We start from the raw sequence: 144,179 nt of genomic DNA, 5'->3' as shown, positions 1-144,179 counted from the left end.
GTAGCTTCTGCGTTTTATGTCATGATTCCTGTTATGTGTACTGATGGAAACGGCGTATAGTTTCCTTGTCCTTTGACAAGGACTTACATGGTACAGATGACGGCATTTTGATCGCAAGATTGCTGCTTTTTGCGAAAAGCTTTTGTGAAAAGTGTTTTTAAATAATAAGCTGAGATGAACTAGTTGTTCTCTATGCATCATTGAAGATTTATACAAATATTTATAAAGAAGCCGTTTTTGACAATGGGTATCTATAACGGATATCCATTCATATACTTTTAATTTTTGATAATTCCATCAGTAATGGTCTGGTGTTACTATGCCTTAGTTGATATAGGCTGATTTATTGTAGTTGGTTGGATAAGCCCTGAACTTTATGCCTCTAATAATATTGAATAAAATGGAACACTATGAAGTAGGTGTCCTGATTAGGCAATAAGATTGCTAAGTAAAGCTGCATTCTGAATTATTCCCTTTTCCAAGTATGGGCATTACTTCCTGAATAACACTAATGAGGCGCGTTGCTAATAATCAGGGAGTTCCTTGTATTTTACTTTTTGCGCTAAATTTATTGAATATAAATGTTTTAATGATGGCTATTGTTGAGATAACAAACAACTTCACTAGGATGTTTATTTTAAATGATGTACTAGGTAGATGAATATATTGTTACTATGCATCTTAATGATAATGAGTTTTGAATGTATTGATTGTGATTATTTGACTAATTGGATAATTGTGTTAATGCATTTCTATAAAAGACAATGGGAGTCTCTGCGAGAATGTAACCTGATGAAGCGCAATCTCATTGCGTGAAAGCGCTTGTTCCTGTTTTATTTTTCTATTAAATGTTATTTGGATTATATCGTGGTGGTTTCAAGCAATTTCTTCAGTACTGCTACTCTTACCTTGATGCAAGAAACCTTTGGGTGATCGGTTATTGTTTCCTGCAGTTAATATCCTTGTTTTCGTACCTAACCGGTCATCACGCGATGGAAACGCAGAACATTGAACTAGACTACAACCCAGTGAGTAACACTTCTAATGAGAATTGGAATTGTCTCTTCTACCAACGGGATAATCCGCTGTTACTAATGGACTTGAATGGTGAAATATGTAGAAGTCCGTCCAGCAACAATGATAATATGCATGAGTTCTTTGGGAGCCTGAGAACACTAGAGAATGACCTTTACCGCCTGCATAGGCTTGTTTGGCAAAGAAGGCACCTGCAAGCATGCCTGCACTTTAAAGTTATCCCCCGCGGCATGCGTGTTTTGTGCATGCCGACTTATGGGGATAGCCAACCGGAATTACTCCGGCAGTGGCAGAAGTTAAATATTGACTTTGGATATAAGTATATCCAGTTATTGTTGGACTATTTTACACCGCTGGAAACGGAGCTACTGAGTAAGGTAGAGGAGCGATACAACTTACTTACCACCACTTACGAGTCTGAATTTTGCAAAAATAAGATACAAGCTATGAACAGACAATTGTCTCTATACAGTAGCAAATTAGAGCAGATAAAAATCAAAAAGTTGAAACGTGACTGTGAGGATTTTTGTCTCGGCCGTATCTTTGTATGGCCGAGAACTCATCCCCATTCCACCCATATACACGACAACCAAGGGGATACTTCATCCGGCTTGACTAATAAAGCTTCCACAGCCGCACAGAATGGGATGTCTAACACAGGATTGCATACAGATAATGCATTAAGTGAAACACCTAGGATGTCAGATACTCCGGTCTCCTCACTACCATGTAACCAGCAAGGTTTGGTCCATCACAACACACTGGGTACTAAACCCAAAGCAGCTGCCTCAATTAACAAGCTTACGGCACCTTTGTCTTTAAATTTTCCCCTTCCCTACAAAGAGGCAGTGCGAGCTCGATCCAACAGCCGGGGGAGAGGAAAAAGAAAACTGTCAGGGGATGCGCAGGAGCAGAGAAGAAGAATGAAGGTTTGAACTGTTCGCAAACTGTCAGGGGACGAATCGAAGAAGAAAAGAAGAATGAAAATAAAAATATAAATTGTTTATTTTTTAATTTATCATCTAGGACTTTTTCGATGAATGCAATGAATGTTCTGAACAAGGGTATGTCATTTATTCCCTCTCAATATAGTAACATTTCTGATACCCTAATAGGGTTACGCAAGTTTTGTAGGAAATTGTCTCTTAAGCTATTGTTCAAAGACAATTTATCTGATCCCATGAACAATCTTGCGAATAACTTTACTTGCAGAAGGAAAAGTACTTTTATACCACCTATCACACATACAATAGATTGTTTTTTGAAAACTTGTGAACGCGACTTTTATTTTCATTATGATAACCCAGTGAAAAAGAATATCTTCATGAATCTTAATATGGAAGAAATGGTCGAGCTAAAAGCAATGTGCAATGATTCCCAGCTTGTATTTAAGCCAGCAGATAAGGGAGGGGGGATTGTAGCCATGGATGCAACCTTTTATAATGATCTAATGCTTAATATGTTAAATAATGACACTGCATATAAGAGGATTGACAAACAACAAATAGCATCACTGACGCAATATGTTCATGACACACTTTATGATATGCTCATGACTAGGTCCATTGACAAACCCCTTTATGACTTTCTGCTGGTAGAGCTTCCCCTTATTCCCATTGTTAAAGGCTTGCCGAAGCTGCACAAGAACATATATCCACCACCTTTACGTCCTATTGTGTCAGGTGACCATTGGGTAACCTACAATGCATCACTCTATGTGCAGACTAAATTAGGAGCTTTTGTGAAACGGGTACCTACGATCCTTCTAGACTCCTATAAACTCTTGGATGATTTGAAGTTGAATATGGTAATAGATAAAATAACAGACAGAACTATATTAGTAACTTTAGACATTGAAAGTTTATTTACTAAGATCCCCAATGAGTATGGCTTAGATGCGATAAGAAACCATATGACACAACTTGGCACTATAAATAGTGAAACCATGAATATATGTTGTCTACTGGACCTAATTTTAAACAATAATGCTTTCCTTTACGACAATGTGGCATATGCGCAAACATGGGGGGTTGCAATGGGCACCCCCTGTGCCAACGCGTATGCCAACCTTGTCGTACTGGAATGGGAAAAGGAGTATATATTCAATGATTTGAGATTTGCAAATGTCGTACTATACAGACGTTTTGTAGACGACATTTTAATAATATGGAATGGTGATGAAGATAGTCTTATTTCTTTTATTAACTACATGAATAGTGTCACCTCGTTCTTTAAATTTAGCTACGACTTTTCTTATCACAGTGTGAATTTCCTAGATATCACCATCAAGAAGGATGATCATTGTAAGTTAGTGACGACGCTCTATAGGAAATCCTGCTGGAGGAATGGGATCCTCCACTACGATAGTTTACATCCGCGACATATTTTTCATAATATTATAAAGAACCAGATGAGCAGGATTGATAAAATCTGTAGTGACAAATTGGACACACTTAATTTAATGGATACCCAGAGGAAGCTCTTTATGGATAGGGGTTACCCCACCAAATTGATTGATGAAGTAATAGAACCCATACCTGATAACACCAGATTCCAGGTTAAAAAATTTGTTAATTATCACAGCTATAATAAGAATATGGTTAACATTCCATCTTATGATATAAAATTTACTAATGATGTACAGTATTTAACTAATATAGTAAGGGGTAACTGGAAGATCCTACTTTCAGATATATCTGTCTCAGAAGTTGTTAGTGAAAAACCGAAGTTTAGGTACATGAATTGTATGAACTTAAAGAGACTTTTATGCAAGGAGAAGTTAATCAATACATCTACTGACATTAGATCTCTGATGAAAACAGGTACCTTTCCATGTACAAAATGTTCTTACTGTGATTACATTTGTAAAGAATGTGGTTTTACACCCCCAGGTACTGGAATGAATATAGTGCCAACGCATTATGCGAATTGTAATACCAAGAATGTGGTCTATCTTGCCACTTGTACTCTCTGTGATGGTTACTATGTGGGATTGACCTCACGGAGACTAAGAGATCGAATCTATGACCATATATACAATATTAGAAAAAAACAACCTTAATAATGCCTTGGCCCTACATTGCAGCATTCACCCTAAACACAGTTTTGTGTTTCAGGTGCTACAGGTGGTAGATCCCAATAGGAGGGAGGGTGACCACTTGAATACCTTGGAGAGTTTTGAACTAAGGTGGATTTTAAGACTCAAAGCCCATCTACCACCAGGCCTGAACTCTGTGGTCAATCTTCGACCAGTTTTGATAGGTCCTAGTTAACCTGATCTGCTTTGTCATGCTCAATCTGTTCATTAATTGTCAATATATATTTCATAATTGTGATCTGGAAATTTACATTCCTTTATAAAGTAAAGAAACTTGCACTGATATTCTCATTATGATAAACAATGGCAACACCAGGTTTTATCTTTCTATCTATCAGTGCTCATTTATATGGATTCATATGAATTACTGTGATATATACACAAAATTTCTGTGCTATACTATGTCGTAGTTTTATAATTTACCTGGCTATTGATTTTAATATCTAGCTGGCTTTCCTTTAACATACAGGATTTACCGAGAGTATGACTTCTTTATGCATATATGCTTTTGCTTATCGTTGTTCGAATAGGGACACTGGTGTTATCTAACTATATTTATGTTTTGAGAACGGTAAGAGACCTTAATGTTGTTCTTGAATTTTTGAATTCTCGAATTTTTGATTTATTGAGTTTTTATACGTTGCTTTTATATTTCTGTGCTTTTTTACATTTTTTACATCTATGTTGGCTTTTTGGCATCCTTAGTTCTTATGGCATTGATATATTTATTATGCTTTGCTTTTGTAATTATATATTTGGTTTGGCTTTATGATATGATCATTTGGCTAGTTTTGCCGTTTTTGATGTCAATTAATAACATAGATTTGTAATTATATATTTTGGTATGGTTAATTACTTTTAAAGTGATGCCATTATGTATTATACTTGTTATGATTAATTATTTGTGAATGATTGTGTCTAGATTTTCTAGATATTATATTAGCTTTAACTAGTTGATGTTTTAGTACATATTTCTATATTTCGCACTTCAATGGGGAATATATACATTGCGCTTTAATATCAATGACCGGATATGTTCAAGGCAGTAGTCAGTTAGCTTTTGGTTTGACATTTGGTGTTTACTGGAAATCAAATATGAGCTTTTGAACTTTTTGAACCTTTGAATTTTTTGAACATCATGAACAGCATATACTATGCTTGGAGTGTACGCCAATAATACCTGGCTACTTATGATGTTTTTACCATCTTTTGAACACAGTATCTACTTTGATGTAGCTTCTGCGTTTTATGTCATGATTCCTGTTATGTGTACTGATGGAAACGGCGTATAGTTTCCTTGTCCTTTGACAAGGACTTACATGGTACAGATGACGGCATTTTGATCGCAAGATTGCTGCTTTTTGCGAAAAGCTTTTGTGAAAAGTGTTTTTAAATAATAAGCTGAGATGAACTAGTTGTTCTCTATGCATCATTGAAGATTTATACAAATATTTATAAAGAAGCCGTTTTTGACAATGGGTATCTATAACGGATATCCATTTATATACTTTTAATTTTTGATAATTCCATCAGTAATGGTCTGGTGTTACTATGCCTTAGTTGATATAGGCTGATTTATTGTAGTTGGTTGGATAAGCCCTGAACTTTATGCCTCTAATAATATTGAATAAAATGGAACACTATGAAGTAGGTGTCCTGATTAGGCAATAAGATTGCTAAGTAAAGCTGCATTCTGAATTATTCCCTTTTCCAAGTATGGGCATTACTTCCTGAATAACACTAATGAGGCGCGTTGCTAATAATCAGGGAGTTCCTTGTATTTTACTTTTTGCGCTAAATTTATTGAATATAAATGTTTTAATGATGGCTATTGTTGAGATAACAAACAACTTCACTAGGATGTTTATTTTAAATGATGTACTAGGTAGATGAATATATTGTTACTATGCATCTTAATGATAATGAGTTTTGAATGTATTGATTGTGATTATTTGACTAATTGGATAATTGTGTTAATGCATTTCTATAAAAGACAATGGGAGTCTCTGCGAGAATGTAACCTGATGAAGCGCAATCTCATTGCGTGAAAGCGCTTGTTCCTGTTTTATTTTTCTATTAAATGTTATTTGGATTATATCGTGGTGGTTTCAAGCAATTTCTTCAGTACATTTACATACTGTCATATATGTACATTAGCTGACATTATTGGGTACAAGCTAACAATTAGCAGGGCTGTTTCTGTTAACACTACACTAGTATGGGAATCCAGTAATTGGGACAGTAAAAGTCTGCCTGACATGCTTTGGGTAGTACACATACTATATTGCCTTTATCTTCATTCCTACTATTACATGTTCCACTTATTTTAGCACTATATTCCTGTATGAGAGTCATGGCGTACTGGTAGGAATACAGACTAGTGTTACAATGGTCTTGTGGTAGGGCCTACTAGTATGCTTATATTTTGCTTTCAAATTGAGTACAGGGCCTATCAATCAAAGTGCTGGAGGCACCTTTAAGCAGTTAAGGGGTTAGTAGGTCTCACAGGAGTCAGGCTGTGTTGCAGATCCTGGTTGCTGCATTTATCTTCACTGTTTCCTGTAGTGAGTGTGTATGGATACTGACACCTACCACTATATTTCATATGTATTAATATATGTATATATATATATATATATATATATATATATATATATATATATATATATATATATATATAAATATGTATGTGTACATATACATACCTTCATACATGTATATTACCTTACATTATTATGTACAAGCTAACAATTAGCAGGGCTGTTTCCGTGAACACTAAACTTGTATGGGAATCCAGTAATTCAGGCATTAAAAATCTACCTGACATGCTTTGGGTAGTACACATCCTATATTGCCTTTATATTGATTCCTACTATTACATGTTATATATATTTTAGCACTATGTTCTTGCATGAGAGTCATGGCTTAGTGGTAGGTCATACAGACTAATCTTACCAAGGTCCTGGGTTCGAGACTGACAGTGGATATTTATTTTTCTTTCGAAATGAGTACAGGACCTGTCAATCAAAAGTGCCAAAGGCACTTTTAAGCATTTAAAACCAGGTCTGCGCTCATTTGCGCGGAGCTCACGCATGTGCACTGGCGGTGAGCTCCGTGCACACAAGCGCACAGCCGCGCTATTTTCTTTGAAAGAAAAGAAAAAGGGGTGACAGGAAAGTGGTGAAAAAGGGGTCACAAAGAGGATAAGACAGTAGGGAAACAAGCTTGGAATTTGCAGGAAGGATGTAGGTGAGGCCCATAGCTGCCCATGTCTTTCTCAGCAACAGCTGTGCATTTGTATGCAATTTGGTGTGAAATTTGGAACCTTCCACCCCTGAGAGAGGTGTCAGGACAACATTAATACCTGTTGTACAGCCAATTGTAATTAACAGTTTCAATGTCCAGCGGACATGTGTGCAACATGGACAGCTATGTATGGGGTGTAATTTTTTTGTGGGTACAGAGTGCCCTTTTTTTTTTTTTTTTTATCAGGTGAGAGTGGTATGTCAGGTGAGGTAGTCGGTATAGCTGGGCAGGTAGGTTGGGTAGGTTAACAGACAAGACAGACAAGACGCATACAGGGGCGGTGTATGACACATGTGGGGGGGTTACACAATTGACGGGGACGGAGGTTGGGATATCCAAGACACATGAGCCCACAGATGGCAACAGTGGAACTGATATCCCCACCCATAGGCAGTTGCCACTGTTCCTTCACAGCCCAGGACGGGGCTGTGCAGGTGGGACAACGGGCAAGCCTGTAAGCTGTGCCACCCGGGCCTCAAGCTGGCGTAGGGGCCCAAGAACAGAGTCTTGGATCTCCCTTCGCACCACAGACCGGATGCCTTGGAGGGTGAGTGGACATGCTCCTCCGGTCACGCTTGCAGAGGGGGGACGGGCCCCATCCCCTGCAGCACTTCCACCTGAAGGTGGCACAGGGCCACCGGAGGAGGGTCCGGCCTGGGCACTAGTGCCAGATGCAGTCGCCAGCTGAGGTGGGAGAGGTGGGTCCGCTGGGACCTGCCTTCCCAAACGTTCTAGGTTTGTGTGTATGTTATGTTAATTTGGGTTAGTGGCATATTATTCCATTCCAATTAGTTGTAACAGCATGCATTGGTATCCCCATTAAACAAACACCCAGATATTAACACCATTGAACAACGGGCATATCAATATCACATGCATTATTTGAACGGAAATACACAATCAAACAACATGCAGGGGTGATTAATGGCAACAGGCCATCAGGTTTGCAGGTTTGCAGGTATGACCAGGGCACATGCAACAACAGACATGCATATATTTTTGAAACAGGACAAATGTCCATGGTTAATGAAATGTTCACATACCAATATTTGGTGGATTTTTTAATTTGCAATTATAGGGTGGGGTAGAGAAAGAAAATGATGACACATTCATAAATTATACATTGATATACATTTGTAATAGAAACACAATTAACTTGTGGGTGATAGTTTCCAAATGATTTTTACTTGACTGTCATGCTAGACCTGTTACAGATACATCACTATCCTAGTTATTTTGAATTTGATCAGATACATCATCCTGCTACACTTTGATGACAGGGCAGGGGACAACTATGGATGTTTAGTATGTCAGACAATCATTCATTCTATCTGCAAATTGCTGACTGTGATCACCATATACAGATTTTGGCCTGAACATTCAAGAGTCAGACACACTGAAATCAGTTTGGGATGTTAAGTTTTAATTCCCACATGCATTTAGTTCTGTAGAACCACACTGAAACTTATATATTCAGGTGTTATTACTACTTTATTCATTGATACATGACCCTTTCTGTCACTCTCACACATCCTGCAATTTCACAGTTCAGGTTGGTACTTCTAGGCTTTGTTCACATATTAGACCTGTGCGGATTCCAACACTTTCCAGCAGCCTCACTTCAGCATTTCAACAGGGGATATATCTCACATGTGATTACCTCAGATTCTGAAGCTGTACTCTTGAGACTACTGCAGGTTATACTACATTTAATTAATGGTGCGACATCTGTATTACAGCACTATTTATTTCTATCACTTATATTTCCAATTTTACTTGCATACTGATGAACTTGTTGCAGCCATACCTGCAGACTTTTACTTGCTGCTTGCACATTCTATTACTTTTAAGCAATACACTGCAGTGTTCTGCTACATGCTACACTATAATATTTATTTACAAGTACTAGGTGGGGTTACTAACCTGCATGGTGGCGCAGCCGCACCAGTCTGCGGTCATGTGTCTCTCGATTCATAGACCGGACACCGGCAGCTGTAATACAAAACAAGTAATATTGGGATACACATCTCCATGGTATCAGCTAGTTAAATTCCTTACATACATAGGTAAAATGTAACTTACTCAGTAGTGGGGCGTTGGGCATATCCCGGGCCTCCTGGATCCATTGGGTCAACTGGTCTTGCTTACGTCGCTTCAGGTCCGCATGGTGGTGATGGACCTGCTCAGCAGTGCGTGGAATCCCAGTAGCACTAGTAAGATCATGAGCCAACTGGTCCCATGCCTCCACCCTGTACGCTCCCCATGAGACCTGGCCCTGCATGAGTTGGGCCTCATGATGGTGAACTAGGAGCCAGACCATGTATCTGGACTCCTCAACGCCCCACCGCTGTGCTCGAAAGCAACGTCCCTCCCCTACTCCACTCATTCTGCCTGCAGGTGTATTCTACAATCGTTTATGCTGTGTATTCCCACCTATGGGGCTTATATATGCCGATTTTCCCGCAAATTTCTATGATTGGCCAGTTTAGAATTGTATCTACTTCACAGAAACTGCTTTATCATGCTCCATTTTGGATTACATCCTATATATATGCTATTTCTGCATTTCTAAGTACTGCTGTCATGGCTTAGTGGTTTAGTACCTTGACTCTAGTGCATGGTATCCTGGGTTCGAATCTGACCACTGAATTTTAATTTTTATGACTGTCTGGAAATGACTTCAGGACCTGTCAATCAAACATGCCAAAAGTACTTTTAAGCACTTAAAACCAGGTCTGCGCTCGTTTGCGCGGAGCTCATGCATCTTGCACCGGTTAGCTTGTGGGCGCTAAACGGTGTGCTGGGTTACACCTTAATTGGCTAGTAACACACATGTTAAACTAAGCACAGCTAGTTGCACACAGTTTGAGCCTGTTAAACCAGTGCTTAGCTCTGAGCAAGCAATTTGCAGTTTGTGAAACACTACTTAGCTACGGGCACTCTGTCTCACTGCAGTTTAGCTATCAGTACATTTCTAACAATTTTTATTCTTGTATTACTTGGAAATATATGCTCCATTTCATTCCATTTTGCAAAAGGAAATAGTTTTACATTTGTACAATACTGTCAGGGGCCTTTTTAGTGCTTATTTACAAAAAAAAAAAAAAAAAAGGGGTGTTGTGTGGGCTCAAACCTTGCCTGCCTGCTCTCAAGCCGACAACTCTACCGCTCTGCTATTACTTCTTGGCTTACTTTGCATATTTAGTTCTTATATCCTTTTCCACTGATTGCTAACTGCAGTTGCGCTAGTAGCACACCCACATTACGAGCACACAGTAGCAAACATTTACGGGGTTTAAAAAAAATAAAACAGTTTTTATTTTCATTTTATAACATCTGTTCACTCTTTACATTGCTGGTCTGTGGGGGCACGTGTTGTGTAGTGTGTTTATTCACATTACCATGGCCTTTCTCGTGGCTGCTTACTTTCAGCCATTATAGACTTCAGGGGGCGTGTCCGCTTGCAGGGCTTAGCCAACGGACACACCCCCTACTGTCTTACACGGTCCGTGTAAGAGTTACAGTGTGATTCAGCATGCCTCATGCACCTCATGCATATGCATGACATGCTGACATCACACCGTTTAACTGCAGCCTCCGTGTAAGAGTTATAACTCTTACATGGAGGCTTCCTGAATCTGGCCCTATGTCATGCCAGGTACAGTCTGCATGACTTATGGGGTGTACTGTTCATTTGGGGGGTGGCAGCAAAGCTGCAGTCTGCAAACCTGGTGTTCTAAACATTTTCTAAGTTTGTAAGAGCAATATTTAAAAAGTGTCCCTATTTCTGGCCCTCACCCCATTATTGATGGCTTTCTCCAGATTTCTTGCTCTAAGAAGTTGAGAGGTATATCATGTAGATTAGTTCCATGCATACCTCTCAAATTACCAGATTTTTGCAGAATGTCCAGATTTTTGGCTCATATTTTTGGTCTGTTCCTTCTAAAATTTGTGTTATTCTGGCAAATCACTGGGATGATCTAAACCTTGAAGTCACTAAATAATGATGTACATTTGAGTTTCAGATTTTAAATCCTTAGGATTATGTTAATACAAACCCTTCTAGCAACTTTCTATGTCTATATGAGCAATATTTAAAATTTGCCCCTATTTTTGGCCTTTCCCCCAGTTTGCCAGGCTTTGTATTAAGGATACCTTGAGTAGAAAGGTGGGAGTAAAAAATATTTGGAATGGTTGGAACGGGCTATCCTGTAGGCAGATTTTTATCCATCCTATTATTGGGTTCCTGAAATTAAATTTACTACATTTGAAGACTAGGAGTTTGTGGTTCACAATTTTAAATGCTGTAATCATGTCTATGAAGAGTCTGCCTATTAATTTAGATTCATACATGTTCTTGTAAACAGTGTTAGTGTACAGTGGAATGGTCATGCTAAAGGATTTTATGAAGCCATGCCATGATTGAATATTTTTGCTAGCAGGCAAGATTTATAATTGATCTAATGTCTTTGTTGATGACATGTTTAAAGGCTTTAAGGACATGTTTGAGGTACATGAACAAGTGTGGGTGTATATAAGAGGACACATGAAATAGGCCTCATAGCTCTGCATCCAGTGTATCCAGTGCAAATTCAGAACACTGCATGGGTGCCTTAAAGCTGTTGTTCACACATACACCTCTGCAGCAAGTACTACAGATCACTCAGCACACAGGCACATTAAACAGAATGTACAGTTAGATTAAAATATTACATATTGTACACTTAATGAAATGTTTATCTTTAAACTTTAGTACTGCAAGTACTGACTACACACCCTGTTATGATTATTGCATTCAAATATACAGCACTGTCATAAATTGCCAGTAAGCAAACATCTGACTGGTAATCTTGGACGTATAGTGTGTGAACAAATCTATATCATTGCACTTACAATGTCAAAGGATATTACGTGGGAATATGATTTGCATTTTCCAACTAAGTAGAGCCAGACCGGCTAGCACAAGCAAGCACTGACTGTTATTTTGGGGGTGGGGGAGCAAAGGTCTGTTCCTGCTATGGCACTAATAAAACTGTGTTGGTATGGTTACCCTGCTTCTTTGGCATCCTGTCTGATGTCTGATTTCAGTAGGATTGTGAAGTTAAAACTGCAATGTGTATGTTTATGGTTGAACATTTATCTGTAATGCTTTCACAATTCAAAAGTATGGAAAAGTTTGAAGATGATGTTAGGCTCCTAGGTGGTGAGTCGGTGTGCTATGTCGTGTGTCCAAACCAATACAAGAACATACTGAACACACCTATGTATGCCTACAACTACATCTGCTGCTGGATTCTCCTCTGACTCATTCTCATCTTGTTGCTGTGGTGACCACAGCATTGTCAGGAGGATGTGTCCCCCCACCCCCCTGCTGTTCTTGCTGCAGATGTTTCCACAAGATTAATTTGGTTAGCATAGCACATACGTTCATAGGTTCATAGGTAGGTACTAGGCTATTGGCCCAGGGCCTACATAAGCCTTGCCAACAAGGTTCCCTGGCTTATGCCACCCAAGAAAGTTATTTTCCTGTGCCACTGTCGAGCAGAGACACAGAAGTGATCCCCAGGGTGTATTTCCTATTTCCCATCTACTCATCAAGATTTTTCTTGAAGAGTGATAATGAAGAACGTTGCTTGACATAGATGGGTAGCCTGTTCCAGAGTATGGGTAACCTGTTCTAGAGTATGGGAAGTCTCTGGGACAGGAATCTATCCCTCCAGCATGTCCTGTTTATTGTGGTGACAAGGTTTTGGTCCCTACAGCGTGTAGCTCGAAGGGATTGGGATTTCTTTAGGTGTAGCATGTCCAACAGCTCTGAGTTTGACATAGCTTTATATGTTAGGCAGAGATCACCTCAGAGGAGGTGATATGCTATGGAGTAAAGCGTGAGTTTTTTGAGGTGGTCAGTGTAGGACATTTATTTGAGGCCAGTAATCCTCTTTATGAGGTACTTCTGTGGCCTTTCCAAATGCTGCAGATGCCTTGTGAGGTACATTCCAAAAGGGGCATTGTACTCTATAATGGGGCTAATGAGTGTCAAGTAGAGGGGAACAATTACCTCTTTTTTCCTGGATGAGAACCCTTTTATGATGAGGTGTGCCACATAGAAGAACTTCCTGACTACTGTGGTGAAGTGACTATCAAAGGAGAGACTACTGTCCACCTGGTTCCCGAGGTCTCTTATCATGCATTCAGTGCTAAGTAGAGTGCTGCCTATGTGGTAGTTCATGTGTACAGAGTTTTTACCAAAGGGGATGGCACTGCACTTTTTGGCATTGAGCTTGAGGCCATGGCTCTGACACCAGGCATCTGACTCAGCGAGGCCCTTCTGTAGGATGTCCACATCATTTAGGGACTTGACTATAGCTCCTAGTTTTCAGTCATTTGCGAACTTCATTAGCAAGAGGTCTTCTGTCTTAGCCTGTACTTCAGAGAAGTAGATACCAAACAGGAGTGGTCCCAGGACAGAACCCTGTGGTACACCACTTGTCACTGCTTTGAGGTCAGATTTGGAGACTGCAACTTTTAAAGTGTGGGTTCTGTCAGTGAGCCAGTTGGCAGCCCATCTTGTGACATAGGGATTTATACCTAGTTTAGTGAGTTTACCTATAATTCCAGAATGGGGGATGGTGTTGAAAGCCTTGGCGAGGTTAAGATAGGCTGTGTGAACCATCTTACCCTCATCTACGGCTTTGGCGACTACCTCAAAGAAGTTGATCAGATTCAAGAGGCATGATCTGCCTTTTACAAACCTGAACTGGGTGGGATCCAGAGTTTGGAGGTTACCAATGTCTGTTTATGATTTCCATGATGACATTCCATGGCCTTGCAGACCAGTCTCACCAGGCTAATAGGTTGATAGTTCCCTGGATCAGTGGTGGCTCCCCCTTTGTGGAGTGGGATAACTGTTGCTGTGCACCATTCAGTGGGCACAAAGCCTGATGCGAGGCTATTATTGAACATGGTGCTTAAGTGAGGAGCCAGTTTGTTCTTAAGTTCATGTAAAACACAGCCTGGGATGTTGTCCGGTCCCATGGATGCTGTGTTTTTGGCTTTAGAGAGTGCAGCTTTTACCTGCATAGTTGTGATTATAGGGACTCGGCATTCTTCCTGTATAGATATGGGCCCTTTAGGGGGTGAGAGGCTGGTAAAGTTAGCACTGAATCTATCTGCCAGGATGCTGACAATATCAGTTGGTTCTGTAATTTTCTTGTCTTTGTGCTATAACTCAGAGCAGATCTGGGTGTTGCCATCGAGATTCTTGACATAGCTATAGGATGCTTTGTGGTTGTCCTTGGAATTAGTGGTGTTTTGTTTTCATAGCTAGCTTTGGAGGATCTTATAAGGGATCTCAGCTTCTTACCGAGACTGACCAGGGAGCTCCTCCACTTATGGGATTTTACTCTTTTACAACAGTTTCTTCTTTCTGTTGTACAGTTTGTTTATGGCAGGGGACCACCAGATCGTCTTCCTTTTTTTGGAGGATAGTGTCTTGGTTCTGTTTTGGATAGCACGATCCATGCACTCATGTAAGTGCTTATAGAGTGCATTTCTGTAGGATTCAGCATTTGTAACTGTATTGTTCATCTGCATGGGTGTCATGAAGTTGACCACTTCTGTCTTAAGAAGCATGAAGTTGGCTTTGGAGAAATTTTTTAATGTGGTTTCCTTAAAGGGGGGTGGGAGCGGGATGTGGATATCAAGGGTGATTAGCTTATGGTCAGATCGGACCAATGAGGGGTTGACTTCAGGTGTGGAACGCCAGTCACTCATGTTGGTAATGACTAGGTCTAGGATATTGTTGCCCTTGGTGGTGGTGTGGATAAGTTGATCCAGGACATTGGAGTTTATGAATTTCAGAAAGCGTTGAGCTAAGGAGTTGGAACACAAGTAGTTTTTCCAGTTAATGGTGGGGTAGTTGAAGTCGCCCATTATTAGGCTTCATAGATTGGTACTAGGCTATCGGCCCTAGGGCCTATGCAAGCCTAGCCATAACATTTCCCTTGATATTTCTTCCCACAATATTTACTTCTCTGGACCCTTGTCTAGCAGGGCAGCAGACATGATCACCGGGGTGAATTTCCTATCTCCCATCCAATCATTAAGGTTCATTTTGAAGAGGGACAATGTGGCACTCTGCTTGGCATGTATGGGCAGTCTATTCCAGAGTATGGGGAGTCTCTGGGTCAGGAACCTATCCCTCCAGCATATTTTGTTCATTGTGATGACAAGGTTTAGATCCCTGTAGAATGTGGCTTTGATGGATTGGGATTTCTTTAAGTGGAGCATGTCCAACAGCTCAGGGTTTGACATGGCCTTGTATGTTAAGCAGAGATTGCCTCTGAGTAGACAATTTGCCACAGAGTATAGCTGGAGTTTTTTTAGATGGTCAGCATATGGTATCTGCTTTAGGCCTGTGATTCTTTTAGTGAGGTATTTCTGTGGCCTTTCCAGCTGTTGCAGATATCTTGTGAGTTACATACCGTACGGGGCATACTCTATAATGGGTTTGATGAGGGATGAGTACAGTCGGACAATGACCTCCTTTTTTCTGGATGAAAAGCCCTTAGTGATGAGGTGTGCCACATAAAAGGATTTTCTGACTGTTGTGATGTGGTTATCGAAAATGAGACCACTGTCCACCTGTGTGCCTAAGTCTTTCATCACACTTTCAATGTTTAGTGTCCTGCTACCTATGTGGTAATTCATGGGTACATGTTTTTTTCCAAAGGGGATAACTATACATTTCTTGGCATTAAGCTTGAGCCCATGGCTCTGGCACCAGGCATCTGTTTTTGTAAGGCCCTTTTGTAGAATATCCACATAATTTGGGGATTCAATAATGGCTCTCAGTTTGTAGTCATCTGTGAACTGTGTTAGTTAGAGTCCCTTAGTGTTGGCCTGTACTTCAGAGAAGTAGATGCCAAACAACAGTGGTCCCAGGACTGAACCCTGAGGTACTCCACTTGTCACTTGTCTGGAGCTGGATTTGGAGTCGGCTACTTTTACAGTCTGGGTTCTGTCAGTAAGCCAGTTGGCAACCCATCAAGTGATGCAGGGATTTATGCCCAGCTTAGTAAGTTTATCTATGATTCCAGAGTGGGGGAGGGTGTCGAAGGCCTTGTCGAGAACCAGGTAGGCTGTGTAGACTGCCTTACCCTCGTCCACAGCTCTGGAAACTGATTCGAAGAAGTCAGTCAGATTCAGGAGACAAGATCGACCCTTCACAAACCCAAACTGGGTGGAGTCCAGTGTTTGAAGGTTGCCAATGTCTTTGTTTATAAGTTCCATGATAATGCGTTCCATGCCCTTGCAGATCAGGCTTGTCAGACTGATGGGGCGGTAGTTCCTGGGATCCTAGGAGGATCCTCCATTGTGGAGCAGGATAACTGTAGCTGTGTGCCACTCAGTGGGCACGAAGCCTGAGGTGAGGCTATGATTAAACATGACACTTAGGTGAGGTGCCAGTTCATTTTGTAGTTCATGTAGTACACAGCCTGGGATGTCATCTGGTCCCATGGATGCTGTATTCTTAGCTTTGGAGAGTGCGGTTTCTACCTGTGTGGCCGTGATTACCAGAATTTGGCAATCTTGGTATTGAGATGGGCCCTTTAGGGGGTGAGAGGGGGTGAAGTTGGCTCTAAATCGATCTACCAGGATATTGGCAATATCCTTGGGATCAGTATATTTAATGCCTTTCTGTTGTAGCTCAGAGCAGATCTGAGCATTGCCATTTAGATTCTTGACATAACTATAGAATGCCTCGAGGTTGTCTTTGGAATCTTTGTCAATTTTATTTTCGTAACTAGCTTTTGAGTATTTTATGAGGGATCACAGCTTCTTACTGAGGCTGGTGAGGGAGTTTTTTGCATCCTGGGATTTTCCTCTTTTCTGCAACAGTTTCTTCCTTCTGTTGTATAGTTTGTTTATAGCAAGTGACCACAAGATTGGCTTCCTTTTTTGGAGAAGAGCATCTTGGTTCTATTTGGGATGGCACGATTTATGCACAAGTGGATGTGCGTAAACAGTACCTTAGTGTAGGATTCTGCAGTCGAACTTCCAGATCCCGTCTGCATGGATGTCGTGAAGTTTGTCACTTCTGGCATCAGTAGCATGAAGTTGGCTTTGGAGAAGTTTTTTAAAGAGGTTTCCTTATTGGGGGGTGGGGGTGGGATGTGGATGTCAAGGGTGATTTGCTTATGGCCAAACCTGACCAATGAGTGGGTAACCAGTGGTGTGGAGCATCTATCTCCCATGTTGGTAATGACCAGGTCTAGGATATTGGAGCCCCTGGTGGGACAATGGAATAGTTGATCCAGGATGTTGGAATTTATGAATTCCAAGAACAGTTGGGAAAAGGAGTTGGTACCCTAGTAGTTTTCCCAGTTAATGGCAGGGTAGTTGAAATCACCCAGTATTGGGGTGTTTGGTTGTATCTTAATATTTTCCAGTATGTTTAGAAAGGTGTAGTGAGAATCTTGGGGCATGGTGGGGATCTATAGCAAGCTACAGTTTGGATTGCAGTCTTACCTAATGTTAGTTGCACCTGGAAAATTTCAGGTGCATTGTGTTGGGCAACTAGCCTGGAGGTGTGAATATCCTTGGTAAATATGGACACTCCTCCACTTTTAGTGTTTCGGTCTTGGTTTTGTGGCTGACAAGTGTGGTAAAAATTGTAGCCTGGTATTACAGGGGTGCTCTCTGGAGCCTTGGAACCAGGTCTCAGTTACTTCACAGATATCGATGTTCTCCATTTTTAGGAGTGCCTTGAGAGAGTGCATTTTGAGGTTTAGACTTCTAGCATTGAGTAGCATTACCTTCAGATTTTACATGCTTGTATCTGTTATGGTGGTGGTTTTATCCTTTGAACCTTGCCTAAAAAAGTCACTATAGGGGTGGCAAGAGCTTTAGCCAATAGCCTGAATCCCAGGGGGGACAGGTGCAGACCATCTCTGGCAAAGCATCATGGTTTGTTGATCATGTCTTCCCAGGCAGACAAATACTGGATCCCCTTTGAATGACAAGAAGCTTAGCCAATTGTTGAAGTCAATCATTTTGTCCTTATACTGTGGTATCATTCTGGGCGAAGGCAGGATGCTGCTCAGGGCTAGGGTCATACCTGCCTGGGTTACATGATCCAAGAGCTCTTCTATGTCTCTTTTCATGTAGTCCAGAGAGGTACGTCTCAAGTCATTCATTGCAGCATGGACAATGACAGAGTCATATTTGTACTTGTGGAGTTACTTGAGTGCATGCGTTATGTGGTGGATCCTGGCACCTGAGAGGCAGCTGACTAATTTTCTCCTTGTTACCCAGGTGAGTGGGACATCAGTGTGCCTGACTATAGAGTCACCTATGACTAAAGTGTTGGGTTCATTGTCTTGCCTCAGGGGCTGTTGTTGGGTGGCACACTGGTGTTGTGAGCTATTTGTCACTTTGGTTGTGACTGGTGTTTGTTTGCGTTTCAGATTCAGAGGTCCTTGTTGCTTGGGCAGGTTAATGTTAAGAGACTCCACATATGTGGGTTTAGTGTTGCTATGTGTGGGTTTAATGTTGCCATGTGTGGTTGTTGATGGTGTGGGTTTTGAAGGGCTATGAGTTGCTTGAGGTGTAATGCAGGTGTTAACCTTCTCCTCTTGACTGTCTAGCACAATCTTGGCTGGAGAGAGCTTTGCTTCAAGTTTGGCTATGTAAGTGCATCTCTCGCAGGTTATAGTGTTGGGTGGTAGGAGGAGAGGATTGTCTGTGTACATGAGGCAGTTGCCGCATTGCCCCATTATGCCCAGATTCACCAGGTGGACAGGAGAAATCACTGGAAGCTGACCCTTGGACATGACTGTTTAGGTGCTTTTTTGCAATTATAGGCTTAGTGCCTACAATTAATTTCTCCTTATTGACAAGGAAAGCTGAGTGCTTGTATCAGTTTCAGGCTTCCTAGTGCTTTCCAACAAGTTCTAGAGCAAGTGCTAGTCACAGGGGTTCAGATTTTAGTGGTACTACTGAGAAACCAGCTAGTTCTAAGGGAAAATTTGAAGAGCAGACCTCCAAGGTCTCCATTACAGTACACTGACATGCCCCACAATGTTCATATGTTGGAACCTGTGTTCTGAAAGACTTCCTTCCAGACTATCTGCAAATATACAGAGCCGAGTATATTTTTTTGGTTATAGAGTTTAATTGTTGCTTAGATCTCTGTTGAAACTGTTGTCTCACTGTTCTGAGAGACTGCTCTGCAAATATACAGAGCTGAGTATATTTTTTGGGTTTTAGAGTTTGTACTGTTAGTTGTTGCTTAGATCTCTGTTGAAACTGTTTTGTTCCACCCACCCTATTTTTGGTTTGTAGTTTAAATGTGGTGGCTTTTGTAGTTGCCCGCCCCACTGGAAATTTGATCTGGGACACTCCCCCAGTCCCATCTCTTTACCACATTTTACCTAATAAACTTTCTGCACTTGCTTTTAGTCCTTTTTAATTTAATTGCATTTTTAAACTGTGTTTGGTCTAATATTGCTACATACTCAAGTGTGCTAGCTTGCACTGCTTGTGAATTGTTTATACTACTGTTTTTGCTATTTTTCTGTAAAAAAAAAAAAAAACTGTAAGCCTGTTTCATACCTTTCCTGTAACTAGTGTCCCAGATACAGATTTGCTGTATCCAGGACTGTATTTAAGCTTCTGAAACCCCCAAGCCTTTCTGTGTTGGACAGAAGCCTTCTAGCTTATCAGTAGGAGTGGTAAGCACTAGGTAACCTGTATACCACATAAGGAGTGGTTCCGGCCCAGAAATGGTAGTTATTGTCTGCCCTATCAACTTTCAACAATTGGCCGTTTGGACAATCTCTTCCATCTCTCTCAACTTTCTGATTTGAAAGCCTGCATTTGCACTTGTTTCTGTTCTGTAACTTGTCTAGTGCAGATACAGATTCTTAGTTTTAGCATTTAAATTTGCTTATTCATGCTCAGCACTTGGGCGGCCATTGTGGTGCAGTGGTTAGCATTGTCACCTCACAGCAGGAGGTTCTCTGGTTCAATCCTCGGCTGGGGTGCCTTCTGTGTGGAGTCTGCATGTCCTCCCTGTGGTCACATGGGTTTTCTCCAGGTGCTCTGTTTTCCTCCCAAAGACATGCTGCAGGTGGATTGGACACTCTAAATTGGCCCTAGGTGTGAGTGTATGCATGTGTGTGCCTTCTGTGGAAGGTTGGGCGCTAGGCTGGCAACTCAACACTGTAAAACTCCACTGCCAATCATGAGCAGACAGGTGATCTGCTGTGGCGACCCCTAACCAGGAAAAGCCAAAAGAAGAAGAAGATGCTCAGCACTTGTTCAGAACTTGTAAGCACTAAATAAGCTACTAATTACTATAGCACTCAATCTTCCTCATTTACTACAGGAAAACAGTTTTTGGGTGTTTGGTTGAACCCTAATATTTTCCAGTACATCAAGAAAAGAGGAGTGGGAATCCTGGGGCATGGTGGGGGATCTGTAGCAAGCTACAATTTGGATTACAGTTTTGCCTAGGGTTAGTTGCACTTGGATAACCTCGGATGCATTATGCTGAGCAACAAGCCTGGAGGTGTGGATATACATATTGAATATGGACACACCTCTGCCTTTGGTGTTTCGGTCCAGGTTACATGGCTGAAAAGTGTGGTATGAGTTATAGCCTGGTAGTGCAGGGGTGCTCTCTGGAGCCTTGAACCAGGTTACAGTCACTGCACAGATATCGATGTTCTCCATTTTAAGGAGTGCCTCGAGTGAGTGCATTTTGAGATTTAGACTTATAGCATTGAGTAGCATTACCCTCAGTTTTTGCTTGCCTGTTCCTGTTATGGTGGTGAATTTGTTAATTGAACCTTGCCTAAAAAAGGCACTATAGGGGTAGGCTTAGCCAGTATCTGGAATCCCAGGAGCAACAGGTGCAGGCCATCTGTGGCAAAGCATTGTGGCCTGTCGACCATGTCATCCCAAGCAGACAGATACTGGATCCCCGTAGAATGACACCAGAAGCTTAGCCAAATGTTGAAGTCAATCATTTTGTCCTTGTACTGCGGTATCATTCTGGGCGATGGCAGAATGCTACTCAGGGCTAAGGTCATACCTGCTTGGGCTACAAGATTGGAGAGCTCTTCTATGTCTCTTTTCATGTAGTCCAGGGATGTTATGTCTCAGGTCATTCACACCAACATGGACAATAACAGAGTCATATTTGTACTTGTTGTGGAGTGACCCAAGTGCGTGGGTTATGTGCGGATCCTGGTACCCGACAGGCAGCTGACAGTAACCTTTTTGTCTAACCTGGTGAGTGAGACATCAGTGTTCCTGACTATAGAGTCACCTATGACTAGTGTGCTGGGTATGTTGTTTTGCCTTATTGGCTGTTTTTGAGTGGCACACTGAGTCTGTGGGCTATGTGTCATTTGGGTTGTGTTGGGGGATGGAGGTTGCTTGCGTTTCTGCTTTGGAGGTCTCTGTTGCTTACAGATTATTACTGAGAGCCTCCGTGAATGTTTTTGTGTTACTATGTGTGGATTTTGGTGGTGTAGATTTAGTGAGACTATGTGATGAGTGTTGTGTGGTGCAAATGTTTACCTTCTCATGACTGTCAAGTTTAGTCTTGGTTGGAGAGAGCTTTACCTCCAGTTTGGCTAGATAAGTGCATCTCTCACAGGTTGTAGTGTTGGGCGGTAGGAGGAGAGGGTTGTCTGTGTACATGAGGCAATTTCTACATTGCCTCAAGGTGCCCAGATTCATCAGATAGATGAGAGAACACTGGGAGCTGACCCTTGGACATGCCTGAATAAAAAACTATTTTCCTCTAGATAAGTGAAGAAAGTGAGTACAAGAGCTGTTTTTCTCTAAGCAAGTGAGAAAAGTAAGTATAAAAACGGTTTTCCTCTAATTAATGAGGAAGACTGAGTGCTTTAGTAATTAGTAGTTTATTTAGTGCTTACAAGTTCCGAACAAGTGCTGAGCATGAATAAGCAAATTTAAGTGCTAAAACTAAGAATCTGTATCTGCACTAGACAAGTTACAATACAGAAACAAGTGCAAATGCAGGCTTTCAAATCAGAAAGTTGAGAGAGATGGAAGAGATTGCCCAAATGGTCAATAACTACAATTTCTGGGCTGGAACCACTCCTTATGTGGTGTACAGGTTACCTAGTGCTTACCACTCCTACTGATAAGCTAGAAGGCTTCCCTCCAACACAGAAAGGCTGGGGGGGGGGGGGGCACAGAAGCTTAAATACAGTCCCGGATACAGCAAATCTGTATCTGGAACACTAGTTACAGGAAAGGTAGGAACAGGCTTACAGCAATACGTTTCAATTGTAGCATTCTTCTGAGAATGTACTCATAACTAATGTCTTCCTCTACCCTGTAGTAGCATATCATGAAGTGATGTCTGGAAGATCCTGAGTAATGGCTATAATACAGCAAGCGTGTCACTGGGTCATACCTCTCAACCTCTTAAGAGCAGAAAATCTGGGCAAAGCCATAAATAAAAGTGGGACAAAGGCCCAAAAATAGGGACAATTTTTAAATATTGCTCTTACAAACTTAGAAAGTTGACAGAATAACAGGTTTTGCATTAGCATGGATTTATTGAAAAGTTTGAAGTCTGAAACTCAAATACCTGTTTTTATTTTTTAACTTCACCATTAATTTGCCAGAAAAACACAATTTTATAAAAAACAAACCAAAAATATGAGAAAAAATATGGACATTCTGCGAAAATCTGTACAGTTGAGAGGTATGCCCTGGGTAGTCTGTGAAAGGTACCTGTGGCTAGGATTCTAAGTTCAACACATACCCTAATTTCCACTGAGATGGGTTTCCTGCATTTGGCTATGGCTCTGAGTAAAGGCTGACAGTGGTCGCACATTTCCTGTACTGTGTCTCTGGCCTGCAAGGTCTTCACCTTCTCTGATTATGGCTATTTGTAGCAGCAACATTGGCTTCAGCCTGTAGCAGACACAAATGTATTCCTAAAGCAGCAGCTACTAACAATCTATCTATACCTACTTTGTGTCTGTACTCCTTTATTTTCTCAATCCACATTAAAAAAATCAGCATGCAGTCTACATTGATAGTTTATAACTTGTTGAGTAACTCCACTGGATTGTTTGATTAGCATGCAATTCAGCGGTGTCTGTTGTAATTAGCATCTCTGAAGCACAGAGTAGAACAGATGCAATCCATTACTAATGTAGTCCATTATAAAAAGGCAAAAGTGTAGCTAGACAAACTGATGTGAATGAGTTATTGCATGACTTTATCTCAGGCACACATTTCTTTTGAATACATATATTTCAAAAGAGGATTATTCTACTCTATCAGGTATGTATCTGTTATCTAAGCAGTGTTTATGCTGGAATGTAGTTAATAATAATGTGAAATAAATGTGTATGTATTTGTTAAAACTGTACTTCTAACACTGCTGAGGATGTAGAGTAGGCCAAAAGTATAATGCTGTGTGATAACTATGTGCAAATGTTTTGTGGAAAGGTTCTTTGATAGCACTGTGAATATTTTATGATTGCTTGATTAGCACAATTATTTATTTCTTAGCCTGTTATTTAATTTTTGAGTGGAGTGGGGGTTCTGCTACGGCACAGACTAGTCTGGATGTTTGTTGAGTGGGTATGTGAGTATAGTTGACTATATGTTATGGCACAAACAAGGATATGTTCCTTTTGTTGCTCTCACTGTTTGGTACTCATTCTTGTTGCAACAGTTTATTTGTGATTATGTGATCTTTATGTTGTCATTATTTTATCTTTCAGTAAACTATGCCCCATTGTCGTAGTCCCTCATTCTCTGAGGCTGAGAATAGTCTCATTATTGAGGCACTGCTACAACACCATGAAATCCTTCTGTCCAGAGTGCAGGCCAAACTGACAGAGCGTACAGACCTTTGGGATGAATTGGTGAGAAGTGTGAACACAGCTGGTAAACACGGTCGCACATATAAGCAGGTGCGACACAAAGCAATTGACCTAATCCGTGCTGTCAGGAGGCGTGCAGCTGCAGTGGCACATGATCGTAACATCGCCAGTGGGGGGCCTGCAGCAGAACGACCCCTAACTGCCACAGAGGAACTCCTTGCAAATCTCTACACACAGAAAAGCTCCCAGCAATCCATCAGCCAGTATGTTCTGGAAGTGGGTGTCCCTCCTGCGTTTCATGAGGAGGAGCTGCCAGGTGCCACAGAGGAACTCCTTGCAAATCTCAAAAGCTCCCAGCAATCCATCAGCCAGTATGTTCTGGAAGTGGGTGTCCCTCCTGCGTTTCATGAGGAGGAGCTGCCAGGTATGTTTTTGTGTGTGTGTGTGTGTGTGTGTGTGTGGTGGGGTTCATTCAGATAGCTGCAGTTTTAAACTTATTTTGAGGTTGTTAGCCACATTCTTAACACTGCATGTACTGTAGATGAATATAACTGTTACCCCCTGTTATGTTAAATGTGGTGCTGTTGCCATTACCTCTTTCCTTTACATTTTACAGGACCATCTGGAATTAGCACATATAGGCCTCCTGCTGTTGGTAAGCAGAATACATTTATGTTAGTACTGTAGATCTAGTCCAACATATCTTCTAAAGTGCCCTCTCGGGCCTGCTGTATGCATTGAGTTTTGCTGAATATTCAGATTTTTGAATCCTACTACTGAGCCATATTTAAGATCATTGTGATTGAAGTATTGAAATCATTCCTGTTTCTAGACTTTAAATGACCTAGATCTCACATTCATACTGCATACCCTTCCAGAAATGTCATGGTGAAGCAACACCTGTTTTTCTATCCAGTTGTGGGAGCAGTATAACATTTGTCCCTTTTCTTGAACCCATAGGTTCATAGGTTGGTACTAGGCTATTGGCCCTAGCGTCTATATAAGCCAAGATGTAACAATTCCCTGGCTATTCCTTCCCACAGTATTTACTTCCCTGGACCCCTGTCTAGCAGGGCGACAGGATATTCACCCCGGGGATCACATCAATCTCCCATCCAATCAAGTTTCCTCTTGAAGAGGTGCTCTGCTTGACATGTATGGGCAGTCTATTCTGGAGTCTCTGGGTCAGGAACTTATCCCTCCAGCATGTTTTGTTCATTGTGATGACAAGGTTTAGATCCCTGGAGCATGTGTCTCTGAGGGATTGGGATTTCTTTGTGTAATGTGTCCAACCACTCTGGGTTTGATATGGCCTTGTATGTTAAGCAGAGATTGCCTCTGAGTAGATCTGTGACAGAGTATAGGACTTTTTTTAGATGGTCCGCATAGGGCATCTGCTTTAGGCCTGTTTCTTTTAGTGAGGTATTTCTGCAGCCTTTCCAAGTTTTGCAGATGTCTTGGGAGGTACATAACCAAAACTGGGCATTGTATTCTATAATGGGTCTGAGGGATGAGTACAGTGGGACACTGACCTTTTTTCTGGATGAAAAGCCCTTGGTGATTAGGTGTGCCACAGGATTCCCTGATTGATGGTGGCTGTCGAAGATGAGACTAGTGTCCACCAGTGTCTCCCCAAGTCTTTTCACATGTTTAGTGTACTGCCACCTATGTGGTAATTTATGGGTACATGTTTTTTTTTTCCCAAAGGGGATAACTATACATTTCTTGACATTCAGCTTGAGCTCATGGCTCTGTAAGGCCCTTTTGTAGAATATCCACATCATTTGGGGATTCAGTAATGGCTCCCAGTTTGCAGTTATCTGAACTTTGTTAGCCGAGTCCCTTAGTGTTGGCATGCACTAAAGAGAAATAGATGCCAAGCAAGAGCAGTCCCAGGACTGAACCCTGAGGTACTCCACTTGTCACTTCTCTGGAGCTGGATTTAGTCTGCTACATTTACAGTGTGGGTTCAGCCTGTAAGCCAGTTAGCAACTCCTAGAGTGACATGGGGATTAATGCCCAGCTTAGTATCTATGATTCCAGAGTGGGGGATGGTGTCTAAGGCCTTAGCGAGGTCCAGATAGGCTATGTGTACCACCTTACCCCTGTCCATGGCTCGAGACTTGATAGAAGTCTGTGTCAGGAGACAAGATCCAGCCCTTCATGAACGCAAATAGTGTGGGGTCCAGTGTTTGAAGGTTGCTAACTTGTTTGTTGTGTTTTTTTAATTCCATGATAATACATTCCATGCCTTTGCAGATCAGGCTTGTCAGACTGGGGTGGTAATTCCCAGGATTCAAGGTGGATCCCCCCCCCCCTTGTGAAATGGGATAACTGTAGCTGTGTGCCACTCAGTGGGCATGAAGCCTGAGGTGAGGCTATGATTAAACATGACACTTGGGTGAGGTGCCAGTTCATTTTGTAATTCATGTAGTACACAGCCTCTGATGTTATCTGGTCCCATGGATGCTGTATTCTTAGCTTTGGAGAGCATTTTTTTTTTTACCTGTGTGGCCGTTATCAGAATTTCTTCTCAATCTCTCAGTATTGAGATTGGCCCTTTTAGGTGGTGTAGTTTGCACTGAATCGATCTGCCAGGATATCTCAGTATTGAGATTGGCCCTTTTAGGTGGTGTAGTTTGCACTGAATCGATCTGCCAGGATATTGGCAGTATCCTTGGGATCAGTATATTTAATGCCATTCTGTTGTACCTCAGAGCATTTCTGAGCATTGCCATTTAGATTCTTGACATAGCTATAGAATGCCTTGTGGTTGTCTTTGGAATCTTTTGCAATTTTATTTTCGTAACCATCTATGGAGAATTTTGAAGGATCTCCGCTTTTTACTGAGGCTGGTAAGGGAGTTTTTTGCATCCTGGGATTTTCCTCTTTTCTGCAACATTTCTTAAGTTTATGACAAGGGACCACCAGATCGGCTTCCTTTTTTGGAGGATAGCATCTTTGTGCTATTGGGGATGGCACGATTCATGCACAAGTGGATGTGCTTGTACAGTGTCTTAATGTAGGAATCAGCAGTCTACTTTCGGTTCCTGTCTGTATGGGTGTCATGAAGTTTGTCACTTCTGACTTGAGTAGCATGATTGGCTTTGGAGAAGCTTTTTTTTACTGAGGTTTCCTTACTGGGGGGTAGGGATGGGATGTAGATGTCAATGGTGATTAGCTTATGGTCAGACCTGACCAACAAGGGGGTGACCATAGGTGTGAGCATTGATTTCCCCTTGTTGGTAATGACCAGGTCTAGTATATTGGCGCCCCTGGTGGGACTAAGGATTAGTTGATCCAGGGCGTTGAAATTTATGAATTCCAAGAACCACTGGGCAAAGGTGTTTGGTACAAGAGTAGTTTTCCCAGTTAATGGCAGGGTAGTTGAAATCACCCAGTAATAGGGTGTTTGGTTATATCCTATTTTTCCAGTATGTTTAGAAAGGTGTAGTGAGAATCTTGGGGCATGGTGGGGGATCTGTAGCAAGCTGTAATTTGGACTGCAGTCTTGCCTAGTGTTAGTTGCACCTGGAGAGTTTCAGACATGTTGTGTTGGGCAACTAGCCTGGTGTTGTGAATATGGACACTCCTCCACCTTTAGTGTCTCTCCTGGTTTGGTGGCTGGAAAGTGTTGCAAGAGTTGTAGCTTGGTATTGCAGGGGTGCTTTCTGGAGCCTTGAATCAGGTCTCAAGTTACTGCTGATATCACTGTTCTCCATTTTTAGGAGTGTCTCGACAAGAGTGCATTTTGAGGTTTAGACTTCTAGCATTGAGTAGCATTGCCTTCAGATTTCGTATGCTTGCTTGGCTTTGTCCATATTCCATGCTCTTAAAGCTTGATATGTATAAATGTCTAATAGTGACAGCAGTGTAAATTGGTTAACATATATTTTGCAGCATAGTTTACTGGTATTAATGTTTTCCTTTTTTATAACAGGTGAACATGAAAGTGGTTCTGTGTGCCATGTGCCACCTGATGTCAGTATCTCGTCAGAGTCTGATGATGATGGTGGCCAAAGTGAGGTACAGCTGGGGGTTGCACAGGTTGAATCTGACACAAAGGTTGACATCCAACACCCCCCCTCATTCCCAGATGCAGCCAATATGCATACGTATACCCAGTCCACTGAGGCCACCGATATTGGACAGTTGGGCGAGAACATACACCAGGGAAGTGTGGCTACTGTGGCTTCAGTGCCTGACACTGGCCTTAGCCAAACTGTTAGCGAGGTGCCATGCAGGCAGATTGATAGGGGTGTTCATAGGAGGCCTGCTGTCCCTCCTCCACCTGGTGCAGGTGTCTCTTCACGGGTCACTCAACGTATGTTTAGAGCCACCATGGAGGCACAGGCACGTTCAGAAAGGCTCTCCAGAAGAATGCTTAGGGTTCTAGATGCGGCACAGTCTGACATCCGTGCCTGCCTCCACAATGTTGTTGATTCCCTGGATCATTTGAATGATATGTTGGAACGGGATGCCTCTGTGAGGGAGCGCAGACTAGCTGTCATGGAACGCACTTTGTCTGTGATGGAATGTCTGGTGGGAGGGGAACATCGTCCTCATTGGTGTAGGTCCGCAACTACATCTACTGAAAGCCAATGTGGCCATGCACGATCACGGACCCTTAGTGGCAGTACATCCACTGCTCCAGCAGGGAGTGTGGTGTCAACATCCAGACGTAGCAGGCCATGGGGTCATGATCCTTTGCTTTCATGTGAAGGAAGCATGTCCAGCAGATATTGTTCACCTTCAGGTAGTAGCACAGCATCTAACCTTGGGCATGGAGGTGCCAGTGCAACTTCTGTCAGAGCCAGTTCTCGTAGTCGGCGAAGACTATGAACTGTCACCTCTACCATAGATGGCTCACAGCTGTCCATCATACAGACACAGAGCTAGCACTGAGCTTGGCTGTGTTCCTGCAGACACTCAACACAGCAATGTCACATTGAGGTCACCTACAAACATACATGCAACATTTACATGGTCCATCTTGCCTGCTTCCCTTGCTTACTCACACACTCGCCAACCTTTTGTCAGCCTAGGCCTCTTGCACCCCCACACAACGCTCTGTGCAAGTGATGACGACTGTGCCACATCCCTGTTTATCATTTGGATTCAGGGATACTAAAGCTATGTGTCTGATGCACAGGGTGACTTTCACATTAGTTGATATGCATGTGTGGTGTTATCTGTATTTTAAGTTATATTATCCGTATCCAGTTAGACAGATGCTAGTATCACTGTACTACTTTATAGTGGATGCAGTTATAGGGTTATGAATTTGGAATCTGAAATGTCAGTTGTAATGTGGAATGGTTTTCATATTTCAGACTTGTGGTTTGTATCAAAAATCCTGACCTCAGATTCATATCTCCAGAATGCAAGTCTGCACTGTAGACAAACATCAGAAAACAGTATAGTAGTATGTATATTTAATTGTACATCAACATAGGTTCAAAAGTTCATAGGATATTACTAGGCTATTGACCTGATGGTGTTTAGCAGCCTAGCCATTACATCTGCTTGCACCTGTCACCCTTAGGCTTTTGAATACTGGCCAAGGCTCTTGCCACCCCATAGTACCTTTTTTAGATAAGGCTGAAAAGACAAACCCACCTCTAAATAGCACAAGTAACCAAAAGGGTAATGCTACTCAATGCCCAAAGTCTAAACCTCAAAATGCATGCACTTGAGGCACTCCTCAGTATGGAAAAATAAATATCTGTGCAGTAACAGAAACCCGGTTTAAGGCTCCAGATCATCCCAGCACTACCAGGCTACAATTCATACCATACATTTTGGCCACAGAACCCAGACCGAAATACAAAAGGTGGGGGTGTATACATATTCATAAAGGATACCCACACCTCCAGGTTAGTGACACAGCAAAATGCCTCCGAGATAATCCATGTGCAACTAGCAATGGGCAAACCTGCAATTCAAATTGTAGCTTACTACAGATCACCCATCATGTCCCAGGACCCCCCATTCTGCATTTCTGAAAACACTGGAAAATATGAAGGTCCTACCGAACACCCTAATATTGGGTGATATTTAGTTATCCAAACATTACCTGGGAGAACTACTTGACTCCCTTGCCCAATGCTTCCTAGAATTTATAAACTCAAATGCCCTGGATCAACTAGTCAACACCCCTACCAGAGGTGACAACACATTGGGACTAGTCATCAACAAGGGTGACCAGTGTTCCACACAGGAGGACAACCCCATCGGACCATAAACTAATTACTCTGGATATCCACATTCTGCCCCCACCCCCAGTCAAGGAAACCACCATGAAACTTTTCAAAAGCAAACTTCACGTTACTTAAGACTGAGGTGGAAAGTTTCTCTCAGATCTTCTTTGAGTTAGTGCAGAATGGCACAAAATACACTGAAATGACTGATATTGCAAACATCCTGGCAGACGGGTTCAGTACAAACTTCACCCCCAAAAGGGTCCATAACTACAGCAGAAGAATGTAGAGCCCCTGCAATCAGATACACAGGACAGCCCACAGCCCTTTCCAAAGCCAAACATACAGCATCAATGGGACTGGACAGTGTCCCAGGCTGTCTTAAATGAGCTCCAAAATGAACTAACCCCTCACCTAAACACTGTTCAAACACAGGCTACGTACCCATAGAGTGGCACATGGCAATGGTTATCCTGCTCCACAAAGGTGGAGCCACAACAGTTCTATCACCCTATAAGCCTGACTAGCCTGGTCTGCAAGGCTATGAAGCACATCATCATGGAACTCAACAGACATTGGGAACCTCAACACTGGATCCTACTCAATTCAGCTTTAAGGGCAGATCATGCCTCCTAAACCTGGTGGACTTCAAGACTGTTATCAAGGCTATAGACAAGGGGAAAGTTGGTCCACACAGCCTACTTAGACTTTGCTAAGGCCTTCAACACCATTCCCCATTCTGATTATTAAAGACAAGCTCACCAGCCTGAACATAAATCCCTACATCACAAGATGGTTGCCAACTGGCTCAGAGCCCACACGGTAAGAGTTGTGGGCTCTAGGTCAGACTCTAAACCGGTTACAAATGGCGTCCCCCAGGGCTCAGTCCTGGACCCCTCCTGTTCAGTATATTCTTCTCAGAGGTACAAGCAAGCACAGGAACTAGCTGACCAAGTTCGCAGACTACTGCAAACTAGGGGCTATAATTGACTCTCCAGCTGACAGACATCCTGCAAATGGCCTCAATCTAAATGCCAAAAAGTGCATAGTCCTCCCCTTTGAAAAAAACAAAGTACCCATGAACTACCACATAGGTGGTAGCCCCTAAATACGGAAGATGTAATATGGGATCTGGGGACCCAAGTGGATAGTAATCGAATCACATTGCCAAAGTGGTTCGAAAATCCTATGTGGCCCACCTAATCACAGAAGGGTTCGCATCTAGAACAAGAGGTTATTGTGCCCCTCTTATCACTCAGACCCATTTGGGATGTACCTTATAAGACACCTGCAACAGCTGGGGAAAGACTTCTGTAGTACCTCACCAAAAGGATTACTGGCCAACAGATGCCCTATGCAGCTCGACTGAAGAAACTCCAGTTGTACTCTGTTGTATACTGCCTACTCTGAGGTGATCTCTGCCTGGCATACAAAGCCATGTCCAACCCAGAATTGATGGACATGCTCCACCTAAAGAAAACTAAATCCCCCTCGAGCCACACACTCTAGGGATCTAAACCTCACCACAACAATAAATAGGATGTGCTGGAGGGATAAATTCTGTCCCAGAGACTTCCCATGCTTTGAACAAGACTCCAATCTAAATTAGGCAGAGCCCCTCACTAGCACTCTTCAAGAGAAACCTTGATGAGTGGATGGGAAATAGAAAATTTACCCCAGGGATCACTCAGTGGCTCTGCTGGAAAGGGGCACAGGGAACTAATCTAAGGGGGCAGCGAAAGCCTACACATTCTGGCTAAGCTTATAAATGCCTTTGGGCAGATGAAATATTGAATTACAGATGTGTATGGCCAGAGTGGTGTTGCAAGAACTACCCATGCCCAGGTGAGAAGCTGGGGCAATCTAGGGCACAGATGTAACAGCTTCACATCATACCTCTCAACTTCTTAGTGCAAGAGATCTGGAAAAAGCCAGAAAGAATTGGGAGACAAAAGTCTGAAAATAGGGACATAATTTAAATATTGTTCCTATAAATTTAGAAAGTTGATAGTTTTGCGTTATTACTTATTTCTGAAGGATATAAAGTCAAACTCTGTCTTTAGTATTCTGTACTGACTTCAATATTCAATTTACCAGAAAACCACAATTTGTATGAGGAATAGACCAAAAATCTGGACATTCTGTACAAGAGGTATGTTTCACATCAATTCATCCAGGCTGCATCTAAAGAGGGTGATGGAGGTGCTCTGCTTGACATGGTTTTGAAGCCTATTCCAGAGAAGTTGCAACTTATGACATGCCTCTCCAGCATGCCCTATATATGTCAAAATTGACATGGATGATTAATAAAGATATACTCAGACACCCTTCATAAGGGAAGCCCGCACCAACCTTCTCACCAGCCGAGGACAAAGGCAGATGGAAGGAGTATTTCCAGCAGCTTCTGAATGAAGAAAACCCCACAGAAGCTGTATTGCTCCAGAAACAGCCTACAATAAGAGCCCACCCTAGAAATAAGAACAGCACTAAGGAAGTTGGAAGACTGGAAAGGAGCAGGCTCAGATAAGGTCACAGCAGATATGACAAAGATGCTGGGTGAGAGGGGAGAAATGGCTCCTGAGGGTACTGATAGCAGTGTGGAGAGAGGCATATCCCAGATGACTGGAGAATAAGCTTGCTTGTGCCAGTGTACAAGAACAAAGGGGACCTTCACAGGCATCAGACTATCACATTACATGAAAGTTCTGGAGGGGTCATTGATAAATGGATAGGGGTCCTTGATAAATGAATACGCGTAGTAGAATGTAACATGGATACGCATAGTAGAATGTAACATGGGAGATGAGCAGTTTGAATTCAGATCAGGATGCAGCACAACTGACCCGATGTTTGCATTGAGACAAATACTTGAGAGAGTTCAGCTGGGCAATCCTAGACTTGGGCTTGGAGAAAGTCAAATACTTTTTGGACATCTATTTCTTCAGTATTTTACTTTGAGAAAGCATATGACAAGGTCCCAAGAAACTGATCTGGGGAGTACTGCTGAAGTCCAAGAAACTTTGAGAAAGCATATGACAAGGTCCCAAGAAACTGATCTGGGGAGTACTGCTGAAGTCCAAGAAACATTGGTAGAATTGCTGCAGGCTATGTATAAGGACCCGATTACTCAAAAGTACAGACAGTGTTTGGCCTCAGAGGGGTTCCCAGTGGGTGTACATCGGGGATCAGCTCTTGAGCCCACTGCTGTTCATACTGGTGACAGGACTACATTGGCAAACAGGTTGGAGAGGACTGATCAACAAAGCTGCTATATGCAGATGATGTGGCAGTACAGGCAGACTCTGAGCTAGAACTTAAGCAAAGGATAGGAGAATGGAATGCAAGTCTGAAGGCACATGGGATGAAATGAAGCACAGATAAGACTAGTAATGGCAGCAAATTGAAGTAATTGGAAGAAGCTGAGAATGGAGATAAAAGGGAAGATAAGGGAAGATAAGGGAAGATAGTGGAACAGGTAAACCTATCTCTGAGGAGTAGTTGAGAGGAGTCTGAATGAAGAGGTCAAAGCTAGAATCAGAGGGGCTGCCAAATGGCATAGAGTATCTGGTATAGTCTGAGAAGAATGCCAAAGAAGCTGAAAAGTAAGGTGTACAAGACAATGGTGCGACCAGTACTACTGTATGGTACAGAAACCTGGGTAGTAAAGGCAGAACAGTTGAAGCTAGTGGTGATGGAAATGAAGTGCCTGAGAAGGGTGATTAGGATGTACACTGACTAAGAAATAAGGACATAAAGAGCAGAAGCCAAAGCCTCCAATTGCAGAAAAGATCAAAACAGATTATGGTGGTTTGGGCATGTGAAGACATTCTGGTGAGGACAAACCAAAGGTAAGAGGAAGCAAGGGCATCCAGCAAGGAGGTGGATGGATTGTGTGAAAGATCTGTAATAGTCAGGCATGTCAGGCAGGAGTGTGGCACTGAATCAATAATTGCAGACAGTTAACATAACAATGAATAACCCTGACCCCAAGTAGAAAAATGGGGAGCTCCTGACTATTGACATGTAGGGTGCTGGAGCAGGTGACTGCACTCTCATATGACATATGTAGTGAAAGCATTGTCAGCAGATTGGATCAGAGAGCCCTGTAAGGCATACATGTCTTGCTCAAAGTAGGCTATGATACTGAGAAGTCCCAGTTGCGTCAGTCTAACCATATGAGGTGTGTGAGACCGTGAGTTTTATTAGTTACATATTGTAGATCAGTGTGTGTTACGTACTTTGAAGAAGCCTACCAGTCACTGGGCATGTACATATAACTACTGAGCATGTGCAAGCAAGAGTGCCATTTTGAGTGAGCAGCCAGAGTGATGGCATGCATATAGTGGTCCAAGTTTACTGCATCCTGATGTGTTGTATGTAGTAAACTAGTAAATGAACATCCGAGCGTCTGTCTTAAGATGTCCAAGGCGAGCGACATTGTGTGAGAATGGGATCCAGGGTCAGAGCCATGAGGCAACCAGTTAGAAGTGGAGGAATATACATGTTCATACTAGGCTATCTGCCCTGGGGCAATTATAAGCCTAGCCCGATTCTGTATGGCTTATGCCACCCCTTGATTTGAGTATACTGTGCCCTTTTTAATGTTTGGTTTACTGTACCTCTGTCTAATAGTGACATGGGAGTAATCCCTGGGACAAACCTACGATCCCCCATCCACTTATCGAGATTCTTTAAGAGATTCAGTGAGGTGTTCTGCCTCACATGAACTGGAATTCTATTCCAGAGTGAAGGGAGCCTCTGGGTTATGAACCTGTCCCTCCAGCAAGTTCTATTTATTTCTGTGCTGAGGTTCAAGTCCCTCAAGCGTGTGGCTCTAAGGGATTTAGATTTACTGAGGTGGAGCATGTCCATTAATTCTGGATTTGACATAGCTTTATATGTAAAGCATAGATTACCTTGAAGTAGGTGGTATGCAACTGAATAGAGCTGGAAACCGAGCAGCATATGGCATCTGTTTGAGACCCTTGATCCTCTTGGTGAGATACTTTTGGGGTCTTTCTAATTGCTGTAGGTGTCTGGTAAGGTGCATCCCAAAAGGGGCATTATATTCTATGATGAGCCTGATGAGGGATGAATAAAGGGGCACGATTACCTCTCTTGATCTAGATGTTGAAACCCTTCGTGATGAGGTGGGCTATGTAGAAGGTCTTTCTAACCACTTTGACAATGTGGTTTTCAAAGGAGAGATTGCTATCAAGGGTCCCCGGGTCCTTAATAACTTTCTCTGTACTTGTGGTAATTTGTGGGCACATTGTCTTTGCCAAAGGGTATGACTATACATTTTTTGGCATTTAGCTTTAAACCATGGCTACATTTTTTGGCATTTAGCTTTAAACCATGGCACTGGCACCAGTTGTCTGTCTCTGAGACCTTTTTGAAGGATGTTTGTGTCAGCTGGAGAGTTGATTATGGCGCCCAGTTTGCAGTCGTCTGCGAACTTGGTGAGCCATAGTCCTCCCATGTTTGACTGTACCTCGGAAAAGTATATACCAAATGAGAGTGGTCCCAGGACAGAACCCTGTGGGATGCCACTTGTGACGCCACTTGTGAGGATCTTCCAAAGCTCAAACAACTTGCGCTCGCTTAAATGATTTTTCTCTCAATTAATTTAAAATGAAGCATTCAGAGCATTCAAAGCTATAAACAAAATGTCAAACTGACCAGTAAATATTCAAAATAATTATGAAAATTGAATTGCAAGAAAATTTTGTGGTTTTCCCTTTATGCGATGTGCTACTTTTTCACATTTAACTAAAGCTATTAGTAGTATTAAGTGTCTGTATTAGTGCAGTTATTTTGCAAAGTACAGACATTTCAAAGTATATTTCAAAAGTAGTAAAGAGTTTATTGTGCATTTGAACATCGCAAGTACTTGGTGTATGTGCATGTCCCTACATAATACTAGGGTCAAAATTGCATTGTTTGTGTCTTTCGACTTTTCCCGGTTAGGGGCCACCACAGCAGAACTCCGGTCCGCTAATGATTGGCAGTAGAGTTTTACGTGCTGGCTTGCTGGGCCTAATGCACAACCTTCAACGAAGGAGCGCCCGTTCATGCATGTCACCACACAGAAGACGCTCTAACTGAGAATCAAACTGGCAACGTCTTAACTGTGAGGCGACACTACCGCAGCACCACCATTGTATTGTATTATAATCTGTTGTCATGGCAGAAGGATTTTACAGACCCACACCACTTGTGTTTGATAACAGTACTGCAAAACAACTGTTTCAGCAGGAATATATTTTCTTACAGGCTGCTTTTTCTGCCAGATGCATGTACAAAGGGATTTATGCTTAATTTAGCTGGTTGAGAAGCTATAGAAAGAATATTCATTTGTATGTACCTGCTTTGTTTTGCAGTGGATGGAAAAGACTGGCATACTGTGGTACTGGCTGAAATGTGAGAATACTTGAAACAAATGTTGCCCCCATACAAATGTAACAATGAGATAAAAAGCCTTTTTTTTTTTTTTCCATTTCTTGTGTGGCTGTTTACATTTCCCTAATTTTGTTAGCTTTTTCAGATGCTACTTCAATGTTAATTATTTTGAGCCTTGCTGTAATGTTGACCTGCATTACACATTATAATTTTTGGCAAATCAGGGGTATAACCCCTCACAGCAGTTGTGTGTGTGTGTGTGTGTGTGTGTGTGTGTGTGTATTGTAATCACCTGCTAACTTGTAACTGAGCAACATTCTTATTTTGCAATTGGTATTGAAAAACAAAAGTTCTGTTTGAAAAAGCATATATACCTGACTTGAGAAATAAGGCTAAAATGTGCAGATTTGGTGATCTGAGAGATTAGTTGGTACCTTCTTGGGAGGGTGGCCTAATGGTTAAGGTGTTTTCCTTAACACAAGGTGCAGGGTTTGAGTCTCTAGGGATAATTGGCTAGGCTTAAAATGGCTCAAAAGGGCAATTAGCTTATTACTAATCTATGAACAGGCTTGTGTGTGGTATTAATGACACAATGAGATATTTTGCTTTGAGATGGTGATTTAATGATTGGCTAGGCTTAAAATGGCTCAAAAGGGCAATTAGCTTATTACTAATCTATGAACAGGCTTGTGTGTGGTATTAATGACACAATGAGATTTTGCTTTGAGATGGTGATTTAATGATTGGCTAGGCTTAAAATGGCTCAAAAGGGCAATTAGCTTATTACTAATCTATGAACAGGCTTGTGTGTGGTATTAATGACACAATGAGATATTTTGCTTTGAGATGGTGATTTAATGATTGGCTAGGCTTAAAATGGCTCAAAAGGGCAATTAGCTTATTACTAATCTATGAACAGGCTTGTGTGTGGTATTAATGACACAATGAGATATTTTGCTTTGAGATAGTGATTTAATGTTAAACAAGGCCATTGAGATTTGCCAGATATACAAGCTTACAGAAAGGCACAAGTACGCTTACAAATGAGGACAAGTTTGCCAGCACATTCCAGAGCTCATGTAGATAGTATGCAGCATGAGGTTAAGAGATACAGGCCTATGCACAGGACCTCACCCTTGGTCTCCCTAGCAAACCAAGGGCCACTTCAGCAAAACCCAGAGCTACTTCAGTAAGGCCTAATGTGCACACAGCAAAGCACAGGGGTGACAGCAAAACCTGCAGCTAGCCTCATAGTCAGCTGTCTTAATTGTGGTGGAAGCCATGAACCTAAACAAAAGGCTTGGCTTTTGGCCAGCAGTGCCATTCTTGCAATAAGGGAAATTTCAAATTTTTTTAAATGGAATAAGGCACATTTTTAAGAACACCCAGAGGCAAGTTTATCAATTACAAACTTACTTTTATATTGGTGTGTCTGTGCTGGGTAAAAGGTCAATGCTGAGGATTTATGGGCAAATGAAATCTTTTTGTATTCCGATTAATGGGGGCCCTGTCAGAGCTCATAGTAGATATTGGTTCAAAGAGCAATATTATATCATCAGAAATGTTTGTTAGTGTAAAGACTGCAGAACAACTTGATTTGACAAAGTGTTCAAAACTTTTTGCTTATGGTGGTGGAGATTCATACCAAAGGCTCAGTAGCGCTTTTATGTTACTCTGCTGGGAGCAACTATGACTTTCAGTTTTATGCAGTCTCAGGCAGTTTGAAAATGGGACTGCTTTAATTTAAGATGTCCACCATGTAAGCTTTAATAAGAACAGCTCAAATTTTGCCCAAGCTTTATCTTTTCTGAGTATGCTGATATTTTTAAAGACAAACTAGGCAAACTACCAGTTGTGTAGTACATGAATTAGATCCAGAGGTAAGCTCAGTTATCAGGCCAGCACAAACATCCAGTAGCTATGCAGAACAGCATCAAAGCAGAGTTGGACAAAATGGTACAGCTAGGAGTTCTTCAGTAGAACCAACTGAATGGGTTTCTTCCATGGTAGTAGCTCATAAGAAAAGCTCAGATATCGGAATATGTATTGATCCAAGAGATTTGAACAAAGCACTAAATGACCTCCTCCTATGGGCACAGTCTGAGGTTGCTGCCCTCATGCCAAATGCCACTTTTTTTTTTTTTTTTTGTCTTGGATGCAGAGTTCATTTTGGCAAATTTTGCTTTATCGCAAATCTTAATTACTAACCACATTCAGTATGCCATTGGGAAGATGCAGATTTCTAAGAATACCATTTGAAATAAATTCTGCCAGTGAAGTCTTTCAACATGTGATGTAAATTTTTTCTGGCTACTCGTATGTTATAATAGATTATTGTAGGAGGTAATTAAGTAGAGCATGATAGAAAGTTCTGGAAAGAGATTGTGCAGTGAATCTTAAGTTGAATCCTCAGAATTGTAAATTCAGGCTATGAGAAGTTACTTGTGGTGGTCCATCTGTTTACCAGATCAGGGATGGAATCGGTGGCCATTACTTCCAAGGGAGGTCTTGGAACAACAAGCAGTCCAAGAGGTGGAAGTAAATATATACTCTGACATATGGGTAGATAACATTGCTAGTGAGTTATGGTCAGAGGAAGGGGGGTTGGATTTGCCAGAAGGTAGAACAGGATGGTTTCACTATTTATAATTATTCTGACCTAGATTTGAGAGATGAGAACTTCACACTATTGAAGGGTATGTCTTATGTGAATGTTGCTAGAACTCTAGTGAATTTAAAAATGTATACTAGGGAAATTAATTTAAAGATGTTTTTTTAAGGACAGAAAAAGCAATTCCCTTATACGAAAAAGTACGTTTGTATACATTTGTACCCCCAAGCTATGTTGAAATTGATATGTTTGAAAGACTACGAAAAACAGATTCGTACACTGGTTTTTAATAACAGTAAAAATAACCAAAGCATAAACAAAAGTAAATGTAAATATAATATGACAAAGGAAGAAAATGGTCTTTGGCTACAGGTAAGAATCTTAGAATTATGACCCCTGACATGGGAGGGGGCATAATTATTATGCCTCATATTGATTATGTTACTAGGATGGAACATATTAAACTATGAGTCAATATATGCAAGGGCATAAAGGCATGAATTGAACAGGGCATACTCCTGGATAGATATAATTTTATCACAGGTGTATCTAGGACAAATCAATGAAAAAAACGGTGGAAAAATGGGTTTTGCCAACAATTTTCGGTATCCTCAAACCTAAGTCAATTGTTGATCCACCTTTCAGGCCGATTGTTTTGGCAAGGGGATCCAAAACTGAACCCATATCAGCCTGGACTGACAAGTTAAAATATTTGTTAAAGTTGACCATATAGTCGAGGATTCTTGGCATTGTTTGAGTAGATTGGCAACATTTAGAAATACTAATGAATTTAAATAAAGTTTCTTGACCATTTAAGTTAATTTATTTTCAGTAATCAGACATGAAAGGGGCACTGAAATGTTTCAGAATAGTATCATTAATTTGGGGGTTTCAGACATGGCTTTAGTTAATTACAATTGATTTCATGGGGGTTGTTTTAAATTTTCTCATTTTTGAAGGGGAAATTTTCCACCAAATATCTGGGCTGGTGATGGGGGCAAAAGGTGTCCCCAATTTTTGCCTACCTAGTGTTACTTGACTGGGAAAATGAATTTTAAAAACAAAATATAAAGAATTTTGTCCTACAGTAGATTCCTAGACAATATACTTGTGTGGATGGGGGATGAGCATAAAGCTTGTCAATTTGTGGAGTATCTCAATGGAACTACTGATTTTCTGAAGTTTACCAGCACATGGGACAAAAATCATATTGACTATCTAGATATTAGTTTATCAAGGCTGAGATTTTACAAAGTGCAATATATAGGAAGGCTTTATATTAGAATATTCTGTTACTTTTTAACAGTAATCATTCACGCTTTCAAAAATGTAGTGTGGTCAAAGGACCGATGGTACGGTTGTCAAGACTTGTCAGAAATTTAACATCTTATAGGTATGTTCCTGGAAAGGGGTTGCCCTTAAAACTATTAACGAATATCAAAAAAGTTAAGAAAAGGGAACAAACCTTTGCACCAATTTTATTGTTTGGCAGTCTAAGGACAAGATTTATCCCATGAGAGTAATGAGACTAATGCCCCTGCAGTTCCAAGATTGTTGATCTAGTTGGCCAATGTTGGGGAAACTGTTAACTACTCTTGGGGGGAAAAAAGCCTCATAGTTTAGTGAGACTATAAATAAACTGTTGTACAAATCCTGTATGTCTAAATGTGAAAATAGTAAGTTATGTAGGTATATAAATAATGGACCTTATGTTTACATCCAAGGAAGTGACACTTCTATTCAATGCCCTGGCATGGTAAATTGTAATACGACTCGCGTGGTGTATGTGGCTACTTGTTTATCCTGTCCAGCTTCTATGTGGGTAAAACCATTCGGAGGCCGAGACAGGATTAAGTGAACATGCCAGGGCTATTGGGAACAAGGAATGCTCTTTTTATACACTTGGAAAAATGTATTAATTTTAAAAAGTTTGTGTTTTTTGTTATTGATGGTTTTTATGAATGAATATGGGGGAGATATGAATTTGTTGGAAGTAAGGAATCCCTCTGGCAATTGAGGTTAAATGCTTCTTTGGAACCTGGCTTGAACGATTTTATTTGAAAATTAGGCACAATCAAATTGCCTCATATCAAATGATGAATATTTAGTATTCATTATGTATTTTAAAGTTTTGTATTTTAAATATTTTTGTAACTATTTGGTTTAGTTAATTTGATTTGTTGAAATATTGTATAAATTAGTGTGTGTACTTTTGATGCATTTTTCAAGACTAAAGCCTTTTGACAACAGCACTGTCTTTAAAGTGTTTCAGCGCCAACAAGGGTGGGTAGGTGTTTTGTATTGTAATGGTATTAGTAGTATTGAACTAGCATGGGGAGAATGTTTGAACAACTCTGAAGAAGCCCTTGGATTTATTGGCATAAGTGCTTAGTTGTTTGAATTGCAATAAACTGTATACATTTATTTTTAAACTGAAGTCTGACTGCAGGTTTCATTTTTCACTGTTTATCAGATCAGACTTATGAAAAGATCCTTCCAAGCAGATGGCTTTTCTTGAGATGGCAGCTCCAGACAGTCAAAGCCCTATCTAGACATGGTCATTCCAGATTTAAGCCAACTTTCAGCACTGTGTTGGAGAGCTGACATGCAAAGATCTAATTTGGTTCTAGTTAGACCACAGAGTATTTGATGTCCCAAAACCATATTAACAGCATTGAGAACTCTTCCCAAACCAAGATCAGTATTCCCAGATTGAACTTTTTTGGCAATTGTTTGCATGTTTGAAGTTTCATGGATGACCTTGTGACATTTGTGCAGTGGCCCCAGTAATCAAGGACCTTCAATCCTCACCACTAGCACCAGGAGGGGCGTCCATTTGTAGGATAACTACCTACACTGTGAAGTACAATTTCCCTTAAGATCACACACAGGTCAGTCTGGCAGGTTTCTCCCTTTTCTCTCCAGATCCTCAAGACTGGCACAGCTATAGAGTGGAGTCCTTAGCCAGGGTTCCTAGCCAAGTCCTACCAACACTCTGTCCAACCAGTTCTTTGGGTCCCTGCCCAAGTAATACACACACACACACACACACACACTTGATTTATACTAACAGACACTCCTGGAGAAGGCTGGTACAGGTTCTCTAGCTATGCCTGCTTCTGTCCAGTCTAAGGTTGTAATCCACTGCCACTAGAACCCTTACTTGTATAGGGCCCTTCCCCAAAGGATGACCAATTCCACTGTGTAATATTATCCAAGTGTGATTGGAGTGGCTTGGACAGCATCATCAAATACATGCAAGTACTCTTAATCTCTACACACAACAGCTACAGACTGTGTGTGCTCTTAAAGGAAATTGTACTTTACTGTGTGTACTTGTTATCCTCCGAATGTGTACTTATCCTCCGAATGTGGATGCCCCTCACTGGTTATAATGGTGAGGATTGAGGCTCCTGTAATACTGGGTCAGTGAACTGGGCATCTCTGTCTGGCAGAGGTAGGATCTCTACATCAGTTATGTTTGATGATAGTTAGCCACATCACATTTTAATTTGCTTGTAGTAGTGTGGATAGTGAATTCTTGTAGCTTTTGTACAGTGATCACTGAGCCATGCAGTGAACAGAGTTCAGATCACAATTGTTTATTTCTTTTGTTAGCTTAGTTGGTCAGGGAGAGCAAGCAAGAATGTCAGCAGAGTATGACCAGCTCAAGGAGCCAATTGGCTGAGATGTGCCTGCCTAAAGGACTGGTGCATGGAAGCCTGACTTAAGGCAGACCTCACAGCTTTGGTCCCAGCTGCATCCAGAAATGGCAATAAGGAGGATGGTCAGATTGGCCATGGAGATGGGACAGCTCAGCCTTACTACAGAGGACTTTTAGCTCCAGATGGATTTAAGAGACCAGTTGGAGGCTGAAGAGAGGCAGAGGCAACATGAAAAGGAGATTCTGACTAGTGTGTGAGAATGTTGCTGAACTAACCACTTGTTTTCATAGGTATGTCCAAATTCACCACTTCTGAAGGGCTGGTAGACCTTTTGGTGAGAGAACAAGCTGTTAGTACTTTGCCTGAGGACATGAGGATCTGGTTAGCTGATGGCTTCCCCTGCTACTGGCAAATTCATGTCCATTAGTCCAGGTACATGTCCAAGACGTAGGGTTAAATGTTTTGAATGCAGCTAGAGGAGCCATGTAGCATATAGATGCCCAGGGAGGCCTGGGCAACAAAAGGTGGGAGAGTCAGTAAGTGGGAACTACAAAATGCCAATAGTAGGTTGTCTTGAAACAACAAGGGTACCAAACTACCACCCTGCAGTTGTCCTGAAGGATTTTGATGCAGCACAGTGTGTTAATACAGTTACAAGCAGTCAGGCTTTGAGCCAAGCATGTGGGTGTTGTAGCCTGGAGGAAACCCAGACAGACTGCACACTTGTAGCCAGTACTGGTGAGGTGATTACTTCATGGCGGGAGCTACTCTGTAGCAGTGAGACTGAAGGTAAGCCACAGCTGCTTGTGGATACTGATTCTCTCTTGGGCAGAGGTTAGTAGTACCCAGGCTGACAGTGGGGGCACCTCTGTCAGAGGCTTCCAGACATCCTGTGGAAAGAGAGCTGGGAAGGGTTACAAAGAGCTGAGACAGGTTCAGCTCTGACCCTACATTACAAGGCCTGAGGCAGGTAGCTAGTGAGGCACCTGATTCTCAAGGGAAAAGGGATCTGTATACTGGGACAAAGGGCTACTGTACAGAGTGGACCCCTGATGGGAGGGTTAGAGGGTAAGGGGATACAGTAGTTGGTAGTGCCTAGAGCCTACCATTTGGCATTTCTTGCCATAGCCCATGATATCCCATTGCAGGTCATGGGCATAAACATACCAAGAGATGTATTGTGCAGAACTTCTATTGTCCTGAAATTCCAGAGATGTAACTGGGTACTGAAGGACCTGTGAGTATTTCCAAATGGTAGGCAAGGCAGGAGACAAAGTGAAAGCTCCTTTGATGCCTTTGCCTGTGAATGAGGAGCTAGGAACCATGAGCTCTGCTTGCTATTCTGAATGCAATAGGGCCTTAACTGTCTAAACACAAACAAGTAGTCGAGCGATTGGATCTTTACTGCTTGCCACACTGCCCTGCCTGCTTCCAATTGTTTGTACTGCATATATCCTTAACTAATGTGTTACTAGTTTTATTTTATGCATATGTTACTAGATATGTAATGCAAAAGGCTAGTTCTGTCCTGCTTTGCTACATATACCAATGACTGCTTCTAAATGTTTAATACTTAAATTTACCGAATACTAATGTGTACACTAGATATTTTATGCTGCATTAACTACAAATATTGTGTTTCCAGACAAGCCAAATATAGTTTGTTACTAGATTATAAAAAATATATAAATTAAATAATTGGTAAATCGCACTGATTAAGCTAAGAAATACACCATCAGTGTACCTGGGAATATAGTTTCTGGAATATTTGTCTTGGAAGCTGCTAACCATTTTTGTCTTGTCAACTGTAAACTGAAGACCTATGTTAACATGGTATCATGCAGCCATCTGTTTTTGTTAGACTATTTTTAGCATTGCAACTGTTTTCCCTATCCTGTTAATGTCATTCACTCCACTCATTCACTCCACTCCTACTTCCTACTTGTCTCAGTACACAGCCAAGTAACGCCCTCCTACACTCCTTATCTACTCCACCTAATATTCCTACTGTGAAATACTCCATTTTTCTGTCCCATCCTCCCACATTCCAGCAGCATCTGCTGCCTCTAATCTTTGTGTTTTTTTTTTTTTTATTTTTTTCTTCCTGTCCATTTAATACCACTCCCTACTACTCTCATGTCTTGCTCTAACCTGGGTCTTTTCTCTCTCTTTTTTACAGGTCCCTGACCACTCCCTACTACTCTACTGTCTTGCTCTAACCTGGATCTTTTCTCTCTTTTTTTTACAGGTCCCTGACACCTAAAGCAATCAAGCTATTATAACCCCAGACAACTCCTGAAGATCAGCCCAAGTTAGATTACTGCTGCTCTATTGATGGACTCCCTCTACAGCAACAGTATTTTAACATATGTTCAGTGATACCTACTCCTGATTGTATTACCCTTACCCTATGTGCTCACTGTGTATTACCCCTGGTCAGCTACATAACATTGCTGTGTAACCCCCCCATCAAGGGGTCTTTTGTCGGCCTTTTATCCTATCACCCTTGTACCTCTATTTCCTTCTCATGCCTGTCCTCTCGCTGACCTCCTCACTCAGTCTCTAACTTATCTCCAACCTAGGGCCACCCTTGCCCTACCAGAGGTTCCCCATCCACCTCTTCAGTCTAGCTCCAGGATAACCTGTGCTCATTCCTTCCAAATAGATTTAGGCATAATATATCTATGGAAAGAATAGCATAGACGTGGGCATAAGGCAGCTTTCTCAAAGGAAATCGCTAACCAGCAGACTCTAAAGAATAGAGCTATAATGTACTACCTGAATTACAACTCATTGTTTCCATAACTGCTGCTCCTCTAGGACAGTACTGCCCCTGCTCTGTTCCCTAAGCTCACTCCGGTCCCCCACCCACCCCTAGTTCAATTAACCTTACAGCTGCTAACCAGTCCCACCTCAGCTCACACCCAATCGACCAATTAATTCTCACCATCAATCCCCCACTCAATCATACTACACCACACCCTTGTTGCCAACTCCTTTAATAGTTTCTCTGCCATCTAGTTTTTACAGACCCTACTTACTCACCCCCTCCTCCCCTACTACAAAAAGTTAGCATAAGAAGGAGGTTAGGAATTAAATGCCTTCCCCACACCTAAAAGTAGCATGTTACACATTTATCTATTGTACTTTTTTCTATCCTCGCATCCTACCACACACAACTTCATCTCACCAATCCAACCCAGTGGCAAACAGATACCATAGCCAATACACTAAAACTAAATAATTTCTCCAATATCTCCATGTGACGTTGCCCCCAACCCATTGTTATTCCTATATAAATAACAAACCAAGAAACAAAAAAAAAAACCCTACTTATTTCAAAAATACTACAGAAACTTTATTGAACTCAACAACTCTCTTGCTAGGGAGACGTACACCCTTACAAAGGACCCACCTCTTCAATCCATACAAACTGAAACCAAGGGCAACCCCCTCTCAGCACTAATGTAAGAAGTATACTTGTTCAGTATCTCCATGCCCTATTGACATTATAAACCAGATTTAGCCATATTAACTGAAATTTGGCTGAGACCAGGACATCATGATGATGAGGTTATACCCCCTGGCTATAATAGTATGCGGAAAGATAGGACAGGGAAAAAAGTAGGTGTAGCCATACGGTTTCAAAAATCATCTTGCATTGGAACCAGTTGCCTACAACTCCCAGGAAGTCTATGATATAGAGCTAAATTAAAACTAAACTCAAGCAGACAGTTATAGCAGGTGCCTGCATCCCACCAGGAAATTACATTGCCACTATGGAAAACCTGTTACACTAGATGTTTACCTCCCATCCACAGGAGACCATTCTCTTAGGAGATTTTAACATTGACTGGTCTGACTGTACCAAATTTAATCCCTCTACACATATTCATCTTCATGGGTTTACCCAAATCATAAATACCCCCACAAGATTCGATAAGAAATCCAAATGCCAATCCATCTTAGATTGGATACTTCTATCTGAACCCACCTTAGCACAGCAATCGGGCTGAACCCACCTTAGCACAGCAATCGGGCTGCCTATCAGACAATTTGAGCAATCACCAACCTACCTTTTTAGAAATAAATCCCACCATAGTAAACAATCCATCCTTGGAACAGTTCATAACAAAAAACTTCAAAGCCAAGGACCCAAACGAACTAAAATACTATAACTGGACTCTCCTAAAACACCTACCCCGAGATGAAGCAATAGATTATTTTAATGCAACCTTTCTAGACGGTCATGCACCAGCCCAGCCCAAACCATCGGAGTTAAGACAAACTATGCCCCTTGGTTAAAAAGAAACAACAACCATAATGAAGGACAGAGATGGAGCCTGGGGTCTATCAAACTTAAAACCACTACCTCAAAACAAAACTACTTGGCTTTATGGAACAAGTGCAAACTTATAAAACCAATTACTACAAAACCTTACAAGAGAATAATTCTCACAACCCTTAGAAATTCTGGTCCTCTGTAAATTACTGCATCAAGGTAAAACTGGCACTCCCACACCCATAGTTCCAACCGACAACGAGGGCACCCCTACACCATTCAATAAATTCTTTATGGAAACTGTCCTACACCCTAAACTCCACCAGCCCTACACCTTCTCCACCAGTCCTACACCTTCTCCAACCCCTACTAACCTTACCACACAACAGATTCCCTGTAGCTTTTCCTTGTCTCCAGCACCTACCCAACTTATTATTAAACTCCTCAAAAAGCTAAAACCTACCATACTATCTGCTGACAAAACTTCCTGCTGATTTACCTTCAACTAACTGCTGAAACTATAATCCTAAATAGATCCATAGCAGAATGCATAGACATGGGGTAGGATAAAGTAATTTCCACTCAAAGGTGGCAACTCCCTTGAGCTCTCAAAACTACCGCCCAATTGCAATTTTATCTCTATCAAAAATACTAGGAGGTAGTACATTTACAACTAATGAAATACCTCCTACAAAACCTTGTATCTACATCTCAACATGGCTTTCAACCCTCCCATAGTACCACCACTGCTCTACTCTACTATACCAACATAGTAAACACCCATAGAAACAGACTTTCCTCTGTATTCTTAGACATATCTAAAGCCTTTGATATGGCCAACCAGTCTTCTCAAAACTCTATCTACCCTTAACATTTACTCCCTCACTGTATCATGGCTCAACAGCTATTTATCAGGCCAACAACCAGCAGTTCTTTGACAGGACCAGCTATCCTCCCTTCTACCTGTATCCATAGAAGTCCCTCAAGGTTCCATGCCTGGTCCTTTACTGTTCTCCATATTTACAAATCAGCTGCCACCTCTCCCTCTAGTGCAATATGCAGACAACACTACTATCAAATGTGCCACCCCAACCTTAAGCAAACTTCAAATAATAACTCGGCATAACTTTTTATTCTGGCTGAATCATGGTTTTCTAGTATTAAACTTTTACTCAATCCCAAAAAACAAAACTACTTCTCTTCAGCCCTTGTAGGGCTCCTGCACTAAATGATTTCACCATAAACTCCGATAATACCTCAATCGCCCCAACAACTGACACTCAACTCCTAGGAGTAATAATTGATGTCAATCTAAGTTTGACATACACCTAGCCTAAACAATCAAAGTAAACAAAGCTTGGCAATTCATGACCAATTATACCAAAGCCACTATTGCTAGAATAAACCTATTATCCACCCTACAGTATGCCTCCCCAAATTCTGACTAATCTTTGCCACAGTGAACTAAAAATGATATCTTGCTATAACAAGAGGTGCATGTAGATCCCCATCACTTGCCTTTCTCTCAAACAGCTCAACTGGCTTGAGTTGCCCAACTACTACTTGCTACTCAACTCTCCACAGCCCACAGACTGTTCTACCTCTCTGCCCACAGACTGTTCTACTCTGCTCTACAAGATCTAATACAGCACTACACCACCACCCAGACCTTTAAGATCAACAGACCAAAATCTCATAAAAGTCATCAAATATAAGAATGAAGCAGGTAAAATTCTTTTTGGCTGTACTACAGCAAAAATCTGGAACTTGCTCCCAAATCATATAACTTCTACAAGGTCTGCTTCACTATTTAAGAAACTAATCAAAACCCACTGTACTAACAATTGGCTGTGCACATTTGACTCCCCAGGCTAAGCCACTACATCTCAGTGTTGCAAAGATCTCCTATGTTTCAAACTTCTGAATACCTATTTTTACTAAATTTCTAACCTCTGAATACTTACTCTTACCAAACAAAGGTCTATTTTGATAGTTTTGATTTAAATGTCTATGTAGAAATGTTGAATTTTTATTCTGATATTGATTTTTATGTCTATGCAGAAATGTTAAATATGTTTTTTAAATGTTTAATTGTATGCCTGAAGTACACAGTTATATATTTTACAACATATATTGCAACATTGTATTAAGTGGAGCTTTTCTCCCCGGGCCTCTGAAAATGGACCTGTGTCCAGTCGGACTTTCCTGGTCATCAAATGTAAAATAAAAAAATTCAGAGGGTAGCTATGGGGATTGTGGGGCCTCTTCAGTACCCCAAGTTCCACGGGGGAAAAAGTGTATCCAAGTGGTAGATTTATGCTACAAGATACCATGAGACAGTGGCTTTGTCCGCCATTGAGGCAGAAAAGGTGGAAAATGCTTTGTTGGAGATTTACAGCAAAGTCAGTTTTCCCAAAAGAAATACTGACTGGTGCCAATTTCATGTCAGATATGCTTGCTTGTATGGAGTGAAGCACCTGAAGACCAACTCCTACCTTCCCCGGACTAATGGTCTTCAGAAGTTCTCTACAATCAAGTCCATGCTATGGGACCAGTTTAAGAGGGAGTGGGGAGTGGGACATGTATCCATTTGTTTACAGAGAGGTTCCCCAGGAATCTGCAGGTTTTTCACCCTTTGAGTTGTGTGAGCATAGGGTAAGGGGGCCTCTAGATTTCATGAGTGGGAAGATGAGTGAATTTCACAAGGAGTCTGTGGCCTATGTCCTAAACCTCAGGATAAGGCTCTGGGAACTCGTGGGCTCTGCCCCGGCAAACTTGGCAGAAGCCCAACAGAAAAAGTTCTGGTACGACAGGAATTCTCTAGAGAGTATGCTGTAGGGCAGCAGGTAATTGTTCTCATTCTTGTCAGACAACCTGTAAGCAGCATAGGAGGGATCCTACAAGGTGGTAAGAAGGTCAGTGATAACTACTTGGTTGAACTGCAAGGCAGGGGCACAAATTGTACCATGTTAACATGATGAAACCTTACCATGATAGGGAGACCCTTGTGCTGAATATTTGCAGTGGATTGCAGGAGAAGTCTGAAGGAGATCTGGTGACTCATCTCAGTAATGCTCGGACCAACACCTCTGTTGAAGGGGTAGCAATGTACCAGCAGCTATATTCTACCCAGGTTCAAGATGAGCCGTGTTACAGGAGTTTGGCTTTGGGGACATGTTCACTGGGGAAATCTGGGTGCACCAATCTGGTGCAGGACCAGGTGGACACTGGGCCCCAAAGGCCTATTGAGCAGGACCCTTCTAGGTGCCTGAGAGTCAAACAGACTCTTGAGGAATAAGATACAAGAAATGTTGGAATTGGGGGGTAATTCAGAGTCCAACAGTGCTTGGCCCACCCCAGTGATGCTGGTGCCAAAGATCAATGTCCGCACCAGGTTCTGTGTAAACTAGGAAATTAAATAGTCGCACAGTCAGATCCTTAGACCCATACAGCTTCTCTAGAGCTTCATCTGTCCTTAGCAGTATCTTGCCACCATTGATCTTACCAAGGGTTATTGGCATGTGCCCTTGACTCCCAGTGAGAGGTCAACCTTTGACTCCTTTTAGCTTGTAGGAGTTCACAAAGATTCACTTTGGGAAGAAAAATGCCCCAACAATTTTCCAGAGGCTGGTAAATCATATCCTAGCAGTTGCAGGAGGGTTTGCCCTTGCTTACCTATATGATATTGCCATCTACAGCCATTCCTGGAAAAAGCACCTTCAACATGTCAGGGAGGTGCTGGGCAGACTACAGAGGGCAGTGTTTAAGACAAGTAAATGTCAGGTGGGTATGACGGAGGTCTCCTACCTGGGACATAGAGTGGGAAGATCAGGCCAAAACCTGCCAAAGTGGAAGACATTAAGGCATGTCCTGCACCTGTTACCAAAAAGCAGGTGAGGGCATTCTTGGACAGCAGGGTACTAAAGGTTTGTCCCCAGTTATAGTACCATAGCTGCTCCCCTCACAGACCTGACCAGGAAAAACAGGCCAGATAATGTAGTGTGGACCAAAGCATGTGAGCAGGCATTCCTGAAGCTTAAACAAGCATTGGGAGGACCCCCCTGTGTTATCCAGTCCAGATTACAGAATTGTGCAGGTGGATGCTTTGAACCATGGGTGGAGGCTATACTTAGCCAGATTTCTTAAGAGGGAGAAGATCACCCAGTGGTGGTTTATCTCCGTCATATGCTTCAACCCCGGGGGGAATTCTGTGCAGCTGTAGAAAAGGAATGTCTAGCCATAGTGAGGGCACTGCAGAAACTTCAGCCTTCTGTATGGAAGGAAATTCACTGTAGTTGCAGATCACAATCCCCTAACATGGTTACACCGAGCCAGCCAGCAAAAGGCCAAGATGGAGCCTAGGTTTGCAAGCATATGATATGTCCATGCAGAACTGTAGTGGAGTTAGCAACACCAATGCAGATGGACTCTCGAGACAAGGAATGGGGTAAGGTATACCCAGATAGTCAACCCGCTCAAGCAATGTTTCTCAAGGGTTACTTGGAAAAACTAGCTTGAGTTCTGCGGAGGGGAGGTATGTGAAGGTCGCCAGCCTAGCTTAGATGGTCATTTGTAAATATTAATATAATCTATAGCTTGTCTTACAAATGTAAAGTGAACTATATGTTGTGATTAAACTATGTTGTACTCTGCTTCAAAAATGTAACCACAGTGCACCCTGCTGGCAGAAGGCTGTTAAGTAAATTACAGCTGTTTGATCTCAAGCTCTGAGACAGGATGTCTGGGCTAGCAGATTCTTTCTATTTTTGACTGAGATCATTACTAGATTTTACATGTAAAGTGTCCTTTATTGCTGTGGTTTCCTGGCAGGTGCAAGATTACAAAAGTTACATTTTGAGTTTGCCTGGGAACTGAAGGAGAAGTGATAAAAATGATGTAATGTGAAATGTCTTGGCAGTACTGTATATTATCAATTTGACTTTCTCAGAGAAAGAGCATTTTGTGCATCTTGTCTTGGATCTGAAAACATTCCACTCATCTGCATTGCTTTGCTCTATATGTAAATAGTATTCAGAACAGTGTCTGAGTTGGATAGGAATTCATCCAGTTTAGTTTTTTAAATTTTTTCAGACTATCCTACATATTAGTTTTCTGTGATTTCTGAACTCTTAGCACTGTGTTGAATTGGTCTCCTAGCACTGTGAATTGGTTTGTTTTTATGTAGAGAGAATTTTAAGCTCTCAAGTACTTGCATGTATTTGGTGATACTGTCCAAGCCACTCCAATACTCTTGCTGTTACAGTGGAAATGGTCACCCTTAGGAAAGGGCCTTATAGTAGCTGATAAGTAGGGGTTCTAGTAGCAGTGAATTACTGTAGTGTATAGGAGCTAGCAAGTTAGGCTGGTGCACGGCAAGAGCACTTGTTAGACCCAAAATCAGAAAAAAGGCCAGCACCAAGGAAGGTTCAAAAGTAGTTTAATAAAACTGAAACTAGACCGGTTTCAGCAGCAAGGCTTTCATCAGTAGTATAGTCAGCAAAAAGCACTTAGTCATCATCTTATATAATGTTCTCTAAGGCATCTATATGACATCACTTCCTGATAAGTCAAAAATGCAAACAAGGCAAAAGTAATTGAAAAATACAATCAAGGCAAAAGTAATTGAAAAATACATAGTTCAGTAAACAAAAAGTTTGCCTGAGTTGCATGCATATCTCCAGATTATAATGAAAAATCCAAAGAGACACAGTATACTGGTATATCAATGATAATAAACAAACTTAATAAAAACATACAATAAAGGGTAAATGCCCAAAATAAACCCGAAACAAAAGTCAGGTTATAAGAATTCTGGTGTTGAATACCAGCCACAGTATCCTAAAATGAGCTGAAATGCAAAAACCTAAGCAATGCAACCAGATAAGAAATAAGTACATATACGTAATGCAAGTGATGGTTAATTACAAATTATAATTTATCATTTAATCCAGGAGGGAAAAGCCCCCCAAGTTTAATGATCCACCTTTTTCTTTGGTATTTAGGATATCATGCCAACCTGTTTTAAAAGATCGAATTCCTATGATATGATCAATGATGGTGAATGTGAATTTGGCAGTGGGATGTTTGATAACATGTCTATATAGTGCATTAGTTAATCTTCTGTTTCTAATGTCACCAAGGTGTTCAGAGATCCTGACACGAAACTGTCTAGACGTTTGGCCAATATAAAATGCATGACATGTACATGTGGCAAGATAAATAATCCAGTCTGAACTGCAGTTACCAAAAACTGTATGTCGATATTTGTCCAGTGTTCCTACTAGTGAAAGAAGTAGTTTTGAAAATATAGTTACAAAACTGCAATGTCCACATGGATAAATGCCTGAAAGTTTATCTCCAGTAAGTGTTCTTTGAGTTGGAGTGTGATCCATGACCCTGGTTTTTTTATAGTGTGAAAATAGATTCCCTAAAGTTTTGCCTTTCCTATAGGAAAAATAACATCGTTCTCAGAGATAATCTTCCAACAATGGATGAGAATTCAATATATTCCAGTGAGTATTAATAATATTTACTAAATTGGCACTATTCCTGCCATAAGTGGTGACAAATCTACATACATCTGATTCCTCATTATGAGTTTTAGTATTGTATTGAATCCCTGGATTTAGCATTACTAAATTGGACTGCTGACTCAATAGTACGAGTGGAATAACCTCTGGACAAAAATCTCTTGGTTAGATCCATTTGATGACTCTGAAGATCATCCACTGAGGAACAAATCCTTTTCATCCGCACAAACTGTGATTTCGGTATGTTCAGCATAAATTTGCCCGGGATAAGGAAGATTATGCTAGGGGCAAACAATTTGATTCACAAAGGGGTGTGAGGTTTGCTCATGGTACCAAGAATGCTTCATTTATACGCAAAAAAAGACCAAGGTCTATTTTAAAAAAGACTGGGCCTAGCTTTATTACCTCTGGTGAGGATTCTTCGACTACTGATATTGAGACACCTAATATTGGTGATTCTCCAAATGCTAAAAGGGGTCGAAGGACTGAGGTCCCTTTAGGGGGAAAAAACACAGGGCAGGAAGGAAACACAGAGGTCAAAAACTTAGAAGAGCTCTTCATGTCGATAGTGAAGTAAATCATTCATGTACTAATGTTTTAAATATTTCAAGTCATATTTTGACTGATGATCAATATTCCCTTCTTAATAAAGGCCTTGGTTTCATACCTGGTTTTTCACTGATGAAAGGATTTTGGGTGCTGATACAATGGATGCGTGTAGGAAAATTAACTTGAAATTATTTTTTCAACAACAAGATCAAACTGACAATGCTCAAAGATCATCTGATTTTAGATTTCACAAATCTACATTTAACCCTCCCATGGATAAACATGTTGCTGTTTTCCAGCAGGCGGTTATAAAGGATATACACTTCAATTTGGGTTCTGTTGACACTATAAAGCATAACATGTCTAGGAAGGAACAAATAGCACTCACACAACTCAGAAACAATACGGATATTGTTATTTCTGCTGACAAAGGGGGTGCGGTGGTGGTGATGGATACTGAGTATTATGTGAATGAAGGTCTTAGACAACTTTCCAACCATCATCATTACATGAAGATGGAGATTGATCCGACTCCAGGTTTTGCCTTGGAAATTAATGAATTTTTGGAAAAGGCTGTAGAATCTGGAATTATCTCTGATAAAACCAAAACTCATTTGACGGTTAAGGATCCTACGAAACAACAACTTTATCTACTTCTAAGATTCATAAGTCCATTGATCAGCCACCAGGCAGACCGATTGTATCTGGCATTGGGTCACTCACTGAACCCTTGTCTGTTTTTCTAACTGAAAAATTGAAACCACTGTTAACATGTGTTAGAGCAAGAATCAAGGACACGACTGAATTTTTGCAGATAGTCTCCGAGTCTCAACTGGACCCTGAATGGCTTATGTGTACCCTTGATGTATCCTCGCTTTATACCAGCATCCCTCATTGGGCGGGTATTAATGCCTTGGAATACTGGCTAAATAAAACCAATTTATACCCCCCAGGGATGAACACCTTATTGTTGTGTATGGCTGAACACATTCTAACTAAAAATGTTTTTTATTTCCAACAAAACTGCTATTGGCAACTACAGGGTACGGCTATGGGTGCATCCTTTGCACCCATCTATGCTGATCTTTTTATGGGCTACATGGAAGATATGATTTTATATGACCCTTTGCACAACATATATCTACCTGAGATTGATATATGGAGAAGATACCTGGACGACTGTTGGCTTATATGGAAAGGAGGTGAGGAATACCTCCAGGAATTTATTCAACATTTGAATGGGAACATCTGGGGTATCGAATTCACTGTGGAATATAATAGGAGTGCAATCAGTTATTTGGATGTCAATTTAATTCGACAGGAGGATAACACTCTTAGAACGTCTGTACACAGAAAATTCTCACAATATAATACCCTTCTACATGCTGATAGTTTTCATCCGAAACATATTATTCGGAACATACCGAAATCACAGTTTGTGCGGATGAAAAGGATTTGTTCCTCAGTGGATGATCTTCAGAGTCATCAAATGGATCTAACCAAGAGATTTTTGTCCAGAGGTTATTCCACTCGTACTATTGAGTCAGCAGTCCAATTTAGTAATGCTAAATCCAGGGATTCTCTTCTCCAATACAATACTAAAACTCATGAGTTATCAGATGTATGTAGATTTGTCACCACTTATGGCAGGAATAGTGCCAATTTAGTAAATATTATTAATACTCACTGGAATATATTGAATTCTCATCCATTGTTGGAAGATTATCTCGGAGAACGATGTTATTTTTCCTATAGGAAAGGCAAAACTTTAGGGAATCTATTTTCACACTATAAAAAAACCAGGGTCATGGATCACACTCCAACTCAAAGAACACTTACTGGAGATAAACTTTCAGGCATTTATCCATGTGGACATTGCAGTTTTTGTAACTATATTTTCAAAACTACTTCTTTCACTAGTAGGAACACTGGACAAATATCGACATACAGTTTTTGGTAACTGCAGTTCAGACTGGATTATTTATCTTGCCACATGTACATGTCATGCATTTTATATTGGCCAAACGTCTAGACAGTTTCGTGTCAGGATCTCTGAACACCTTGGTGACATTAGAAACAGAAGATTAACTAATGCACTATATAGACATGTTATCAAACATCCCACTGCCAAATTCACATTCACCATCATTGATCATATCATAGGAATCGATCTTTTAAAACAGGTTGGCATGATATCCTAAATACCAAAGAAAAAGGTGGATCATTAAACTTGGGGGCTTTTCCTCCTGGATTAAATGATAAATTATAATTTGTAATTAACCATCACTTGCATTACGTATATGTACTTATTTCTTATCTGGTTGCATTGCTTAGGTTTTGCATTTCAGCTCATTTTAGGATACTGTGGCTGGTATTCAACACCAGAATTCTTATAACCTGACTTTTGTTTCGGGTTTATTTTTGGGCATTTACCCTTTATTGTATGTTTTTTATTAAGTTTGTTTATTATCATTGATATACCAGTATACTGTGTCTCCTTGGATTTTTCATTATAATCTGGAGATATGCATGCAACTCAGGCAAACTTTTTTGTTTACTGAACTATGTATTTTTCAATTACTTTTGCCTTGATTGTATTTTTCAATTACTTTTGCCTTGTTTGCATTTTTGACTTATCAGGAAGTGATGTCATATAGATGCCTTAGAGAACATTATATAAGATGATGACTAAGTGCTTTTTGCTGACTATACTACTGATGAAAGCCTTGCTGCTGAAACCGGTCTAGTTTCAGTTTTATTAAACTACTTTTGAACCTTCCTTGGTGCTGGCCTTTTTTCTGATTTTGGGTCTAGCAGTGAATTACTACCTTTTTATAGCCTGGGCAGAAGGGCATAACTAGTGAACATGTGCCAGCCTTCCCCAGGAGTGTGTTGTGTGTTTGTATATAAACACAAAAGCACCTTTAAGCCAAAGAATTCCAAGTAAAAACCTAGAACAAAGCAAAAAACTGAATTCACCACAGTGTTTTAATGGCCAGACAACATGCAAAGCTTTCGAGTAGAACTTTCTCGATGCATTGACAGAGTTCTACTCGAAAGCTTTGTATGTTTCACCATTAAAATGCTGAGGTGAATATTCAGGTTTTGTGCTTTTGTATATAAATCCTCTCAGTGTGTGTGTCACCTTCTTGGGTAGGGTCACTAAGCACTGGTTGGACAGAGGGAGTGCTGGGAGTACTTGGCTTGGAGCCCTGGCTAAGGACTCCACTCTATATAGCTGTGCCAGTGGGGAGTCTTATTGGGGATATAGAGAGCAAGGGAGAAACCAGCCCCAGACTGATCTCTGTGTGCTCTTAAGGGAAATTGTACTTTATTTTGTGTGACCTTATTATCCCCCTCAATGTGCATGCCCCTCACTGGTGCTAGTGGTGAGGATTGAGACTCCTTGATTACTGGGCCAATGCACAGATGCCACAGACCTATCCGGAAAGAAATTGATCACCAACACTTCTAGTCACTATTTTGAGAGCCATTGCACACTGCTTCTGTGAGATTGCAATGCAAGATAACTGCAAAAGTACAATTTCAATTTTTTTTTTTTGCATAAAATGCAAACTTTTATCTTGCGGATACTGTATCCCAATCACCAAGAACCACTGTACAACATGCCAATGAGCATTCTGATTCTTGGAATCTTTCTTCCACACCTCTTGAGCTTAGAACTTGCACAGCTTCAGATCCAAGATGGCCATCAAAACGATCTACTTTTACCAGTAGAAGACCGGCAGTATTTTCTTTACAGAGATGAGATTGTCAGACAATGTATCATCATGAAAGGTCCAACAGTGATTGTTCCAAAATCCTTACATGAGTACATTCAGATATTGCATTGTGGCCACCCAGGAACTGATATAGAAGGCCAAGATACTATTCCTCTATCAAAAGATATATTGAAAGTACGTTCATCTTGTTCTGTTTGTTGATGCAACTTATAACTTCAGTTAAGCCAGATTCCTGAACGACCTTGGTCATCAATAGCCACAAATATCTTTGAGGTAGAATGGTCAACATTGCTTGGTAGTAAAATTTGATTTGAGATTAGGTTAGAATTTTCTAACCTAATGTCCAATACTGTCCTTACTAAATTAGAGATGTTTCTGTCCATGATGGTCTGCAGAGTCATTTCTGACCATGTTCAGTTGGTTCTACCTCACATAACCGAAACACCGACAACGCAATCACCGAAACCACATAACCGACGGTACAAAAACACGAAATTCCACATGCCCGACAATGAAATAACCGACGGTACACAAACACGAAACCTCATACACTTCACACACCACAATCAACAAACAAAACACATTCCCCATCCAAAAACCACATACGCAACACAAGCACACCAAAATCCCTACAAACCCACACATACACAACTACCTACAACCCTAACCCAAACCCTAACCCTAAGGTCCGTCACTACCGCACACTTACCTGGCCCGCTCCCTAACCCTAACTCACTTATCCCGCCCCTAACCCAAACACAATCACTACCGCACACTTACCTGACCCGCTCCCTAACCCTAACTCACTTATCCGCCCTAACCCAAACACAATCACTACACACACTTACCTGACCCGCCTCCCTAACCCTAACTCACTTATCCCGCCCCTAACCCAAACACAATCACTACCGCACACTTACCTGACCCGCTCCCTAACCCTAACTCACTTAACCCACCCCTATCCCCACAAACAGTCAATATCCACACTTACCTTACTCGCACCCTAACGTCCGTCACTACCGCATACTTACACAGCCTTTCCCCATGTCGGCATCCTCGGCGTTGGTGCTTTCATCCGTCGGGTCGGTCTTCTCCACTGTCGATCTTCTGGGTCCCGTCGTGTCGGTCTTCTCAGCTTTCGATCTTCTGGTGCTCTCGGTTTTCGTGTCGATGTTCCGGCGTGTCGTTGAAGTGAGGTGGAACCGTTCAGTTTACAGTCCTCAGTTCAAATGATTTGCTGAGATGTGGGACTTTGCTCATATTACGAGTAGTCCTGAATACCCACAGTCAAAACAGCTTAGCTGCAGATGCAGTTCAAAGTGCAAAACAACTGCTACATGTTACAATATCAATGTTATTCTAAACTTGATAATTTCGGAAACAATCCTGGTGATCATCTTGATTCACCTGCCCAGAGACTTGCATCGAGCAAACCAGCATCACAGGACCACATTGCCAATCTGTCAATTTATTGGTTCCATGTGCTAAAAACAAAGTAGTAAAAGCCCAACTGACAAAGCGTTTGTTCTAGAAATCTTACTAGAAGAGCAGTAAACTGCTCAGTTCATTAAAAGAAGGGGAGATGGTGAGGATGCAGGAGTCGAAAGTTTTGATCGTATTGGATTTGTGAAAAGTATGTATCAAGAGCCAAGATTATATATTTTGAAATCCAGAGGAATGGAAGCCAGGCAAAATCAGAAGTATTTATTACCACTGTCCAAGCCAGTGTTACAGCATCTTGCCTGTAATAAATACTCAAATTCTGAGTGACTTGCCCAGTGTTCCTGTTCCAGAGGACATCAGCAATCCCAGTTCCTTAGAATATCCTTGAGTCCTGAAGTAGAACATTCCCCAGTAACTGTCCCTGTTGCAACCTGATCTTGTAATGTAATTAAGACTGGGTTTAGCATTTCCAGACCTAGTTCCAGGTACAAGGCAACCTGGATTGTCTGTATAATTGCATGCCTATTCACATGTCATTGCCTATATGAGACAGCTCAGTAAAGAGGGAAGATGTAGAACCATGTGATGATGCTTAAGCATTCCAAACTAGGAAAGCTCACAAACAAAGAAAAAAAAAAAAACAAGCTGAGTAATGCAAGTCACCACACCACAAATCAGGCAGTTTGAACAGTTTATTTGTAAAGCGCTTTTCATCTCGGGCAGTCCCAAGACTTCTACAGACAAAGTACTAATACACATGCCCCTTCTTATAACTTCCACAATTAAATCAAATGGCACACCATTGGTTAAAAACATCAATTCATTAAGTATGCTAAACAGCTCTAGGTCAGGGGCCACAAGTCCACCCCTTTATGAGCAAATCACAACACAATATAGTACAGTATAATATAATGACTACTTGCATTTGCTTTATGCATAACACAGCTTCAATCACTTTGCTAAAATGCAATGCCTGCATAAAACTGTCATGCATTTTAAACTGACTTTCTCCCCAAGAGTAGGTCACAACCCAGTATGAAAAACGTGCTGCAAGCATGCCTGTTTAGTCAAATATCCACAAATAAAATATCACACCAATTGTTAAAAGCATTAAAACATTAGGTATGCCTAACAGTTCTAGGTTTAAAATCACAAGTCCATCCGCTGTGAACCAGTCACAACTCGCTGTAAAAAATGACAGAGAGCATGCTTTCACCTTTAAGCATGAAACAATTGAGCATAAAAATAAAAAATACTGTCATACAATACTGACAGACCTCAAACCCCTGAATTTAGACTTCAGGTCATGTTTGACCCAATGTAAGAGGGCAAAGACAAGTAAGTCCACCAGATATAAACTGGTCACGGTACCGGTCAAAAACAAGCTGCAAGCAGATTTGTGACATTAATAGTGTTTTGACCCTTGTGGGCAGGTCTAACACAGAGTAAGAGAACTGGTTGTATGCATTTACTTTATACATACAACAGTTATAAACTAAAACACAATACTCGCAGGTTAAGGCTATCGAGTAACACAAGCAAGTATTAGGCCATGTTTGTCGCAGTCAAGAGCACAAACTCTAATGGTGTGAAACCGCTAGTTGTAAACTGGTCATGGCACAGTTTAAAATTACCGGCTTCATGCGACTGCCTTGTGGTATAAATATGTTCAATCACTTGCCTAAAGGCAAAGGCTGCCATTACTGACTGACACAATCTTTTCTTCTTTCGGCTTTTCCTGGTTAGGGGTCACAACAGCGGAACTCCAGTCCGCTAATGATTGGCAGTAGATTTTTACATACTGGCTTGGCGGGCAGGCACAATTTAATCAATCTAATTGAGGCAAACAAGTTGCAACAACATCTACTTACGTAAACAGTTGATGGTGGACAAAGCAGTGTGGCCAAAAATACGTAACATAGTACATGGCTACCATAAACTCTGGGTCACCTCTACTCCTACAGGTTAAATGGTAAATTTCTTTTCAGGCTTGTTGGCTGTTGGTGAAGCACCCTCCAAGAGGAAAAAACGTTGAAAGAAGAAGGGAGCCACTTTTGAGATTTTAAGTATTTTTTCTCTGTTTATTTAAGTTTTTCTGCATAGCTGCCTAGCTTGAGCATTTTCTGGCTTGTTAAACTTGATTTCTGTATTAGTAGCTGTATTTAGAGCACAACCAAAAGCTGTTTGCTGAATTTCCTGTTTGCACTTAATTTTAAATCATTTTTTTCTTAAAACTTGCATATTTTCTGTCCTTGACCTAGCACTCTTGTGTGGGGTCATTTACTGCACTGTTATAACTTGATATTACTTGTGAACCTCTGCTATCTCTGTAAAAAAACAAAAACAAAAAAAAAAAATCTTTTTCCCACTTTTCTGAGAGTTAAAAAAGTTCAGTTACAGGCTTGCTGTTCCTGAACTGTTTGAAAGTTTCTGTGAGGCCATTTTTGCTTGGGCTGAAGGAGGGTCTCTGTGTTCATCAGTGGCAGTGACTAACATTGAGCAGCTTCCCTGCCCCCCGTAGAGGTGGTTACTGACTTGAAACTGTAGTTTTATTGGCCACTAGGGGTCATTTCCATAACTCCTTCATTTGTCCTCAGAGGAGTGGTTTAAGGCAGTAACTTGTAGTTTATTGGCCATTTTGGGTCATTTCCTGTCTTTTCCAGCCCCCTGCTGTAAAGCACGCTTTAGCGCGCATTAGCACGATTTAGCGCGGAGTTGCTACCGTTGCACACTAGGGCAGCGCCGGTTAAGCAGGTTTAAACTATTCGGGCTGCCTAAAGTCCACTCTTCAAATTTTCCCTTAAAACTACCTTCCTCGAACTATACTACTGATCTAATCAGCGTATCCTATAATTAAAAAGATCATCTCTACTTGACTCCAAGTAGACTATTCTCTATCTGTTAAACGTAGCACTTGCTCCTACAGTACTTATTACCTTGATACGGCACTCTTGTCATAGTACCCCAAAAAGTCAACCCCCCATTTCTCGGTCACCCACGTCCCCCGGAATCTTTTTTAAAGTTTTTTGTCTATTCCTTCTAGCATGTCGAGGGATCAGTTGCTAGTGTCCTCTCCTGCTCAGCTGGTGAACCTGGGAATATTGAGGCAATGTTACAATTGCCTCATGTACACAGACAACCCTCTCCTCCTCCCACAAAACACAAATACATGCGAGAGATGCAACTATACAGCCAAACTGGAGGCTGAGCTCTCTCAACATAGGACTGGCAAGACCAGTCAGGAGGAGAAGGTTACCACACACACTATAGACCCAGTCTCACATAGTACCATTACAACCTCAAATCATACACATAAACACACAAAGACATACTCGGAGGCTCTGATCAAAAATCTACCAAAACATCAGAGGCCACCAAAGCAGACACCCAAACAACCACCACCTCAGAACACAACACCTGCAACACATAGACCTCACAGAGTGTCAAACAGTCACAGCCCTTAAGGCCAAACACAATGCCAGACACACTAGTCATTGGTGACTCCATAGTCAGACACACTGACGTCCCGCTCACCAGACTGAGTAAGGAGAAGGTCAGAGTAAGCTGCCTGTCGGGTGCTAGAATCCGCCACATAACGCAAGCACTCAGGTCTCTCAACAGCAGGTACAAATATGACTCGTGTCATTGTCCACGCTGGTGTAAACGACCTGAGACGTACCTCCTTGGACTACATGAAAAGAGACATTGAGGAGCTCTCTGATTATGTAGCCCAGGCAGGTATGACCCTGACCTTGAGCAGTATCCTACCTTCACCAAGAATGATGCCACAATACAGAGATAAGATGATCAGCTTTAACAATTGGCTTAAACACTGGTGTCATTCAAAGGGGATCCAGTGTCTGTCTGCCTGGGATGACATGCTGGACAAGCCATGCTGCTTCAAGAGGGACGGCTTGCACCTGTCACCCTGGGATTCCGGATATTGGCAAAGGCTCTTGCCACCCCATAGTGCCTTTTTAGGCAAGGCTCAAATTCTAAACCTACCACCCTAGAACACAAAAAGGAAAAAACTAAGGGTAATGCTGCTCAATGCCAGAAGTCTAAATCTCAAAATGCACACACTCGAGGCCCTTCTCAGTATGGAGAACATCGATGTCTGTGCTGTGACAGAAACCTGGTTCAAGGCTCCTGAGAGCACCCCAGCGCTATCAGGTTTTACCTCATATCATGCTCCGCCCCAAAAACTGGACAATACCAAGAAAGGAGGGGGGGGTATCCATATTCATCAAGGACACCCACACCTCAAGACTGGTGGCAATGCACGATGCATCGGAGACCATCCAGGTGCAATTAACCATAGGCAAGACTGCTCTGCAAATTGTAGCATGTTACAGGCCACCCTCACAAACTCAGGAACCTCACATGGCCTTTCTGAAAACACTAGAGGGGATAAATGTATCACCAAACACCATCATACTAGGTGACTTCAATTACCCTAATATAGACTGGGAACACTACTCGAGCCCAAACACCCTAGCCCAAAAGTTCCTGGAATTCATAAACTCAAATGCCATGGAACAACTAGTCACCATCCCCACAAGAGGAGATAACGTACTTGATCTCATCACGAACATGGGAGCACAATGTTCAACACCGGAGGTGTACCCCTCACTGGTGAGATCAGACCACAAACTAATCTCGCTGGAGGTCCTCATCCCACCCCCACCTGAAATAAAAAAGACCACAGTAAAGAACTTCTCAAAAGCCGACTTCACACTTCTAAAGACTAGTGTGGTCTCCTTTAAGGCCCCGAGCCATGGGAAAACAGTACTCAAGCCGCTGAATCACTTACAAATGCCTTCTACCAGCACCTGCAGGACTGCATGGATAAGGCAATCCCAAGCAAAACAAAGACTCTTTGTACCAAAGGCAAGCGTCCAGTCTGGTGGACCCCAGCCATAAACAAACTCTACAACAAAAGGAGGAAGCTACTACAAGATAGAGCAAAATCCTTAAAAGGTAAGACACCCTTGATCACTATAAGTAAAAAACTAAGAGCTCTCATAAAATCATCCAAAGCAAATTTAGAGAGAAAAATAGCTAAAGACTCAAAAGACAATCATAAGGCCTTCTTTATCTATGTTAGAAACCTGGGAGGAAACTCCCAGATATGCTCAGAGCTAGTTCAAAATGATAAGATTACTGATCCTACAGACATTGCCAACATACTGGCTGACAGGTTCAGTGCAAACTCCCCCCCCCCCCCCAAAAGGAGAGCAATCTATACCAAACGATTGCAGCCCCCCAAACATCTCCAGCGCCCAAGTGAGAACTGCTCTCTCCAAAGCAAAAAACACAGCATCCATGGGACCTGATGGTGTCCCCGGCTGTGTGCTCCATGAACTCAATGAGGAATTAAACCCACAGCTAGGACAGCTGTTTAATCAAAGTCTTACCTCTGGATACGTACCCAGGGAGTGGTGCACTGCAACTGTGGTACCACTTCACAAAGGCGGTGCCTCCACCGACCCTGGAAATTACCGGCCCATTAGCTTGACAAGCCTTATCTGCAAAGCCATGGAGAGGATCATAATGGACCTCATAAATAAAGACATAGGGAATTTGCAGACTTTGGATCCAACCCAGTTTGGCTTTGTCAAAGGCAGATCATGCCTTTTAAACTTGGTTGACTTTTTCGAAACAGTCACCAAAGCAATTGATGAGGGAAAGGCAGTCCATACAGCCTACCTCGATCTGGCTAAGGCCTTCGATACAATACCCCACTCGGGTATCATTGAAAAACTCATCAGCTTAAATGTCAACCCATACATCACAAGATGGGTTTCAAACTGGCTGAGTGACAGAACCCACAGGGTCAGAGTTGCTGGCGCCATGTCAGACTCAAAGCCTGTCACAAGTGGTGTCCCACAGGGCTCAGTCCTGGGCCCACTCTTGTTTGGCATCTACTTTTCCGAAGTACAAGCAAACACAGGAGGGTTATGGCTGACAAAGTTTGCAGATGACTGCAAACTGGGCGCCATAGTAGAAAACACATCTGACACAGATATCCTTCAGAAGGGTCTCACAGAAACAGATAACTGGTGCCAGAGCCACGGCCTAAAGTTAAATGCCAAAAAATGCATGGTCATACCCTTCGGGAAAAACAAGGTTACCCCTAGCTACCAAATAGGTGGCAATCCACTGAGCACAGAATAAGTTATCAGGGACCTGGGGACCCAGGTTGATAGTAGTCTGTCATTCGACACCCATGTAGCTAAAGTAGTTAGGAAGACCTTCTACATTGCCCACCTTAATCATGAAGGGATTCTCATCTAGATCAAGGGAGGTCATAGTCTCCCTTTACTCATCACTCATCAGACCAATGATTGAGTACAATGCCCCATTCGGAATGTATCTGACCCGACACTTGCAGCAGCTGGAGAGGCCACAAAAGTTCCTCACCAAAAGGATAAAGGGTCTCAAAAATCTGTCCTATGCTGCCCGACTGAAAGAACTCCAGCTCTATTCAGTCGCTTACCGCTTGCTCAGAGGTGACCTTTGCCTAACATACAAGGCCATGTCAAACCCAGATTTGATTAATATGCTTCACCTCAAAAAATCTAGATCCATCAGAGCCACAAGGGCAGGAGACTTAAACCTTGACACGGCTATTAATAGGACGTGCTGGAGGGATAGATTCATCACCCAAAGACTCCCTATGCTGTGGAACAAAATCCCGGTACATGTGAGGCAGAGCACCTCGCTGGCCTTGTTCAAGAGAAATCTTGACCAATGGATGGGAGATCGCAGATATACCCCAGGGATTACCTCAGTGTCACTGCTCGACAGAGGCACAGCAAAATAATGGGTATAGTTCCCCATACTAAAGGGGTGGCGTAAGCCACAAAACGATGGGCTAGGCTTGTAAATGCCCTCGGGCAGATAGCCTAGTATGAACCTATGAACCTATAAATACAAGCTAACAATTGGAATCTGTTGGGGAAAACTAAGACTCAAACCTATTCCTGAGTATAATAAAACAATGGATCCACCTAGTGGACAGAGGTTGAGATGCAACCCAACAATGTTAGGATATACAGAAAATATATATATATATGAGAGAGAGAGAAAACATAATGGAGAAAAGAAAAAATGTGTGTAAAAAATTTTACTCAGATGTCAAAGGAAATGAATGCAGCAACTATGAAACTATATGAAACGATATATGCAATGAAGTTGTCAAAAGTGATATGGACTGTTGAATCCCGAACTCTAATGCCCAAGTACTAGGCAATGGAAGCAAGTCATCTTAGAAGACACTTCAAGTTTAAAATGCAATTGGAGCACATTTCATTTAAACCTGGATATGTGCTGGCATCAGTCTGGATTTGCCATATGAGTTCCAAAACTTCAAGGCGGACGGTTTCAGGGCCCCCTCTCCCATCAGAATTTACAGTCCATAGCTTTGAACAAATATTTATGGTTGGTGTCCGCTACATGTTTTGCCAATGCATTGACTGCTTTTAGTTTCCTGATGTGGTACGTCTGCTCATAAACATGTTCCCGGAGTTTCGTGGCGTTTTGCCGATGTAAAAAGCTGGACACTGTTGGCACTGGGCAAGGTAAACAACGGCTTTAGATTGGCAGTTGAACTTGTGCTTAACTTTGTATTTTCAATTTCTAATTCTGAATTGTTCCCCTTTATCCATGTGGGAGCACAAATTGCACATGTTGCACTGAAACATCCCTATCCTGATAGGGGGGTGCACCTCCTTGACCTCCAAAAATGTTTTAGGTTCTTTCCTCTCAAGTGATTTTATGATACTCTGGTAGTTTATTTCTAAGATCGTTGTCATTTCGAATGAACGCCCAGTTTTTCTGAAGGATGGATGAAACTATCTTTTAGTCCACACTGAATGATGTAAAAAGACCACAAGGAGGTGGAAGTGAACTCTCGGGATGGTTGGTCATGATTTTGGAACACTGTGCCATGAGGGCCTTTTAAAATTGGTTGGTATATCCCTGACAAGCTGACCTTTCACTACAGAACTCTTTGATAAGTCTGGTGACAACTGCTGTAATGAAGGAAGGTGTTAGCACACAATGCATTAATGATTAAATCTTTCCACAAATCCACATCCAAGTAAGTGATTCTGTCAGGACTAAATGTGTGGGTAAAAAGAAAATTAGTGGTGGAATTGAAAATCTTCTATGGCAACTGCTTCGCCACCCCTGATCAACCTGAATACATCATCCAAGAAATGAGTGTAGAAAGCAATTTTGTTGTTCATAGCTTCATTCTTCTGGATGAGTTCCTGTTCCCAATAAGCCATGACCAGACTGGCAAAACTGCCACCACAAGTTGACCCCATGGCTACCCCCTACCTTTTGTAAAAAAAAAAAAAAAAAAAAATTAGTGTCGTTAATCAAATGGTTACTAGATAAAATAAGTAGTTCATCCACCAAGGAAATGTCTGTAGTTGGTACATTCTCAACATGAAGTTGACCCATTCAATACCCACCTCATGTGGAATAGTCAACTTGAGGGATCTATTTATCTATCAGGAAGTTGAGATTGAAGTCTAATTCGAGGTCATTAATAGACTAAGAATGACCCAGTCTTTGCAGATGTCTGGTTCCATGACAACATTTTTTGAGTATGTTGTCGAACGAATTTGGCACATGTTATCTAGCAACAACCAGTGGTCTCATTGGTGAGTCATGGATGGATTTGTGGATGTTAGGAATTAGGGATTCTAGGAGCTAACATGGTAAAGTTAATTGAAGGCTACAATATCTATTTTTTCCCTTCAATGAAAAGGTTGTTCAAATATGAACTTATCCTGTTGTATGCTGTGTTTAATTTGTCTGGATCTCACTTCATAGGTGTCGCCCCCTAAAACACTCCACATCATGTTAACATAATCCTCTTGACCCATAATTACTGCACCACCACCTTTATCTGGTTGCATAACCCTAACACCAGCCCCCTTGATGGGCCATAAAAGCTCCTTTTCATCAGGGGTAATGTTGGTTTTGGTTTCATTTTTGTTGTGTACCGAACATCTCGTTCACACATTGTGTCAAGTGCAATGGAGTCATGTAAGACCGGTAAAGTACTGGATACATGTAGTTAGGTGGTGGGTTGTCTCCAAGTAGTACGTTCAAGTTGAGTTTCCTAGAAAAAGTTTAAAGTCAATAATTGTTTTTACTAGATCAGCTTTAGTATCGGGAACAAGTTCCCTTTCACTAAAAGATCCACTAGGGGTTGTTCAATAACAATGTCAGTGAAATTAAAGATTTTAAAATCTTTGTTGGTATACCGCAAAATAGTGGGTTTGTTTGACACCTCATTAATGTCAATTACCTGTCCCTCCACCCCCTCTTGTTGTAATAATTTGTTGGAATTGGTCACCCTCTGTGGTTGATGGCGAAGATTGTAATACGAGGATCTTTCCCGAAAATTTGTTTGTACCTCCTGGTTATGCTCTTGCTGGGCTAGAGGCCCTGTTACCACAGAAGAGTAACTGGTTGATGCTGCCTCACTCATGGGAGCATTGTGCATTTATTTCCTTATTGGATAATTGAAACTTGCCCCAGGCCCAGAGGGTTCCTGGCTTACATTAACCACATTAGCGGGTTTTTGACTAATAGACTGGTAACTTTGAGAGGGAGGGGGTGGTGGGTAGGCTTGGTTCTTACTGTATGCTGCCCTGTGGTGATTCAGTTTCTTTAACTTTGTTTCTTTTATTTTAAAGATGTAAGAATCAATGCTATTGAATATACACTCATCCAATCTATAACGATCAAAGTTGATATTTTGCTGCAACATTTGGTCTAAGTTTGTGGCCTCTTCCAGGAGTCCCTCACACTGAATAGTGTAGTGTTTGCATATTAGGTCCAACAATTCTAGACCATGTTTGTTGAACCGAGCCATTCTCTAGACCCGTGGGATATTGCCAGGAGCGTAGGCCCTTTGGAACAATCCCTTCACTGATGCATTCTTTAAATATAAAAAAAAAAAAAAAAAAAACTGCTAGAGATTCCTTATTTTAAACCATTTCTAGTCTGTTTTGAATTGTAAAGAAATGTTGGTTATCCTTCCAGCTGGTTGCTCCTTGTCATTACTGCTTGTTAATGGTTGAAGAAACAGTGGTTCTATGAGCCACTGAGTAAAATTAGGAGCTTCAATAAGCTCAGGGGGACCATTGACTTCTCCATTGGAAATTTGATTTTTGCACATTCACCATCGGCCTAGAGTTGTTAGTTGATGTCCCAGGGCCCATCCCTGAGCTCACGTCTGTCGCCAGTCGTTTGGGGCATTGTATGCGAGACCGTGTTACTGGAGTTACTAGATAAGTGTCCAGTCTCACAGCAAGCATGTCCACTGGGTTTATCAATTACATCGATGATTTGAGTTTTGATAAGTCATCCTTTTTGGATGCAGTGGGTGTAGTTGCTGTTTCTTCAGCCATAGAACAAGTGCAAACTAGGAAAGCTCAAACAAAGGCAATAAAACAAGCTGAGTAACGCAAGTCACCACACCACAAATCAGGCAGTTTGAACCATTTATTTGTAAAGTGCTTTTTGTCTCAGGCTGTCCCAAGATGACTTCAAAGTACTAATACACACTAATAAACGGTTCAAACTGCCTGATTTGTGGTGTGGTGACTTGCGTTTTGCTTAAGCACTTCCAGTCAGTGGGCACATAAAAGTAAGAGGGCCACTGCTGAGTGAGTATCCAGAGTGATAGCATGTATGTAGTAGTCAGTTCACTTAAATGTAATGTTCCTGCCTTCCGTCCTTGTGTGTGTTTGTATGTAATAAACTACTTAAACGCCCAAGCCTCTTCGTGGGATGCACAAGACCAGCAACACATCATGGAGGTCTGTCAGGCTTCTACAAGTGTCTGGCTCCCTACATACTGAAGGGGGCATTATATTCCAGAATAGCCCTGAGGAGGAATGCGTAAGAAGGAATGAGAGGCACAGGAAACTAATTTAAAAGGGAGGTGAAAGCCAACACATTCTGGCTAGGCTTATAAATGCCCTTGGGCAGATAACCTAGTACCTACCTATGAACCTTTAAAGGCTACCTATAACTTAATGTGATATTGAAGCAATGCATTTGCTGATCTGATGTGAGATGCACAGTACCTTCCTCAACAGACACATGTTGCAGGCAACTTGTGTTCCCAGGTCTAGCAATAGCGAATTGGTGCTTGGGGTATGCTGGATTATGTCCTATGCTGCAGCATTTTTAAAAACAAAGGAAATGATGAATGTTAATGATTGTGTAATTGGTCTGTGTAAGCCCCTTTTAATCAACACACTCACATTGTTAGGGGACAGTGATAGTATCTGCATGTCCTTCAACCACAAGCTGTCACAGACACTAATTTTGGTCTGCACATCTGGGAAGTACATGGCAAACCGGAATGCATACAGTAGTGACACTTGCAGTAACCCATGGCTGATGACTGTGCTGACTGCCCCACTTTGAATGTGAGTTTGCCTGTCGAGCCAGTTTGCAATCCACCAGACAACATAGCAGTTGTTAACCTGGCTTTGCTTCTCAATGATAGTGAGAAATATCAGGAATTGTTTAAAGATGAACAAGGTCAGCGGTGTGCACACATCTAGTCATATTACGGAATAGCAGCATTTTTAACATGCACAACCTTTCCTTGAGAAAATCCTGCTGGCACAGAGGTATTGTTTGGATGTCACCTCTGTCCTTGTGTGTGACATCTGTGACATTCCATTGCATTGTCTTACTTCTGAGGCTTGTGAAACCTAGTGGCTATAAGTACATGTGAATGCTGGTGATCCACCTTTGTGTGGGGGGAAATAAGTTGCTGATTTTAAATCTGTGGCAAAGGCAGTGCTCGGACTGTGAATAGGGTGCCTACTACAGTATCTTGCTAGTTAAGAACATTAACAATGCATGTTGGAATGTCCTCTGGTCCCATGGAGGCTGTGTTATTAGTCTTTGAGATGGCAGTGATTTGCTTTTTGTAAGGGGAGGTTGTAGATATCTCCCCCCCCCCCCCAGCCATCCACAAGCTTTTCATCAAAGCATGTATGCTAGTGGCGTTTCAATTTACACATGTCCAGTGTGTCTTGTAACATCCACAAATCCTTCCGCACACATCTGACTTGTACCTTTTTTGTGGCAGATGTAGCACTGGAAACCCCATATCTTTGGCTGTGGTTTCTATACAATTCCCATAGCTGCTGTGATCATTTTTCAAGGTTTCTCATTTTCTTGTTTAGGCTGGGGATGTTCACATTCCAGTTCATGAGTTCTACTTTACTTGATTATACAGTCAGTGGTCAAAGCTTATGTCTACAAATGCAATGTCAGATATACAGCAGCATACCCTATAACTGTCAGTGTCATTCCTTAGGATGGTGTATTTACCTTACAATATGTATGTACAACCAAGCTCTATTTGTCTACCTGTTACAAATTCTGAACAAAATGTATGCCTTTATAGTGCATGCATTACACATGAGCGGTTGCATTGGTCAGTTCTATTGTGGGGACTACATCTATAAACTTGAGAATTGTGGGGTGGTGCACTCCTAGGTCCATGCAGAATTCCTAGCCTTTGACGGCTCATATGGCAAGTGATAAGTGTCAGTGAATGTAGCTATAGCTGAAATAATGAGTGGGTTGTTTTGTTCCACTTTAATTGCTACAGGTGCATATGCATAGGCTGTGTGCTCTTTCTTCATGGAAGAGGACATATAACCTGTGATCATATTATGGGGTTTCTTGGCAACAGTTGCATTACCTCCATTGCCTTATGTTGTCTAATCCCTGCAGAGAAGGAATGAGGAGAGAATCCAAATTGCAGTCTGAAAATTTGGCAGGCATTGTAACCTTGCAAGGACAGTGTACTTCTGTTTTTACTACAGCCTTGAAGCACAGCACTTGAGCGTACAAATACCCCACTTCCATTAGCCCAAATGCTTAAACTCAAAGTAACCAGCAAAGACTCAAAGCCCAAATGCTGTACGAGTATGTAGACTAATCACGTTTATTTTAAGCGCTTTTCGTTGCCAAAATATAGCAACTTCAGAAATAAACACACATGTTCAAACAGCATTATTTTAATTGATTCAGTCACATGATGATCATATCAATTAGAAACGTCACAACTAATTAACTTCAAAAATGAATTAAAGCTGCATACACAACTTAAAATTTCTAAATTCCTATATCAAATATAAAATTACACTAATTATAAAAAGTGAAACTTTCTTATAATTATATATATATATATGCAGTTCAATACAGTATAAAAACTTCATATGAAAACAGTACAATACAATGCGCAAGATTAAACTAACTTGTAAATTGTTCAATACAGTATAAAAACTTCATATGAAAACAGTACAATACAATGCGCAAGATTAAACTAACTTGTAAATTGTTCATCAAAGGGTACTAAGAAGTCTGAAGTAATTACCTTTTCAGACTTCTGAGTTTTAGTAGGCAAGCTATGTTACAAGAATCGTTTAGACCTGGGAAAGAAAACGAACTAATTTTGCCATGCCAACTCAACGTAAATTGAAGGGACCCCCTCTCATTAACTTGTATCTGGTCTATAGCTTTGAATACAAATTTGTGTCATTCGTTAGAGGAAATGTGTTTCGCCAAAGGGGTTGTATTTTATTTGTAGCCCAAATGCTGACGAGTGCAGTTTCTGATCTCCACTCCTACAGTTGAGCAGCATGGGCCCTACTTGCGACATTGGCTATTTTCACAAGAAATTCTGTTTGTGACCTTGGCTAATGAAGGCGTTCTGGTGGAGGCAAGTGCCTTAGTCGTTCTGGTGGAGGCAAGTGCCTTAGTCAGAGGTGCCAGGTGAAGTTCATGTCTTGCAAAGCAGTGTTGTCTATCCACAATGTCATCCCACACAGACAGGAATTGGAGCCCCTTATAATGACACCAGGCACATAACCAACCAATTTCAGAAGATCACTTTATCTTTATATTGTCATCCTAGGTTTCCTTATGATGCTAGTCACAGTTAATCATGTACATGTCTAATATATTTACTACAGGTGCATATCAAGTTATGCCTACCAACACCAACCATCACGGATTCCTAGTGGGGCTTGTTGACACTTGATCGCATATGTGATTGGCACCATACTGCTGATGAAAAAACTGCAAGGAACCACCACGACATAAAATCCACGGTTTAATTGATTTAACAAAAGGAAGAACAAGCGCTTTCACGCAATATCCCGGTGCGCTTCATCAGGTTACAATCAATAACAAAACCTCAGCCTTTAAATACAAAATCTAACATCAATTATTCAATTAAACATCAATTAATATGGTCTATTAAGAAATTTAAAAGGGGGATGACATCCCATATTCTTCAAGAATATGCAGCCAACAAAAAGTGAAAAAATCTCTCTGTCTAAAAGGAGAAAAATCTTTTGGTTACAAATAAGACCATTAAGACTTCTCCTAATTACTAGTAAGAAGTTGTATAGTCCATACATCCACTTTTACTGCCCCATCATATTCGTCGTATAAGTATTATAATCAAATCATATATTGCTAAAAATGGTTATAGCATACTAATTGTGTCAATGAATCAGATCAAATATATCCATAATGTATGTGCCTAATATTTATTCTAAATACATAAAAACTAGGGCCATATAACGATGTGTAAATACAAATAATATGAAATTTACCATTTTATAATCTAAAATATTAAACGTAATAAATATATTAAATCAATATTAACAATAAATGGCCAATATAGATAGAATAAAATCAAATCATTTGAAATCATTTAAAGTGTACAATGAAAATATAAATATATATTATGCAATAAATGAATATATAAATACATAATAAATAATGGCTAATACAATTAGCATCACATAGATCCTAAAAGAGCCGGTCTAATACTAAGCATTGAATTTAGACCTGGTTCTATGTGAGCTCTTAGATTTAATATCCATCTAAGCTCATACAATTCAAGTGTACCGATGGGGTCTCTTTCTCTTTTGTTCTGATTCACTACTTGAATCACTCTGAATTTAAATGCATGCTGGGGGAATAGTTGACATGCTTGGCTAAAGCATTGGTAAGGTTTCCCTTTCTAATATCATACACATGATTATAAACACGATCTTTGAACCTTCGCGAAGTCATACCTACATAGTAAGCTTCACATGAGTCACATGTAGCTAAGTAAATGATGTTCCTGGTGTCACAAGTGGCATAAAACGTCTGTTTAAAAACCATACTTAAACCCGGAACCTCAAACGTCTGAATAGTGGATAGATATTTACATATACAACATTTTTTACAGGGGTATGTACCCTTTTTGTATCTCGCTCTAATATCTAACTGTTGAGAATCCATTTTTTCTTTACATAATAATCTTGAGGTTTAGACTATTACTGAACCTAAACACAGATTTATTACCCACTATTTGTGGCAAACCAGAATCAAGAAGCAAAATCTTCCAGTTATTTTTTATAATTTGCATAATATGATCCACATCATTCGTGTATTTTAGTCCAAAGGGTAATTGTGTCCTATTCCTTCCAAAATGTTGATTGTAATTGCCTGTTCTCCTATAAACTGGAGTTTCCAATACTGTTGCAGTTAAATTATTTACCATATTTAACGGATATCCCCTATTCATAAAACAGTTCTTCTGAAAATCTACTAACTTCAATACATCCCCCTGATTGCTACAAAGCCTGGATATTCTGGCCATTTGGCCTTTTACCACATTTCGAAAAATGTAACGTGGGTGCATGCTGTCAAAATGCAAAATGTCATTTCTCCAGTATGGCTTCCTGTACAGTGAAGTGGTGATCCTGTTATTGACATCCTTAGTGATGGTGATATCCAGAAAATTCACACTAGAAACAGAATATTCATATGTGAAACTTAAAAAAGAAGTGGTGGATTCCATGTATGCCACAAATTCGTGTAGTGAGTACTCCTCACTATTCCAAAACAGGATATCATCCACAAAATGCCTGTACAAAATGATGTTATTGAACCTTACATCATTAAAAATAAATTCCTTTTCCCACTGATGGATGTTCAAATTTGCATAAGCATTAGCACAGGGAGTGCCCATGGCCACTCCCCATGTTTGTGCATAAATGTGGTCATTAAATAAAAAGATATTATTGTTCAAAACTATATCCAGTAGGCTACAGATCACCATTTGATCATTGTTATCCATGGTGCCATATTCATGCAAACATTCTCTTATGGCATCCAGGCCAAAATCATTGGGGATGCTAGTAAATAGATTCTTTATATCTAACGTTACCATCAAAGTTTCATTCCGCAGATTTTTGCTTATAATATCCTGTTTTAGGTCTTGTAATAGCCCATATGTGTCTTTTAGGATGGAGGGAATGGAGTTTACCAAGGGACCTAGTTTAGACTGTATGTAAATAGATGCATTTTCTGTCACCCAGTGTCTGCCAGACACTATAGGGCGTAAAGGGGGTGGGTCTTCCCCTTTATGCATTTTTGGGAGCCCTTTGATCAAGGGAATTAAGGGAGAATCTATTAAAAAATCGTACAAAGATTTATCAATGCATCTAGTCATCAGCAAATCATAAATAGTATCATGTACATATCTTATCAGAGATTCTACTTTGGATTTATCTACCAATTTATAAGCTGTATCATTGCTAAGCATGTTGTGCATCAACTCCACATACAAACAGGTATCCATAGCAACTACCCCTCCACCTTTATCTGCTGGTTTAAACACAACCCCATCATCCTTACAAAGGCTATCAAGACAACATTTCTGTGTATATAATTCAAATTTACATATACCTTTGTGTTTTCCCTCTTTGTAGTAAGAGTAAAAATCATGCTCACATGAGCGTAAAAAACATAAAACCAAATTAGGCATTGGTGGCATAAAACAAATTTTTCTTTTACAAATCTGCGATGCATAAGAAGAGTCATTACTAGCAGAGTCTGTAAACAATACCTTTAGTGATAGCTTCCTCGCGAACAGGCGCAACGCTATCAGAGTGTCAAAGTTCACTTCCTCTGGAAGGGATAAAGGATAGTCCCTTATTCAAAACGGACTGTTCATCAATGGTAAATTCTCTAGATGTTAAGTTAAAAAATAAGGTATTCAATTTCTTGTCCTTCTCCTCGGTTCCGGTGTTTCCCCCGACAATTTCCTCTTGCCTCTGCCTCGACTGGATGAGCACGCCTGCGCTCTGCTTTTGTATGGAAGCGGATAGTTTAAAGGCAAGGAAGACATGAGAGCTGGTAGCTGCATCAGATTTTGGTCTCGCCCCTAATCCTTCATTAGTTTTTAGACACTGCTGATTACATGGGATGGAGGCATTGGTAGATGGTAGTTCTCTATTTGATATGTCACCTGGATGCTCATTATTCAGGTGAGGTTCAGACAATATATCAATTTGTGTAGCTGGCTCAGTTGTAATCATCTGGGGGGTGTCTGCAGGGTACACAAGCTCAGATTCACTTCCATTAGCTCTCGGCCACACAAAAATGTGACCCATCTGGAAATCCTGACAGTCCCGTCTCAGCTTTTTAAGCTTGATTTGTTCAAGCCTGTTGCTATATTGTGTAAGCTGCCGGCACATACTATTAATTCTAGAGATACAAAGTTCGCTCTTATAATTGGTGGTTAAACATCTATATTCCTCCCTACTTTGGTAATTATAGATTAATGTACTTGGTTCCAAAGTTGATATTCAATTGTTGCCATCTCCGTAGTAATTCCGGATGGCTATCCCCATAACTTGGCATGCATAAAACTCTCATGCCACGCGGAATTACTTTGAAATGAAGGCATGCCTCCATATGCCTTCTTTGCCATATAAGCCTATAAAGTTTATACAAGTTGTTTTCTAAAATTATTGACCCGTAAAAGTCTTGTAAATTTGTCAGTATTCTCCATTACCTTGTTCGGAGCATTATTCTTTAGATCAAAATTCAGTAGGGGATTATCCTGTTGAAACAAACAGAACAAACAAACAAAACACCATACTGCTGATCCTAAGCTTATTCTTTAAGCTAGTGAGTGGTGCACTTGTATGGTTCACTGTCCAAGGACAACCTTTGCAATGGAAAATTATTGTTCTAAGCACATCCTGGGTGATTTGTAGGACAACTTTTGCAATGGAAAAAAGCACATCTAGGGGGAGACAATGGTGCTGTCTATTGTGTGTTTTGGGGTTACAGTTTTTTCTGTAGTTTGCAGGTGAGTACCTCCACCAATGATTGTACTTTACTGCTGTTGTAGTGCAGGCCAGAGTCATCTGCACTGAGCTAATAAAAACATGTAAACTAAGCTAGCAGAAGACAGAGGGACACTGACTGCTTGCAATGTGAGGTATGATGCTGGTATCTGCATAGGGAATAAGAAAATGATGGTTGTATGTTATATTGTGCTATCTGTGGGTGTTTAACAAATGGAGAATACACTAGGAGTTGGATCCAAGGTGGGATCTATATTTCCATTGTGGAGTGATAATGTGTGCCATTACTGCATAGTTTTATTGACAAGTGCTCAGCTGTGCTGACTTGCAGACTACCTGGTCTGCTACAGCTCACTGGGCAATTGTAAGGTAAATAAGTGCACTGTTTCTGTATCTTTAACCTCCAGAGTTAACATGTCTGCATGCAAATAAGCAGAGCAGCTGAGACACTGAAATACTGAAAGCTCATGAGACAAAACCGTTATCTGCAGATATTGTGCAGGGTAGTTTGTCACACATCATGTGCCATGTTTAGTAGTTTAAACTGTAATCATGCACTGTGAATCCAATGTATTAGTGTATGCAACATAATTTTAATGTTTCAGTTAATTGCCTATGTAATGTCATGAACAAACTAATTGCCAAACGTGAAAAACACAGTATTTTCCAAAATTAATCATCAACATAAACCGTATAATAGTGTTTAACAGCTGCCCATACTGATACATGTGTATAAATCAGTGTGACATATGCTGCTGTAAAACACAAGTCTACAGTGGTAGAAGCAGCAGTTCAGGCACAACCTCTCCCCCCACGTAGAACCCCCTACATATAGTACTTAACACATGTGCCATGGCACAAATCTGACTTTAACAAGACTGAAAGTGATCTTACAATTGACGGCAGGTCATGTGGGGAACAGCAGCTTTGGAGGCACATCACTTGGTGTCATCTGAGGCTAGTAGCCTAAAAGTATATGGTTTACAAGCCTAACTGTGTAACACCTGTACCCTTTTTGAGCATTCCTGGCTGAGGTTGAAAGAACACACCCGTGAACAACAACAAATGGCTCTGTCCATGACTAAGCACACACCATTGCACATTACACCTTGAGTTGTGGTTGTATGTTTAAAAATTAAGGTCACCACAGGGTTGTAGAGGATGTTGGTGACAAAATTGATTGGATTGTAAATGTATGCAAGACATATAACTATACTGTTGCCTCAGTTTGCAAAGTTTCATGGGTAGGTACCAGGCTATCTGCCCTAAATGATTCTCTGGCTATTGCTTCCCACAAATACTTTCCAGACCCCTGTCTAGCAGGGCTACTGATGTAATCCCCAAATGAATTTCCTATCTCCCATCTAATTGTCAAGGTTCCTCTTGAAGAGGGTCATTAAGGCACTCTGCCTGACATGTATGGGGAGTCCCTGGGTCAGGAACCTATCGCTCCAGCATGTCCTAGTCCTCATGATGACAAGGTTAAGATCCCTGGAGTGTGTGGCTCAGGGATTGGGATTTCTTTCAGTGTAGCATGTCCAACAAATCTGGGTTTGACATGGCCTTGTATGTTCGGTAGAAATCTCTGAGTAGACTATATGTGACAGAATATAGCTGGAGTTTCTTTAGATGGTCAGCATAAGGCATCTGCTTTAGGCAGGTGAGGTATTTCTGTGACCTTTCCAGTTGCAGATGTCTTGAGGTACATACCAAATGGGGCATTGTATTTTATAATGGGTCTAATGAGGGAAAATGACTTCTTTTTCTCTGAATGAGAAGCCCTTTGTGATGAGGTGTGCCATGCAGAAGGATTTTCTAACTGTTGTGACTATGTGGTTATCAAAGTTGAGACTACTGTCCACTTGCGTCCCTAGGTCTCATCACACTTTCAGTGTTTAGTGTACTGCTGCCTATGTATGTGTGTTTTCCCAAAAGGGACAACCTATACATCTTTGGCATTTAGCTTGAGCCCATGTGTCTGGCACCAAGCATCTGTTTCAGTAAGGCCCGGTTGTAGTATATTCATATCATATTTGGGGATTTAATAATGGCTAAGAAAAAGTTGAGGCACAGCAAACTAATACGAAACTGCATCCAAGGTTAGGCAGAAATTTAATATAGGATTGATTAATCCAAACAGACAAAGCAGGTCGATAAACTCAATAAAATCTTTAAGCGCTTTTCGTTTGTATCAAGAAACAAACTTCAGAAAATTAAATAATAAAGTAATTCAATTTAAACAACAAAATCTTTTAAAATGTAAGTATACCACTTAATAAAATCACATCCAGCAAATCAATGAGCCAACCTACAGAGCAGCAAGCAAAACCCTACAAAGGATGCCTTAAAATGTACAAAAGCTATCTTTGTAAGCTAAGAAGCTTTAATGTACATGAAATTGAACAAGCTTCATTCAACTCTGGTAATTAAAGGCATTCAATCTGATCTGCCATAGCAATTCTAATTCCTCCAATTTGAATGAAGCCGGACCCCCACGGACATCTTGGATAAAGTCATCAATAACAAAGTACTTGAACTTGTGCGTTGGTTGTTATAAACATGTTTTGCCAAGGCGTTGCCCAACTTGTTGGGATATGACATATTGGTGCTCATATACCCTATCCCTGAGCCTTCACTCAGTCTTACCTACATAAAAGGCAAAACAGTCCAAGCACTTGGCTAGATAAACAATAAATTTACTGTTAGTTATATTTAGATTTAAGTTTGTAAGTCAAACCATGTAATTTAAGTTATTAGTACAATCCATGAATTTACAATAACTGCAACATTCACATTTAAACATTCCTTTTAACCTAGTTGAAGGTCTGTCATGCTTCTCATGATAGTTCTTCAAGCTTTTACCTTTTTTGAAAACCACTTTTGGTTTATCACCAAGAAAATCAAAAACCATTTGGTTAGATCTAAACAACTCCCAGTTTTTTGTAAGCAAGCTAATTATATGTTTACTTTGTGCATTAAAAAGTGACAAAAATGTGTTGAAAAACCTGTTCACCTACAAGGGATGGTAACCAATTATTTGAGTTGGGCAGCTCAAAAGTGCCGCTAGACAAGACGGAACTAGCATCAAGGGTTTGGCAGTCAATGGTAGACCTCAATATTGGTCTAAACCAATTGGTGTTCCGCTTAAACTGAACTTCCTCCGTTAAGGTGTCTATAAGGGACTCTGGATAACCTCGATGTATAAACATTGTTTCAAAAGTTTACATTCACTGACGAAGTCTGCATCTAAGCTAGATATCCATGATGCTCTCACCAGCTGTCCTTTCACCACGGATCTCTTTTGGTGAAATGGATGATGGCTTGAAAAATGTAAGAGTTAGAATAAGTCTCTTTCCTAAAGATTCTGGCAGTGAAACAGTTGTTGGTGACATTCTTAAAGAGATGTCAAGATATGAAATAAATTCAGTACTAAATGTATAAGTGAATTGTAAAAAGCTAGTAGTTGAATTGAACTTATTCACTAAACTGGAAGCTAATTCAGTCACCTTTTAACAAAATGAAAATATCACCAAGGTATCTGGTGAAAAAAAAAAAAAATGGATTCAGTACCCGAGCCATCCTTAAAGACATTGGGCCACTACCAAGTTGGCAACACTAGCCCCACAAGGGGAGCCCATCGCCAACCCTACCTTTTGCAAAAAGAACTTGTTAAATAAAAAATAGTTGTTGGTCCAAATAAAGTCCAAAAGTTCCATTACTAAAGAAATGTCACTACTTGGAGCATTATGTTTCCTCATCAGTTCAGCAACCCATTCTATACTATTGTCATGTGGAATACACGTGTATAGATTTCTCACATCTATCGTTAAATTGTAACTCGTATTGAAATCCAACTCTTTGATCTTCGTGAGAAAGGACCAAGAGTCCTTACAAATATGGGATTCCAGAGATACATATTTTTTGTAACATAACATCCACCACTTTGGAACAGGCATAAGTAGGTGACCCACGGCCATCAATAAGAGGCCTCATAGGTGGATTGATGTCTTTGTGAATTTTCGGTATTCCGAAAAGTGTTTGGTACCTAGTTGAGCATGCCCTGGTCAATTCTTCCATCTATGAATAAATTCTTCCATCTATGAATAAATCATTCAGACAAGATTTAATAAGATTATAAGCTGAATTAACCTTGGACCTTGAACTAACTTATTAGTGAAGTCATACGTGAAACATAGTCTAAATTGTCAAACTACCAAGCCTCCCAATTTATCCGGTTTACATATTCTAATGTCCTGTGTTTGAATAAACTTCAAAAATTCCTTCTCTGAGTCAATGTAACTGTGCCCAGAAGGTCTACTAGAACTAGCTAAATTTCTAATGTCAAGCTCACACACTTGCTCAAAAACATGGACAAGTGGATGAAGAGGGGGATTAAACGTACTAGGTATTCGAAAAGTATTGTTTTGCAAGGAACCAGGCATGTTCATAAAAAAACAAACCGAGATTAAGTTTCCTTGTAATTTAAGCTCAACAATACATTTTACCATGTCCATGTTATGCCAAGGGACATCTTTTGAAAGAAAGTCAACCATCCATTTCAGATGATAAAATTACACTATCAGAAAAGTTGAATACTTATCATTGTCCTTGTTACTAATAAGAGGACGTGTGTCTACATTGACATGGTCAGCAATTGTAACAAGATGATCATGAATTGCAAAAACATGGACATTATCAGATGCTTCCAAGTTGTTGTATTCATTGATGGAAGGCTGGGATGTGCAAGATTCAGGAGGATAAAAAGGCTGAAAGCGATCAATGTCAGCAAGCTGTTGGTTGCTGACAGATAACTGGTTCACCTCGAGGGTCTCATACCCTTCTGTTTGGGTCTTGCACCCAGTGTATTGTAACTGTGAAAATCCTGTTGCTTCTTATTGTGATTACCTGAATTATAATGTAGCTGACCAGAATACTGGTACTGTCTTATCATAGTTATAATTCACCCGGGTAGTGTTCATCAACCTTTCACTTCTACGTAGTGGTTCCTGGCTATTATCAGGTGCCTCCAATGCATCCCTCGAGTGGTTATTTTCAGGGAGATGTGATGTAGAAGAAGAAAAGGAAGAACCCCCAGGTGGTTGAGCAACAGGTAATAACATGCCCGAATTGCCAAGTTCTGTGCTGGATCTAAGATGTTTACAAGTGGTTTTCAAAAAAGGTAAAAGCTTGAACTATGACAGACCTTCAACTAGGTTAAAAGGAATGTTTAAATGTGAATGTTGCAGTTATTGTAAATTCATGGATTGTACTAATAACTTTACATTACATGGTTTGACTTACAGTTATATTTAAGTTTGTAACAGTAAATTTATTGTTTATCTAGCTAAGTGCTTGGACTGTTTTGCCTTTTATGTAGGTAAGACTGAGCGAAGGCTCAGGCATAGGGCATATAAGCACCAATATGCCATATCCCATAACAAGTTGGACAACGCCTTGGCAAAACATGTTTAACAACCCAACGCACAAGTTCAAGTACTTAGTTATTGATGACTTTATCCAAGATGTCCATGGGGGTCCGGCTTCATTCAAATTGGAGGAATTAGAATTGCTATGGCAGATCAGATTGAATGCCTTTAATTACCCAGGGTTGAATGAAGCTTGTTAAATTTCGTGTATATTAAAGCTTCTTGGCTTACAAAGATAGCTTTTGTACATTTTTGGTTTTGCTTGCTGCTCTGTGGGTTGGCTCATTGATTTGTTGGTTGTGATTTTATTAAGTGGTATACTTGCATTTTAAAAGATTTTGTTTAAATTGAATTATTACTTTAATTGTTTAGTTAATTTTCCCGCATTTTTTATGGTAGCTGAGTGTTGTATTATCTTCTGAAGAAGTTCGTTTCTTGATACAAACGAAAAGCGCTTAATCTTTATCGACCTGCTTTGTCTGTTTGGATTAATCAATCCTATATTAAATTTCTGCCTAACCTTGGATGCCGTTTCGTCTGTTTTTGTAAGTTTATTTAATAATGGCTCCCAGCTTAGTCCTCTGAACTTTGTAAGCCAGAGTCCCTTAGTGTTCACTTGTACTTGATGCCAAACAGGTTGTCCAAGGACAGAACCCTGCGGTGCACCACTTGACTAGTGCTGGATTTGGAGTCAGAACACAGGACAGAACCCTGCGGTGCACCACTTGACTAGTGCTGGATTTGGAGGTTGTCCAAGGACAGAACCCTGCGGTGCACCACTTGACTAGTGCTGGATTTGGAGTAGCAATGACAGAAGCCAGTTTGCACCACTTGACTAGTGCTGGATTTGGAGGTTGTCCAAACGCGTGCACCACTCTGACTAGTGCTGGCTTAGTAAATTTATCCAAGATCCCAGAGTGTGCACCACTTGACTAGTGCTGGATTTGGAGGTCCCAGGACAGAAGGACCTGTGGTGCACCACTTGACTAGTGCTGGATTTGGAGGTTGTCAAAGGAGAACCTGCGGTGCACCACTTGACTAGATGCTGGCTTGGAGTCAGTCCAAGACAGAAAACCCTGCGGTGCACCACTTGACTAGTGCTGGATCAGGTTCAGGAGGTAAGATCGGCCCTTCATGAACCCAGTGCTGGATTTGGAGGTTGTCCATGGACAGAACCTGCGGTGCACCACTGGACTAGTGCTGGATCAAGATCATCAGACAGAACCCTGCGGTACACCACTTGACTAGTGCTGGATTTGGAGGTTGTCCAAGGACAGAACCCTGCGGTGCACCACTTGACTAGTGCTGGATTTGGAGTCAGAACACAGGACAGAACCCTGCGGTGCACCACTTGACTAGTGCTGGATTTGGAGTCAGAACACAGGACAGAACCCTGCGGTGCACCACTTGACTAGTGCTGGATTTGGAGTCAGAACACAGGCCCTGAGGTGCCAGTTCATTTTGTAGTTCATGCAGTACACAGCGTGGGATGTCATCTGGTCCCATGGATGCTGTATTCCTAGCTTTGGAGAGTGCATTTTTTTACTTGAGTGGCTGTGATTACCGGAATTTGGCATTCTTTTGGTATTGTGATGGGCCCTTTAGGGGTCCCAAGTAGGCTGTGTGAACCCCCTTACCCTCATCCATGGCTCTAGAGACTGATTCAAAGTACTCTATCAGGTTCAGGAGGTAAGATCGTCCCTTCACGAACCCAGTGTCCTTATTTGAGTTCCATGATATGTTCCATGGCCTTGCAGATCAAGATCATCAGACTGATGGGACATTAGTTCCCGGGATCCAAAGTGGATCCCCCTTGTGGAGTGGGATGACTGTAGCTTTTTGTAGTCCATGCAGTACACAGCGTGGGATGTCATCTGGTCCCGTGGATGCTGTATTCCTAGCTTTGGAGAGTGCATTTTTTACTTGAGTGGTTGTGATTACCGGAATTTGGCATTCTTTTGGTATTGTGATGGGCCCTTTAGGGGGGTGAAGACAGCTTACTCCTACCTCTACTGTAGGCTGGGATTTCAGTTACATGTATCCCCTTTCTGTTGGCAGTGTGACGTAAATTTTTATACACTTTTTTCTGCAATGCTGCACTTCACAAGCTTGCTAAGCCTTGTCAAAAACGTTCACTACAAGTGGCATTAAAACAATACAGAGAGGATAAATATAGTATGAGATGCACAAGTCAGTAAAATCACACTACTGTCAGGATTGGAACCCTTACACCAATACAGCTTCATCAAACAGCATGCTTGCTTTTGTATTTGCCAGTGAAGCAGCTTGCCAGCACAGAACTGGGGTAATTTTGCTGCATAACCAACTGCACAAGTATGTACACTGCTTCCAAACCATGGACTATATATTCTCCTTAAAATTTATAAGAATATTAGCTGCATAAACACACACACTAGTTTAGTTTTGGGGGTAGCACAGCTGAGTAACTATGGTAGGTATAAGGGTACATTCCTTTTGGGGGATGGGGGGCAAAGTGCAGTTAATATGACAAAAGTCTGAAGTTGAACTGCAATTTGTAGTCTGACTTTCTAACGTCTGTCTTTAATGTATGTTGTTAATGAGGCCATGCATGGAACATCAATATTCTTCAGAAATTACTTCTCCGGCCTTCTAATGGATAAATAAGTAAAACAAGTGGCACCAATCTGTAGAAGTCACCATTATTTACATCCTTGCTGTACAAACTGGGAAATACTATTATAAGAATATACTCTAGGTTCAGGACTTGCCTTGCAAATGTAAAGTTGACACCTTTAGATCAGGGCTGACTGTCAGATGCATGCAGTACACAGTTAATGCATGAGGAGGTAAAGGCTGTTGCCTGGCATCAATTTTATTAGTGAGCTACAGGAATGTAATGGGTCCCCAAGGTGGTCCGTGACTGTTGTGTTGCCTCTTATGCCAAAGCAAGGGCATACTGAGCACTCCTACATCTGCCTACAGGGAAAGCAGCTGGGGGGTTCCTCCTCTAGTCCTGCAGCTGTGGAGATCTACACATTCTTCAGAAGGGGTCCACAGGATCAGATTGTGGAGCATAGCACATAACTGAATATTTGTGTAAATGTGCATGGAATATACTGCAAGGCTCCACCATATATATCTAAGCACCAGAACTATGCCTTCAGAAGTCAGTTTGTGCACGTGCCTCGCCTCATTCGGGCATAATCTGTGGTAGTGTGCATTTCTGATTGTCATCCATGGTTCCAGGACATAGTCAGCATCCCCCAGTAAGTGGCCTTGTAGGATGTCCCCCCTAGCAAACATCTGATACAGCTGTGATGTGCCAGATGTGGGAGTCCTGATTGTGTATACTGGCAACCCAGGCAGTTATCAAGATTATCCCCTGGGCATTGCAAATGACTTGACAGTTGATGGAGGGGAATTCCTTGTGGTTAATGTAGATTCCACCCTTCTCACCAGATGGTGACTTAAGGGATCATGAGTGCAATGTATGGCACTCGGAACCTCAGGGTAGTATGCTACAAAGTAGAAGTGTTGTATATTGCTGATCTCACCTCAGAAGAAAGGAAAATATATGCACTCACTGGCATGTATGAGCATAGCATCCACGAACTGGTGGAGTATCCTGGATGCTGATACCTGCTACACCCATGTCCCCAGCTGGTCTTTGAAATGTACCTGTTGCTAGTATTCCATGGGGCTACACATGCCTTTAGTTTCCACTGGGATAGGTTTCCCTTGTTTGCCTCTGTGCTGTGAGATGTGGTTGGCAGAGCTCCTTCTTCTAATGTGTCCCAGTCTACAAGCACCCACTCATGTAGCTCCTGGCGTGTTACCCTGGGCCTAAACACTTCTCGCCTTCTTGGCCTAAGCCTATTGTCAGCAGCACCAGTGGCACTGGCTTCAGCCTCTAGCACATACAATTATAGAATAGCTGCAGCAGCCCCTAATATTATCTCTATTACAATATCCAAGTTTCTACTCCAATGGTACTGAAGTATGAAAGGAAAATAAGAATGTGTGAAGGCTGCCAGCCCAGCTAGATAGAAGTAATTTGTAAATATGATCCACAGACTTGTTTTACAAATGTAAGAACTTATGTGCTGAGCTTCAAAAATTTAACCACAGTGCACCCTGCTGGAAGTGTACTTGTAAAACTCCTGAGAAAATAAGTAAAGAATTAAGACGTTCATCTAGGCTAGGAGAGCATTTCTGCAGCTAAGGCTTCTTTCTACCATTTGAAAACAGATTCCAGGTTTCCAAGGTAACTGTTTTATGACTTCCAGTTTCTGGCAAGCTTCTAAGAGAATTGTCAGCTTCTAAGAGTAGTATTTTTTATAGACATGTTAAATTCTGTTGGTATTCATTTAGCGGTATTCATTTAGCCTGGTATCTGTTAGCCTGAGAACTAGATGCAAGTGTCACATAGTGATGTCATACAGCTAACCCAGCAGTAATGTATATTAACATGAACTATCTGAGGGAGAGGGTGCATTTTGTATTTGTTTCTGAACCTGAACACATCATCCCACCAGCAATTTGCCTTGCTCTGTAAGTACATTATTTAGGTATAGTGATTTCTCTTAGATAGAAATACAGTAAGATTAGTCTAGATGTTTTCTGTATGTCAGACTGTCCTGCAATGTATTTCCTGTGATTCTGAACTTTGCTGTGAGTTAGTATGTATTGTCTTGCGCTTCTATTAAATATTTTAAACGTTTTAACTATGGCTTTTTTGTGTGTAGAGATAATTAAGCTCTTGGGATACTTGCGTATGTATTTGGTGATACTGTACAAGCCACTCCTAAATAGCCTTAAGTCTCAGTCACACTTGCCATTTGGATAACTGTAACTGTGCACAGTTGAATTGGCAACTCTTTGGTAAGGGACTTTATAGTAGCTGAAAAGGGTGGTTGGTGGCAGGTGGTACTACTGTATAGTCAGGGCAGAAGGGGGCATAGCTAGAGAACACGTGCTAGCCTTCTGCAGAGGAGTCTGTGTGTTTGCATATAAATCAAATCTCAGAGTGATTGTCAGCTACTGGGGCAGGGGGACACAGCACTCGTTGGACAGAGGGTGCTGTAGGTTTTGGCTTAACCACTTGGCTGAAATCTTTACTCTAGCTGTGCCAGCTGGGAGTTTTTTGCTGGGTAGAGAGGGAGAAACCACCCCAGACTGACTGATCTGTGTGTGTTCTTAAGGGAAATCGTACTTTACTGTGTGTACCGGTCATCCTCTTAATGTGCACATCCCTCACTGGTGTTGTGCTTAGGATTGAGACTCCTTGATTACTGGGCTAATGCACAGACATCATAGTATGCTACAAGGATGTTTTATCCATTTGTTGAATAGGTCCAGCGTATGAGATTGGCTAATTACGTAGGCTGTAATTGGTATGATTAAAGACTTGGTGCACTACTACTGAGCACTCATGTGCACCTTTGTGTAGCTATATGAACCATTGCATAAATGAGGTAAAAATCATTTTAATGTGTGGTTTTCCAGATGGCATGAGAACAGTGAACATGCAGCTGAGCTTGTACACCCTGTACTTGAACCCAGGCCCATCAATTCTGTAGCCCTACTCATACAGGTGCTGCCACAGGAATATTTGGAGCAATAAAAGGCTTGTTCTACATTTCCTGTTGGTGTGCTTAGTGTATAAACACAAACATTTAACAGGAAAAGAAAATGGAAGCTGACACCCCTTCTCATGTCCTCACTCACTGACATTCATTGGATACAAACACTTTGCAAATCCCTACACAAAGTGGACATTCCTACATGGTTACTGTTTAATGATTTTTGGCCTTATTTGCATAATGACCATGCTGACAGCCTGGAATCTAAATGGCTAGTAGCCATGTAAGCAGGGCAACTGCATGTGAGCACTCCTATCCCTTTCAAAAGATTTTGAAAACCTACGTTATATACATATTTATTCAGTTGGGAATGACTTATCAAAGCTACATTTGTGTCGAGACATATTTGGGGGACTCTCTCTTTGAGCATCCACCATATTTAAGGCCATAACCTGCTTGCTGTTGTGTTTAGGTCAATTTGTTAAATATTTCTGGACTTTTGCCCTTGATATGTGTCTACTCTTGTATTTGGAAATTTTCCATGTACATGAGTCTACACGGTTTCATTTTAGGTTGTTGTTCGATCATGTTGCTTTCCCTCATTAGCATAAATTTCAGCTACTTGCTGAAATTTCCATGAAAGTTTGCTTGTGACTGCATGCCCCAACACAGTTTCCTGACTTTAAAACTTTGCTGTAACTGTGTCCTCATAAAGCCACAATGGGCACACAGTAAAATGTATTATGCAAGGTTCATTTAATTACCCCCCCCCCCATTAAGTATTACAAAGTAATCTGCATGGCAAGCGTAACAAACTTGCAGGAGTAAACCCACAAATGTCTTGGACAATCTCCATTTCTGCAGGCAGTCCACTAACTTTGCAAAGCTATTTGATATTCACATCACTCGTTACAGTACACTCAGAACTATGGTTATTTACATATAGCATTAGCTATCAGCTTTGATTTATGAAGTCTGACTGTATCTGAACTTTCTGTTAACAAAAAAAAAAAGATGAAGGGCAATCATGGCCACTTGAACAGTTGCTAACTTTAGGAACTCAAGTAATGCACACATCCAACAACAGTGGAAGATGGACAAGATGTGGGTTATGGGTGAAGAACAGGGTAAACAAGCGGGATGTTGCAATAGGAAAATCTGAGGGAATGTCAAGAGTGACATGAGCAATATTAGTGGGAATAGGCCCCATTTCTTTTTAAAGAATGGAAGGAGAGGTAAACATGGGGAGACCGTAAGTGGAGACAGGTGCAGTAGGTATATCCATAGAGCTAATAGCAAAACACAAGCTAAGTTGGAAAACAGTATGGACAGGTGAGTACAGCACACTGCACAGGTAGTAGAAGTTGTGAAACAGGATGGGCAATGCATACCAGCTATGGTGAAATACAGAAATAAATCAACCCATGCAGTATCATGGTAGCACATGTTGCATAATGTGTAAATGTCCTAGCTGTCTCTGTATCACCAATGCTACATGGTTGTTTAAGGTATCACAGTACCCATTGGATAAATATGTATATTTCCAATTAGTCCAGAGGCAGTGACAAGTGCAGCACCCAGGTACATGTGTGTTAGTGGCATAAAAGGAATGTACATTAAATCAAGGTCCATAGGCATGCATACACCAATGACTTGTAATACGGAACAGTACAGAATAATGAATACAGCAAGCTGTGCACATGTGTGTTATCCAGTGTAGTTTTTTTCACATCCAAGTAGAATGAGAACAAGGACTCATGGCAAGTATTAGCCAGCACCTTGTGTGTACATTTCCTGCATTGTAAAATGGCCATATCTGTGTCACATGGTCACAGTGGCAAATTTAAGAAATTGCAATGGACATGAGAAAGGCAAAGATACCTGCAATAAATACTCAGGAAATATTAAGGTGGAAAACCTGTGACCATATCATAGCAAAACAAGACATGGTAAGTTGACACATGGTAAGTTGACACAATTCAGATGTGTAAATTACACAAGGTGCTGTAAAACACAGACTTTCCATTTAAGCAAGTGGAAAATGTATGTCTGGACTGCTGATGTCCACAAAACTGTGTGATCATGTCATCAACATGCATAGGTAAGTAAAATTACAATCCTGTACATGCCCATGTAATGCATATATTTTAACTACATTGCTCATTCTGGAGTAGAGGGCACCCCTGTGAGTATTGTTACAGCACATTGATAGTGCATCACTGAATGCTCACTTGTCAAAGGTACCTTTCTGTCATCTGTGTACAAACCTGTATAACACCATTGTCACTACATTGTGGTTATAGCAATGTTGCATGAAGCAGACCTGTTCTAATGTACTGTGAAAGAAGGTATAACATTGTATACTGAATGTTTTACATTGCTGTTGGATGTAGTCAGATAAGGAGGGCTGCACAAACTCCTGCATCTGCTTGCACATGGCATCAGTATTTTCAAACCATGACACAGCCACATCATGCCAGCTGTCATCCAAAACCATGTCCAATGATATTTTTGTATGTTGTACATAGCTTGTATGATGGCATATGACATGGTTACTGCATGTCCAGGCTCCTCCTAATCACCACCACTGTCTTCTTTGGATAACGTTGGTATGCATTGCCAACTTTGGATTGGTGAATGTCAGCTGACATCATGCTCGGTAAAAGCTGAATTGAAAAATAAAAATAATGTCTATCACATAGAATACTTCCATGAAAATGGAGCACAAAATAATATTGCTATGATTTAAAATCTGCACAGGGTCTGAGATGCAGCTATTATGGACAAAGTAACCCATGGCCCTATATCTCCTGTTCTGAAAAAGGACAGCTGCATTCTTTCCTGTGCTATTCCATATGATACCAAATTTTACTGTCTGTACTCAATGATGAATATATGGACAACTTTATCCTCATTAATACAATTGCATGTTATCAGGTACTGTTGTGGACAACCATATGACAACTGTCAGACGGGCACCATAATATTTGTCTGAACACACCTCAATATAATGAGCACAGCACAATGTGCTATGTTCAATAAAAACAACTGCAGACATATCGGAACATAATGTACATCTTAATAGTATTGCATGTGTACAACTGTATGCATTCTCTTCAGAAACTATCATGATTCATAGTGATTACAAAACAAATATTTTAGAACACATTCCTTATGAACTGCAGCAGCTGTCCCACTAACTGAGTCAACCTTGCCTCCTGCAGTGTTTTTAAATAAAATGGTTAAGAGTGGAGACCGAAACAAAACCAATGTTGACCTGCAGGATGTGCTTATGAAACTGCAGCCATCACATGTTTGCTCAAGTGAAAGTCAAACTAGCCTATACCAGTGTTTAAAGAAACCAACCAAGCTGTTGAAGAAAAACAAAACCAGTGTTGACCTGCAGGTTGTGTCATTAAGAATTGCTGGGTACCTGCTCAAGTGAAAGTTACACACCTATGGTGTGTGAGGCAGGAGCACTACCACTGATGACTGTGCCAATGCTGTAATTGCTTTAGTTACATTAGACCCAAACTTGAGCATGAAATAACAATATGGAAACCCTATAGGAAAAAAGCATGAATAAACTTTGAAAGAATTAAGTGGAAAAATACCAAGGGCATCCATGATGTGAAAATCTAAGTTATTATGAAAGACTACATATCTGGACCTGTACAGTGTCACTTATAGATATTTAAGAGATCTTATTCAGGTATATCAGGCATTTAGGGACAACTACCTCTGGGAATGTTTGGGGTTATCAAAAAGTACTAGAGAATTGTCAGATAACCTATGTAGAAGATTCTATAGGAATGAGATGTGTACTAATTGGTTCTCTGACAGTAGCTGATGCCTGGAACAGACTACCAAATTACATTAAGTACTAGTTTAGATATTTAAGAACAGCCTGGACACTTATTATGGGAACAAGTGTTTTGGTATATTGGCAAGCAAAAAGGGCTTAATGCCCATGCTGGAAACGTTTGTATGTATCAGCAGGAATTCATTAAATGACGGAGTTTCACAGCAATGCTCAACATATACAATAGTATCAGTAAGTATAACATACTTTGTGAAAAGAATGTTATGGGTGTATGAAATCAGTAAACAGTTTAAGATAAATGTGTCCTTTTTCAAGTCTTGAACACACAGCTCACAAAATGTAGACATGCTTGCCCGTGCCTTAAAAGCTGAACTAACACCCTGTATGTGCTCCTCATAAACAAAGGAATTGTTCAATAACTGAATGGTATTAGGCCATTATGGATTATGGTATTATTTGTAGAAAGACTATCAGTGATTTGTTACCATGCACAGAATGAATCTTAATACAAATTATTGCAATATAGATAAAAAAAAAACGGTATGGGTAAAGTTAACCAAAGTAACGGGTATGTAGTCTGGAACCCACAACACTTTAAAATGTACACAGGTTGGCCAGTTGCGTTACATTCCAAGCTAATATTCAACTAGGCTATCATTGTAGACAACAGGTACTGCAGATGTTTTAGGAAATCCTATGAATGTCAGAATATGGGAAATTAATACAATTTTAACAGCTCATACTGAATATGTAAAGTATGTTTAACCAATGGTACAGGCATTCATCTTTGCATTAAATTTGTCTATGTACTTGAAATGATGTAAAGTTATATATGTGTTTGTCTTCCACCTTGTAATGGTCCAGTAGCCAATACAGTGGGACTATAACTGAAAACTATGAAATGTGCAGTAATCCATGGCTTGGGTACTATAGGCGTCAGTGAGCACAAGGACAGTGGCCATGCAAAATCATGTAATTAGATGTGTACATCTTCGAAGTACACAGGGTTCAATTATTAACTATAATGCCAACATGATTATTGAAACCATAGTCAAGAGGGTAGTACGCACAAAGTCCACTAAATTATCCCCATAAGCTAATTACCACAGCAGCTAAAACATGGTTCTAAAAATGTATGCATTTATGCATCAAATCTGTAAATTCTGTAGGAATACATAGGATATTGCTACTTACTGTAGGGATCAGTGGGCTTTCTCCATACCTCACTGACCCTCCTTTGAAGCTTGTCTGTGTCCCTGCAATGTAGTTCATCCTAGCAGTGATGAACCTGCACTCCAGTGCTATAGATCCCCATCGTCCATTGATGCTTCCTTGCATTCCAGTTCCACACATTGATCATAGCGAAGTTCCCAGGTCTGGGTTTCATCTGGTGCTGTAGTCCGGAATATACGGTCAACATCTATGTCATCTCTTTGTCATTCCAGTTGGGTGCCTGGGCACATTGCCACCTCTTCAAAGTTATCATGATTTTCATTCAGTTAATGTATGAAAAAAGTGAAAAAACACAGAACTGCTCAATGAGGTACCACTCTGTTCACAGTTAGCAATGGTGTGATCAGTATATGTATAAAAATCAAAATTTTAAAGTGGTACTGATTTCATGTTCTAAGATTATTGGAAGATAATGAGCACATGCAACATATAACATTTATTGATATTGATTAGGTATTTACATGGTACATCTGGGTCTTTCTGCACATAATGGCAATTTATGTGGATGTGCGCAAATGTTGTTCCAAGAATTTCATCTGCAATCTCAATTATGTATGGTGTAAATGGTACTTAAAGCTATGTGCACACAAGGTGCACTTTGATTTTGTGAGTGTGAGGTACGTTGGCACCTACTGGAAGTACTGTAGTGGTAATTAGTACATCTATTAAAGATGATAATTTCAAAAACTATATATTTAAAGTCCTATTTACTCATTTGTTAAATGTTCCTGGAGTCACGTTGTCTGGAAATGTATGCATACTGGTGTTCTATATATTTTGGTTCAGTCCCATATGTAGCTGTGTAGATAGACATCCACTGCAAATTATTACAGCATATAGAGGAAGATTAACTGAGCATCCATAATTCTTAATGTAATTCTTATTACAGAAACATATAGTATGCATATTTATATGATAGATCTTGTGGATATTTCTTAAATTATTTCCTAAGAAACATGTGCTATTGCTGTTACTGATATTTATTCAGTGATGCCTCTTAAACTGTTATACCTACTGTCTCAGTTTGCTATGTATGTGTACTGACTGCAGATCCTGAGTTATTCTGACACTTTCTGTAAGTTGTATAATTGTTAATTGATGCAGTATTTTAATGTGAAGTGCAAGCAGACTCTGGTGGCATGATGCTGTTGTCTTTGGACCTCTCCAAGCTGTATGTAGTGTCACAGGTTGTAATCCTAGTTACGAACTGTACAGATATTACAAATTATGTTATTACAGATGTATGAAAATATTCATACATTTTACATGTCATGTTAATATTTATCACTGACAGTGTTGTACAGATATTTGCATTGCACAGGAATGCATAGGGTTTATTTTGACATATGCTGTTCACAGAATCAAATGCATAAATGGAGCTGTGTAAATAGTTAAATGTATTTTTCTCAGGGGTAGTGGATGCATTACCAAGCATGACTCACACACCTTTCTCATTTTGTGTACTGAACCTCCGATCTAATTACTTAATCTAAATAGCACTGGATTAATCACAAGTGAGGGCCATTGACTTTTTTTCCCATTATGGGATGCTATACACATTTTCTGTTGTAAACCAATGGATTATCAATCAAACTTTCCTGCAACTTCATGTCAGGGTGATTGCATGCTTGTATTATCTCAAACTTGCAACTTTGTCTTGTCAGTGCACACATTGCAAGTCCATGTATTGGGCAGTGTATTGCAGAATAACAGTGAAGGATAATGTGAATAGTTTAACCAAACTTGTGGCACTGTTGAGCAGAGCTAGATTAAAAGGCTGACTTAACTGAGTCAACATAATTCTGAAATAAAGACAATCTGAGAATTTAATACAGAGATAGTAATGTTGTGCAACCTAGAACAATAATTATGGCACTTTCTTTTTTATGATACTGTTTGAGATCAGTGCTGCCAAGCTGAATTGCACTGTGGCAAAGTATTGGTGCATGTGTAATCCTATCTTTAAGTCAACCTTGAAATGGGAATTAGCAATATTCTATGTTGCTCTATGCCAACTTCCATGCAAAAATCACTACAAGGCAGGGTCGCAATAGGGCACAGGCACATTACTATAACAACAAAAGAATGATTTGTTTAGGAAACAGTTACAGCCACAGCAGTCAGATAAAATGTTATTTTCACACTTTATAGCAAAAAAAGTGTACTGTCCACTGCTGCTACTTTAAGTAGGTAATTGCATTGCATTACATTGTATCTGTTGTAGGGCTGTTATAGGTAGTTTGTTACAGCTGGTCTCCAAAACAGCTATTCTACATTAAGGTGATTTTCTGCACCCTTGTGGCAGAAGTGTGCTGGGATTGCTGGTGAAAGGCTTATTGTGTGCTTTCATAGGTAGGTACTAGGCTATTGGCCCAAGGGCCTAAGTAAGCCTAGACAACAAGGTTCCCTGGCTAACGCCACCCAAGACAGTTATTTTCCTGTGCCCCTGTTGAGCAGAAAAGTGATCCCTGGGGTGTATTTCCGATTTCCCATCCACTCAAGATTTTTTTGAAGAGTGCTAATGAGGAATTTTGCTTGATATAGATGGATAGCTTGTTTCAGAGTATGAGAAGTCTCTGGGACGTGAATCTATTCCTCCATGTTGTCCTGTTTATTGTGGTGACAATGTTTAGGTCCCTGGAGCATGTAGCTCATAGCATGTCCAACTCTGGGTTTGACATAGCTTTGTTAGGCAGAGATCACCTCTGAGTAGGAGATATGCTATGGAGTAAAGCTGGAGTTTTTTGAGAGTGTGTAGGGCATCTGAGGCCAGTAATCCTCTTTGTGAGGTATTTCTGTGGCCTTTCCAGCTGCTGCAGATGTCTTGTGAGGTACATTCTAAAAGGGGTGTTGTACTCTATAATGGGTCTAATGAGTGTCGAGTAGAGGGGAATAATGACCTCTTTTCCTAGATGAGAACCCTTTTGTGATGAGATGTGCCATATATAGAATTTCCTGACTACTGTGGCAATGTGATAAAGGAGAGACTACAGTCCCCCTGGGTCCCAAGGTCTCATAACACATTTGGCGTTAAGTAGACTGCCTATGTTGTAGTTCATGGGTACAAAATTTTTACCAAAGGGGATGACCATGCACTTTTGCCATTGAGCTTGAGGCCATGGCTCTGACACCAGGCATCTGTCTCAGTGAGGCCCTTCTGCAGGATGTCCATTATTTGGGGGCTCAAATATGGCTTCTAGTTTGCAGTCATCTGTGAACATCATTAGCCAAAGGCCTTCTGTGTTGGCCTGTACTTCAGAGAAGTAGAAACCAAACAGGAGAGGTCCCAGGACTGAACCCTGTGGTACTCTACTTGTCACTGGTTTGAAGTCAGATTTGGTGTCTCCCAACTTGTGTGGGCTCTGTCAGTGAGCCATTTGGCAACCCCATCTTGTGACATAGGCATTTATACCTAGTTTAGTGGGTTTAGCTATAATTCCAGAATGGGGGATGGTGATGAAGGCCTTGGCTAGGTCAAGATAGGCTGTGTGAACCACCTTACCCTCATCTACAGCTTTGGTGACTCTCTCAAAGAAGTCTATCAGGTTCAGGAGGCATGATCTGCCTTTTAGAGACCCAAACTGGGTGGGGTCCAGAGTTTGGAGGTTACCAATGTCTGAGTTCCATGATATGTTCCATGGCCTTGCAGACCAGGCTCATCAGGCTAATAGGGCGATTAGTTCCTGGGATCAGTGATGGCTTCCCCTTTGTGAAGTGGGATAACTGTTGCTGTGTGCCATTCAGTGGGCACAAAGCATGTAAAATGCAGCCTGGGATATTGTCTGGTCCCATGGATGCTGTGTTTTTGGCTAGGGAGAGTGCATCTTTTACCTGCGTAGTTGTGATTACAGGAACTCTGCATTCTTCCTGCATAAATATGGGCCCTAAGGGGTGAGAGGGTGGTAAAGTTAGAATGAAAGCTATAGCTATAGAGTACTTTGTGGTTGTCCCTAGAATCAGTGGTGATTTGTTTTCATCTCTAGCTTTGGAGGATCTTATAAGGGATCTCATCGTCTTACTGAGGCTGACCAGGTAGCTTCTCTATGCATGGGATTTTACGCTTTTGCAACAGTTTCTACCTTCTGTTGTAGAGTTATGGCAGGGGACCAGCAGATTGGCTCCCTTTTTTGGGAGAATAGCATCTTGGTTCTGTTTGGGATAACATGATCCATGCACTCGTGTAAGTGCTTAGAGTGCGTGGTTAGAGTGCATTTGTGTAGGATTCAGCAGTCATAACTATTGTCCATCTGCATGGGTGTCATGAAGTTCACCACTTCTGTCTTAAGCATGAAGTTAGCTTTTTTTTTTTTACTGTTTCCTTAATGGGGGGTGGGGTGGGATGTCTATATATAGGGTGATTAGCTTATGATTGGATCTGAACAACGAGGACTTTAAGTGTGTGACACCGGTCACTCATGTTGGTAATGACTAGGTCTAGGATTTTGTTGCCTCTGGTGAGGGTGTGGATAAATTGATCCAGGGCATTGGATTTTTATCAATTCCAGGAAGTGTTGAGCAAAGGAGGTAGCACATGAGTATTGTTTTCCCAGTTAATAGTGGGATAGTTGAAATCGCCATTATTAGAGTTTGGTTGAACCCTAGTATATCAAGAAGAGTGGGAATCCTGAGGCATGGTGGGGGATCTGTAGCAAGCTACAATTTTGGATTGTAGTTTTTCCCAGAGTTAGTTGCACTTGGATGACCTCTGATGCATTATGCTGAGCAACTAGCCTGTAGGTGTGGATATTCTTAATCAATATAGACACACCTCCACCTTTGGTGTTCCGATCTAGTTTAGGTGGCCTCATAGCCTAGTAATGCGGGGGTGCTCTCTGGATCCTTGATCCAGGTTTCAGTCACTGCACAGATATCAATGTTCTCCATTTTAAGGAGTGCCTCTGAGTGCATTTTGAGATTTAGACTTCTAGCATTGAGTAGTATTACACTCATTTTTTTGCTTGCCTGTTCCTGTTATAGTGGTGAATTTGTCATTTGGACCTTGCCTAAAAAAGGCACTATAGGGGTAGCAAGGGACTCGGCCAGTATCCCAGGGTGACCAGTGCAGGGCATTTCTGGCAAAGCATCGTGGTTGGTCAACCATGTTGAACCAGGCAGACAGATACTGGATCCCGTCTGTCAACCATGTTGAACCAGGCAGACAGATACTGGATCCCCTTAGAATGACATCAGAAGCTTAGCCAATTGTTGAAGTCAATCATTTTGTCCTTGTACTGCAGTATCATTCTGGGCAATGGCAGGATGCTACTCTGGGCTAGGGTCATACCTGCCTGGGCTACAAGAACAGAGAGCTCTTCCATGTCTCTTATGTAGTCCAGGGAGGTGCATCTTGGGTCAATCGCAACAACATGTACAATGACTATATTTGTACTTGTGGAGTGACCTGAGTGCATGGGTTATGTGGTGGATCCTGGCACCCTACAGGCAGCTGACGGTAACCTTTTTGTTTAGCCTGGTGAGTGGGACATCAGTGTGCCTGACTATAGTCACCTACAACTAGTGTGTTAGGTACGTTGTTTTGACTTATGGGCAGTGGTTGAGTGGCACACTGAGTCTGTGGGCTAGGTGTCATTTGGGTTGTGTTTGGGGGTGGAGGCTGCTTGTGTTTCTGCTTTGGATGTCTCTGCTGCTTGAGCAGATTATTATTGAGAGCCTCCGTGAATGTTGGTGTTTCTGTGTGGATTTTGGTGATGTAGGTTTAGTGGGACTATGTGATGAGTGTGGTGGTGGAAGTGTTTACCTTCTCCTCTTGACTGTCAAGTCCAGTCTTGGTTGGAGAAAACTTTACCTCCAGTTTGGCTAGATATGTGCATCTCACAGGTTGTAGTGTTGGGTGGTAGGAGGAGAGGGTTGTCTGTGTACATGAGGCAATTGCTACATTGCCTCAAGATAATTGCTACATTGCCTCAAGATGCCCAGATTCATCACATAGGAGAGAACACTGGAATCTGACCCTTGGAATTTCCACTGGGCAAGTGAGTACAAGAGCTGTTTTTCTCTAAGCAAGTGAGAAAAGTAAGTGCATAAACTGTTTTCCTCTAATGAAGATGGAGTGCTGTAGTAATTTGTAGCTTAGTTAGTGCTTACAAGTTCTGAAAGTGCTGAGCATGAATAAGCAGATTCAAGTGCTAAAATTAAGAATCTATATCTGAACTAGACTAGTTACATGAAAGAAACAAGTGCAAATGCAGGCGTTTAAATCAAAGCTGAAAGAGATGGAAAAATTGCCCAAATGGCCAATAACTACAATTTCTGGGCAAGAAACCACTCCTTATGTGGTAGTGCTTACCACTCCCACTGATAAGCTAGCAGGCTTTTCTCCAACAGTGAAATGCTTGGGGGCTGCAGGAGCTTACAAACAGTATTGGATACAGCAAATCTGTATCTGGACTAGACTAGTTACAGGAAGTGGGGGGGGGGGATTTTTACATTTTACATTTTTTACAATTTAACATTTTTTGTTAAGCAGAACACAGGGAGATTCTAGCAAAGTTTTGTTTTTGTAAAGGAAAGGGAGAGAAGTGGAAGATAATTAAAGGTTAGGAACTGAGTGGGCTGGCCTTCTCAGTGTTCTCTCTGTATTAGGTAGAATGAGCTAATGACACTAGACTGGGAGGTAGAATGAGCTAATGACACTAGACTGGGAGGTGTGTCTCAGATCAAATTTACAGTAGGGGTGGGCAGCTGCCACCAAATACGAAGCAATAAGTGTTGTATATAAATTGCTAGAAGCAATATAAAAATAAGCAAAAAAAAAAAAAAACAGGGTACTTATTTTTCTATATATCCAAGTTTTAGTCCATACCCCTCCTCCACTCTGTTCAGTGTTTATAGGTAGAAATCCTCTCAAAGTTAGGGCTTGTATGCCAGAAGATACAACCTTAACGTAAAAAAAAAAGCTCAAAGAACCAATCTGGGCTTATTCCAAGCCTTAGACCACCCACCCTCCACCAGCCAGCAGCCAATCAACACAATCCTGCCACGAACGCAAGGAAAGGTAATTGCTATGAAAATTGTTAATCGCTATGTAAACTACTGTCGATTTAACTGTGGAGCTTTTATCCCCGGGCCTCCACTGAAAATGGACCTATGCCCAGTCAGGCCTCCACTGAAAATGGACCTATGCCCAGTCAGACACTCCCGGTTAACAAATATAAATAAATAAAAATAAATAAGATGGCCTGGTCATGTGCTCAGAACAACCACTGCAAAAAGAAACAGGCCCAGAGACGGCAAATCTGAACTCGGACAATACTAAAAGCTACTAGCCTGCACTCTTTCAGACAGTAAACACTACAGAAATGTTTATCACAGCAGAAGAACAGCAGTGAACCACAAAATGAAAGTTTTAAAACAGAATGCTTTTAACTGCAAACAATCACTCCTTGGCAGGAAATAGGTGCTTAACAAGTAGAGAAAATATCAGGCCCTGTAAGGCAGAAAATTTTAGTTTAACCATGCAGGTTAGTTAATAGCAGTAGAATACAGTAAAAAGTATGCAGCAGGCAATAAAATGCTATATATAAATTGCTAGAAGCAATAACTAGTAAAAAAGCAAAACAAAACAGGATACTAGCTATCTCAGATCAGAGTTGTAGTCAATGCCCCTCCTCCACTCGGCTTAAACTTTTTCTCTTCTATTTAAGCCTCATGTTTGTGCTGTGCTGCTCTTAGCTCTGCAGTGGTTGGCAATGATTGGTATAGATGCAAAAGTCCTAGAAGTTATGTTTTTCCCTAAATAGCTGTCAGTGAAATGCATCCAAGATTTTCATCTGTCTAGGAGCAACTCAGTTGTGCACTGAGCAGCATTGCCTTATTGATCAACCTTAACCTACACAAAGAAGTCCCTCTTGTATCTCGGCGGTACCAGCACAGTCCTATCAAACTAATCTATTCCTTTCACTAATAAAACATACAGTAAGAGCCTGCTATCATGGACAAGCACTTTCCCATCTCTCCGGTCCAGCCCTTGTCTCAGGTATACTGACAATGACTTACTCCTGCAACTAACAAATGCTTTATATGAAAGATGTAATAGAGGCAAGACTCTCACATATGGACAAACTGAATGACAAACAGGTTGTCAGTGGACACACACTATTCCCACACTAAGGACATGATGCATAAACCCACATGTGCAGAGGTAATCACTAGTAACTTACCAAAAGATTAGAGGATTCCAAAATGGAAACACATACCAATGCAGAAACAACCACAACACAATATACACACCAGTGTCTCTACAAATAAGCTCATAAGGTGTAACACCACAAAAGCTAATGTATTGATCATAGGTGACTACATTGTGAGATGCACTGATGTTTTACTCACCAGGGTGGATAGGGAGCGGGTTATGGTCCACTGTCTGCCATGTGCCAGGATCCATCTAGTCACTCAAGCACCTGAATCGCTCAAGTACCGGTATGACACCATCACAGTCCATGGGAGCGAATGACTTGAAACATACTTCATTGGACTATATAGAGAGACATGGTTGAGCTCTCACAGGCAGGTCTAAGCCTACTATATAGAGAGACATGGTTGAGCTCTCACAGGCAGGTCTAAGCCTATCCTTAAGCAGCAATCTACCTTCTCCAAGGATGGTGACACAATACAAACAAAAATAATTGACTTTTGTTTAGCTTCTGGGGTCAGTCAAAGGGAATCTAATATCTATCAGCCTGGGAAGACATGGTAGAAAGGCCATGCTGCCTTGCTAGAGATGGTCTGCACTTATCTCCTCTAGGCTTTTGAATACTGGCAAAGGCATTACCCATCCCTATTGTGCCTTTTGTAGGCAGTGTCAAAATAACCCAACCTCCCAACATAACTATCTTCTCTAGATAAACTCTAGATACTGCTGTTTAATGCTAGGAGTCTAAACAAACTGTACTCCCTGGAAGCACTCCTCTCTTTGGAAGATGCTGATGTCTGTGCAGACACTGAGACATGGTTCAAAGGTATGTAAAGCAACCCAGTCATGCAGGGCTACAATACCAAAGAATGAGGTGTTTTTATCTTCATTAAGGATAAGCACACCTCAAAACTGGTCAAACAGCATGACTCTTGAGCTACTCCATGTCCAATTATCTATAGGCAAAGCTCCCTACTACATCATAGCTAGCTATAGGTCCCCCACCACTCCCTGGAAGCACTCCTCTCTTTGGAAGATGCTGATGTCTGTGCAGACACTGAGACATGGTTCAAAGGTATGTAAAGCAACCCAGTCATGCAGGGCTACAATACCAAAGGATGAGGTGTTTTTATCTTCATTAAGGATAAGCACACCTCAAAACTGGTCAAACAGCATGACCCAGTCATGCAGGGCTACAATACCAAAGGATGAGGTGTTTTTATCTTCATTAAGGATAAGCACACCTCAAAACTGGTCAAACAGCATGACTCTTGAGCTACTCCATGTCCAATTATCTATAGGCAAAGCTCCCTACTACATCATAGCTAGCTATAGGTCCCCCACCATGAAACAGGAAAAGCATACTGCATACCTGAACTTACTGGAGTCACTTGCCATATAGCCCAATAACTTACTCATGGGTGATTATGGTGTGACATCTGGACAGAGGAAGGAGGATAAGGAGACATGGTGGTGGAATGAGGAAGCACAGGAGAGTATACAGAGGAAGAGGCTGGCAAAGAAGTGGGAGAGATGATGAAAGTAGACATGAGTATAAGGAGATGAGGCACATGGCAGAGAGGTGGCTAAGGATAAGGCATATGGAGAGTTGTATGAGAGAGAGAGGACACTAAGAGGGAGAAAAGGACCTGTACCGATTTGGCTAGACAGAGGGACAGAGTTGGGAAAGATGTGCAGCAGGTAAGGGTGAGGACAGTGAGGGAAACTTACTCAAGTGCGGAGAGTGTGTTGAGTAGATGGAAAGAGTACTTTGAAGGACTGATGAATGAAGAGAATGAGAGAGAGAGAAGGTTGGATGATGTGGGGATAGTGAATCAAAGTGAAGCAGATTAGCAAGGAGGAAGTAAGGACAGTTATGAAGAGGATGAAGAATGGAAAGACTGTTGCCCCAGATGACATACCAGTGGAAGCATGGAAGTGCTTAGGAGAAATGGCAGTGGAATTTTTAATCAGATTGTTAAATTAAATTTTGGAAAGTCAGTGGATGCCTGAGGAGTGGAGAAAGTGTTTTGGTACCTATCTTTAAGAATAAGGGTGATGTGCAGAGCTGCGGTAACTACAGAGGGATAAAATTGATCAGTCACAGCTTGAAGTTATGGGAATGAGTAGTGGAAGCTAGGTTAAGAAGGGGGGTGATTGGTGATCAGCAGTAGGCTTTCATGCCAGGAAAGAGCACTACAGATGCAATATTTGCTGTGAGAGTGTTGGAGAAATACAGAGAAGGTCAGAAGGAGTTGCACTGTGTCTTTGTGGATTTAGAGAAAGCATATGACAGGGTGCCTAGAGAGGAGTTGTGGTATTGTATGAGGAAGTTGTATGAGGAAGTCGGGAGAGGCAGAGAAGTATGTAAGAGTGGTACAGGATATGTACAAGGGTAGTGTGACATTGGTGAGGACTGCAGTGGGAGTGACAGATATGTTTAAGTTGGAGGTGGGATTACATCAAGGATCAGCTCTGACCCCTTATTTGCACTGGTGATGGACAGATTGACAGATGAGATTAGACAGGAGGCCCCATGGACTATGATGTTTGCAGATTGACATTGTAATATGTAGTGAGAGTAGGGACCAGGTTGAGGAGACCCTGGAGAGGTGGAGATATGCTTTAGAGAGGAATGAAGGTCAGCAGGGCTAAAACATAATGTATGTGTGTAATTGAGAGGGAGGGTAGAGGAATGGTGAGGTTGCAGGGAGTAGAGTTGGTAAAGGTGGATGAGTTTAAGTACTTTATCAACAGTTCAGAGTAATGGTGAGTGTGGAAGAGAGGTGAAGAGAGTAGAGGCAGAGTGGAATGGGTGGAGAAGTGTCAGGAGTGATTTGTGACAGACCAGTAAGAGTGAAAGGGAAGGTCTACAAAATGGTAGTGAGACCAGCTATATTATATGGGTTGGAGACGGTGGCCTTGACAAAAAGGCAGGAGTCAGCTGGATGTGGCAGAGTTAAAGATGTTAAGATTTGCACTGGGTGTGACTAGGATGGACAGGATTAGAAATCAGTATATTAGAGGGTCGGCTCAGGTTGGACAGTTTGGAGACAAAGCAAGAGGGGTGAGATTGTGTTAGTTTGGACATGTGCTGAGGAGGGATGCTGGGTATATTGGGATAAGGATGCGAAGGATGGATCTGCCAGGTAAGAGGAAGGCCTAAGATAAGGTTTATGGATGTGGTGAGAGAGGACATGCAGGCGGTTAGCGTGAAAGAGCATGATGCAGAGGACAGGAAGAAATGGAAACGGATGATCCACTGTGGCAACCCCTAACTGAAACAGCCAATGATGATAACCATTGACTGGGAAACATACACAACCACAAATATGCTGGCTCAAAGGTTCTTGGATTTTTGTCAGTGCAACTGCTCTGGCTAGTCGGCACACCCACAAAAAGCTCAAATGTCCTGCACATAGTACTCCATAACATGGGACAGCATTGCATTCCACCCCCGTATGATGCCCTCCCTGTTAAGATCAGACCATAGACCATAAACCATTCTCATTCAATGTAATTCTAAGACCAGATACTACATCAAGCTCAAGAAATGCTTAAAAATATTTTCAAAGACAAACTACCTTCTACTATGTGATGGCAAAAGTTTCAAAGCTCCCTTGAATGCAAATAACAGGGACTCTTATGCAGAGGTGTAACCTAATGCCTTGTATAACCACTAAGCAGTCGTACAGAATCGGCTGCACCTGACTGGATTAAAACCAGGTCTTGCCAAAAACTAAGCCATGCTAGTGGATCCCAAGGTATAAACAGGCTATACGACACGAGAAAGAAACTAATGTCCAAGGAGGGTCCCTATTACGTGATCAAACAGTAACCTGTTTGAACATGTAATTGTACCCCTAAATGTCGAACCAGCATAATGTCGAACGGTTCAATGGAAATCTCCATACAGTGTGAACCTGGAAGTTTTCCATTGTCTATCTCATTTAAGTAGCGGTGGGGGTGTGGGGAGTGCAAGGGGGCTTGCCCCCCTGCTTAGAGCATTTTTATGATATGTTTGGGTGTTTTTTTTTTTTTCCTTGACATTACGGCATTTTCATATTCAGGGGTCGATCATTACATGTTCGAACATGTTACTGTTCGATCACTTAATATAGACCCTCCAAGGGCAAGAGAGAACTGACTCAGCAGAGGAAGATATCCATCTGTAGCTTAAACACATTGCAGAGCTTGTAAAGTCCTCCAAATTTAATTACAAAGCAAAAATATCTAACCTAGCTAAGGATAATCCTAAGGCATTCATTAACTATATCCAAAATCTAAAAGGGAATGCCCAGCTATGAACTGAACTGGTTGTGGATGGCATCCTCCATTCTCAACTGGAGGTAATAGGCAAAGTGTTGATAGACTTGGAGAAAACTTTACCCCCCCATCCCCTCCAGTCATCCCCCAACATATACCTGCCATAATTCCTCGGCCTATTATTTTTAAGAGAACAGGTCATCTTGATGGTCTTCAGCACAAAAAACATGGCATTAATGGGACCAGACAACTTCCTAGGTTGCCTTTAAACAACTTAAAACATGACCTAGCTGACCCACTTGAATTCTTCTTTAATGTCAGCCTGTGAACTGGCTGTCTTCCAGCAGAATGGGGAAGAGCAACAGTAATCCCTCTGTGCAAAGGGGGACATCAGCCAACCCTGGGAATTATAGGCCCATAAGCTTGACTAGCCTCATCTGCAAAGCCATGGAAAGACTCCTGGACCTTTTTAGCAAGGATATAGGTAATCTAAAATGCTGAACCCAACACAGTTCAGATTCATTAAAGGTAGTTCAAGCCTGTTAAACATGATTTACTACTTTGAAGTTACTAAGGCCCTAGACAAAGGAAATACAGTATGTACCAACTATAGTGACCTAGCCAAGGTATTTGACACCATCCTCTACTCCGGGTATTGTAGAGAATCTCCCAATTGGGAATTAACCCCTACATTAACAGATGAGTAGCATAATGGCTCACAAACAGGACACATACTCTCAGTGAGTGACTTCAACTCTTGCAAAAGAACAGTCAACAGCGGTGTACCACAGAGTTCTGTGCTGGACCCCTTACCGCTTGGAATTTCTCAGATGTCTAGGCAAATGTGGATGGCCTGTGGCTGACCAAGGTCATTGATTGCAAATTGGGAGCAATCACGACCCCCAGTGATGTTATACTGCAGACAGGGTTAATGCAGGCAAATGATTGCTGCAAAAGCCATGGATTAAAGCTAAATGCAAAATAAAAAATGCATTTTTATTCTTTTTGGGAAAGCTGACATTGCTGCTAACTACATAACATTATAGACAGCACATCTATATCACATCAAATGTTTAAAGCGAATGATTTCACAATCCCATGTAAGTGAAAGCTTACAATGCTGAAAGCTCAGAACAACAAGTTTTTTCGAAGGGGAAAAAAATCACTGTTCCAAAAAAAAAAAAAAAAAAAAAAATAGAAACTAAAACATTACACAAAGTGCTGTGTCCCCCACACCCCACCTGCATAACTCTGAGATCACACTACAGTGCCAAAAATGGCAAAGTAATATAATTTTTTCCCAGGGAAAGAATTTGGTTGAAAGCCTTTTTTGCTCAGTTTAAGTGGATCATGTAATAGGAGCCCATAGACAGCATCCCCATAAGTGTATACGAAGTGGTACATGATCTGGGTACTCAGGTTGATAGCAACCTGAACTTTGACCACCATGTATCCACAGTAGCAAGGAAATCCTTCCTTCTATGTGGCACATCTTATAAGTAAAAGCATTGCGTCTAGATCTCAGAATGTTATAATTTCATTACAATCTGCCCTCATCAGACCAATAATCACACCAGATTCTATACTATCCAGAAAAAACCCTGCCCTATCTGGACTACTAAACTTTTATACTTCAAATAGACATTTACGGTCCACCAATAAAGCCCTAAAAGAAAAAATCCCATGTAGAAATAGCTCTGGGGAATCCCTCTTCACTAACGAAATTGCTAACACCTGGAATAGCCTTCCTCCTGACAGACTACAAACTCTCACGTTCAGAAGATTACTGAATACTCCACCTCACAAACAGACTATGTAACTGCAATGGAACTCTTCACTAAACAGCAGTAGTACTCCTTCTTCCTTATGCCTCCTTTTCTTAGTGACATGCTCACCATTGCTCTGTCACTCAAACTTCCTGTGAATGCTATTTAAATGCTTACTGTAAATATGTAATAATTATACTTATTTTCTTCTATTGTTGCTTTACACTAACCTCAATGTAATCTAATTATGTATCTTCTGAATTCTATATCTCCTTTCAGAATTGTTATACCTTTCCTAGTATGATAATTGATTCTACATTCATAATCTCTGTAACCAATTACTATTATCTCTAAATCTAAATGCTTTAACTTTGTATTTATTGGAGCTGATCTCCCTGGGCCTCCACTGAAAATGGACACCAAATGTCCAGATGGAGATTCCCGGTAAACAAATGTCAAATATAAATACATAATTGAGTACATTGCTCCCTTTTGCATGTAAAACGGGAAAAGCAAGCTGGAAACCAATGGAGAGCTGAAAAAATTATTAAACAAGTTTAGTTGGCGCTTTTGGTGGAGTCAGTGCTTCACCTTCAGACAATGATTGAAGACATTTTATACAAAATATGGTTCAATTAAGCAATCAGATTTGTCCCTCAATCTAAGCGTAAAGTACCATAAACTGAAATTCATAAGTCAACAATTTTAGTTTATAGTCCTTTAAGCTTAGATTGAGGGACGAATCTGATTGCTTAATTGAACCATATTTTGTATAAAATGTCTTAATTAGTTAAATCATTGTCTGAAGAAGGTGAAGCACTGACTCCACCGAAGTGCTAACTAAACTTGTTTAATAAATTTTTCAGCTCTCCATTGGTTTCCAGCTCACTTTTCCTGTTTTACTGGTTTTAGCTGTTTGGTTTAAGTGTTTCCCATTTTCATGTACCTCACCAGACATCTGCATCACCTGGAAGGACCACAGAGATATTTTACCAAGAAATTACAGGTTACACAAAACAAGTCTTGTGTGGAAAGACTGAAAATCCTGCCACTGTATTCTGTCTCCTAGAGTTTGCTAAGGTGTGACTTGTGTCTGGCTTACAGGACAGTCTAACCTGGCCCTGATGCAAAGGCTACACATTTTTAAATCAAACTGCATGAGAGTCACTCGTTCTAAGGATCTTAACCTAGCCTCTGACATGAACAGGTCATGCTGGAGATGTATCTCTCAGACTGCCACTTCTCTGGAGCAACTTCCAGTTCACATGAAACAGAGCCCCTCCCTGACCTTCAGAATTAACTACCCCTTACCTCTGTGAACTTTACTCACCTAAGGATCAAAACTGGGCCAACTCAGGATAAATATGGCTAGGCTTATAAGAGCTTTAAGGCCATTAGCCTATTAACCTTTTATGAACTTTTGAACCTATGAAACATTTTTCACCCATCTGGATTCAAACCTTGCATTTCAAACAAATTATTTATACCTGGTGTATTAGCATACTAAATAGGGTCTGAATGGAGAGATGAAAAGTCAACAAGAAAAGAGTAGTAGTAGTGCTGAAATTGAATTCATCCTCCAGTCTTGGTGAGTACCTTCATGAGGTGGACCCTGTTTTTCACAATCTCACCAAGGCGACACGGATATATGCTATATAAATAGTCTATATATCATGGACAGAAGTGGGTCAAACATTAAAAAAAAAGATACCTGGGTGTTTTAAGACCCAGGATAAAAATGCCCCAACCTGGTAGGCATACTGGTGCCAGGACTAGAAAAAATGAAAATGACAGTGGAGAATCCTAAAAATATAGAAATATCCCTACAATGAGGCCAGGCATAGGGGGTGGATGCCCCCCCCCCCATTGTAGAAGGAAGTAGCAGGCCACAAAAAACTGATAGGCCAAAGAGCCATAAAGATGGATTACTGAGGATAAGATAGAAATTATGTATTGTTATTATACAAAAAGTTTAGGAATTTCCAGACACAAGATATAGGAAAGAAAAATAATTCCAAAAGAAGCTATCAGAAGTTTCAAATAAAAATGTGGTCATGAATACAACAGATTTGTGGAAAACAGTAAATAAACGTCTGTTTGGAAAAAGAAGTATCTGAGGAAGTGTGAAAATATAAACAACAAAGCCTAGATATTTGAAATATGGACATGAAAGAGATTTGATATGGTACAATATTTATGCAAAATCAAAAGCCAAATTAATCAACATAAAGAAGGCAGCCCCAAAGATATTAAAGAGAAATACAAAGAAAGGCATCCAGACATAGAAAATTTCACAATAAAAAATAGTATCACAAAGAGGGGATGTAGAAAAGATTGGTGAAGTAGATGTTAATAGAAGTTTGTTATAGAGCACCTGCAAAGTGACTGATTTGATGTAGGTCTAACACAGCTTAAATTACAGCATCATGGAATGAGTTCCCAAAGTAAGGAAAACAGGAACATCAGGAGGCATCTGAAGAAGAAACATGGACAAGGGAAAAGAAAGATTTAATGTGGTCCAAGCAAAGGAAAAAGCAAAACTAATAAAAACAGAGCAGCACCAAAGATATTTGAAGAGAAAGGCAGGCAAATGAATCCAGACATGGAAAACTTTACAATACAAAAAGTAAGGAGACAAAGATGCAAAGCAGAAAAGGAGATTAGTAATGGAAAAGTTGAAACCAAGGTTATGGGGTACCTCCATTTAATTCAGAAAGTACCACAACAGGATAAAGCAATGGATCTTAAAATTAAGGGGAAGCCACTGGAACAGGAAGCAATTGGTCAGATGTCATATGAAGATATTTTGGAGCCTTCCACAGGAAACCAGTATAAATATTCACTTAAAACTGGATAGCAATGGAAGGGTAGGCCAGGTCAGTGAGTTCCCATAAAACACAGCAACAGATGGCACAGATAAAACTGAAGAATCTGCCACAAGATGTAATGGAACTTTCTATAGAATGCCCATAGGAAATGGAAAAAAAATGTGCAATCAGTTTAGAAAAGAGAAGAGTTGCTTCTCTTAATAGAGATAGACATACTGAGATCAATGAAAGAAATAGACTGCAGAATATGAATAAAGCCCAAAAAGTCAGAAATTTTGATAAACAAATGAACACAGTAATTAAGGACTGTCCATAGAGATCCATGCAATATAACAAAAGTAAACTGGATCTATTACTGTGCAGCTAAATTAATAAAGTTCTACCATAAGAACACAGGGTAATGAGGGAGAGAAAGAGAACTCTAATGCCATCATGGAAGCAGTGATGCCCCTGGACTGACCAAGTAATCAAGGAGCCTCAATCCTCACCACTAGCACCAGTGAGGGACACCCACATTGGGAGAATGACAAGTGCACACAGCAAAGTACAATTTCCCTTTAAGAGCACACAGAGATCAGAAAGTCTGGGGCTGGTTTCTCCGTCTCTCTCCAGATCCCCAATAAGATCCACTGGCACAGCTATAGAGTTGAGTCCTTAGCCAGGGTTCCAAGCCAAGTCCTCCCAGCACTCTGTCCAACCAGTGCTTCATGTCCCTGCCCAAGTAGCTGACACACACATACACCCTTTGTTATACATACAAACACACCTGGGGAAGGCTGGCACAGGTTTACTAGCTATGCCCCTTCTGCCCAGACCATAAGGTAGTTGCACTGCCACCAGAACCCCTTATCAGCTACTTTTTAAGGCCCTTCCCAAAGGTTGACTAATCTTACTGTATAATGTTACTATTATCCAAATGGTAAGTGTGACCAAGACTTGAAGGCTGAGTTGTCACCAAATACATAGGCAAGTACTCTAAGAGCTTAAATATCACTAAACAAACAAGCCACAACTAAAAGATTGAAATATATTTAATAATTAATAAAAGAGCAAGACAATATTTAATAATTCAGCTCCGTGACTACAGAGTTCAGAATCCCAGGAAATATTTTAAAACATTGCAGGAGGTCTCGAATACAGAACCTCCTAAACTAATCTTTACTATATTCCTATCTATATCTAAAAGAGATTACTGTACCCTGGTTACTTACTATTAGCAAGACACAGGCAGAAGTGCTGATGAGTGGGATGTTTCTAGGTCCAAAGACAAATACAAAATACAAAATGCACAATCTCAGAGTTCCCAAATTAATATCAAAAAATTACTGCTGGGTCAGGTGGATGACATAAATTATTTGTCACCTGTCTCTATGTGAGAGGTATGTATCTCTCAGAAGTTTGCCTAGAACTGGAAGTTGTAAAACAATTACACTTTTTTTACATTTGAAACCTAATGTTTGAAGACCAAAGAAAAACGTTTAGCTCTAGCCATCCTGTCTCCTTGCTGCACTGAAACACAATCGTAAAACACTTTACAACTTAAGAGGGTTTGAAAACTCTGCATGTTCAGCTTCTACCATGAAAACACACATTTGCACAGGCACTAGTCCATATACATTTCTGTTCAGTACATAACATACAGTTAAACACACACTTCTGCACCAGTAGTTCAGTATACACAACATATAGTTCTTTTATGGGACAAGCCTATGGATCATAGTAATATTCACAATGACATTTTTTTATTTTATTTAACATTTGTTGACCGGGAAAGTCTCACTAGGTTCCACAGATCCTGTTTTCAGCAGAGGCTCGGAGAGAAATGCTCCAGAAGCATGTCTTTAGAATGTTTTATGATTTACAAAATTCCAGCTAGCTGGACTGGCAGCATTTCTGTTTGTCACAGAAGTAGCAAATATAGAACTAAAGCAAATATAACAAGTATCACTGTTAGAACAGTATAGTGGAGGGAACAGATCAACAAAAATACTCAGACATGATAAAAGCAATGCGCAATAACCGGATCAATAGACATGATAAAAGTAATGTGCAATAACTGATCAATCGACATGATAAAAGCAATGCGCAATAACGGATCAAGATCTATCATGGACTATAGCAAATGAACTAAAAATAAGGAAAAGTACCAAATAAGCAATTTAATGATGCCCCCCCCCCAAAAAAAGTTGTATAGGGAAATGGGAAACAAAGTAAAAGGAATTGAAAGACCACCCAAAAAAGAAGAAATATGTTTTGGAAGTATTGATGAAGATCATGTGTGTTAGAAAAATGTGTATTTAAGTATAAGAGAAATGCTAGTTAAAAGCAAATTAGTATACAATGCATTTTATTCTATTAATCATATAGCAGTACAAATTAATTCATGTGTAAATGTAAGTAGTTTTGAAACTGCAGTGTTGGTTAAGCTTAGCAACTTTGTGTGTGAAATAATGAAATCTTCTGCTCTTTCCTGTTGGAATGATTTGGTCTTGTGTATGTGTTACACTTTCTCACATAGCTGCGTGTTCTTAGTAATAGAGAACAAAGACGTGTATTAAAAGACTGAAGCTGCTATTGTATTCGAACTGATATGAAACCTTGAACAAGTAACTTTACAAAAAGACATTATGACTGACCAGCTGGATAGCAAGGCCATATTGTATCTAGAGGAAAAGTTTTTTAAAATATACAGCATCAGCAGATTTAATGAATAAAGAACTGTAAGCTAAAGTGATGTAGATGCCCTGTGACATATCACGTCAGTAAGGTGGGTATAGCTTAAATGTTAAACCTATATAAAATTGTGTGCTTCCTGTTTCATGTCAGACAAAATTCTGTACTTGTACGTTTTTTGCCTCCTGGTGTACACTAGTAAATTTTTGAATCTGAACCTCCTGTGTATTGAATTCTTAATTTAACAGTTTGGTCCTTCGTAGACGGAATTGCCTTGGTAAGCCGCAGATCAGAGCGTATCGGTGGTCGAATACTGCGCAGGAGAAGTTACTGAAATGGTTCTTGAGTGAAAAGACCTCCGACTGAATTGTGTGTAAAGAGGCTGGCCACTTTCTGATCTGTGGCCGAAAAGCGGAACTTGAACGGTTCAGTACCGGAGGCTCATGTAGGAAGAATTTGCCCTTTTCTGTTTTAGATCAGGGACTAGGTTACAGTATATCATTGTCAGGATTCCTTTTGCAGATCAGGGACAAAAGGAAGTACTGTATGTTTGGTCATAGATCAGGGTAACAGAATAAGGTAGGCAGTTATTCTAGATAAACTGTGAACAGGAACTGAGAACTTGATATCACGTGATAAAAAAGGGTTATGTAACATTTTCTTTGACATGGGTAATCACAGTGCACCAAAACCTCGTGAGATTCGCCCCTAACCGAAGACGCAAAATACATGCAATTACAACGTTCTGATAACGTTTGGTATTATACGAAATGGGTTAGCAAATATGAATTTGATAAAACTTCACTAAAACTCCTTAAACAGCTTAAATCTGATGCGGGAGGTCAGGCAAAAGCCAACTAGGCATTCATCAAGCACACAGGTGGATTGAGGAAGCAAATCGTAGAGAGCAGAAGCTTAAAAATTCAAAAATATTGTTTAGACAAAGAGGATAATAACTTGGTAATAGCGACAGCTCCTCCTCATACCTTGCCCCCTCCCTTACCCTTCTCAGGATATGAAGCGAGTGGGCAGGCTGGTCCGCCTCAGTGTTATCCTGAAGTTTCAGCAAGACCACAACCATTTGTTAGAGATCCTATTGAAACTAGGTCCCAAACACGTAAAACCCATAGCCATACCAAATAGAGAAATCTACAGGATGAGAGTGAGGAAGAAATATGCCTACTTATAGAATTCCCAAATCCTCAGGCAGGACAGGAAGGGCAGGACCCAACACTCTTGGTATATAGACCATAGACACCGGAGGACATCCGGAAGGCTACTGAGGGAATCCCCCATCCGAAAGTTAATTTTACGAAATTTTTAGAAGATTTACAAGGCATGAGGTTGAGTTACCACTTGAATGGGGAAGAAGTAGAAAAAGTAGTAAGAAAAGTTATAGGTCCAGATTGGCACATGATTTGTGGCACCTGGAATCCTCGTAATGCAGAGCTTAGACCACTCCCACATAGTGACGCAGAGTTAGACAACAGAGCGAAAGGTCTGACAGACCGAATCTCTGAGAAATAGAAACCCAGAGCAGACTGGACTTGCATTAATCAATGCATAAACAGGAAAATGAGACAATAGATGGATATTATGCTAGATTATTAGAATGTTTTAATAATCATAGCGGTATGTCTGTTCCTGAGAACCAAACAAATGATTCCCCGTATGAACAATTAAAAAAAACATTTTTGAAAGGTTGCATTGCACCTATTAGCTTCATTACGAAGCATATGATAGACCATCGAACAGGGAGGCTACAAGCCTTACTCAAATACGCTATACATGCTGAAAGACATTTTAATAGTAAAAAGAAAAAGAAGGCGCAAGTCTTCACTGCTGAAGACTGAGCTGAAGTATTTGTATTAGTCAGGTAAAAAGGGCAAGAAGAATGCCCAGGGAAACAGTCTGACGAACGATCAGAAGATTTTGAAGAGAGGAAAAAGAGGTGAATGCTTCAAGTGCGGGGCAAAAGGGACATCTAGCAAGGGATTGTAGGCAAAACAAAAAGGTAATTACAGAAGATAAGGGAGATGAGGACTGACTATATGATAGTGAGGATACATCAAGTGTCAGAAATCATCAGGAAAAGTTACTAAACAGAAAACTAATGTAAATGTGATAGAGGGAGCAGAGGAAGTGCAAGTAGATATGGAGGATGAAGAAAGTGAAATTCTGGACTTAGCATTATTGAGCTTAGAGCTCTACTTAGCAGATACGAAACCGGAAGTTACACTTCTGGTAGAGGGAAGAGAAGTCAAATTCCTGTGTGACTCTGGAGCGTCACGGACATTGATACACCCCTCCAAGTTACCAGAACATTCAGAATCACCTGATTATTGTATACTAGTAAAAGCCGCAAATGGACAGCTATACAGGGAACCACTTTCCCATGATATAGCAATAACTGACCCTGTTTCAGGTATGACCCAGAGAAGTAAAATTGTTGTTTCTGCAAAGTGTCCAGTAAACCTATTGGGCAGGGACCTTGTGCAGATATTTGGCATAGCAGTAGTTCCAACTGTACAAGTTATGGAGGCACAGGGACAAATGGATACCTTTGTAGTGCGACCGGAGGGTGAAACTTTTTACTGGTACAGCCAGGACCTAGTTACGACTGGTCCAGGGGCAGTAACCGAGGAACTGATGATGATCCCAGGGGCAGTAACCAAGGAACTGATGAACGTAGCCATCAGTAAAGCCCCCTCCCTTGGCACTGATCAACAGCATTTGTTACACTGTACTCTATACTACTTTACTACACCAGGACCTGATAGAGAGTATGAGCAAGAATTGTTTAGAAATCGTGCAACTAGATTGGTTTTGCGTACTTTGTACTGGGATACTGAGGGGAACAGTGTAGTTAGCTGTTCATTACCTCAAGAATTCCTTGCATTGTATAGATCAAATCGGTTACCACATGTCAGCTTGACAAAGAACAAAAGTGTCAAATGGGCAGATTTAGGAGAAAAAGTAACAAGATGGGAGAAACAGACTGATTTAGAACTATCGGAACAAGGGATACAAAAACAAAAATTGAATTGGTTGATACACGCACATCCAGCTGTACACTTGCATTCTAGCGAGGACAGCTGATTAGCATTTTTATTAGAAAAAGAAGAAAAGGCCTTCTGTGAAATTCCAACTCTTTGGCCAACAGGCAAGTCAGATGTAGGACTTATTCAAACAGCAGGACCAGTTGCAATTACCCCAAAGTCAGCTTTTAGACCACAGAAAAGCCAATACCCTTTGAGAAAGGATGCAGAAATAGGAATTAACCCTATAATAGCAGCATTACTCTGAGAACTGGTGGAATCTCCTGATTCACCATGTAATACACCCCTATTTCCTGTTAAAAAAGCAAACTGGGAATGGTGGATGGTACAAGATTTACAAGCTGTAAATAGTGCAGTAATACCTAGAGCACCTACGGTGCCAGACCCACATACCTTGTTAAACTATTTAGAACCACAACAGAAGTATTTCTCTGTGGTAGATATTAGCAATGCTTTTTTTTCAATACCTATACATCTTGATAGTCAATATTGGTTTGCATTTACATTTCAAGGTAAAAGGTATACATATACTCTACTATCACAGGGATATTGAGAGCCCAACAATATTTGCACAAGAAATGGCTAGCAACCTGGCAGGGTTTACCTCACCGGGAGGTAGTCAACTTCATCTTTACGTAGATGACATCTTGCTAGCAGCCCCCACCCAGCAACAGTGCAGGGAGGATACTGTAGTGTTATTGAAATTTTTAGCAAGTTACAACTTTGGAGAAAACAAGTTGGATACCTAGGATATGTAATATCCAATGAAGGTAGAATACTAGATGAGGAAAGAAAAACAGCAATTTTGCAAACACCCAAACCAACTACCAAGAAAGAAATGATGTCTTTCTTAGGTACAACTAATTTTTGTCGGAGCTGGATACGAAATTATGCTTTGGAATCTGCTCCACCAATGGCAGCACAAGATATTTTGCAATGGACACCCGAAGCAGAAATGGCTTTCTGCAGGTTGAAGCAGTTGATAGCTTCTTAGTTTTAGGACTTCCAAATTATCACAAATGTTTTTTTCAGACCGTAGATTGTAAGCAAGGATGTATGACGTCAGTATTGACACAACAACATGGGGGCAAGCAATGCCCCATAGCCTACTATTCATCACAGTTAGACCCAGTGGCGCGATCTTTGCCTCCCTGTGTACAAGCAGTAGTTGCAGCCACAATGGCAGTACAGGTTTCAGCCTCAGTGGTGTTATTCCACCCTCTCACATTGTGCCTCATGCAGTTGCAATAATTTTACTGCAAGAGAAAGTGGCATACCTTTCTCCTGCTAGACCTCTTTCATGTACTATACTGTTGAGCCAACCTCATATGACAATTGAACGATGTACAACATTGAATCCATCAACATTACTTCCAACTCCTGCGGAGGGCACACCACACAGCTGCCTGCAGGAAATTGAGCAGTTAGCTTTACCTAGACAAGACCTTACAGATATGCCCTTGGATAAGGCCGAGGTGACATATTACGTGGACTGCTCATGCAGAAGGGGTCCTACAGGGAAGAATCTAGTGCGGTATGCAGTAGTTACAGACACCTGAAATTTTAGAAGCTCAATCCTTACCACACAACTTATCTGCACAAGCAGCAGAATTGATAGCTTTGATGAGGGCATATACTTTAGCAAAAAAACAAGAATGTAAACATATATACTGATAGTCCTACAATACATGTATTTGCACAACAATGGAAAAAGAGAGGAATGATAGCATCTAGTGGAAAACCTATTAATCATGCGCAATTTATTTTGGAGTTATTAGAATCTATTCAGTTACCTACCAAAGTAGCTATTTGTAAATGTGTAGCTCATATAAAACCGCAGGATAAGATTTTGAAAGGCAATGCATGAGCTGATGCAGCTGCAAAGCAAGCAGCCTCAGACTCAAACTGTACTTTTAAATGAGGAATTACAACCCTCTGAGATTTTAGATTTAGACATGTTAAAAACAATGCAGATGCTTACTACAAAAGCAGAAAAACAAAAATGGGTAAAACTAGGTGCAATTCTTGAGAATGGACTGTACATTTCCAAAGAAAGAAAACCGATATTGCCATCTAATTTATTTAGATATGCAGCTTTGTTGAGCCATGGGCAGTGCCATGTCTCAACAGGGGGGATGGTACAGTTAGTAAATCGAATATTCCAAACATATGGATACACAAATTACACAAATTTTGTGCAGCTTGTCATACTTGTAACAAGCATCATGCACAAGGAGCATTTAAAACCAAGCAAGAAAGTTTTCCTATGCCACCATACCCGTTCTATACTATTTGTATGGATTTCATAGAATTGAATAAATGTGAAGGGAAAAAGTTTTGTTTAGTTATTGTAGACATGTTTTCTAAATGGGTAGAAGCTTTTCCAACTAAAAACCTGGATGCAGCAACAGTGGCAAAAACCCTGATAAAAGAAGTAATCCCTAGATTTGGCATTCCGGAAAAGATTTATAGTGACAATGGCACACATTTTGCGAATCGGATGATTCGCCAGCTTGGGAGATTTTTTGGTATCTCCTTCAAGAACCATTGTGCTTGCCACCCACAGTCAGCAGGACTGGTGGAAAGGTACAATGGTACCCTAAAAAACAAACTTAGGAAGCTAGTAGAGGAGACCCAAAAGAATTGGATATACTGTCTGCCTTTAGCACTGCTGAGTATGAGAACTGTTCCAAATGTAAAGGGTTTGACTCCCTTTGAAATGGTTTTTGGGAGAGCATATTATGTGCCTCAGTGGAAAGCTCTCATGCCTGCAGAGTAAGAGGCTTGATGGTTCATTAGCTAGTTGTATGAGGAAACTGTTAACAAATAAATCTGTTTTGCAGTTGACTCTTTCTCAGATAAGGAACAGACCAGACCGGTGGAAGCAGTCTTGTCCCCAGGGTCGTGGATCTGACTGAAAATGATGAAAGGAAGAATTGGGCGAGTCCAAAGTGGGAAGGACCGTACCAGGTTCTGTTGGCAATGCCTACTGCAGTTAGTGGCTGAGAGGACGTCCTGGGTTCATTTGACGCATTGTAAACCGGTAAAGAACTTTCAACTTGATAAAAACTTTGTGACTGATACACAACCAGACCGAGATGGCCAAAAACAAAGCGAATAGAAGTTTAGATCAACCCCAGAGATGTTGCATAATCATTTTGTTGAGTGTACATTTATTGACTGTAATTGTGACAATTTTCCACTTGCTGTGGTTTATCCTACACAACCACACAAGTGAAAGTGGGAAGGCGTGACGTCTATAGACTGGCATCCAAATTTTAACACATACCTAGCCATGAAACGTGTATATGCAGAGGCTATGAATATTTCAAATTGCTGGGTTTGTACAGCTATACCGACAGCATATGGAGGACTGATAATGTCCGTTGTCCCTTTGGGGATAAATGAGACTTGGGAGAATTTACTTTTCGATACAGGAACTGTGAGATCACAGGACAAAATAGCTTTATTTTTACCTGTCACACAAAAAGGAATTGTATGTTTTTTCAAAAATGACACCCTCCAGGTGGGCTGGAGCAATTGTAATATAACCATATCTTACCGATGTTATATTAAGAATAGTAATGGCAATACTTTTTGCAATACTAATTATGACTCGTATTTGAACTCATTGAAAACAACTATGAATGACATTCAAAAAAATCCAGTTCTGTTTAAACAATTGTCAGTTATAGATCAAAAAATGTTTCATGCAGGGCTGATGCGTATTAGTACTAAAGTAGAATACTGTTATTTTATTTGTGGGGAAAAAGGCATATAAATGGTTACCTGAGAATTGGTCTGGCAGTTGTTTTTTGGGTTACTTGGTTCCAGCAATACGACATACTGCAGAATTACCTTTGGGTAAGATATGAAACGTAAGAGAAACAGCCCGAAAATCCTAAGGTCCAGTTTAAAAAACCTGTGAATCCAGTTGGAAAGATCGAAGCTGGCTGGAAAGACCACAATTCAGTAAAAGACCAAAGTGAATTGACTCATATGGACTTGAGTGACAGTGTTATATCCTGGGCAGGAATATTCCCAGCCTATAGAGCAGTCAAATCAATCTGGGAGCTGAGGAAGTTGTTGAAACTTCTCAAAGTAATGAGTAATGCAACTTTTTCCACCCTAGAACTGGTGACTGATGAACTGAATGCAATGAACTGTTGTGCTACAAAATCTGATGGCTCTTGACTTCACCCTAGTGGCGAGTGGTGGTACGTGCATTCTTATCAAAGAAGAATGCTGTGCTTAGATTCCTGACAATCGTCATGAGATTAATAACCACCTAGAGGTAATTCGGCAAGTATCAGCCATGACTGAACCAGGCCCAAACCCACTGACAGACTTTTTCCAGAATCTATTTGGGGGGTTCCATCCTAATGAATATTCCAATTGCCATTTGTGAGGGTATATTCCTAATAGGAGCATGTGTTTGTTGTGGCATTCCCTGCATGAAAAGATTAATCAAAGATTTTATTGATGTATCTGTTAGTTTTACCAAGATATTGAGATTGAAAGATTGATCTCAGATGATGCTTTTTCTGAAGTATAGATTGAATGACTCCCCTAGCTGAAAATCCAAAGTAGAAAAGGCTAGGAGATGAAATGACACTATGCATACTTCAAAATAGAATAAAAAGTATTAATAGGGGGGAAAATGTTAGAAAAATGTGTATTTAAGTATATGAGAAATGCTAGTTAAAAGCAAAGTAGTATATATGGCATTTTATTCTATTAATCCTATAGCAGTACAGATTAATTCATGTGTAAATGTAAGTAGTTTTGAAACTACAGTGTGGCTTGAAGCAAAGCTGATCTCTGACCCTGGCAGAATGCTAGCTTAGCAAGTTTTAATGTTTATGCTTTTCAGAAGTGATTATCTGCTGGGTCAGGAAATTAAGTGTGAAATAATGAAATCTTCTGCTCTTTCCTGTTGGAATGATTTGGCCTTGTATATGTGTTACTAAGATAGCACGCAGCTGTGTGAGAAAGTGTAATAGAGAACAAAGTCGTGTATTAAATGTTAAACCTATATAAAATTGTGTGCTTCCTGTTTCATGTCAGACAAAATTCTGTAATTGTACATTTTTTTGCCTCCTGGTGTACACTAGTAAACTTTAGAATCTGAACCTCCTGTGTATTGAATTCTTAATTTTATTTAACAATGTGGAACATAACAAAGATGCTAAATGGATAGAACAAGTAAAAGAAAGTATAAGAAGTTTAACAGTGCAGGATGTGAATGGGATGAAGTAACAGCCATAAAGATTCAAGCAAAGTTAAGAAAAGCTTTGAATTGGAAAATGACAGACCCAGATGCAGTACCTAATTAATTTCTCGTTAAAAGTATTAACATCTTTGCATGAAGATTTAGCCATGAGTAAGAACTATTTATATGCGCACCCTGAACAGACACCGACCTGGTTAACAACAGAAAAAACAATGCTCCTACTTGAGTGAACCTACAAGCTACCCTAAAATTATAGACCTATAACTTGCCTTCTGACGACATAAACTATACACTGAAAATGATGCTGACAGAGTCATTTAGAAGAAAACTGAATCATGGCAGTAGAACAAAAGGATCATTTGTTATTAAATGAAGTCATAGTGGAGAACTATATAAAGGGGAAGAATTTAAGTATGGCATGGATTGTCTACAAAAAAAGCATTTGATAGTATTCCACATTCATGGATAAGAGTACTTAAAAACATATAAGATACATCATGCACATCAACTACAGTACAGTGACCATGAAACAAGGGCGGACCACTTTTCAATTAAGCCATGATAAAAGACAAATTATTATTCAAGGGATAAAAATCCAAAGAGGAATATTCCAGGGTGACTCAGTCACCACTGCAATTCTGCCTTGCTATTAACCAATTATGCTGTCTACTTAAGAGCTTAGGCCATGGCTATAATTTGGCTCCTAAAAATAACAAGGTGTAAAGATGATGATTGAAAACTGTATAGCTCATCAGACAAGGGACTGAAAGTACAAGTGCAAGTTGTCAAAACATTTTCAGATGATGTAAGAATGTCATTTGGTCTTGATTAAATGTGAAAAAGCAACCTGTAAAGTAGGAAAACTGGAGCACCAAGAAAACATCAATTTGGGACAAGAATGTTTATAAAAGAACTAGAGCAAGAGGGAGTGTATAAATCCTTTGGAATTGATAAAGGATCAGCAATAAAACTTGAACAAATGTGAATAATACTTGGTAAGGAATATTTTATAAGACTTAAATAAATCCTGAAAACAGCCTTCCAGCCTTGACATCTAGGAACAAACTCCAAGCCATAAACCAATTTGCTCTTCCTGTCCTAACTTAGTTTGGGAGTGATTGACTGGCACCTAAACATTAGATTAGAAAGGAAAACAAGGATGATTCATGCTCACCAAATCATTTATAAAAATCAGTGTATACCAAAATTATATATTCCCCTGTCTGGAGGAGGGATGGGCCTCCTTGAAATTGATTTACATGTATAGATTTGCAATTGTGGGACTCCACACATCTGCTGAGCGCACAGGACCCAAACATAGTGAAAGTTTTAACATGAGGAGAATACATCAAAGATGACTTCCCTGCTTAGGGTAGCAGAAGTATATCCGCGTCGAGCAGGAATGGAAATCAAACCACAAGTACATAAAAATCAGTCAGCAACTGAGTGTGCCACAAAACAAAGAATATAATGTGAAGGACCAGATGAGAAGGCAAGAAATGTGGAAAATGCATAAATGTAGTTGCAAGTACTTCTGCAAGAACCTCATATTCAGGAATGAATGCAGAAATGGTCAAGGAGGGGCGATTTTAAACCAAAAGATGAAAGGTTAATATTGGTGGCCCAAGATAATGGGCTTACATACATGTTAGTTTAAAAAGTCCATTGAACATGTGGAGAAACTGACAAATGTAGGTGTTTGTAAATCAGAATTGGAAACCGTTGCACACCTAATTGCTGGTTGCAACATACTAATAGCAGAAGGACTGTATCCTGAAAAGGATAATTATGTGGCAAGACTGTTGCACTGGGGATTGTACAAACATTATGGTATTGAAGTGGCTTAAAAACACTGGAAATATGAGCCACAAAGCATCATAAGAAAATGATGGTCTACATCACATAGGATCATCCATTACCAGCAGTTCAAAAGATAATTGCTAGAAAACAAGATATAGTGGTCCAAGTAGCACTGATCAATGAAATCGCCACACCCAGTGGCTACAGTGTCTTACATTCAGAGAGGCACAAAATCATAAAATATCAGGATTTGCAGGTAGAAACAAGAGCAATGTGGAAGAAAGATACCCAGATATGTCCAATAGTAGTAGGAGCAACAGGTCTTCTAAAAAAGAATCTACAGTCATATTTAGATATGGTAACCATACATGTAAATACATGCAACTCCATACGAATTGCAGAAGGAATCATCATTGGGCACATTGCAGGTGCTATGAAGAGCACCTTTGATGCGAAGATATGTGAAGGCTGCCAGCCTAGTTAGATAGACTTTGTAATTTCTGTCTCATTTGTAAATAATATAATCCACAGGATGTTTCACAACTGTGAAGAAAAACTGTGTTAAATGTTGAACTTCAAAAATGTAACCACAGTGCACTATGCTGGAAGAAAGCTGATAAGTCAAACATTGTATGAGTGATCTCTGAGATGTGATGCCTGGTCTAAGGAATTCTTCTATTGTCTTGAAACCGGAGTCAATTGCTAGATTTTACATCTGTCTTACTTCTGTGGATTCCTGGCCAGGTGCAAGATCAAATGTTAAAACATTGAGTTTCTGTTAGCCTGGGAGCCAGAGAAGAATGATGTAATCTATCAGTGATGTATTGCCAATTTAAGGCATCTCGGAGAGAAGGAGAAAGCGTTGTGCATTTGTCTTCAGCACTGACAACCTCATCACTACTCTGCCTTTGCTCTGTGTGGAAGTAGGATCTTAGACTTCAGTGTCTCTCTCTTAGAAATAGACAGAAAATAGTAAGTTTAGTGCAGCTATTTTCTGTATGTATGTCAAACTATTATACAGTGTTTTAACCATTTTCCTGTGATCTCTAACTGTTGACTAGCACTGTGTTGAATTGAGGAGATTGTCTTGTGTTTTTATTTTTTTACTATTAAATATTTGTAAACTTCTCAACTGTGGCTGTCTTGTGCAGAGAGGGTCTATATTATATCCTCGAATGCTTAAAGCGAATGCTGATTGATCGAACTTATTTTTGCGAAACTGCAAAATATCGAAGCAGCAGAAACAAAATTTTTTCCTAGGGAAAGAATTCGGTTGTCAGTTTCTGTTGCTTTGGTATTTTCAGTGTTATGGTGGAAAGTTACTGGTCAGATTCGGGTAAGTGTGTGATTGTGTGGATGTGAGTGTTAGGGTGATTTAGGTGAGTTAGGGCTTGGGTTAGGTGTGTGTGCGATTGAGTGGACATGAGGGTTGGGGCGGATTTAAGTGAGTTAGGGTTAGGGAGTGGGTGAGGAGTGTGCGATAGTGATGGACCTTCCGGTTAGGGTTTGGGTTAAGGTAAGTGGGTTGTTAGTGGTGTGTGCATAGTTTAATGTGTGTGGATTTCTGTTTGGTATGCTTGTGTTGTGTGTATATTTTGGATCAGCGATTCCCCCCCCCCCCCCCGGGAAAAAAATCGCTGATCTGACAGTTCGAGATTGTAATCTTTCGCTTAGGTTATTAGGTTGATCAATCAGTGTTTGCTTTTTTAAGCATTCGATGATATAATATAGACCCTGCAGAGATAAGAGGGTACTTGCATGTATTTGGTGATACTGTACAAAGCCACTCCAATAAGCCTTGCTGTTCGTTCACTTAATATTTGGATAATAATATTGCACAGTAAAATTGGTCATCCTTTAAGGACATTATAAGTAGATATTAGGTAGCAGTAATTTCTACCTTATAGTCTTGGCAAGAGATGGACATAGCTGGAGAACTTGTGCCAGCCTCCTCCAGGAGTGTCTGTGTGTTTGTATGCATCTCTTATCTCAAAGTGTGTGTGTGTGTGTCAGCTACTTGGGCAGGAACACAAAACACTGGTTGGACAGAGGGTGCTGGATGTTTTAGCTTGGCCACTAGGCTGAGATCTGGACCCTAGAGCTGTGCCAGTGGGGAGTCTTATTGGGGAGCTGGAGTTAGCCCCAGACTGTGTGCTCTTAAGGGAAATTGTACTTTACTGTGTGTGTACTTGTTGTTCCTCTCAATGTGGATGCCCCTCACTGGTGCTAGTGGTGAGGATTGAGGCTTCTTGATTACTGGGCCAGTGCATGGGCATCACATATTAATTGGTTGGCAGAGGTGGGATATCAACACCACATATTAATTGGTTGGCAAATGGCTTGTAATAGTGTGGCTAGTGATTTCCTGTAGCTTGTGTACAGTGACCACTGTAGGTGTTTTTGTACTAATCAGTCATGCATTGAATATTCCGAGTTCAGATCAAAATTTATTTTGTTAGCTTAGTTAGGGAGATCAGGCAAGCATGTCAGCAGAGGAGTATGTCAAGCTGACAAGGAGTCAGTTGGCTGAGATGTGCTAGGCTAAGGGACTGGTGCATGGATAGCTGACTAAGGCATACATGATTACAGCTTTGGTCACAGCTGCATCAGAAAACAGAAATCTGGAGGATGATCAGACTGGCCATGGAGATGTACAACACTCAGAAAATTGACAGCTCAACCTTTCTGCAGAGGACTTAAAAATCCATCTGGAGCTAAAGAGGCTTGAGTTGGGAGGCCAAGCATTTGGAAACAGAAGCAGCAGAGAGACTGAGATGTCTACAGGCTGAGTAGAATGAAAAATTGCTATGCCTGGAAGCTGAGGAGAATGAGCGGCAGAGGCAGCAAGAAAAGGAGATGCTGACTCTTTACCCAAGTCAGAGGTAATGGGGAAAGGAGTAACTGTACCTCAGAAGCATAAAAGGTCAGTAAATTTCATCCACAGTTTACAAAGGGGGATGATTTTGATAGTTGCATACGTTTTCAGAGCGTATGTAAACAGTATGATGTTGACCAAAGGCTCTGGATGTGGTTCCTGACCCCCTTACTCCATAGTAAAGCTGTAACTGTGTTATCTAAACTTTGATTGTAAATATTTTGATTATTCTGCATTTTAAGTATTCTCAGATTTTTTTTAAGCTAACACCTGAAACTTATAGGAAAAAGTTTTGTGAGCATAAACGCAAGGCAGATGAAAATGTGTGAATATGTTGCTGAGCTAATGTGCTACTTCAGATGAATTTGGGAAGAAGGGAGACATATAAGCAGGCCATGCCTGCACAGTAAAGGGACCCCCATTTCAGCTCATAGTCTAAAGGAACCCATGGTGTGCAGCCCAGACAGCCCCTACAGATTCTGCCAGTATCAATGGAAGCCACTAGTCCAGGTACATGTCCAGGACCTAGGGTTAAATGTTTTGAATGCAACCAGTGGGGCCATGTGGCATATAGATGTCCATGGAGGCAAGGTGGGGAACAAAAGGTGGAACCAGTAAGTGGAAAGGACAAAATGCCAATAGTAGGTTATCTCAAGACAACAAGGGTACCAAACTAACACCAGTGGTTATATCCTATTGTAGTGAATGGCAAAGAGACCATTGCTAAGCCTGCAATGGTTGGAGAGGAGCTCTACTTGCCTGGATAGTGTAATCCAGTCAGAGCATTAGGAGGGACCCCATTCCAAATACTTTTGGCTAGTGTTCACCTTGACTGAGAGGGCGGAAAAAGAAGCCAGCAAGTAGGTGTGTTTGAGGATATCCCTGTTGATATACTGATAGGGGAATGATTTTGATAAAGCAGTAACATGTTTGTGCAGTTACACTCAGTCAGCTTGGAGACAAGCATTTGGATCTGGTAGCCTGGGGGAGAGCCAGACAGACTCCATACTTGCAGCCAGGACTGGTGAGGTGGTTACTCAGGACTGGTGAGGTGGTTACTTCAGGGAGGGAGTTGCACTGTAGCAGTGAGACTGAAGGTGAGCCCAAGCTGCTTGTGGGTACTGATTTTCCCTTGGACAGTGACTGTAAAGGTAGAGGTGAGTAGTAGCACCCAGACTGACAATCAGGCACCACTGTCGGAGGATGCCAGACTTCCTGTGGAAGGGGAGCTGGGAAGGGTTACAAAGAGAGTTCAGACAGGCTCAGCTCTCGGACCCTACATTACAATGCCTGAGGCAGGTAGCTAATGAGGCACCTGATTTTTCATGGGAAGGGGAATCTGCATACTTTGACAAAGGGTTACTGTATAGAGAGTGGACCCCTGAGAGGGGTAACACTGTGAGAGAATACAGCAGTTGGTAGTGCCTAGAACCTACAGTCTAGTGTTGCCATAGCCCATGATATTCTCTTAGCAGGTCATATGAGCATAAATTGTACAAAGAGACATTATGCAGAATGTCTATTGTCCTGGAATTTCTAGAGATGTAACAATGTACTACAGGACCTGTGAGCAGTGCCAAAAGGTAGGCAAGGCAGGAGACCAGCTGAAAGCTCTTTTGATGTATTTGGTGATTGAGGAGCCATTTCAAAGGATAGTTATGGATATTGTGGGACCTCTGAATACCCAAAGTTCCACATGGAAAAAGTATATCCTAGTGGTGGTAGATTATGCTACAGGATACCCTGAGGCAGTGGCTTTGTCCTCCATTGAGGCAGAACATGTGGCAAATGCTTTGTTAGAGATTTCCAGCAGGGTCAGTTTCCCAAAAGAAATACTGACTGACAGTGGTGACAATTTCATGTCAGACCTGCTGGCTTGTCTGTGGAAGTACTGTGGGGTGAAGCACCTGAAGACCACCCCTACCATCCCCAAACTAATGGTCTTGTTGAGAGGTTAAACTCTACAATTACGTCCATGCTGCAGGCATTTGCAGACCATTTTAAGAGGGATTGGGAAAAATATTTGCCCTTTCTGTTTGCTTACAGAGAGGTTCCCCAGGGTTCCATAGGTTTTTCACCCTTTGAGTTGTCTTATGGGCATAGGGTGAGATGACTTCTAGATTTAATATGAGATGAGTGGGAGGATAAGTGTGAATCTCACAATGAGTCGGTTGTGGCATATGTCCTAAACCTCAGGACAAGGCTCAAGGAACTATGTTCTTGGCCCACGAAAACCTGGCAGAAGCCCAACAGAAAGGTCTGGTATGACAGGAGTGCTAGAATGAGAGAGAGTGCTATAGGGCAGCAGGTAATGGTTATCATTCCTGTTGGACACAACCTAGTTACAAACCGCCTGGGAGGGACCCTACAAGGTGGACCCTACAAGGTGGTAAGAAAGGTAAGTAATGTTAACTACATGGTGAACTGCTAGGTAGAAGGCAGGAGAACAAATTGTACCATGTTAACATGATGAAACCTTACCATGATAGTGAGGCCCTTGGGCTGAGTACTTGCAGTAGATTGCAGGAGGAGTCGGGGAGATCTTGTGAGGCTCGGACTGACACCTCAGTGGAAGGGGTATCATTGTTCCAGCAGCTATCTCCTGCCCAGGTTTGTGAAATCTGAGCAGTGTTACAGGAGTTTGGGGACATGTTCACTGGGAAACAAGGGTGCACCCACCTGGTGCAGCACCAGGTGGATGCAGGGCCCCTTATAGGGTCTCTGAGATAGACAAATAGACTCCAAGGGAGTAGATACAGGAGATGTTGAAACTAGGGGCAATGAGTCTCAACAGTCCCTGGGCCTCTCCAGTGGTGCTGGTGCCAAAGAAGGATGGCAGCAACAGGTTCTATGTGGACTAGGAAATTAGATGGATGCTTACCCTATGCCTAGGTCAGATGAGGCCCTACAGATGCTGGGTGGGGCTAAGTATCTTAACACCATGAATTATACCAGGGGTTAGTGGCAGGTGCCCTTAACTCCTAGTGCTAGGGAGAGGTCAGTCTTTGACTCCTTTTGGCTTGTATGAGTTCACAACGATCCCTTTGGGATAAAAAAATGCCTCAACATTCCAGAGGTTGGTAGATCATATTATACCAGGAGCAGGAGGGTTTGCCCTTGCATACCTAGATATTGCCATCTAGAGTCATTCCTGGCAAGAGCACCATCAACCTGTCAGGGTGGTGCTGGGCAGACAGAGGACAGGGTTGACCATTAAGCTGAGCAAATATCAGGTGGGTAATGCAGAGGTCTCCTACCTGGGACATAAGAGTGGGGAGTGGTAAGATCAGGCCAGAACCTACCGAAGTAGAAGCCATTCAGGCATGGCCTGCACCTATTACCAAAAAGCAGCTGAAGACATTATTGGGGACAGTAGTGTACTATAGAAAGTTCATCCCCAGTGATAGTACCATAGCTGCACCCCTCACAGACCTGACCAGGAAAAACAGGCCAGGTAAGGTATTGTGGACCGCAGCATGTGAACAGGTATTCCAGAAGCTTAAACTTTGGGAGGACCCCCTGTGTTAGCCATTCCAGATTAAAGCAAAGTATTTGTTGTGTAGGTGGATGCTTCGAACCATGGGATGGGGGCTGTACTTGGCCAGATTTCCACTAGCACCTAGTGGTTTATCTCAGTCATAGGCTTCAACCTAGGGAAGGAAGCTATGCAGCTCTAGAAAAGGAATGTCTAGTCATAGTGTGGGCACTGCAGAAATGTTCACCTTATCTGTATTGAAGAAAATTCACTGTAGTTACAAATCACAATCCCCTAACATAGTTGCACCAAGCCTGCCAGCAAAATGCCAAGTTACTAAGATGGAGCCTAGGGTTCCAAGCATATGATATGTCAGTGCAGCATTGCCGTGGGGTTAGCAACACCAATGTAGATGGGCTCTCAAGACAGGGAATGGGGTAAGGTATAATTGGATAGACCTAACCCACATTTCTCGAGGGTCACTTGAAAAACTAGCTTGAGTTCTTTGGGGCGGAAGATATGTGAAGGCTGCCAGCCTAGCTAGATAGAATTTTGTAAATTCCATGTCATTTGTAAATATTAATGTAATCCATAGGCTGTTTCAATACTGTAAAGAAAAACTGTGTTTAATGTTGAACTTCAAAAATGTAACCACAGTGCACTCTGCTGTTTAGAAAGCTCATAAGTTATGCATTGTATAACTGTTTGATCCCAAACTCTGAGACATGATGTCTGGTCTAAGGAATTCCTTCTAATGTCTTGAGCCCAGAGTTAATTGCTAGATTTTATATGTATAATGTCTTTTATTGATGTGGTTTCCTGGCCAGGTGCAAGATCAAATAAATGTTAAAACACTGAGTTTCTGTTAGTCCAGGAAATGGAAAAGAATGATGTAATTTAAATTGGTGAAACATCACTGCTGACTCATTTTAGGACATCTCAGTGAAGGAGAAAGTGTTGTGCATTTGTCTTCAGAACTGACAACCTCACCAGTACTCTGCCTTTCCTCTATATGGAAGTAGGATCTTAGACTGTAGTGTCTCTCTTAGAAATAGAAAATAGTAAGTTTAGTCTAGCTGTTTTCTATATTTGTCAGACTATTCTACAGTATTATTTTAAGCATTTTCCTGTGATCTCTGAACTCTTGACTAGCACTGTGTTGAACTGAGGAGATTGTCTTGTTTTTATTATTAAATAGGTTTAAGCCTTTCAACTGTGGCTGTTTTGTGTAGAGATAATTTAAACTTTTAGAGATAACTTGCATGTATTTGGTGATACTGTACAAAGCCACTTCAATAAGCCTTGCTGTTGGTCCACTTACTATTTGGATAATATTGCACAGTAAACTTGGTCACCCTTTGGTAAGGGCCTTATGAGTAGCTGATATTAGTGGTTGGTGGCAGTGATTTCTACCTTGTAGTCTGGGCAAGAAGTGGGCATAGCTGGAGAACCTGTGCCAACCTTCCCCAGGAATGTGTGTTTGTATGCAACTCTTGTGTGTCAGCTACTTGGCCAGGGACACAAAGCACTGGTTGGACAGAGGGTGCTGGAGGTTTTAGCTTGACCACTAGGCTGTGATCTGGACCCTATAGCTGTGCCAGTGGGGAGTCTTATTTGGGATCTAGAGAGTAAGGGAGAAACCAGCCCTAGACTGACTGTGATCTCTGTGTGCTCTTAAGGGAAATTGTACTTCACTGTGTGGTGCTAGTGGTGAGGATTGATGCTCCTTGATTACTGGGCCAGTGCATGGGCATAACATATTAATTGTTTGTCAGTGGTGGAATATCCACACCACATATTAATTGGTTGGCAATTGGCTTGTAGTGGTATGGATAGTGAATTCCTGTAGCTTGTGTACAGTGATCACTGAAGGTGTTTTTCTACTCTAAATCAGCCATGCAGTGAATATTCAGAGATCAGATTGCAATTGTTGTATTTCTTTTGTTAGCTTAGTTAGTCGGAGAGAAAACCAGCTTGTCAGCAGAGGAGTATGGCAAGCTGACAAGGAACCAGTTGGCTGAGATGTGCCAGGCTAAGGGACTGGTGCATGGAAACCTGACTAAGGCAGACATTATTGCAGCTTTTGTCACCGCTGCATAAGAAAACTGCAATCAGGAGAAGTATCAGACTAGCTGTGGAGATGTACAACACTCAGAGAATGGACAGCTCAACCTTTCTGCAGAGTACTTAAAAATCCATCTGGAACTAAAGTGACGAGTTGGATGCCAGGCATTTGGAAACAGAAGCAGCAGAGAGACTGAGATGCCTACAGACTCAGGAGAATGAGAAACTGTTATGCCTGGAAGTTGAGGAGAACGAGAGGCAGATGCAGCAAGAAAAGGAGATGCTGACACTTTGTCAGAGTCATTGAGGTAATGGAGAAGGGAGTAATTGGACCACCGAAGCACAAAAGTTCTGTAAATGTCTTCTGCAGTTTACAGAGTGGGATAATTTTGATAGTTTCATTCATATGTTTATGTAAACAGTATGATGTTGACCAAAGGCTTTGGGTACAGTTCCTGACCCCCTTACTCCATGTTAAAACTGTAATGTGTCATCTAAACTTTCTGACCATGAATTTTTTGATTATACTGTTAAGAATTGTCTGTTAGAATTTAACACCTGAAACTTATTGGAAAATGTTTTGTGAGCATAGACGCAAGGCAGATGAAAATGTGTAGGAATATGTTGCTGAATTAAGCACTTGTTTTCATAGTTGGGTGAGTGGATGTCAGATCACCAATTTGAAGGGCTATCAGACCTATTGTTGAGGGAACATGCCCTTAGCACATATGTTGCTGAATTAAGCACTTGTTTTCATAGTTGGGTGAGTGGATGTCAGATCACCAATTTGAAGGGATATCAGACCTATTGTTGAGGGAACATGCCCTTAGCACTTTGCCTGAGGACATGAAGATCTGGTTGGCTGATAGACAATGTACTACTTCAGATAAATTGGGGAAAAAGGGAGACCTATACCTCGCAAGCAGGGCATCCCTGCACATTGGAAGGCCCCCCCAGTACTGCTCACGGGTCTAAAGGAACCCATGGTGGGCAGCCCAGACTGCCTCAACAGAATCTGCCAGTAGCAGTGGAAGCCACTAGTCGGGTACACATCCAGGACCTAAGGTTAAATGTTTTGAAAGCAACCAGTGGGGCCATGTGGCATATAGATGTCCATGGAGGCAAGGTGGGGAACAAAGTGAGGGAGACAGTAAGTGGGGAAGTGCAAAATGCTAATAGTAGGTTGTCTTGTGACAACAAGGGTACCAAACTACCAACAGAGGTTATATCATGTTGTAGTGAATGGCAGAGACCATTGCTAAGACAGACACAACCTCTGACATAACATTTGTGAAGCCTGCAATGGTTACAGAGGAGCACTACTTTCCTGGGCTGTCTACTCCAGTAAAAGCTTTAGGAGGGACCCCATCACAAATACCTTTAGCTAGGGTTCACCTTGACTGGGAGGGTAGGAAAGGAAGCCAACAAGTAGGTGTGTTTGAAGGTATTCCTGCAGATGCCCTGATGGGGAATGATTTTGATAAGGCAGTACCATTGGTTTGTGCAGTTACATGCAGTCAGGCTTGGAGACGAGCATGTGGATCTGGTAGTCTGGGGGAGAGCCAGACAGCATACATGCAGCCCGGACTAGTGAGGTGGTTACTTCATGGAGGGAGCTACACTTTTTAGTAGTGAGACTGAAGGTGAGCCCCAGCTGCTTGTGGGTACTGATGTTCCCTTGGACAGAGTGGCTGCAAAGGTAGAGGTGAGTAGTAGTACTAACCAGACTGACAGTGAGTCACCACTGTCCGAGGATGTCAGACTTCCTATGGAAGGGGAGCTGGGAAGGGTTACAAAGAGAGTGGAGACAGGCTCATCTCTCAGACCCTACATTACAATGCCTGAGGCAGGTAGCTAGTGAGGCACCTGATTAAGGGAAGGGGGAATCTGTATACTGGGACAAAGGGTTACTGTATATAGAGTGGACCCTTGAAGGAGGGCTGGAAGGTGAGAAGATACAGCAGTTGGTAGTGCCTAGAGCCTACCATCTTGTGCTTCTAGCCAAAGCCTGTGATATTCCCTTACCAGATCATATGGGCATAAAACATACAAAGAGATGTATTTTACAGAACTTCTATTGGCCTGGAATTTCCAGAGATGTAACATGGTACTGCATGACCTGTGAGCAGTGCCAAAAGGTAGGCAAGGCAGGAGACAAGGTGAAACTCCTTTGATGCCTTTGCCTGTGACTGAGGAGACATTTCAGAGGGTAGCTATGGATATTGTGGGGCATCTGAGTACCCCAAGTTCTACAAGGAAAACGTATATCCTAGTGGTAGTAGATTATGCTACAAGATACCCTGAGGCAGTGTCTTTGTCCTCCATTGAGGCAGAAAAGGTGGCAAATGCTCTGGTAGAGATTTTCAAAAGGGTCAGTTTTCCAAAAGAAATATTGACTGACAGAAGTGCTAATGTCATGTCCAAGACCTACTGGCTTGTTTGTGCAAATACTGTGGGGTGAAGCACCTGAAGACCACTCTCTACCATCCCAGACTAATGGTCTTGTTGAGAGGTTAAACTCTACAATCAAGTCCATGCTGCAGGCATTTGCAGACCAGTTTAAGAGGGAGTGGGACAAATATTTGCCCCCTCTGTTTGCTTATAGAGAGGATCCTCAGGGATCCGCAGGTTTTTCACCCTATGAGTTGCTGTATGGGCCATAGGGTGAGAAGACCACTAGATTTAGTAGGAGATGAGTGTGAATCTCACAAGGGATCTGTTGTAGCATATGTCCTAAACCTCAGGACAAGGCTCAAGGAACTCATTGGCTTGGCCCAGGAAAATGTGGCAGAAGCCCAACAACAGAAAAAGGTCTGGTATGACAAGAGTGCTTGTGCTAGAAAGTATACTGTAGATCAACAGGTAATGGTTCTCATTCCTTTCAGACACAACTAGCTGCAAGCAGCTTGGGAAGGCCTCTGCAAGGTGGTAAGAAAGGTAAGTAATGTTAACTACATAGTGGAACTGCTAGGCAGGAGTGCAAGTTGTACAATGCTAACATGAAGAAATCTTACCATGATATGGAGGCCCCTGTGCTTGGCATTTGCAGTGGATTGCAGGAGGAGTCTGAGGGAGATCTGGTGACTGATCTCCTCAGTGAAGCTTGGACTGACACCTCAGTGGAAGAGGTAGAAATGTCCCAGCAGATATCTCCTACCCAGGGTTGAGAACTCCAAGCAGTGTTACAGGAGTTTGGGGACATGTTGGGAAACCAGGCTGCACCCACCTGGTGCAGCACCAGGTGGATACAGGACCCCAAAGGCCTATTAGGCAAGCCCTTTATAGGATGCCTGAGAGAGACAAATGGATTCTGAAGGAGGAGATAAGATACAGGAGATGTTGGAACTGGGGTAATTTAGAGTCCAGGAGTCCCTGGGCCTCCCCAGTGGTGCTGGTGCTAATGAAGGATGGCAGCACAAGGTCCTGTGTGGACCACAGCAAATGAGTCGCACAGTCAGATGCTTACCTCATGTCTAGGACATTTGAGTCTCTAGAGCAGTTGGGTGGGGGCTTAGTATCTTACCACCATTAATCATACCAGGTGTTACTGGCAGGTGCCCTTGACTCCCAGTGCTCGAGTGAGGTCAGCCTTTGTGACTCCTTTTGGCTTGTATGAATTCATAAAGATGCCCTTTGGGATGATAAATTCCCCAGCAACTTTCCAGAGGCTGGCAGAGCATATTCTTGCAGGAGGGTTTGTCCTTGATTACTTAGATGATATTGCCATCTACAGCCATTCCTTGCAAGGTCTGTCAGCATGTGAGGGAGGTGCTGGGCAGACTAAGGGCAGGGTTGACCATTAAGCCAAGCAGGGTATGGTAGAGGTCTCCCACCTGGGACATGGAGTGGGAAGTGGCAAGATCAGGCCAGAACCTACTAAAGTGGAAGCCATTCAGGCATGGCCTGCACCTGATACCAAACAGAAGGTGAGGGCATTGTTAGGGTCAGCAGGACACTACAGAAAGTTCATCCCCAGTTATAGTACCGTAGCTGCTCCCCTCACAGACCTGACAAGGAAAAATAGGCCAGATAAGGTAGTGTGGACCCCAGCATGTGGCAGGCATTCCAAAGCTTAAAGAATCTTAGAGAGGACCCCGTGTGTTAGCCAGTCCAGAGCAAAGAATTTGTTGTGCAGGTGGTGCTTCGAACAATGGGGTGGGGGCTGTACTTAGCCAGAATTCTTCAGAGGGAGAAGAGCACCCAGTGGTTTCTCAAGTCATAGACTTCAATCCAGTGAGGAATTCTATGCAGCTGTAGAAAAGGAATGTCTAGTCATAGTGTGGGCACTGCAGAAACTTCAGCCTTTTCTGTAGTGAAGAAAATTCACTGTAGTCACAAATCACAATCCCCTAACATGGTTACACCAAGCCAGCCAGCAAAATGCCAAGTTGCTAAGATGGAGTCTAGGGTTCCAAGCATATGATACGTCAGTGCAGCACTGCAGTGGGGTTAGCAATGCCAACGTAGACGGGTTCTCAAGACCGGGAATGGGGTAAGGTATATTCAGCCCTAACCCTTTCGAGCAACGTTTCTCAAGGGTCATTTGAAAAATTAGCTTGTTCTTCGCTGGTTGGGGGGAAGAGATGTGTGAAGGCTGCCAGCCTAGCTAGATAGAATTTTGTAAATAATTCTATGTCATTTGTAAATATTAATACAATCCACAGGCTGTTTCACAAATGTAAAGAAAAACTGTTAAATGTTGACTTATCTATCTTCCAGCAGAGTGCACTGTGGTTACATTTTTGAAGTTCAAGCATTGTATGACTATTTGATCTCAAACTTGGAGACGTGATGTCTGGTTGAAGGCATTCCTTCTATTGTCTTGAGTCCAGAGTTAATTGCTAGATTTTACATGTATAATGTCTTTTATTGCTGTGGTTTCCTGGCCAGGTGCAAGATCAAATAAATGTTAAAACACTGAGTTTCTGTTAGCCCAGGAAATGGAGAAGAATGATGTACCGGCAGTGATGTTTCACCAATTTAAGACATCTCAGCGAAGGAGAAAGTGTTGTGCATTTGTCTTCAGAACTGACAACCTCACCAGTACTCTGCATTTGCTCTGTAAGTAGGATCTTAGACTTTAGTGTCTCTCTTAGAAATAGAAAATACGCTTTTAGAGAGTACGTGCATGTATTTGGTGATACTGTACAATGCCACTCTAAAGTCTTGCTGTTCATCCACTACATTTGGATAACAATATTGCACAGTAAAATTGGTCACACTTTGGTAAGGGTTATGAGTGGCTGATATTAGTGGTTGGTGGCACGGATTTCTACTTTATAGTCTGGGCAAGAAGTGGACATAGCTGGAGAACCTGTTCCAGCTTTCCCCAGGAGTGTCTGTGTGATTGTATGTAACTCTTAATTAAACGTGTGTCTGCTACTTGGGCAGGGATAAGAAGCACTGGTTGGACAGAGGGTGCTGGTGGTTTTGGCTTTACCACTAGGCTGAGATCTGGACCCTATAGCAGTGCCAGTTGAGTCTTATTGGGGATCTGGAGAGAAAGGAAGAAACCAGCCCCAGACTGATCTTTGTGCTCTTAAGGGAAATTGTTTACTGTGTGTGCACTTGTTATCCCTCCAAATATGGATGCCCCTCACTGGTGCTAGTGGTGAGGATTGAGTCTCCTTGATTACTGGGCCAGTGCATGGGCATTACTGGGCCAGTGTACGGGCATCCCATCTGACATCAAAGATTAAAACAAAACTAATTTCATGAACTTTAATCGTACTTAGGAATGGGGTCCATTCCTGTCATGGCCTTAGGAACCCAAACGATTTGGAGAAATTAAAAAATTTTTTTTTAAGAAAAGTTTTTATTAATTTTATTACAATATATGCACAGAAAAGATGTAACAGAACATGCTATTATACAATGTTAGGAATACATTGAATCATTCAGGTAATCGTATACAATTAACACGATATGTCAATAGCAATCTTCCAAGCCTATCCCTACAATTAAAAGTCTTAGCATGATTTATAGATCTTATTCTGATCATTTCTTTTTCAGGTTTACATACTACTGCTGTTAAATTTAAAAATTATTGGAATATAGAAACTGAATTTGATTTCCAATTTTTTTGTAATAATTTTTCTAGCTACTGCCAAGAAATTCCAGAAAAATTTCTGCTGTTTGGATTTTTTGACAATTAAAGAAGAATTCAGACAATAACCCCTTAAACATATATATTTCTCCCCAATATATATTTAAATTTTCACAGTTCATAAATGTGTGTACAATCAGCTTTTATAACTTTTCTACATCTCCAAAAGACCGAAGAAGTCATTTTACTAAACTTAGATTTTATAGGGAGTAAAAAAAATTCTATGTAAATATTTGACCATAAAACTTTTCTAGTATACACTTGGAAGTTTGACTAACTGATTTACGTAACAAGTTTTATCCTTGCTGTCTGTCGTCAACCAATCCACTATCTAAAAAGTTCCAGAATTTTGCATCAAAATTATTTATAATTAACTTGCATAACTTAAACTGACTTAAAAAGGAAGATTGTTCATCTTTGATAGCATTCATATAATGCTGGAATAGTGTTCTGTTCCACTTCCCTCATGTTTTATTTTTGTTTATTTTACTTTACATTTGTTTACAAGTCTAAATGGACACAGATTCTTTTTCAGCAGAAGCCAGGAGAGAAAACGTCCAAAAAATACAATACAAAAGAGAATTTTCAGCACACAATAAAGTAGAAATTTAAAACACATATATTTCAAAATCACATAAAATAAAAAATAAAAATGCATACATAATTTTAAGGATAAAAACCTGTGATGTAGTAAGCACATATATACTTTTTTAAGGAAAGACATGCAATGTTGTAAAGATCTATCTGCATATGGTAATTGTTTCTGGTAACCGGTAACGGTAATTGTTTCTGGTAACAGGTAACGGTTGCTAAGTATATAATGGATAGATCTTAGTTCAATACAATAAATTTCAACAGTAGTGACCGTCTTAGAGGTATTATCAGTATAACCACCTTACCATGAGAACTGGTATAACAGTATCATCCTTAACCTGGGGAGTAACAGGAGCATAGCCAGCTTTCTATAGTGGGTTTTCAGGAGTTTAAGTTGTGTAGTAGAGCTATCAGAAGTTATGTGGCTAGGTAGTATATTCCAGATTCTTGCAGTAGTGCATCCAAAGAGAGACTTACCTGTATCCTTATATTTGATGGCATTTATGAGGCTCTGGTTACTAGATCTTAAGGTTCTGGTAGTAGTATGGGGTTGAATTAGATGCTGGAGTGCAGGGGGTATGTTATTTATTAATTCATTTAATTTTTTACTGATGGATAAGGTTAACAGATTCATCCAACTTGTAGGCCAGATTGCATTAAGCTCACAGAATCAAGTGTATCATGCCAATCTTTGTGCAATGCTTGTGGATAACATTGTAATATGTTAATATACAGTAAGAAACTCAAAATACCTTGGCACAAAACACAGCACTGCAGTTCAAATGGCACATTAAAGAAATGTGCAAGTAATCCATAAGTATAAGAAATCATTTCCAATAACATTGTACATTACCAAACAAATGGAAATGCATAAAAAATCAAGAATCCTTATAGTTTAGAAAATCTGTGAAGTAACCTTACAGACAACTATGGAATGTTACTAGCTCCATAGTGATAACCCCCCCCCCCCCAAAAAAAACACTCCCACATTAAAAATACTAAGTATTGAAAATTTTAATTATGAAGGTGCTGATGCTGTACTGGACTGGACAGTAACCAAAATCATCTTAAAACGCACAGTATTGTTAGCTGTTTACTGCTGGATCACAGTCTGCTAATAACACAGAATTTTGCATGACTGCATCAGCAGTCTGTTTAAAGCCCAGAGCTTTGCAAACTGTACACTGATAAAGAAATATACTATGCAGCGCAATACTATTTTACTATAAGCACAGTTACTAATAAATAACTTATTCTTATAACAAATGATGCATACTACTGTGACAGCTGGTACCTTAGATGTTCATAGGTTCATAGGTTCATACTAGGCTATCTGCCCGAGGGCATTTACAAGCCTAGCCCATAGTTTTGTGGCTTACGCCACCCCTTTAGTATGGGGAACTATACCCATTATTTTGCTGTGCCTCTGTTGAGCAGTGACACTGAGGTAATCCCTGAGGTATATCTGCGATCTCCCATCCATTGGTCAAGATTTCTCTTGAACAAGGCCAGCGAGGTGCTCTGCCTCACATATACCGGGATTTTATTCCACAGCATAGGGAGTCTTTGGGTGATGAATCTATCCCTCCAGCACGTCCTATTAATAGCCGTGTCGAGGTTTAAGTCTCCGCCCTTGTGGCTCTGACGGATCTAGATTTTTGAGGTGAAGCATATTCATCAAATCTGGGTTTGACATGGCCTTGTATGTTAGGCAAAGGTCACCTCTGAGCAAGCGGTAAGTGACTGAATAGAGCTGGAGTTCTTTCAGTCGGGCAGCATAGGACAGATGTTTGAGACCCTTTATCCTTTTGGTGAGGAACTTTGTGGCCTCTCCAGCTGCTGCAAGTGTCGGGTCAGATACATTCGAATGGGGCATTGTACTCAATCATTGGTCTGATGAGTGATGAGTATAGGGAGACTATGACCTCCTTGATCTAGATGAGAATCCCTTCATGATAAGGTGGGCAATGTAGAAGGTCTTCCTAACTACTTTAGCTACATGGGTGTCGAATGACAGACTACTATCAACCTGGGTCCCCAGGTCCCTGATAACTTCTTCTGTACTCAGTGGATTGCCACCTATTTGGTAGCTAGGGGTAACCTTGTTTTTCCCGAAGGGTATGACTATGCATTTTTTGGCATTTAACTTTAGGCCATGGCTCTGGCACCAGTTATCCGTTTCTGTGAGACCCTTCTGAAGGATATCTGTGTCAGATGTGTTTTCTACTATGGCGCCCAGTTTGCAGTCATCTGCAAACTGTCAGCCATAACCCTCCTGTGTTTGCTTGTACTTCGGAAAAGTAGATGCCAAACAAGAGTGGGCCCAGGACTGATTATTCTCCTACAGAATAACTTGGAACATGTGTGTTCCTACAAATACCTCTAACACAGTTTAGTTTAGTCCTTTTTATACTCTTTTAGTCACACACTTTAGATCCTGCTTTTCTTTTTTTTTTTTGTAAGGAACTTTTGTGGGAAAGCACATAATCTCTGTTTTTAGACATTCCAGTTGCCCTTCTGTGAAACCATTTAATAATTATTTGTAAGCACTTCTGCTGATGAGAATGCATGCAATGTTTGCCTTTCAGAATTGCTCTTTTGCTGATTCTATAAAAATCCATGTCCATTCATCTGTCAACTTCTTCCCTGATACTGTGGGAGAACATGTTTTTGAGGAAACTGCTTGTAAGAGAGCAGGTACTGCTAATTTTATAAAAAGCATGTCCATTCATATGTCGGATTTCCTTGCTGATCCATTAACAGAAGTTTCTTGTTTTTTCCACTTATTTTAGCCAGAGCTATGTCATAGTATGGATGCCAGTTTTACATTGCTAAGCTATATTCCTACACTTAAGCAAACTTTTTATTGTATGCTTTCTTTCAGCATATTTACAGCATAATTAATTTTAATATTTTATTCATCATTCAACATACACTAACAAGAATCCCAAACTAATCAGCATGGCAATCATAATAGAAATTTGCAGGAGTATATACAGAAACGTATGTCTGTATGCCATCCACTGACATATATGCTCCAAAACTGCAAGGCTATTTGTAGTACATATATATTTTCACATGTCATGACATTAAAATCGGAGAACTATGGATATCACATGTATCCTAAAACTAATTTGTGAATTCATGGATTCTGAAAGACACTCTCTCAAAAAAAAAATATAAAGGCAAAGAGCATTCACAACCACTTCACCATAGCTAACACTTGGTCACATTGGGTTCAGGACCTGTGTGGGGAGCAAAGGTAATACACACACCCAGAGAAAAGTGGGAGATAGAAAAGAAGATGTTGTTGGGTATGGATGATGGAAAATCTGAAGTAAAGTCAGAGGAGCATGGGTCATTTTTGTAGGAATAGGCCCCACTTTTTTATTTTTTTTAAGAATGGAAGGAAAGGTAAATACAGGGAGAGAGGAGATGAAAGTAAGCACAACAGGAACACTCTTAGAACAAATAGCACAACACAAGACAGACTAAGGTTAGAAAAAAACAATATGAACAAGCGAGTTACACAGACACCATACAATAACACAAAAGAAAGTTGTCAGGGTGGGGATGAATACCAGCCATGGTGAAATGCAGAAAAAAAAATACCTATGCACTATCTAGCACATGTTGCATAGTGGGTAACAGTCATACCTGGATGTGTATTGCCAATGATAAATGCATGTTCAAGAGTAATAAGAGGATCACAGTACACACTGGATAAATATACAATTACTCAATCAGCAGCATAGGTGGTCCACATCACACACAGATGAGCAAATGCAGGTCATACAATGATAAAACAAACCCCCCCATGAAAGCAGAAGATTAGCCAAAACTATCCAAATGCACAGGGATAAAGCAAATAAATAGTTACATAAAAAATCATAAAGTTTTCAAGCATACAGTCTCTTCCTCTGTGCATAAATAAATTTCCAAGTTAAAATGTGTGTGTGTGTGTGTGTGTGTATATGTGTGTGTGTGTGTGTGTGTGTGTGTATATGTATATATGTATATATGTAATATATATATATATATATATATATATATATATATATATATATATATATATATGTATATGTATGTGTATGTATGTATATGTGTGTGTATATATATATATATATATATATATATATATATATATATATATATATATATATATATATGTATATATATATATATATATATATATATGTATCTTGTTTTCCCACTTTACTGAACTAGAGTAGTCCAGTTTCAGAGTTGCTGATCCCTGGGCTTGTTTTTAGTTCCTGTTACTGATCCATTGCCTTATTAGGAAGGAGGGAAGTTTCTTTGCTTACCAGTGGGAGTGGGAAGCACTGAGCGGCCTTTTTGTCCGATTTGGTGAAGTTTCAGCCAGAAACTAGTAGTCCATTGGTCGTTTTGGGCCAATTTCTAGCTCCCTTCAGCCCCCTGCTATAAAACACGCTAAACTGTACTGCTGATCTAACCAGCATATCCTATAACTGAAAAGTTCATCTCTACTTGATTCCCAAGTAGACTATTCTCTATCTGTAAAGCCTAGCACTTACTCCTACAGTACTTGCACCTTGATAAAGCACTCTTATTATAGATAGTACCCCACCAGCCCAAAACCCACTTAAGCCGGAGTCCTTTGAAAGTTCTTTATCTACTACTTCTAGTATGTCGAGGGATCAGTTGCTAGTGTCCTCTCCAGCTCAACTGGTGAACCTGGGAATATTGAGGCAATGTTACAATTGCCTCATGTACACAGACAATCCTCTCCTTCTCCCACAAAACACAAATACATGCGAGAGATGCAACTATACGGCCAAACTGGAGGCTGAGCTCTCTCAACATAGGACTGGCAAGACCAGACAGGAGGAGAAGGCAACCACACACAATACATACCCAGTCACACATGGTACCATCACAACTTCAAATCATACACATACTCACACAAAGACATACTCGGAGGCTCTGGTCAAAAATTTACCAAAACAGCAGAGGCCACCAAAGCAGACACCCAAACAACTACCACCTCACGACCCAACACATGCAACACATAGACCACACAGTCAGAGTGTCAAACAGTCACAGCCCTTAAGGCCAAACAAAATGCCAGACACACTTGTCATTGGTGATTCCATAGTCAGGCACACTGACGTCCCGCTCACCAGACTGAGTAAGGAGAAGGTCACAGTAAGCTGCCTGTCGGGCTAGAATCCGCCACATAACGCAAGCACTCAGGTCTCTCAACAGCAGGTACAAGTACGACTCAGTC

General features: G+C 40.9%; 1 protein-coding gene across 1 annotated transcript; it reads left to right on the top strand.

The window, feature by feature from the left end:
• The first annotated feature begins 24,224 nt into the window (after nucleotides 1-24,224).
• LOC122815889 lies at nucleotides 24,225-138,365 on the top strand. Its single transcript, XM_044088733.1, has 3 exons — nucleotides 24,225-24,748; nucleotides 24,941-24,979; nucleotides 138,223-138,365. Exons 1-3 carry the CDS (start codon nucleotides 24,229-24,231, stop codon nucleotides 138,363-138,365), a joined length of 702 nt encoding a protein of 233 aa, XP_043944668.1. The 5' UTR covers nucleotides 24,225-24,228.
• The last annotated feature ends 5,814 nt before the right edge of the window (nucleotides 138,366-144,179 follow it).

Source organism: Protopterus annectens, chromosome 1.part1 (genome assembly GCF_019279795.1).
Source record: "Protopterus annectens isolate FY-2018-M chromosome 1.part1, PAN1.0, whole genome shotgun sequence".
Lineage (NCBI taxonomy): Eukaryota > Metazoa > Chordata > Ceratodontiformes > Protopteridae > Protopterus > Protopterus annectens.
This window is presented reverse-complemented; position numbering and strand designations above follow the sequence as displayed.

Coding starts and splice junctions, on each gene's coding strand:
- LOC122815889 (XM_044088733.1), top strand. CDS start 24,229: ATGCCCCATTGTCGTAGTCCCTCATTCTCTGAGGCTGAGAATAGTCTC. Junction 24,749..24,940: donor TCATGAGGAGGAGCTGCCAG/GTATGTTTTTGT, acceptor TACATTTTACAG/GACCATCTGGAATTAGCACA. Junction 24,980..138,222: donor ATATAGGCCTCCTGCTGTTG/GTAAGCAGAATA, acceptor TTTCTTTTTCAG/GTTTACATACTACTGCTGTT.